Source organism: Macrosteles quadrilineatus, unplaced genomic scaffold, assembly GCF_028750875.1.
Source record: "Macrosteles quadrilineatus isolate MER2022 unplaced genomic scaffold, UCM_ALF_1.0 Scaffold_3__2_contigs__length_128488019, whole genome shotgun sequence".
Classification (NCBI taxonomy): Eukaryota; Metazoa; Arthropoda; class Insecta; order Hemiptera; family Cicadellidae; genus Macrosteles; species Macrosteles quadrilineatus.
Genome location: NW_026542596.1, coordinates 11,736,043 through 11,880,221, shown reverse-complemented (window position 1 = coordinate 11,880,221; position 144,179 = coordinate 11,736,043). Strand labels below are relative to the sequence as shown.

The 144,179-nt window shown below is 34.3% G+C and overlaps 4 protein-coding genes across 4 annotated transcripts; 2 read left to right on the top strand and 2 right to left on the bottom strand.

Moving 5' to 3' along the window:
- Window positions 1–27,807: 27,807 nt before the first annotated feature.
- Window positions 27,808–41,386, bottom strand: LOC128990935 (uncharacterized). The gene is made up of 6 exons (XM_054413599.1): window positions 41,338–41,386; window positions 34,928–34,997; window positions 33,538–33,591; window positions 32,042–32,090; window positions 28,990–29,075; window positions 27,808–27,961 (listed from the first exon to the last, which is right to left on the bottom strand). Exons 2-6 carry the CDS (start codon window positions 34,994–34,996, stop codon window positions 27,914–27,916), a joined length of 306 nt encoding a protein of 101 aa, XP_054269574.1. The 5' UTR covers window position 34,997; window positions 41,338–41,386; the 3' UTR covers window positions 27,808–27,913.
- Window positions 41,387–50,958: 9,572 nt separating this feature from the next.
- Window positions 50,959–57,325, top strand: LOC128991175 (uncharacterized). Its single transcript, XM_054413955.1, has 4 exons — window positions 50,959–51,017; window positions 53,643–53,820; window positions 56,635–56,760; window positions 57,202–57,325. The coding sequence occupies exons 2-4, from the start codon at window positions 53,647–53,649 to the stop codon at window positions 57,289–57,291; spliced, it is 390 nt and encodes a 129-aa protein (XP_054269930.1). The 5' UTR covers window positions 50,959–51,017; window positions 53,643–53,646; the 3' UTR covers window positions 57,292–57,325.
- A 1,554-nt stretch (window positions 57,326–58,879) lies between these two features.
- Window positions 58,880–123,013, bottom strand: LOC128990566 (tetraspanin-9-like). Its single transcript, XM_054412995.1, has 7 exons — window positions 122,895–123,013; window positions 81,894–81,970; window positions 67,328–67,519; window positions 64,925–65,104; window positions 64,090–64,201; window positions 60,936–61,075; window positions 58,880–59,230 (listed from the first exon to the last, which is right to left on the bottom strand). The coding sequence occupies exons 1-7, from the start codon at window positions 123,004–123,006 to the stop codon at window positions 59,138–59,140; spliced, it is 906 nt and encodes a 301-aa protein (XP_054268970.1). The 5' UTR covers window positions 123,007–123,013; the 3' UTR covers window positions 58,880–59,137.
- A 14,253-nt stretch (window positions 123,014–137,266) lies between these two features.
- Window positions 137,267–143,513, top strand: LOC128989705 (probable serine hydrolase). Its single transcript, XM_054411709.1, has 3 exons — window positions 137,267–137,508; window positions 138,801–138,937; window positions 141,322–143,513. The coding sequence occupies exons 1-3, from the start codon at window positions 137,498–137,500 to the stop codon at window positions 142,176–142,178; spliced, it is 1,005 nt and encodes a 334-aa protein (XP_054267684.1). The 5' UTR covers window positions 137,267–137,497; the 3' UTR covers window positions 142,179–143,513.
- The last annotated feature ends 666 nt before the right edge of the window (window positions 143,514–144,179 follow it).

Below are 144,179 nucleotides of genomic sequence, written 5' to 3'. Positions count from 1 at the left end.
GCTTTTCAAATTGCCCTTTATTTTATTTTCCTTTAGAATGTTATGCTATACTATAATATGAGCAATGTTTGCTTGTATGTATGCTTGCTTGCAGAAAGATCTCAAAAACGGCTCCGACGATTTTCTTCAAATGTTGTAAATAGTTTATTTTTGGCCTAAAAACGACGTAGGAAATGGTGAAGGAAGTAGTAAAGGCTAACATCGCAGAGTGGGGGAATGGTTTTCTCCGAGCAAAGCTCGGTCCTCAGGTACTGGTATTTTAAGGCGCTTATAAAATAAATAAAGTAAGCAGACAATGACAATGTATTGAGCACCAGAGTATTGGTGTATTGCATGTATTTTATGTTTTTGGTTAAAGCTAGTGTGTTTTTCTAGCAGAGATGAAAACGATAATTCGACATCAGCCTTAGCTGGGTTTAAACAAACTTTGATTCACTGGAATTCCAGTATTTGTGTAAATTATATTGAATTTTAGCCTCCTGAACGCATTTAAATACTAAAGAATTGGTGTAAACACCTGCATTTATGCGATATAGTGTGTTGCTAAATTGCAACCGGTTTTGACTCACATATGAGTCATCGTCGGGCCAGTACAGATGTCTTCAGAGGCGAGTCTTCAGATGTCTACACTACAGAATGAAGCGAGAAGACATCTGTACTGACCCGACAATGACTCATATGTGAGTCGAAACCGGTTGCAATTTAGCACCACATTGATCGCATAAATGCAGGTATTTACACTAATTCTTTTGTATTTATGTGAAGTATATTTTCTTATAGTTTGTCTAAAGTAAATCGTAGAAGGATTTGCTCAATGGCCTTTAATAAGCTAACGAAATTGAGTAAATCACACTGCTTCCTAGGATTATTGTGCATTTATCAAATCTCATTGACATGTAAATTAAAAACACTTATATTTAATATATTTACTAGGTTAGTTTTGGATTTTAAATTTTTTCAGTATAGCATTTTTTTGTGTTTAGACATAAGTGGATTGTTGTTTTTTTGTCAAGAGAAGTGTCTAAACCATAATCTTGTTTCGTGTCATTTAAAGTTGCAAACAGATCCCATTAAGTTTAAGTTAAGAATATGACTACTGGGTGTGTATTTAGTACCATAAACTTTTACCATAGAACCATAAAATTTAGTACCATAGTGCGTTATTTGCAATCTAAATAAAATAAGAATTGACTGCATTAGTTACAATCAAAATCCTATTACCACCACTACGGTAACTACTAAATGATCATTATGTTGATAAAATAGATCAACATCGAAATGTTACCCGCCAAAACCAATGTAGACTATATAGCAGAGGCCAATTACGCGGGAAATGCTGTCAAACCAAGCTGTCGCCATGGTGCAGGTTGTGAGCCTACGACAAACGCTGCGCTGTGTTGCTGTGTTATACACTATACACTATAGTAGCATATGACGTGAATCTAATACTGCCACATAATAAGCACAAGTTATTAATAGCTGACGGAAATGTAAATGTAGTAAAATTTAATTTATTCCTGTATTGTAAATTGTTTCTATTATACAGGGTGTCCCGGAACTCTCTACCAATATTTTAGGGCATTGCTCCTGGGTAAGAAACATACCTAAATATCACATTTAAATTGTCCGGAAGTCCTTAGTTACTCACACAGCCGCCATTTTGTTTTTTCGTTATTAATTGTTTTCTAAAGAATGGTTAAACATACGAAATGGAAACTTTGCACAAACATTTATGACAACTAGACAAAGGTACAACAAAGTTATGACGATTTTAGATGATTAAACGTATCTGCGGAAAAAAAGATAAAAAACTCCACCATATTGATGTTTTATAAAATGTTATTGGGGTTTCCCAAATGCTGGAGGAACAAGAATTTACTTATATTTTGGTAATGCATGTGAATCTGAAATGATTTTAAACGTATTATATAAGCTATTTAAATGTTGTTTGAATGTAATTAGGATTATAAATGTTGTTTTAGCGAATTTCCCTATAGGGAAGTAGCTATTACCCTCGGTCTCATGGTAAGACCTAGACCCGAGACCAATATACTTTTTCAAAAAAAAAAAAAAAAAAAAAAGAATCATGCAACCATTATTTTGAGCGAGCTTGGTCTCTTTTGTATTGAAAACATTAACAAAATCATTTAAGATATGTATTTCAGTCTAATTAGAAAAACAGGTGAGCCTTTTTGATCAACAAAATTAATTAGTTGTTAGTATAGTGGTAAAGTTTTTACGGTTGTTTTGTTATCAAAATAATTTAGTTTTAAGTATGTTGGTAAAGTTGTTACGGGTTTTAGGCTACACATTTATATATACGAACAATATGGCAATACAACTTTAATTATAATATGGCATACCGTAATGCGCACAGTATATTACAATTATCTTAGTTGGCAAAATATAAATTGAAAGCAAATTTCGAGTGTTTTTTTTAGAAAGGACAGTACTTGATATCTGATGTAAACGGTCATAAGAAATAATCTATGCGAGTTGGAAGGAAATGCATAAAAATGTCGTTACTCTCATTTCTACAACGAATAAAACACATAATAGTTATCCATATCATTGTATTGTATATGATGATGCGTTGTACACTCTTAGTTAGAGTAGAATAATTATCATCTTATTATACAGTCTGAAACAGGTGTTGAGAAAAATTCCGTTTTCCTATCGATTGAATGATATCCTCATTTTAGGTAAACGGTACAGCGTGTCCTCTTAACTCTTTTGATGATATCAGAGCATAAACAGCAGAGCTTTATAATTTGTCGTTTCAAAAAAGTTGAATTTGTGAAATAACGAAAATATAGAAGCAAACTTATATGTAAACGCAAACGACTTACAGGACGACAACTAAACTTAACATTGTATTCAGCTAACACTATGGCAATACATCTACAGTATAAGAGTGTGTAATTGTATTCAGCTAACACTATGGCAATACATCACAGTATAAGGGTGTGTGATTGTATTCAGCTTACACTATGGCAATAAATCTACAGTGTGAGGGTGTGTGATTGTATTCAGCTAACACTATGGCAATACATCTACAGTATAAGGGTGTGTGATTGTATTCAGCTAACACTATGGCAATACATCTACAGTATAAGAGTTTGTGATTGTATTCAGGTAACACTATGGCAATACATCTACAGTATAAGAGTTTGTGATTGTATTCAGCTAACACTATGGCAATACATCTACAGTATAAGAGTTTGTGATTGTATTCAGGTAACACTATGGCAATACATCTACAGTATAAGGGAGTGTCATTGTATTCAGCTAACACTATGGCAATACATCTACAGTATAAGGGTGTGTGATTGAATTCAGCTTACACTATGGCAATACATCTACAGTATAAGAGTGTGTGATTGTATTCAGCTAACACTATGGCAATACATCTACAGTATAAGGGAGTGTCATTGTATTCAGCTAACACTATGGCAATACATCTACAGTATAAGAGTGTGTGATTGTATTCAGCTAACACTTTGGCAATACACCTACAGTATAAGGGAGTGTCATTGTATTCAGCTAACACTATGGCAATACATCTACAGTATAAGAGTGTGTGATTGTATTCAGCTAACACTATGGCAATACACCTACAGTATAAGGGAGTGTCATTGTATTCAGCTAACACTATTATATGGCAAGGGTGGGTGATGAATGGTTTTATTTAAAATTAGAACATATGTTACCAGAAAATTTTGCTCTGAACATGTGCAAAAACTACTTTCTTTGGAATTAAATCGATTAAGCTATTTGCCATGTGTTTTCCCTCACAAATAAATGCCATCGATTAAACAATTCTTGTGTATTTGTTATGGACTTGACGCAGTTCTCAGCTCGTGTTTTCTAGACACAAATTAAACACCCATTACTTATCCGAATTGCGCGGTTAATCTGTTTAAGGTGTCAATCTCCCCTTCCCTCAGGCTGTGAAATCTACAACGAAATTGTTGCACCAAAATCCCAACTTAATGTCATTCTAGCTGGAAAAAGCATAGGTATTTTTATTCGTTTCAAATATAATAAGATGAATATAATATTAGTTTTGGATTAAATATTTGCTGTTGTTAAGATTACTGTGTTTTACAAAAGTCTAGAGCTACAATAATATAGTTATTAAAATAATATTAAAATAATTAAAATTTTTACCTGGCAAAATCATTTTTTTCCAATATGAAAATTGTCATTAACCAACAGTTTAAAACGTTCAATAGTAAATAGCTTACATATAATAAACTCGATTTACTTGCGTACTTTTATTTGTAAATAGTAATTAGATTATTAAATGCAAACCAATAGTTAAAATGTAATTTTATATTTTGTGGTTTAAACAATGTAAACATTTTTTTACCGTTTACTCATCTTGTTGCTTAATTTTTTACCATTTTCCAAGAAGGTTTACGAAATTCTGAGTTTGGTACGTGTTTTAGTAACTTCTATTCGGTAATAGAAGTTACTACGACACCTCCTTGTAGACAATACCTCATTTAATAAATCTTTTAAAACCTATCAATTTTAATTATCACTAATTATGATGCAAAAACTTATTATAATCACCCTACTTCCAATTAGAAGTTACAGATTTGGTTGAAAAATACACCGACAATTTGGAAATAATCTAAAAGTACAGTATTACGAAACCAGTGACAAGTTTAAAACTCTCCAGTTTTAGCTGGATTCGTTTTTATGGCTGACAAACAGTACAAAGGAAAAACTTATAATTAAGAAAGAAGAGTAAAACCCAATCAGAACTGAGTTGGTTACCATAGCGGCGACGAAGGCATGAAAAGAAACTTGTCAAAACTCATCACTTTAACCACTCTGTCATTGTATACTGATGTAGGTGTTTAAATGACAAATCTTCTCTTAATAATTGATTTTTCTGAGAAAACCCATATTTGTAGGCTTCAATTCACATAATCGTCTGAAAATCTGTATGCTTACTAAAATATCTTGTGTCAAATTACAAAAATGGGTTAATTAATTATATAGAAATCCAAATACAATTTAAATTCCTAAATCTTTGACCATTTCTCTCCTAGAAGAAGAGGTTTTCTCCACACATGGTTTACCTTCATGAGAGACTTTTCTTATTTATTGTTTTCTAGATAGAGTGACCTACATCTTATGGAGTGTCCTGAACAACCAAAATATGGATTAATTAATGGATTAAACTCCTAAGTCCTACGCTGTGACCTCTAAACCTCTATGCAAAAACACATAATAGGTAACCATCATTAATCTTAACCACTACTGAACACTGAAACATGGTTTAAACTTTTGAATAATAAATAATCATAACGCACGACGGTTAATGTATGCATATTTTTTCTATGTTCCTTCGTGACAAGCCACAAGTGAAATATCACGGATATCGGTTAAAGCGTCTATATTTGAATTTCATAGCAAAAAGTGATGCACTGATCGACTTGGACTGGCGGTGGAAATGTGCCTCTAAATATTTATACTCCTTCTAGGATCATCAATGTAGTCCCTGTAGCGCCGGGGAGGGAAAATATCAAGGCTCAAAACATGAAATTTTACGATCAGAATTGTTGTAGATTAGTTTAAACAAATATCCCACTGCAGTAAACCTATACAAGTCTGCACCTAACCAAGTAACTTTTTAAATTTGTATGAAAATGTGAATGTTTGACTCGATGCGAATTATGATGACATTACTGGTTTTACAGTAACAATAATTGCAATAGTTTCAAATCCATTATTGATCTGATAGTATATTTCATCACTAGGGCATAGTAACAATAATCGCAAGAGTTTCAAATCCATTAATGATCTGATAGTATATTTCATCACTAGGGCATAGTAACAATAATCGCAAGAGTTTCAAATCCATTAATGATCTGATAGTATATTTCATCACTAGGGCATAGTAACAATAATCGCAAGAGTTTCAAATCCATTAATGATCTGATAGTATATTTCATCACTAGGGCATAGTAACAATAATCGCAAGAGTTTCAAATCCATAAATGATCTGATAGTATATTTTAATGACTAGGGCATAGTAACAATAATCGCAAGAGGTTCAAATTCATTAATAATTTGGTAGTATATTAGCACTAGGGCGTGGAATGGCTTTTTTTAAAAGAGCTCTTAAGTTCAACGGGAAAACTTAAGTTCTTCAGCTCACTTTTTGCCCGTGTGATGAACTATGTTTTTCATCTTATTGCGCCAATATCTAAGCATACTAAATTACGAAACTAAAATACTTTTCATCTTAATATAAGCTTCCAAAATGACTTAACTTTCTACTTTTTCTTCATTGTGATGAAACCCCAATTTTTATTTTTATTTCTGTTACCATTGAAAATTGTATTTCTAATGAATAAAATAATAAATATTGCAATCACGTTGGTTATAATTTCATAGTCTATTACTTTTTAGACGATACTGATGCCATTGTCCATGCATACTTCTATGTATTCTAGGTTTGATATGAAAGCTATTGTCGTATTTTATAAAATACATCTATCCGCATATGAACTCCTCCCACCTTCTACAATGGTTCAACATTTTGTGTTTGATTTATGAATGGTAGACAATTAGTTATAAACTTAATCAATATTGTAGCGTAGAACGCCAAGATATAACCCATAGGCCAAATTATATCTGATATAACTTCACTGTAGTGTTCACATGACAAGTGCATCAAATGGAACATATTTTTAACACTGTAATTTATGTTTACATTCTATCCGTGTGTATTGCAAATAAACCAATTTACAAACATAGCTCATATATTTTTAGGGTTATGATCAAATGTAGTTAGTATTGTCGAACGAATAAAAGTTGAATTGTGAATTATTTCCGTTCGAAGTATATTTGCTGACTTGAGCAAATATTCATATTTGTTCGTATTTATTCATGTATTTATTGTTTATTTGTTATTTGTTTATTTGTTGTTTATTTATTGTTTGGTTCGTATTCATTCATAGAGTCGCGACAAGCTTTCCGATAGTTATATATAGTGAGTACTACGACTATCCGCAGTACTATCCTGATAATTAGACCAATTCGTATATACCAAGGAAAAAATGTGGTTCGGATTCCACTATAAACTGTAGGTCCTTTAGTTGCCATTAGCTGTTTGGGCTATTAATTAACAGCTGTGTCTAAGGAATGTCGGCCTTAGTCACTAACAAGACTACAAGATCGCGCCACTCATCCTACACTCATTTCCATTCATACTTGGCTTAAAATACCTACATTGTATGGTCGCCATTTTATAAGAAAGTATATAGTATAAAGTATAAACAAGGGAATTTTCCACTTGCAATCAACTGCTGGCGACGTATCTGAGGGAGAATTATTCTCTGACCGCACTCGGTTTTATTCACTTATAATGGAAATGAAGGCCTGATATGAATGAGGTCTACATTCGACATTGTCTGATTTGTCCATTGTGCCAGTTAATCCCTTGATATGTTCAGATCTACGCAAATGAAATGTTCACCTCCCTAAGTCTGTGGTTCCTTAACGTCTGTATTGATCCCAACTTTCGTATTAGGTAATTTTTGTTTGGTGATATCGGCGCATATAGATTGTGTAATTTCCTTGTGTACCACTTCTTTCAATGAAATTATTAAAGTATTTTGTAACTTATTTTTGGAACTTTCAATATACGGAAATATTCGCTCCACCCAAAGTCTATAATGATAAGTGAATTGAGTAATTGTGTGGCTGTGTTGCTGTGTGGATGTGTGAGTAAGGCCATGTAAGGACGTAGTGAATCTAAGTCTTTATTAATTTATTTGTATGTGTAACTTCTACATTAAGTGGTATCCAGAAGATAAATTTTTGATTTGTTGCACCTATATATACCACAAACACTTGCATAGCTTAAAGTTTTTTTAATATGTGTATTTCAATTATTATCAACAAATTTGAAGAATTCTCGGCCTTCCGGCGAGAGCTGCGTCAAGTCGGTATATACCTACATTTTGTACAAAATCAACACAATATACTAAATATCCATATAAAGTATACATACTCAATCTCAACAAACTTATTTGTGACATAAAACAATAATCCTGTCAATTGAGTATGAGAAAATATAATGTTAGATTGATTCATAATTAGGGATGGTTTTAAGTTATTGTGCAGAGAGCACCTTGTATTTCAAATTAAATGTGTTTAGTATCCATTTTGCTTCGAATCTACAGATGGGGCCTTAATAACTGTTATTTAAAAGTATACTGTAAACAATTGTTTGAACCAGTATATAAATAATGTAATTTCGTTCTGAAAATATTCATCCAAATACACGGAATTTGTTTTAAATTAACCTACTATAAATAACTTGCCTTATTAATCTTCAAAAAATATTAGTTTGTTATGTATATGTAAAAACACTGTAGAAATGCTTAAGGAGAAATGTAAGCTATTTCACTTTTATTTCTTGTGTTAAATGAGCAATTATTATTATGATTTGGTTTCCCAAGTAAATTTAGAATTTGGAGATTATGCAGTATAATTAAGTCAATGAAACAAATTATGTGTCGTATATACGATATGATCTTACAATTTTTCCAAAGTTTAATTTCACACCAAAAACAACAACAAAATACATAGATCATATCTTGTTACGCATTTCTAACAAGTATACCTAAAATAGTTATACTACACAGATGTAACTTCATACAATCATTTTGTTTGACTACCAACATTATTTTAAGTCACAAATGTTTTTAAATGGTTCTTTAAGGTTTATGTAGATTGTTTGGGAGAATAATGTGTACGGGAAGCTAGAATGCTACAAAATGCTCTCCCCTCCTGATTATTTTTCGAATAGGCCTAATAAGGACAGTCTGTTATAATGTCCGTACAACTTTAGAGAAAATGTTTACTTTGAAATCAGCAAGCGTTGTCAGAATTTATAATCACAACTGAAGATATATAGTTTTTTTCAAGCGAAACTCTCAAACATGGATGCTGCGAGACTCTTTAGACGGATAAATAACACATACCATTATCTTATATTATTTCTTTAAAAATATCAGAACTGATTTGAACAGTTTTATTATACGTAATACATGATTAATTAATTTTTTAAATACTCAAATGGTTAGATAGCTCAACTTCAATTAGGGTTTCAAAGTCGTAACAATATTTTATTGATATGTAAGTTTGGATAAATAGTAATAATAAACTTGTTATTACTAAGCTTTTTATTCTATTTATATTTATTCACTTAAAGTTTTTTTTACTACTGTTGTTGTGGTAATATTATACTTCCAGTATGAAGTAATTCCTTACACTTAAACTTGCTATAGCCATTATTATTATGATTATTATTATTATTATTATTATGACACTACCTACCTATACGGTTCAGTATATACTCTTATAGATATAATCCAATGTATACCTGCCTGCCATTATAATTGTTTCGGTCGTATTCTTGTTTCGATATTGACGAAACTTCTGTTATATATTGACCAGGGCTTTCAAAGTTACCATACTCTCATTTGATTTAATTAAATTTTCAAATCATTTTTAATATAAACTACTAAATTAATCAAATTAAGGATAATATTTTGTAATAAGTACAGTAAATCTTGCGTTGGTTAGTCTACAGTACAACCACAAAGTTCATTTATTTTATTGTGAAATTATTTATTATAGAATATACGTAAAAATCCATGCCAAGATAAAACCCAGCTGATTTTCACGAGTTTTCACAGTAGTAGTTTATGCTCTGTTGTCAACTACAAATTCATTATTTATTGCCATGAAACTATATTGATGTAAGCTTATGCTATACGACTAAAATTTATAATCATAAAATGCATATGTATATTTATAGAACAATTTTACTAGTTATTTAAAAGGTTAGTCGTAAAAGAGCACTTAAAAAGTTACAAGTTTTAGCAGATTTTACCGAGTTGGGACAAACTATGAATATCACCTTGTTAACGAGGTAAGTTTGTGATAAACCGTGCATATTTTCAGATGCACTTAATAGTTCATAATTACTTTTTTTATTAAATGAGGCTCAAGTTTTCAAAAAATCTAATTTTAATTTAAGGTTATTCCCATCAATGTTTTAGCCTACAGATTTTATTGAATATGTTTAATCTTAGTGGAATTTCAAAAATGTGATATTTAGCTGTTCAATTTATTTACTTCTTTAATGCTACCGCCAAAACTTCAAACTATCAAAAAGGGCAACTTAAAATCTACAGTTGGCAATTCAAACTAAAAGTCTAGTCTATTATAGTTAGTATGTATATCAAATACAGCTCAACAGTAATTTAAATTGTTAGGAAGCAACGCCAAAGTAATTAATTACCGTATAGCAATTGTTAAACTTATATGCATTGTATTTAAATACTATATGAATAATATTTAAATTTTGTTACGATAAATAAACCAAAAATGTTATTATTTTCTATTGCTATACTAAATGAAACCAAATTGAAACAATCTTACAAGCATGGACTGTAGTTTTTAATATAAAAACAAATACAATTAATGTGACAATTTTGTCATTTTATAAACTCGTAACTTTTATTTACCTAGCTATATGTAAATATAATTTAATCGTCCTAGTTTTCAATGTTTCGATCTTGTATGTTCGATGTAATCTGGTATCTTGTATGGTTGTAATTGTAATTTGGTATAAACAATAACAATCATTACAGATTTAAGATATACCAACTTAATACTTAATATTTACTAATGTTTCAACGTTATTGAGATTTAAATAAAAAAATACATTATGAATGGAAATAATTTTATTGGGTTCCTTTGTTAATTTTTTATTTTACTTTTATTGATTTTCATAATTACAATAATTTTCTATGTTTAAGCCATTTCATACGTTGAGCTATAATACTAAAATCACAATTATAAGTTGTTGAAAATTTATACACGTTACTACACATTACTATATACAAAAAATTAATAATGTTCAAAGTAGTGATTTTTATGTCGGGTTCTATCATCAACTAAACTTTTTATCGACGCAAGTTAACGTAATCAATCATAACCATAATCACGTAACGTATAACACGTATAATCATTGTTTAGTACATTCTAAGTATCTTGAATTTTTGCTACACATTGATTTACAACCTATTATAAAATATATCGTGAGGCATAAATTGTTATTCCAAATCGAAGATAACCCTAACTAATGTAAACAGAGCAGTATATTTACTCAGTATATATAGGCACATACACTCTAAATTCTTCTTTTTCGTAATTATTACAACTTTCTATACTTCAATCATATTTTAATTTAACTTCAAACAACCAACCACCGAATTTAATGCCTAATCCGATTAATAAAATAACATTATTGGTCTTGGTGAGATTTATTTTTGGACACATCATTTTTCTCAATAAATTAGCTTTACAAAACAAAAAAAAAACTTCCCCAGTAAATTACCTGACGCAATCAAAACATGCTGTTAAACTGGCAGTGCAACAAGTGGTGTTTGTTGGGGGGGGGGGGTGGCAATACTCACCACATAGTGACGTCGCGGTGCTACCTCCGCACCTGAGGGACGCCGTAGACGGACTGAGTGGCAAGCGTCGACCAGGTAGGGGGTAAACTCTCCCCCCTAAACCCCCCCACCACCTGCATTATATGTCAATAACGATTACAGAAGCCACCCTTGGGAAAAACTTGAGATAAAAGTCAATTATCCTACACAGCTGTGATTCCAGGCTACGACACCTTTATGAGCACAAGGGTTTATTTTAATAAACTTAACTGTATTTTTTTACAATTTTATTCAAAAAGTGTAAGTGTTTTGCATTTGTGAAAGGGTTAATACTTGATGTATATGATTAATGAAACAACAGTAATTAGAAAAAAAAGTAACTAACCCGTAACACGGGGTTTTTTTTGTATGTATTTTTACCGTTTTGTGTATTTATTTGACACCAAATGTTTGTTTATTTGTTGTGAATACTTGTTAGACGCTATTGGAAATTTGTAAAACAAGTTTTTGTACGATCGATTGTAAATTTGTATTAAAACTTCCAGATTTTGTCCTTTTGTTTTAAGTTTAACTCGTTTCTTTAACTTTGGTTTGCGACGGAGTAATGATGCAAAAAGAACATTATCAGCATAATTTAATTTAGTTTTGTAAATCGTATTTATCTACATAAAGTTCTGTATCCTACTAATATTATAAATGAGAAAGTTTGGATGTATGGATGGATGGATGTATGTTTGTAACAAGTAAACGCGAAAAATACTGGCCGGATTGGGCTGAAATTTGGTATGATGATAGCTCACATTCCCGATTAACATATAGACGCATTCTTATCTTAAAAGTCTTTTCGGGCTCCGCCCCAGTGGCTCTGGAGTTTCCCATGTTAACCTTATGAGTAATCGTATTTAAATGAATAAAAGAATTTTGTCAGCTGTTTCAACTACACAAGTTGGTTCTATGATATTGAATAGCATTAAAACGTTACAAGGTTTACCAACAGGGTGCAGTACTATTATTTTTTTACATTTATGACAACAGCTATCCTATTAAGGCCATAAAGGTAAAATTTTGTTTTTAAAAGGCTTATGTGTAACTATTTCATAAAGAGATGTAAAGATCAAAATGTTTCTATTTCGTGTTCTCTTCCCGTTGCAAAGCACGGGTACAACAGCTAGTATGTTAGATAGTATACATTCGCCATTGATTATAGACACAAACATAAAATTTTGTTTACTCGTATGATATACATATTTTTAAACAACAACATATTGATAAACAAATAATAACAGAACGTTGTATTTCCAGTAATAATTGATCAAACCAAATAAAATTTCACTGGGTTTTTAGAGTTTTTATGTATTAATTTTAATTTCGAGAAACACTTCAATAAGAGTTTTAGCGAGATTAAATACAAACCATTTTAGCATTATTAAATCGTAAACGGTTTTTATTATATATTTTAAGTGTTCATAAGTTTTCACTGATTTGTTAGATATTCATCTTTGTTTTCTTTTTGGTTTAGCTTTATTATTATAATTTTTGCAAACTTTAATTTTAACATTTTTAAGCAAGTCATCATTTTATCACTTTGTTATCTGATTTAAAAAAATCTTAACAAACACAAAAGTATGCCGGAATTTGGACCACCTTCAAGTTCAACGGTGTATGCTCCCATTTATAATTCAAATTGTTCGTAATATACACAAAAAATGTTTATAGCTTATGTGCTGTCCGCCATACTTGAAGGTTTACCTGTCTTAAAATTGACCTGAGCTGATCCATAAGTATGTCAAATCTATTAATCTGTAGCAGCCTTATTACCTATTTATTAATACCTGTACACACATGCTCTAAATATAACACAAAAACGATGATACAAAAAAGAAAACTAATCAATCCCTCAAACCAGTCCATTCTATACTCAATTTCAGTAACTAAAAGCCCATTGTCATCAGTGGCTGGGGCAGGATTTAACTCATCAAAAGGACAAAAGTTCACCAGTCCTTCATTCAATGTCATTTAACTCATGTTAGGAATAATGCACACACAAAGTCTCAAAATTGCTATATTTTTGTTTTTACCTTAATTCTATATTTTGTTGGTAAATATAGTTAGTCAAGGTCTTACTAAACAATTAAAGACAGCCTACTAAAAAGTAAAGAACTGTCATTGCTGTAATAAATAACAATCAAACTCATACGTATAATTACTTTAACACACACACACACACTCATATACACAGTTAATAAAAAGTCTAATAAAAGTCAGTTAATAAAAGTGGTGACCCTCTATTACTTTTTTAATGTGTTACCCCAGGAAAGCCGAACAATGGCCAAACTCTACAAACCTCTATAGCATGAAGTGCACTTTTATGTTGGTATCCCAATTTTGTCCGAAACCCCAGATTGCGTTATTTTGCTGGCAGCTCAAAGATTTTAAATTTAAAGCCCCTTCAAGTAACACCTCATTTTAAAGGCAGTTTAAAATGATATCGGTGAAAACTAGAGGTCTCTACCTTAACCCATAACAGCATGTAAAAATATACATCAATATCCCCTATTGACTTATTCACGGGTTGTACCAGGCAGGAAACCTAACTCAGTATTTCTGTAAAAAGAAACTGAAAACTACTTTTTGGTCGGTAAGACAAATTTTCCTGGGCCCAAAAATGGGTCATTTTGGGGGCAGCTCAAAAGTTTTAAAAGTAAAGCCCCATCAATTGACACCTCATTTTGAAGGCAGTCAGTTAAAAAGAAGACAGCAAAAACCAGAGGTCCCTATCTCAACCCAGTAAACAGCGACAGTTTTAAGTTTTCAGGGATTACTTTTAACATGTTTGAGCTACCCCAATATGCTTCATTTTGAGTTCTCGGGGAGAATTCTGATACCAACTAAAAGGTATACCGTTTTTCTTATGGAGCGCTAAGCCTTCCTACAATTCAGTAAAATGTTAATAGGAGTATAAATGTAAATTTTTAAGTGGGGTCTCTGAGGTTGATGACAACTAAAACTACCCCCCTTTTTCTTTTTAGATAGAGACCTCTAGTTTTCACCGATATTCTTTTAAACTAATGACCTTTAAAATAAGGTGTCACTTGATGGGGTCTTAAATTTAAAACTTTTGATCTGCCCTCTAAATTACTCATTTAAGGTTTTCAGACGAAATTGAGATACCAAAAAAAAGTGCACTTTTATGCTAAATATATAGCCTTGCAGAGTTTGGTTTTCCTTGTGTAACCCATTAAAAGGTTAATAGGGGTATCCAGAAATTTTATTAACCCTCTATATACACAAACTTTCACATTTGGTTCTTTCGCGTCGTGGTTAAATTTTTTTATTTTTTTAACCACTGCTTCACTAAGGGGTGGTAAGACAAAGAATTTTGAATAATTAAGTTTAGTTAATCGTCTTGATAGAAACAGTTAAACACTCCCCATTGACTATACAGACGAACGTTTACTCTTAAATTTTATACATAAAATTAATAATCCTCTTTGGAGTAATTCACCTGCAGTATGACAGATCAGATCAAAATACCGTAATCTAAACATAAACACAGTAAATAGTAAAAGAACAGCAAAAGAACAGATATTACTCTAAATATTTGCATATTACATTTCTACCTCTACTCTAAGGACGTTTAAGTGGAGTAGCCAGAGTGGATTTTAAGCACAAAAATTGACATGTGTTGGCTAAGTTTTGAATTTAATGTTGTTCAAAATATTACAATTTTGTCATTAGTTAGTAAAATACCCCCACCACAACAACCCTTTACACTAAGCGAATTATATTAGTGGTTAAATACAGAACACGTACACATTTATAATATTTTGGTTACTAGAACATTAAATTTGTATTTAATACTAATTTAACTTAACGTCATAAAAGGCAATACATTAAGCCTATGGTAAATACTCATACTACCTTAGTTATTACGTAAACGTAATTTAAGTTATTGAAAGTTTTTACTGTAATGCTTAACCTTTTCTCCCTTTAAAGTGGGGACGCCACTTAAGTGCGTATTTTAACCCAAATATGAGTGTAGGATGAGTGTAGAATGGTGTGAGATGATCTGTGTAGCTTTGTTACTGACTAAGATCAGCTGTTTCATTATCCAGGATCATTTATTTAAAGCCCAATGATCAGGAACAGCTGGGTCCAGTTTCGAACCATTAAAAAGCTACTGACTTCTCTCAGGATCGAACCGGCGACATTTTGATTAGTAGGCGAGCACTATAACCACTCAGCTACCCAGCCAGCTATAGACCCTTACACCACATAAAGGTTATTATTGAGGTTATACCAAATTTAATGAGTATTCTCAATCAAAAACAGTTCCTGTAGGTCACTGTATCTGATGCTAGAAAACTCATTTAGTCGGCGAGTGTCCCCATACACGAACCGCTGTTTATTTATGCTAATCTGACGTTTTTATTAAAACACTTTGATCTCCTGGGTTTGTTTACATTCACCAATTGCGCAGTTTCAGGAAACGTTTATTAAAGACTTAATACAATTTTATTGAAAACAGTTTCCTGTAGTTTCTATATTGCTAGTTGATTTGATCAGTACATTGCGGGGATTGATTAAATTATAGAGAATCAATTTGATTTTCTAGAAACCATATTAGCTAGTTGGATTTATTGGATTGTGTTTCATATTTTTTGTTAGTGTGCATTCGACAGTTGGATTTAATTTACCATACCTATAAAGTCATAGATTAAAATTTTCCCATCATACCATTTTATCAATCGATTTTAAAGATTTTTAGGTCTCGTTATCTTTGTGCTCAAAACCAAGCATAGCAAAATAGTTCTTGATAGAAAATTAACATTTGCAATAAACTATCCATAAAATAAACTAGAATGTTCCTTACTTACTAAAGTTGTTGGATGGGGCGAATATCCACAGGTGGAAGGAACTAGTTACACTACACAAATGACGCATACTGAAAGAAACGCTTTCATTTCATATAACATATATAAGTTTACTACTGTTAAACTGATCATAACATTTCACACAATTTTGGAATTTGTTCAAGCCTTGAAAAAAGTTTTCTGAGGAACATAATGAATATGGATTTTATTGAAATAAGGCCATTATAGCTTGAATATTGTTTTCGATTATAGAAGGACAGTTACACTCGATGACCTAAATATAATCTTCAACAAATAGTTTTATTCCTATTTTTTAATAGCTCTAAGGTGAAATAAAATGAAAAAGTGCTTTATTGGATTAACTTAACAGATCATACAGTAAAATATAATACCTAATTTAAAGTAGTGGCTTTATCAGTTACTAGGACCTAACTACAATGGTCTTTTTAACCGTATGTTAGTTGACATACAGCTAAATCTTTTACAAGGAAATACAAGAGCTCGAAGGCGTAATTTCCATTCAAAGTCTTTGAATCGCTTTGACGTTGTTTTAGAATGGGGTCAAATAATTAAGTGATTGTATGACCTTTTTAGGGGGTTCTACAACAAAGATAAGGTTCCCAGGATGACATAGTTAAAAGGTATTGGTGATTGGTGGGATTCAAACACGTGCCCGCAAGCTAGAGGTTCTGCGCTATACCATCAGCGGCTCCACACATTCTGGGGGTGGAGCAAACCATGTTATGGCCGCAAAGGGGGGCAAATTGGGAGTCGATCGCTTCAGAGTGCATTGTTAATGTAACTAAGTTATGATAACATCAACTGGGAACTTGGCGACTGATTGCGTTGTTAGCGAAGTGTTTGGTCTCTTACCAATCGGCAATGTTTCACTAGAAAACATCAGCTGAAAGCGAAAACAGGAAACATTTATCCTATTTATGCACATTATTGTTGGATAATTATTTCAAAAGAACAAGCATACTGAACATTGAGATACATTATGTATCTTAAATTATTTGTTTTATGATTACGGCCATGATCTATATTAATTACCAACTCAAATATGCTATTACGCATCTATTCGTTCACGAAGAGACGTAAGATAAGGGTAAAAGATTATAGCCTTTTTAAGCTAACAGGTCAGTAGTTCAAATTACGTAAAACTTCAATTTAAAGTTTACATGTTCTATTGCAATCCAACATCTTAGGAGCTTGCAACACCTAAAAAAACGTTAAAATTTACTTACGAAACCGTACATTAAACACGAAACATTTACATACACGAATCTGCACGATAGCGCTACCATGACACGGCGGAGGTTGGATATGGAGGGGGGAGAGGGTCTACGGTTGTTCAAAAGAGTTTAGGAAAGATGCGGACGTGGAAAGATCATGGAATAGTAGTTTACGCAACGATTGCGTAAAGATAGTGTTAACGACACGAGTAGAAAATTTAAGGTACGAGCCTTGGCTAGTGCCTTAAAAACTTCTACGAGTGTCGTTAACACTATTTACGCGATTTGCGTACACTACTTTACCTACGACATTGTTTTAATTACTAAAAATCACTATTCATAATTTCTAAAGGAGGTTATGTTTTCGTTTATAACCTCTCATTTCCACTGACAGTAATGCAACGAAACACACTAAGTGCACCAATCAACAATTAAATTGACCTGAACAGCTGATTAGTTGAGTTTTGAATCATTACAATTTTACTTCTCCTCTCTCAATCCTTGAACCTCATTGGTCAGTCACCCGTGTTGTTATGAGTAAAACTATGCTGTTATGAATGTAAACAATGCTGATATGAGATACTTTTCAATTCTAAGAACTGTACTGAAACGGCTACTTTAAAAAAGGTCGTAGGTAAATGGGTTATTTGCGATTACTGTCATACAATTAAGGGTATTATATTCAAAATCTAAGCTATGTATGTTCTATACAGCCTTATATGATGAGGTAATAGTGTTAACTTTAAAGAATAAATGCACTTTAAACAATAGGTGGAATTTTCTTTGTCTTGGATACTAATTAAGTAATAACTAGTTATATGAACAATACATTTTAGATTGGTTACCAAATTCAACCTGGTTTTTGATACGCCAGCTTGTCCGGTTACTCCCCTATTACTCCCTTCCACCCCCCCCCCCCTCACCATCAAACTGTTTGCTGTTAATATTCAAACTTTTAACCCTATTTAATCCAACGGCGAGTGAACGCCTTAGGCGATATAGACGAGAAAACCTCTACAGGAAATGTTACTAGTGCTTTATGGACTTTAAATACAATCTTTAAGATGAAACTATATGTTGGACCTAAACACTACTTACTATTGCTATATTTCATTCTACGTTTGAACAGTTGGTTACAACTATGTAGAAGGGCGGATGTTGTCATCAAATTTTGAAAATGTTCATCTCGTTTTCATTTGTTTTATGTTAATTAGCCAATTAAATCCAATATACTCACAAAGTGTAAGTATTCTAATATTACACATATTTTTAGTTATAAAAAAAGTACAATTATAAATAAATTTACCAGGATGCGCATTTTTGTCCTGTTATACATAGAATTCAGCAAATAGTTGTTCATTGGTTATTCACATATCACTACGAACGTTACATACCTCGTTACATGATAACGAGGAGTCACGCCCGAAAGATCGCGTTCACTTCACCTTTTCTGCGATCTGTAAACTGGCTTTAATCGGAGAGTATTAATAATTGTGGTCGTAATACAGGGTTATTCTAAATGATGGACCCATTTTTAATGCTTTATAATTGTTATACTATTAAACTTACCGCTATAAAATACACATCAAATGAAAAAGCAACTCAAAGAGTTTATGACTTCCAAAGACACATCATTTAACAAAATCGATCCAAACAGAACTGTAGATTTAATTGTACAAAGTTAAAAAGTAATCTCTAACTTTTTTACCACTAGAAATTTGGAGGTTACTTGAGGTTTTTGCAAATAACTTTTAAATGGTGAGGAAATCGACCAAAGTGGAAGGTATTATTCCGAAAGAGAATAAAATTTCCTACAATCTACTATTATGCATTTTTTGAAAATACTCAAGAAAGGTACCAAAAATTGCCTCAAAATAAAAAAAAAAATTGAAAATCCCCCTCTTCAATGTAGACAATAAACATAGCAAACATTAAATTTCACCCTTTTTTGTTTTAAGCCAAATTTAGGCTACATTTATTGAGTATTTTCAAGATATGCGTAATAGTATATTGTAGGAAATTTTATTCTCTTTCGGAATATTACCTTCCACTTTGGTCGATTTCCTCACTATTTAAAAGTTATTTGCAAAAACCTCAAGTAACCTCCAAATTTCTAGTGCTAAAAAAAGTTGGAGATTACTTTTTAACTTTGTACAATTAAATCTACAGCTCTGTTGGAGATCGATATTGTTAAATGATGTGTCTTTGAAAGGCATAAACTCTTTGAGTTGCTTTTTCGTTTGATGTGTATTTTATAGCGGTAAGTTTAATAGTATAAAAATTATAAAGCATTAAAAATGGGTCCATCATTTAGAATAACCCTGTATAAGTACTGTAGTAATACTCCTTTGTTTCTCTAACTGATACTTATGTTGTAGGATAACCTTGTTGAAATGCTCCAAACTAACTCTTTACTTTCAATAAACAAATGTCTTATGTAAATTATATATTATGGAATTTGTTAGTAGATTATATGGAGTATGTTTTATCTATAACTTTACTATAGAAACAAAAAAATTGACTTGCCGCAAAAAATTACTGACATAACAGTTGTGATATATTTTAATCTAGTGGAGCAAGCGAAACTCTAATACTACACTGTTGTTTCCACGTACTCCTGAACGGCTGAAGCGAACCGCACGAAACTTAGCACAGTCAAAGTAACCAACTTTGGGAAGGTAGAAATCTAAAATGGTACAATCGGACTACAGGGCCACGTGAATTTATAGAAATTTAACATCGGCTAATGGGTTGATTGGTTGCATAACAGTTTTTGCAAGATTACAGTAAATAGGTAATTTATGTATGTATATGTATGTACCTTATGGACTCCGAAACCACTCGACATATTGTAATGAAACTTTTAGGCTTCATTTAGCACTATTCAAGGATGGTTCGTGTGGAGTTTAGTGCAGATCCGTCAAAAGAGCTCCGCCCCAGAGGGTATTAAGTGGGCCAAAGTCAGACTTTTGGAACTACAATATATAATTTAAAAGCAGATGTTTTACTTTCACCAACTGTTTTGTAGGTTTGAATAATCACAACATTCTGTATTAGTTATGATTTGAAATAGTGTCACACTGTTTCCACAGAGTGCAGCACAGAAAACTATTTTACTTTTGAATAAGTCCAAATATATTAAACCCCAATCGCAGCACACCTGTGCACTCAACATCGTTTAATTTCTCCAATGTTAAATATGTAAACACAAAAACCTTTTTCAAAGTATTATAAACAATAAAAGGGATGGCAATGCCGTAATATTTTATCTTTTGTTCTATACCCACACAATCTAACATAAGTGAATAATAATCGTGCGTGCTATCTCAGGTATTCCTCTCAATTTGTCATTAACCCTCCACATTACTGTCATTAAAAGAAGGAACTCCAATAATACTAATGCGAAACTTAAATCCACCGAAGCTGTGCAACGTTACCAGACTGACGATTCAAAAAACCAACCACCAAAATTTAATGAAGAAAAAATTATCAGTGGTAAGTTTAAAGGAGAAATAGTCTTAATCCCAAGAATACTGATGATTTCATCCCAATTACCCTCTGAATTTAAGCAACTCAATTGCTTTTGTGTCTTGCTTTCACAATTACCACTATAAGGCTCTAGGACAATCCCTGACTATCGTCGGTTTAAATTAAGAAAATGCATGCTTTTCACACGGACAGATGTATGTTGCGTGCTCACTTGGTGGTAGGTACGCCTAAAATATATTCATACACCTCATAGGGTTTACCTTCGTACAGTTCACAAGTTACTACAGGTACTTCGCAAGTTCGTAACTTGCGTTACGGTATAAAGCCAAAACGGCCGTAATGCAAGTTACAACTGAACTGAATGGGCTGGAGACAAAGGACGAAGGTGGTTCTATCACAGCTTAAGGGCCACAACATGGATTTTAATTACTGTATAAGGATAAGATGCTGTAGTGAACTCTAAGTTGTTATTTTAAGATAACAAGATTATTACTTTTGTGAATAGAAAAAAAAATTGTATTTGGCAGCAACAAGCTTAGTTGAGGGTACATTGAACCAGGTTTTAATTCTAGCCTGGTAATGCTATTTAACACTGCAGATATCTCACTTTATTCCACAGTACTACTCAGCTATGGCCCTAAATTGCAAAGCCTTGCCTCCTAAAAGCCGTGTTGAAATGTTATACCTAACAAATAAACCTTATGAACACAATTTTTAAGTTTGAAGAATAACAAAACAAAATGTATTTACATATAAATGCAATTTCATAGGTGCAGCATATATTATTGTTGAAAAAAATAGATGCAAGTTGTTTTACTTTATGATCATTATTACTCCTTGTGAGCTGATGTTTAGGTACATTTTAACATAGAGCACCAAATTTGATACAATTTCTCACGTCACTATCGAATTACTCGATGGAATGTAATCCCTTTAAAATTATCACGTTCAAATGTCTACTCATTCACTATGGGATGCACACAACATGCTAATTGTAGTTGCGTAAAAATTATGAGGTTTAATGTATAGTAGCAATTTTATAAACACACTTTGCTAGACCGTCCGCTCTGCTCCCCACGGCACTATCGATGCAGGTGCCCCCCCTGTCTTTTACCCCCCTGTTTTACCCCCCCCCCCCCGAACTGAGGTGATGATGAGCTCCGCGGGACGTCCTACCATTACCCTAATGATCTTGATCTGCGTTTCCTCATAACAAAACTCTTTATTCTGTTTTCGATTGTTCTTTTTTACTTAAAAATTTAAGAATTGTTGAAATGAATGAGGACGATTCATTATGATAAAATAGAATTAAGTTAGTTTCTTTTATTTTAGTTCAGTTTTTTTACAGAAACGTTTAATAGGTTTAAGTATTAAAGTAGATTGATGTAAACACAAAAACCAATATTTATGCCTCTAAAACAAACGATTAAGTAATATTAAATTACCATTTCTAGATGTGGAATCCTTTAATTTAATATATTTCTAGATAAAAGCCAAAATTAAGCACTAATGTGAAAAATTGTTCATATATAAAAATAGAATGACCAAAGAGATGATTATTTTCTCATTATTTACAATGATACCATCAAAATTATCGAGCCTAGTAGGTTAATAATTTGGTTTAAAATACTTAAAGAAAAAAAATTAAGATATAATTTAAAAATATATTAAGGATAATCATACTTATAACATTGTGTTAAAAACAAATACTTTGATCGAAAGAAAATCTAGATAAAACTCAATGTTTGGTTCCTGATTTTTTTAGATAAAAAAATCAAACAAAAGTGTAAAGACTGGTTACAGACCAAAACATTGTATTCTTTAAATGAATTTTTAAGTGGAAATTGGGAGGGTTAAGTGTTAAAATTACTTTATTATGATTTTTAATCTCTCCCCCTCCGCTGTAACTATTAAGTATATATTAAGTACATCCGGCTAGGACATGCGACGGAAGCAATGGACCAATTTTCTGCAAGAGTGCAGCCCCTTCCTCCCTCCCCCTACCGACATCCCCTCGTAATATGTTGATACAATCTTCAATACACCCGTTATTCTTTATAGCTTCGATCCATAATAATTATTTAGATAGAAACAGTATTGATTTGAAAATCCGCGAATTCCAAACCTTCAATGGATTTTAAACTAGTTTTTGTCACTATTGGAATAACAACGCAGACATATGCTAAACCAACACAGTCGTCTATACTGTCGTGTAAAAATCTGTTCTTTCAAAGTCTTAAATTAAAATTATTTTGATGAATTTTAATTACACATTATTTTAACTTCTTAGACAAGCATGTATTTGAATTAGGCCTTAATAAATGTTTTTTTTTTTTTACAATGAGCTAATATAGTCGACCTTAATTTCAAATAATTAAGGAGAACTGATATTTATACCAATTGCTTGGTTATATAATTATGTAATCAAATTTTAGATTACTACCATACACTCTGATGGTGTTTACAGAATGAATCTGTTACTTGAATGTTCTTTTATTAATTACTTTCAATACTGCAACTATGCTTGTGTGGTTAGTTTGAGTGCCCAGATATTGTTGATATATTTATTTTTTTTCAACTAACTTAAACTTGCAGCTGAGTAACCTTTCTAAATTTTTTTTATTTAGGAGTTTTGTTTTGATACTTACTATCATTATTACCATGAGATGGGGATGCCACCCATGTAAGCATTTTAACCCAAATATGAGTGAAGGATGAGTGTAGAATGGAGAGTGATGCCTAGTTATTGACCAAGACCAGCTGTTACATTAGTCAGGACCATTTATTGAAAGCCCAATGATCAAGGACAGATGGGTCCAGTTTCGAACCATCAAAAAGCTACACATTCTCAGGATCGAATCGGCGACCTTTTGATTAAATTGACCAGTCTAATAGTGGGTATAGTGATCAGTACACCAGGAAGGTAGTTGATGTCCGTATCGAAATATGCCATCGTAGGTGATAGAATCAAAACCGCGTGAAATCAGCTGGTTATCACGCTACTTCCGCCTCTTCCGGTGACAACGGAAGCAGTGCAACCAACTGCAAAGCTTACATCCCAAACACGCATGTGTATATGTAACATAAACTGTTCATAAAACCAATAACTTGTGCTTAGCTATGAGGAAATTATTGTATAGGTAAATATGGTACATAACTCACCTTTGGCTCACTAGGGGCTCTTTTGGGGCCATAATATTCCATAGAGGGATTGTTAATTTATGGCAGAAATTAAACACGAGATTAAGCAATTTTTAGAGTCTCGATTTGGGCTTAGTACTCTAATAATTAAATGCCCTAAGGCAATATAACTGTAAATCTAGCCTTAGTTGGAGTAGTATGGCAAAAGAATTGTAATGTAAAAATATATGTTTCATGCTTTAAAATTTACAAAATCCTAACTATGTAGAACGTCTAGAAACAGGTAACCTGCTCCCCCTTGGTTGCTGTGCCTTGACTGCACTATTTCTTACCTGACCTTATCCCCTAATCCCTTCATGCTGCGTGCTGCATATACTGTATTTGATTTATATTGACTAATAGATTTTTTACCTACGACCGTTTTTTAAAGTAGCCATTTCAGTTCAGTTCTTAGAATTGAAAAGTTTCACTTAACAGCTGTTTACTTTCATATCAGCATAGTTTAATTTCATATCAGCATAGTTTTTCTCATATCAACACGGGTAACGGACCAATGAGGTTCAAGGATTGAGAGAAAAGAAGTACAATTGTAATACTTCGAACTTCAACTAATCAGCTGATCAGCTGATCAGTTGACAATTTTAATTGTTGATCCGGCTTGTTCCTGTTGATACTCGCGTATTCTTAACCTAAGTTGGTTGAAGTTAAATGAAGGTTGATTTTAAAATATCAGTTAGTGAAAGTGATGTTGACGAGATAGAAATGAGAGCACAAACTGTTTGTGTTTTGCCACCAAAGTCAAAACAAAGGCAGCGTACCATATGCAATTACATACCAGCAATTCATTAAATGGACGAAACAAAATAAGGTTAAATTGATAAATGAAAATGTTCTTCTGGTTTTTTTTTTAAACCTCTTAACCACTTTTTCACCCAACTCGTTGTGGACCACATATTCGATGCTGAGATCAAACTGTAAATTAACTGTTTCACTATGTTATTCAAGTGTCCAAAAATATATGCAATATTTCCCTAATTGTACCTGATATATTATTTTAGTAAGAATGCTGCTAGCAGAACCTATTGCCCGAAAAAGTAACGTATTATTTAACAAAGTTTTACAAACACGTAATTACATTAAATCAGCTGATTATACAATAAGTCGTTGCATCACTTTCAGTGACAATGACAATAAACGAAAACATAACCTCTCTAGGAAGTTATGAGTAGTGATTGTTAGTAATAAAAAACCAGATTTTTAGTAATTAAAAAACTGTCGTAGCGTTAATAGTCTTTACGACACTCGTAGAAGTTTTTAAGGCACTCGCCAAGGCTCGTGCGTTATATTTTCTACTCGTGTCGTAAAGACTCTACTATTATTATACTATATTATATTAGATTACATTATATTATATTACATTAAATTATATTATATTATATTACATTAAATTATATTATATTATATTATTTATATTGATTTTAATTGATATTCAGACTAGTAAGATTTAAATTGTGTATTAAAATATAAATAATAATATGAGGTAGCATATTTCAAACAAATTACAGCAACCCACTCAGTTATCAAATCACTCTGCCACAAATTATCTATAGAAAGTAAATCTCAGGAACAATTAAACACCGCAGTAGCACCACTACGTAAATAACATATACTGTAGTGCGTTATCAAATTTTGTTTACTTTTGAGTGCAAGGCTAAATATACAATGCAATATTGGTATTCCTAACCTAACCAAACCTAAGCCTCAGACCTAGTAGTTGACCTCACAAAATATGACTTGCCTCACATACCACATAAACGCTCGTCAGTATTCTTGGGATTAAGACTATTTCTCCTTTAAACTTACCACTGATAATTTTTGCTTCATTAAATTTTGGTGGTTGGTTTTTTTAAATTGTCAGTCTGGTAACGTTGAACGGCTTCGGTGGATTTAAGTTTCACATTAGTATTATTGGAGTTCCTTCTTTTAATGACAGTGTGGTGGGTAAATGACAAATTGAGAGGCATTTGAATACCTGAGATAGCACGCACGATTATTATTCACTTAATAATTTATGTTAGATTCTGTGGGTATAGAACAAAAGATAAAAATATTACGGCATTGCCATCCCTTTTATTGTTTATAATACTTTGATAAAGGTTTTTATGTTTACATATTTAACATTGGAGAATTTAAACGATGTTGAGTGCACAGGTGTGCTGCAATTAGGGTTTAATATATTTGGACTTATTCAAAAGTAAAATAGTTTTCTGTGCTGCACTCTGTGGAAACACTGTGGCACTATTTTAAATCATGACTAATACAGCATGTTGTGATTATTCAAACCTACAAACAGTTGCCGGGTAACAGCTAGTTATATATATTTGTAAACATTGTAGTTCAAAAAGTCTGAAATTGGCCCACTTAAAACCCTCTGGGGCGGAGCTCTTTTGACGGATCTGCACCAAACTTCACACAAACCATCCTTGAAAGATGCTTAATAATGCCTGAAAGTTTCATTACAATCTGGCAAGCGGTTTCGGAGTCTATAAGGTACACACATATATACAGACATACATAAATAGTTCCTCTTTTATAGATATAGATAGAAAAAAAATCTAAACAAGTACGATTATACAAGGTGTTACTGTTTCGAAAATTTAAGCTATAACAACTCTAAAGAAAAATACTTAAAACAATAAGGAGTTTCTCTGTAACATCCGTATTCTATCTGTACTTTTAAAATTTTAAAATTGATAATTTCCTTTTTTTACACAATTACACGTGATTTTCAAAGATGTCATATGTAATAATCAAAATCGGTTGATTTCTTTTTTGCATTTATTTGAATGCAGTTTTAATTTTTTTGTTCTTATCCATGTCCTAGTTTTAATATAAAACAAATTTATTGTTTGAATTAATTTATCTTTTTATTATTTAACTAGCCCAATACATTTTTAATTGGTAATCAAAGAATACTTCTAAAATTTAAGTAAACAAAAACAAACTTAAATAGCACACTCATTAAATAATAATTGGTTTATGTTAATTTGTACACGCATACAAACCTGTTAACACGTCTTATCATCATGTAGGCTACGTTATGACGGTATTTATATTGTTTATATCTCTCATACATTATAGCAAGACGTAATAATGTAAAAGCTAGTTTAGTGTCGAATGTGTGGTGAGTTTCTTAAAGCTACCAATATTTCAATATCCATCGTATCTTACTGTTTTACACAAAGGAGCATTCTAGCGGCTTTATTAGGAACCAACAACGCTTCTACACTAAGAGAACTCTACCGGCGATTTCAAGAACCAACCAAGTTCCCCTGACTCTTGAAAGTTGCAGAGAAATCTCTTATACATAGTTTACAAATTTAGAGCTTTCTTGATTAAAACAAAACATCAATTCATTTCCACTGTTATGAAATGAGTGTAAAGTTAATGAGTATTGAAATAACCAATAAAAGTTATACACCATATTTTTCGATAATCTTTGTGGCATTTAAATTTTATCTGGAAGAAATCTTAAGTTTTAACTCACCATATAAAATTAAATAAAGTACACAATTTAGTAAAAAATTACAATCAGAAATAATTTATTAACATTATACAACAACAAATTATGATTTAACACTGTATTTGTTTATAACTTATCAGTCAACAATACGATTCTCTATCCATTTAAGAAGTCATTTACAGAGTCTATGGCACTCCGTGCGATCTGAAACGAGAAAAAAATCTTTGGATTAGTAAACAGTTTATAAAAATTATAAAACATGTAAAATGTAACAACTTGTATACAATTAGATTGTGAAATACTATTATAAATAGGCGGACAAATTTGACCAAACTACACAAATTAATCCATAACTTCCATACTTTCTCATAGTTCCTTCACAGTTTCAAAGTTTGTTACTCATAGCTCTCAAGTAGTTTCAAGTAAAAAAAGTATATAGTATTTTATTTCAATACCTCCAAAAGAACATTCGTCCGTTGAAAAATCAAACATGTTATGCAATAATTAAAATGTATTTATAGCTATTTACATTACAAGTGTAGTAAGAGCGTTTCCGCGAGTTGCATAATTTACCTAAGTGATGTAAACACGCTCTTGCGTAACATGTAACGTACAAGATTTTACCTGACCCAACAATATACAGAAGGTTACGAACAATATTTTTCATTATCAATTTCACTCATCTTCTAACAGTAACGTTCATTTACAAACAAAAGCTAGGTTAGGAAAATTCTTCAAAACATAACAGTAAAATTCAAGCGCACAGCTGATTTCTAGCGTTGAACGTCGTTGGCTCCATAGAGGTATATATATTTAAGTTAAGCACTCAATGTTATTTAAATGGGTTTCATTACCTCACCGAGTGAGTTTTTTCATCTTTACATCACTCGAGAAGTAACGAAGTTGTATACATCACGCTTGGGATAGGGAAGTTTAACATGGCGGGTTAGGTAAAATTCCTTAAACTTGTAATAACTAGACCTTGGAGAAATATTTGATCGTGACAAGGATACCAGCAAATGGTAGAAGCGGCCATATATAAAGTAAATAAACATTTAAGGTAATAAGCTGTATACCAAAATAGCTTTTGTGTTTTAACTGAAGGTTACGTGGACCATTAACAGATTTCCAGAGCGTGCTCTTAACGCCCAACGTTTTCCTAAATAGTTACTTTTTGTTGTCTGAGTTAAGTTAAATAAATGACTTAATATATTTGATAATATTGAACTTACATCTAGTCCTCCTTCAGCATCGCTCTTGCAGATCTTATTACCGTCAGGACCTTCTACAGGAGTCTCTCCCTCCTTGCACTTCACACCTGCGAAGCAAGGAAAACAGGGAAATAAAATACACCGGAAACTACTGAACAAAACATAATTATTATTGTTTTATATGTCCAGGATCAACCTTAGACCAAACTAATTCTTGTAGGATTAATTTATTAATTTAAAATAGTTAACTTAATTGACAAATTCATGTTTTACCAAAGTTTTTCTTGTACTTAAAACTTAAAGCCTCATTTTATGCCATATTAATTTCATACCTCAATTCACTAACAAGGTTTCGTGACAAAAGATGTTCCAAGCAGGCTATACAGGGTGATTGATATAAGTGTGCCAGCCGTTTTATTCGAAAATTATAAGAGATATCAAAAAAAGTTAAAAGGAAAGTGCCTTGAATTTTTCATTTAAAAAATTGTAGTCGAGTCGAAACAATTATTTTAGCCGCAATTTTTTCAATATGGCCGCCAACTTTGATTTTTCTTACGGAACACCCTGTATTTTAAGATGTATTCCAGTAGAAAATGTAATTTTAAGACAATTTTATTCTTTTGACTTTTTTTATAAACCTAACCGTTTCAAAGATAATTATGGTTTAAGTTGTGAAATTTTGAATAGTTTTCGAATAAAACCGCTGGCATGCTTGCTTGGGCCTTTATCGAAACTCTTTCTCATGCCGAAATTTCAAAACTTTAACCATTATTATCTTTGAAACGGTTAGGTTTATGAAAAAAATTACAATATTAAATTGTCTTAAAATTACATTTTCTACCGGAATACATCATAAAATACAGAGTGTTCCGTAAGAAAAATCAAAGTTGGCGGCCATATTGGAAAAATGGCGGCTAAAATAATTTTTTTGACTTGACTACCATTTTTTTAATAAAAAATCCAAGGCACTTACCATTTAACTTTTTTTGATATCTCTTATAGTTTTCGAATAAAACGGCTGGCACACTTATATCAATCATCCTGTATACTGTACATATTGAGTTGTGGAAGTTTTATCACAAAATATGTTTATACGTTGTAAATGATAATTCATTCCTTTTAGTGTAAAATCGACACATTAATCAGTGTTGTGAAATACTCAATACTCTTAAATATTTCTAAATTATAACACGCAAGTGTATGGATTATATTGTCAGTGTAAAAAGATTCAAGGGAACTTTCAGGAAAAATACCAAACTGATCTATTTTAGTTGTGATCCCAGTTTTTGCAAAATCGTGAATACATCAACTAACTACTTTATTAAGTAGAACCTCGTTATGAAGTGTTTAAATTATCAAATAACACTTATTAAAAAGAACGAGAGGTCGTCCAGTGGTCGAAACTCGACCAAAAATATGTAATGTACTCACTTCTCTATTTTCACCCCACACTGTAAATAAAACATGTGATTGGAGTTTCTTCCATTTGTTTTGATTTCCTGTTTATATTTCGTTGTTATTTCGTCACCAGCATGGCAACGCATAAGATCCATGTTAATTTTTTCAAATCTTTAAACTCATTTTTTGTGCTTATCTTTGAGCCTATTTAAATTTATAAAGGGATTCTGCACACCTACAGGAAAATAGCTTTCTAACGGTATGCGTAGATTTTCCCTAAGATGCACACGAGCTGAGAAAAAAGGTTTTAAAGAAACATGCTTGCCTATTAATATATAGATAGATAACTTCTTATCGAGGTTTGCAATAATATGTAATCAAGTGTAATATAAAATTAAGGGCATTTGAAAATTATAATTGCTATCAAGAGCCATGTGTTTTCTAGGGTCTTATTATTGATATTTCACTTCCTAGTTTATGTATTACTAGGCGCCATACCCTTGCTTCGCAACGGAAAGAGAACACTATTAACGGTTGAAATAGTTCATAGCACTTTTTAAGCCCTTGTTTAAGCTTTTTGCTCTGTTTTAAGCTCTTTTTAAACCCTGAATATATTGTTTAGAGAACGCTCAAAGTATTTTTTGCAGGATACTTTGGTGCAGTCAGTATAATTTCTTGTTATGATTTAATTTATCTATGGCTTTCAAGATTGACAAAAGTTTAGCTTATGATTCAATAAACTTAACTATGCATTATCCGTCATAAAGATTAATCTTATTGTACCTGAGGACCGAGCCATTTCCATTGAAAAATCAATATACAGTGTAGCTCATATTTTATTTGCAACTTATTTTGGCTTTTATTATTTAAGTCTAGGAATATTTAATTTATTTTTATGGACATTTTAACCTGGCAATCCACAACACACATCAATGTTTTTTTGCAGTTGATTGTAAAAATCACTTGTTTATAAAATAGCCTATACTTTCATAAACATTGTTTTGACAGTTTGTTTAGTTTTAAATAGCTGGTTAAAATGTTTGTTTAAATTCAAATTTGCATAAAATAAATACAATATTATTAAATATTTATTTCACTGTTGGATCAAAGTTTGTTAAAAATTACCTCAATACTTCGGGGATCGAGTTTTAGTAGGAGAGAGCCAAATAAAATAATCAGTATTTGATCGGAACTATTCACGTTTATCGAGTTATCTTCAGTATAATCTTTGCTCAATAGTAAAAACTGGTGTTTTTTTACCTTTGTACTGTATTTTGTAATTTGTAAGTAGACTGTGGATGGCTTGTTATAAACACATGTTACAAGTATTTTGTTTACCTATTTCCTTGTTATTTTGTTCAATCATTAATGTTACTTGGCAACCCATAAGGCCAATGTTAAATATGTTTTGCTTTAAATTTAATTTTTTAACGTAATAATCAGATTTTTTGGCCGTTTAAAATGCATTTAACACGTTTTTAGGCCAGAAACTATTATTTACAACGTTTAAAGGAAATCTTCGAAGCCGTTTTCGATATCTTTGTGTAGGCATACATACATACAAGCATACAAGCAAACATTGCTCATATAAGACTATATGATACTAATCATACTACAACTAAACCATACTTATTTTAGTACCACTTTTGTGTGGGCAATGCTCACAAATTCTTACCATTTCTATTAACAACCTCTTTAGTAGACTTCAGCACTGACCTAGGAATCTGTAACATAATTATCACGCATTAGTCTTACGAGGCAGCTCCATTCCGATGAAAACTATCTACTAAAATCATTTAAATCAAAGAACGTTGCCGAGTTTAAAATCACATCAAGGTACGTTTAGTTTGGAACGTCAGTAGCTTCGCAATCAGGTTTACATGTCCGGCATATGGCAATAGCATCACGATGAGGGCATGGAAATGATTCAAAAACTTCAGAACACCGCAGTAAGATTTATATATGGTCTGCGGAAACGCGATCATATATCTGAATTTGAAAAAAAACTGCCGGTCTTTTGCCCTCAGCAGCCGTATGCAGGATGAAATCCTGCACTCTGGTTCATCGGGTACTGGTCAAAAAAGCACCAGCTTACCTGATGGAAATACTGGTCTCCCACGATTGGTTGTCTCGGTACAATACTTGAAAGGAAGAGCAGTTTCACTTCCCGAGAGTGAGGCTGGAGATTGGCAGGAGAGGCTTTTCTTACTTTGGGCCCAAGTTGTATAACGACCTCCCCTGTGATCTTAAGTTGCTGGATGATCCAGCCTTTAGAAATAAGCTAAAAGTAATGTATAGACAGCTGTGGATGAAGGACCTCAAATTTTGTAATATGTACTTTCTGTTTTTAGTTTTATTTAGTATTGGTAATTAAATTGGCAAGAGTTATCCTGAAAAGCAGTATGTACTGAGGAATGAAAATTTTTCTTTATTATAAGGAACGCTTGCTAAATAAAGGCATTTTTATTTATTATTTATTTATTATAGGTTATGGAAGACTTTCAACAAATGCGTGACTTTGTTAAGTGTATATGGTAGTGACAAATAAGATTTTGATTTTTTTTTTATATAAAGTATGAAACATAATTTATACAATGTTGTTGAAGGTGTAACCATCGGATACTGAAGTATATGTCCCATCTGCGCGAGTGTCTGCAATTCTATTTTATACCTTATTTTTTGTTACTGAACAAGTTGATGGGTCATAGCAGTTGCTATATCATTCCATTATTTTCGTGTGCTCCCGCTATCTCCGCGTTCCGCCATCTCCGAACCCAAATCTGTCCCGCCATCTCCGAATTCTTGAGTGACCCTTATACTGTAATCCCTTCACTGCCTGCGTTGTTAGCTGTCATTGCATCCACGGCTGCGAAGCCCCGTGGATGGAAGATTTAATGAACATTTAACCCGTGGGTTAGGTTAGGTTAGGTCAGGTTAGGTTAGGTTAGGTTAGGTTTGGTTAGGTTAGGTTAGGTTAAGTTAAGTTAGGTTATGTTTGGACGGAAAGTCTTAACGCAGGAAGTAACCGAGGATTATAGGGGTCACTCTGAAATTCGGAGGTAGCGGTACACGGAGGTGGCGGGACGCGGAGATAGCGGGAGGTAACCATTATTTTGGCTTGGCAAAAAGTTAATGTTTTTGACAGAAATAGGTAGTTTAGGTTTAACTTACATTAAAAATTCTGTCCCAGAAAGTCAGAGGTTTCTCATCGCTAGGAGTTGGAGCCTGAAACATGAGAGTTTTGTTTTTTAATATCGGTTTATAATGTACATATTAAGTGCAGGAAACCGTTCTAGTAATTATAAAAGGCATTGGTACTCCTCTAAGTATGTATACAGGGTGATTCATAAGTAAACAGCCAAACGCCGGGAAATGTTTCAATGGTTAAAAAGAATTAAGAGAAAATCATGAATGATTTTTTTTCTAAATGGCTTTGTTAAAAAGATATGTACCATTGTGTATTTTTACATAATCATTTTACTTTTTAACTGTTCCTACCGATCATTATGAAACTGTATATTTAAGTAGAGGGGCCCAAGCTAGAAAACCTAATGTGGTCCAATTCAAAATTTGAAACTGGTGGACCACCATTTTGAAATTTTAAATAGGATTAATTTTTTATAGCATAGTGTTTTTAGTTTTACCATAGACTAACCAACACAAGTAGACTTCTCATCCCATTGTAAATTTTGAAGCACGTTTTTCGTGTCTAGTTCATGTACGTGACACATGGGCGCTAGTGTCGACGAAACTTTATTTCTATTATTTTAGGGTTAATTTCTTGATTTGTGCTTCACTGTTTGGTTATATAACTAGGGGACAAGTTATTGTTTATGATTAGATCGTATTATTTGGTTAAACATGGTTTTAAATGGCTGTAATAACGGAAAACAAATTGTAAACAAAACACGACCTCTACATAAACCGTACAGGAACTAACAATAAAATTGTCTTCAGCTGTTCCATAAGGATGAGAAATCTACTAAGGGAGTATGTTTTATCTATGGTTTTACCTTAACATTCGTATCAAGTTTCATAAAGATCAGTTGGAAAAATTCAAAAATTAAGTTGTTGATGTAAAAATACAAAATGGTGGATATCTGGTTAACGAGGAGATTTTAGAAAAAATCATTCTTTTTTTTTCTTTATTTCGACGTTTTAAACCGTTTCCCGTAGTTTGCCTGTTTATTTCCGGGACACTCTGTGTTTTTGTTTATCTCCTATGTCCTTTTTTCCTTAAAACTGCCATTGCGGTACTGTTTATCTCTTATTTTAAACTAATTGTCAACGTGTAAAACGATCACAGTACATTCTTGGAGTCACTAATTGACTGTTAACAAAGTAATATGATAAATAGTCAATTTCAACGACAATATTCCCTTTTAGCGCAGTTACCCTAAATTGTCATACTAAAACTGCAATTTCAAATTTATTTTATCAGTTTATTCATCACTAAACAACTGGAGCAACGCCAATAGGTTGTTAATATTGTTGTAGTTGCTTGCTTTAATTTGTTTCACTTTTAATAAATAAAACATTGAAAATCGCTCTGTCTACTTACCGGTTGGGCTTCTGAAATTAAACAGAGAAAACAGACCAAAGATAGAACCAAGATTGTGGCTGCCTTCATTCTGCAAACAACAAAAACATATTTTAGGATATTTTATGTTTCCTAGAAAATATTTGTTCACGAATACCCATCCAAAATTTACTCTGTTAATTGAAAATACAATCATATATTTGTCTTGGCCTTTCGCAAGCTTCGAAGGTATAATTACTAAGCCCCCTTTTAATAGTGACCATGATGAGAAATTTTCACGGGGGACAGCATGTTGTCCGGGAATTTTTATTCTGGACTACTTTTCGGAACTTTATAATGTATGTTTAGTTGTGTCGTTAATGTAATCTACTACAACGTGTTATATCATAACTGTACATCGTACTTATTTTGTAAATTTAACATTGAGAAAAAATATATTGTTTATATGTAGCTGCTTAAAATGAGATATCCAATTGCCTAAACAACTGTAAATTTATAAATACTAGTACCACAAATAATATACAACTAATCAATTGAATGCCTAGTTTCACAACCTTCAGGACCATACTTAGATCAGTAATTAACACTTTAACTTCTTACTCAAGATCATCTCTTGAAATGTAGTATTAGATGTTGGGAGAATCGTTATTTGCGGATGAGGTCTCAAAATGTTTCTAAAAATGTCTCTTAGGACCACTTTCAAATTTACTAAATACCCCCGTCGCAGCAAACCTGCATACTAAGCGAATTTCCATTTACCCGGCTTGATTTCTACTAAAATATTCCCTATAAATTTTCAGATTTGTTTCCTATTTAAATAACAATAATTTTAGTGAGTACTGTAGTTAGGTTTGCTGCTACGGGGAAGATGTTGAGGTGTGTTTTATCAATTGAAATATTGATAGCTTAGTATGAAATTAACCAAATTGCCAAATTTGATTAAAATATATCCATAAACAAGCAAACTAGAACAGTTTATTTATTCTCTATAAGAATAACATGGGAGTTTTAAATTTACAATTTTTTTAATTTTTCTCCGTAGTCAATGAACATTCAAAAACACTTCAATATACTAAATTGTTTGTTTTTTTAAGCTCTTCAAAATGGTCTAGAGAGAAATTTAGAAATTTAAAGCTTTTAGGGTCAAAAATGAGAAAAACCCATTTTTACCCCGTAAAACCCCCATAAACCCCTGATCCCATGGTCCGATTATGCTGGTTCGCGAACTCGTTCGAATAAATGTAGGTTTACACGTTTGTACCAAATTTCATCAAAATAGGATCAATTTTGCTCGAGTTATCGCGCTAACGGACATATATATAGTTTATAGGACATACAGGGTGATTGATATAAGTGTGCCAGCCGTTTTATTCGAAAACCATAAGAGATATCAAAAAAAGTTAAAATGTAAGTGCCTTGGACTTTTTATTTAAAAAAATTTAGTAAAGTCGAAAACATTATTTTAGCCGCCATTTTTCCAATATGGCCGCCAACTTTGATTTTTCTTATAGAACACCCTGTATTTTATGATGTATTCTGGTAGAAAATGTAATTTTAAGACGATTTTATTCTTGTAATTTTTTTCATAAACCTAACCGTTTCAAAGATAATAATGGTTTAAGTTGTGAAATTTTGAATGGTTTTCGAATAAAACAGCTGGCATGCTTGCTTAGGCCTTCATCGAAACTCTTTCTCATGCAGAAATTTCAAAACTGTAACCATTATTATCTTTGAAACGGTTAGGTTTATGAAAAAAATTACAAGAATAAAATCGTCTTAAAATTACATTTCCTACCAGAATACATCATAAAATACAGGGTCTTCCATAAGATAAATCAAAGTTGGCGGCCATATTGGAAAAATGGTGGCTAAAATAATTTTTTTGACTTGACTACAATTTTTTTAATAAAAAATCCAAGGCACTTACCTTTTAACTTTTTCTGATATCTTTTATAGTTTTCGAATAAAACGGCTGGCACACTTATATCAATCACCCTGTATATAGGATTTATATGAATTTGAACGGATAGTGTTTTTGGCCTCTGGGGACCTCAAAACGAAAAAGTAAATCGGTCCCGGGTCTAGGTCTTACCATGAGACCTACGGTAATAGCTTATTCCCTATATGGGAAATTCACTAAAAAAAAAACAATCACCTAATCTCGAGGTTTCTATAAATATTTTTGATTCACAAAGAAACCTGTTGTACAAGACGACAAAACAAGTTGCTTCAGGGTCGAGTCTCGGGAATCTTGAACGTCGTGAACTATTAATTCAATGTGTTCGTAAATTTTCAGTTTTTCAATACATCACACCTCACAATATAGACTATTATAATAATTCAGTTTTAAAAATCTTTGTACAACTAAATCTACATTTCTACAGGACCGATTTTATAAAATAATGGGTTTTTGAAAAGCCACTACCTGTAGATTTGCAAATAAAACTATGCGAGTTTTTTTTTTATTTATAATGAAATTTTTTTAAATATATTTACCATGAGAAATACGTTGAAAACGAAGGTTTTTCACTTTTTTGTTTGGAGGCAAATTTGATTGCCCTATTGAGTATTTTCAAGAAATGCATATAAAAAATTTTCAAATATTTGATTCTATTTCAGAATATCACCTTCCACTTTGTACTCACCATTTAAAAGTTATTTGCAGAATAGCTAAGAAACCTCCAAATTTATATTGGTGAGAAAGTACTAAATAAGAGATTTTTTAAACTTTGTATAACTAAATATTCAGTTCTACTGGACATATTTGATCAATTAATAGGTTCATACGTGTAGATTTGAAAATAATTTTGAACGTTTTTTAAAATATTTATGGAAATAGTGGATTTGCCGGTATGCATCATTTGATCCAAGGCCACACTTAGTGTGGCCTTGTTTGATCACATGGAACAAGTATTTTTACAGAGACCATTGTATTTAACCACAACTGGTAACTGGTTTAACACATCACACAGGTATGAACCATGTTTCTGATCGCACATCTGCGTAAAATATACTCCAATAGAACCATAGAAGTAAACATCTCATTCCTATGTTAAGTCGCAGCATATATTTATTTGTGTGTAACCAGTTTTAGAATTGAAATACATGGGTTGATGTAAATTACCGATTTTGTCGCGCCAAACAGTCTAAGCTATCATTAAACCCACTCTTTAACAAAGCAAAATTGAAAGGTAAAAATAATTGTGTAAAGTAGATAATTTTCATGTCAACTATGATGGTAACGAAACCTAAGTGAGAAAATAGATCTTCAACCCTGTATGTGGCTAAGCATGAAATTTTTTAATTTAAAAAATGGCTACATTTTAATTATAATACCATAATATCCACGGTTATCTTAATAGTGTTTCCAGACAAAGACTTTTTAGTACCTATCTCTGGTTTGACATAATGGCGAGTAAAACGGTCTCATTTGTTTGCTCAGGAGCGTAAGATCTGGTTGACTCATTCAAGGTTTTTGCTCCTGTTTGTTGGCAACCTTGTCTGGTCCAACAGGCTGCCAACATTGCTTCCTTTTTGTGTGTAAATTTCCCAAGAGTGGGCGTTTCCATGGTGTCTCATAACTCTTCCAGTAAAATTAACTAGCGAGTAGAAGGTTATTGGGAAGTATCTAAAGAGTAATATTGATTACATAGTTAACATGTTATAGTTATACATTTCCTGTATTTAGCTGCACGTTGCATTCACGTTAGTTCACTATGAATTTGATCATAAATAGTTCAAGTGCAAATAATGAAAGGCCTACAACGTGTTAAAAGTTAAACACTTTGCGCTGTTTAATAAAACACCAAGCAGAGGTAATTTTATAAGTATTAAAAAGTAGCCTATCCAAATCCAAGATAAGACGGGCACTAATCAACTTTTTTGTGGGAAATCAAAATTTGCTTTATTAGTCAGGTACGAAAACTAGTTGTGGATCTGAGTGAATTCCGTCGATAACTAAAAATGTTGTTGGACTTTCCATAAAATTCTTATATTAGACAACAATCTTACTCTTTCAATTCAATTCATTTATTTCCTCGGTATAACACCATTTTTACAAGAGGTACAGTAAGTAAGCTATCAAACTAAAATTATTAACAAAAAATAAAGGCTATGTCTGAATAAATAACAATAACAATAACAAGAAAAACATATCAACAATGAAGATAGAAACCATGATTAAAAGTGCTCACACTAACAACGAAGGCCTAGTTTCACAACCTGCAGAACCATACTTAGATCAGTAATTAACACTTAAACTACTTACTCAAGATCATCTACAAAGAGTGCTCTTAAAGTTGTGATAAAAACAGTCAGTCTTAGGATAAAAAAAAACAGTGATTAAATCCAGTGCTTGTAACATACGAATAATGAACATTTTGGTGCCCCTAATATGTATAACTATTAATGTTTTCTTATTAATTTTGTAAAGTATTATAAAGTCGACTTTTTGAAGTAGAAAATGTTGATTCCCATCACGATCTAATTTAATAACAGAGTTTCTAGAAGAACTGAAGAACTGACGGGTTTCCTAATGTGTCAGCGATGACGTAGACTTCCCCAAAGTCATCAACAATATTCGGTTGTCATTCCCAAGGAAAAATAAAGACAATCGCGGCTGTTTACGATAAGTTTCACTCTGAGTACACAATGGATTGAGTTCAAGGTTTATAAGGGTTTAAAGGATTGAACATCACAATTCCATTATAAGTACCTACACTTATGTTAGGATAGTAATTCATTGAAGAGACGAAATTAAATATATGATTAAGCTTTTAGTGTAAACATTAATTGGTTATACGATATTTATTTATAAACGGGGAAATAAAACATTGATTAGAACTCTGAATTTACAATTTGTTAACAGCAACTAATCTGGATTTTTATCGTAATTCTAACATAGTTTTTTTCTTTTATATGGACTAAAGAATTACGATATACATTTCTATAGCTCGTCTTTACGTTAAATTACATCAAAGTCAGTAAACATGACGTATACGCAATAATATTTTCTAACTTTTAGATTACGTTTATACAAATAAAAGGTTAACATGGCTGAAGTACTGAAAAGTGATCTAAATTTTTAACGGCCACTGGTAGTCTAAAACAAAGTGTTATACAAGCTGAAACGAATGTTATTTTATGTCATCACTAATCTTATAGTTATATATTATTGATCTGAGACTGTATATTATTGACCCTCAAAGTACAAGCATCGAATCGAGGTTTCTCCTATCCTACATCAAATTAAAGTAAAATTAATATTTGTCCTAATTGTTAATTTTAGAAGACGATTCACGATAATCAATAACACTAAAAATGTATCGATGTTATTTTTTTATTGAGTACTTGGAACCATGACTTGGTGTAGTTGATTTCCATTTTAAAAGCAATCAATATAAAGAAAACTCACGTTTTATTTACGACTAATTTTGGCTTTTATAATTTAAGTTTCAGTCGATTTTAATTTTTTAAGATAGAATTTTAACCTGGCAATTTACAACACATTAGTTTATTTTACAGCCGATGGTAAAAATCACTCGTTTATAACAGCACTAATAGCCTATACTTGCATAATCGTTCTTTTGACAGTCTGTTTATATTAAAACCGCTGATTGTAAATTTTTGTTAAAATTACAATTTACATAAAAGAAATATGATATTATTAATTATTAATTTCACTGTTAAAAAATGGATTGCTAAAAATTTACTCAGTACTTCGGGAATTAAATTTTGGTAGGAGAGTCAAGTAAAATAATCAGTAGTTGATCAGAACTATTTACAGATATCGAGTAACCTTCAGTGTAATCTTTATTATGATGCTTTGAAAAACAATTGATGATTTTCCTTTTGTACTGCATTTTCTAATTTGCTAGTATACTGTGGATGGCTTGTTATAAACACACGTTACAAGTCTTTTGTTTACTGTTTCCTTGTTATTTTGTTCAACCAACTTACTTGGCAACCCATAAAGCCAATGTTATATATTTTTAACTTTGAATTTCATTTTTTTACGTACGGTAATTGGAATTTTTGGCAGTTTTAACTGCAGTAAACACGTTTTTATGCCATAAATAATAATTTGACAGCATTTGAAGGAAATCGTGGAAGCCGTTTACGAAATCTTTGTGCAAGCATACATACAAGCATACATTAAAGAAAACTTTTGGTTTTGTACACACAGTTTTACATTGCTCATATAAGAGTATAGGATTAGATACAAACATTTTGATTCCTTCACTGTCCGCACACTCTAATATAAAACCGCTGCAAGACAATTTTAAGACTTTGGCATAAGAAATCTGTTTTGTATTGCTCAGTAATAAATCTCCTAACATATGATTGTTACAGTTTCCCAACAGGGAAGCATACGTCACACACACTTGCAATAGTTTCCAGAAGTAAACACAAACAAAGACTGCGTCACTCACCTGTTCCTTTCACTTCCAGTAGAGGACTGAGACACGGACTGAGACTGAGACCCGCAGACGACCGCTGGTCGTTATAAAACTTCTACTGGCCTTGGAGACCTCGCTTGCTTCCGTCAACGAGCCGATGTTATATATTTTAACATTTTAGTATGTGTTTCTTTAAGACTTAAGGAAATATCTTGTAGCCAGCCATTAATTAAATGTTGGACATGAATTGTAGACAATCTAAAATAATGTAAAATAAATCAACGAGAAAAAGACAAGATCGTTACAATCAAAGAAGACGTTCATTTTACCCCCTAATGTCTTCTGGATAGTTTGGTTTGTTGTTCTATGACTTTATGGTAAGTTGAGTTTTCAGTAAATAGTTTTTTTTTTTACTTTTTTGGTGTTTCACGATTTTTGTGAAGCAAGCTAGTATTTTCTAATAGCATTATCAAGCAGCTAAACTTATGATGCTGGAATGTATGCCACTTTTTATTGTTAAGAAAGTTAATAGGAATATTGATAATTTGTTAACCATAAGCGTTCAAATATTATTTTTACTTTTTGATAGCATGAAACAGCACAATCATTCAAACATGCCATCAATATCTTCAAGAGATGTTAGGGGTTGAAACAGTTTCATATCAACAAAAAAAAATAGACATATTATTTAGTAAATTTGAATAGCAATTTTTTTTATAATGTGCAACAAATATTTAGTATATTTTCAAGCGTAAGTGTATTTTGATTACTTCCTCTGGGCTATTTTCCAAGAGATAATCAACTTTTTCAGACAGCTTCGCGTGTCGTTGACTGACGTTGACGAACGTTACCAAGGACGAGGTTACGTTCCGTCGTTGGTAGCCTCAACAATGTAACCAGCTGGTAGAGAGAGATTCATTGTTGTAACAGCTGTCATCGGGAAAACTATTGACGCTAGAGCAAGCAATGGAATCGTCAGCGTAAAAAGTGGGATTTTACAGCAAAAATATCATATGGAAAATCACTTGCGTTTTAGAAACTAGTATTATATTCCAAAGTGTGTGCTTTGAACTAAACATTTCTACTAAAAACTTTGATAGTAATTCTAAATATCCAAAGGATGCTAGGCACAAGCCGGAATTGTGTTTTACAATACTTCAGGCTAGACCTATGGATTGCGGCATTGTCACTTAGATAAAATACATTGGTGATTTGGTGGCATTTGTGAACCCGGGACCTCAGGGACCGAAGTCCTAAGCTCTAACAACTACACCAAAACTGATCTAAAATACTAGCTCGCTAGCACTAAATTGATCTAAAATTCAACACTATTTATATAAACTTGTAATATACTGGAGCAAATCGCGAAAAGGTTAAATTTTAACTTTAGCAAATATTATAAGTAGATACTGGTTTAAATCAATGATAACAAAAGAGGTAATAAGAAAAGTTAAGTAAGAAGATAGTTAATTGCATCAATAGCAAACTATTATTATTTTGTTTTTGACCTTCGGAAGATAAATTTAATTATCTTTATGAGTTCCAGGCAGGAAGTTTCAAAATCGAATACTTCTGGTTATTAATAAATTACCTCGTTCATGTCCTTGGCTTAATAGTCCTTATAATGTATGTAAACTTTCAATTTTGGGCTATTGCCGTATTTATTTCGTACTTCACATGGTATCAATGCGAATCAAATAAGATTTACTTTGCATAGTAAACTGTGGGAATTTTTTCTTGACTACACCGGTGACATTTTTTATTAGAAGCATTTCATGAGAAAGTACTGCAAAAGCTTTTAGGGTTAGTGGTTCAAATATATGGGTTGATTATTTTACATTTTAATTTACATCTCGATTGGTCCCAAATAACAAACACTCAGCAGTACCTGAAGTTAATTTGGTACTTTCCTGTTAAAGGGAACATCCATTATTATCGATGATTTTTTTCTCTCGATATATCGGTATTAACAAATTGAAACGGTACTTTCCTGTTAAAGGGAACATTCATTATTATCGATGATTTTTTTTCGATATATCGGTATTAACAAATTGAAACGGTACTTTCCTGTTAAAGGGAACATTCATTATTATCGATGATTTTTTTCTCGATATATCGGTATTAACAAATTGAAACATATCAGCTGACAACTACGATAAATATTGTTCAGTATCAACAAACAATAATAAAATGAAACTGTGCAGGCCTACTAAAAAATAACCTAACATAACTAACCAAACTTGCTGTGTAACATTTAAAAATTCCGTGTTTACCTTGTCTCTTCTGATATTAAAAGGAATTTTTAAATAGTACCTACAACAAGTTTGGTTGGTTATGTTAGGTTTGCTTATGTTAGTTTTGCTAACAGTTTCATTTCTTAATCCATATAATAGTCTATTTTAGCCTAAACAAGATCCAGTTGTCAATTTGTAATGGATCGGAAAACAAAAATATCGATTTATCGAAAAAAATCATCGATAATAATGAATGTTCCCTTTTAACAGGAAAGTACCGTTAATTTCAAACAAATAACACTTAATTAGTTTTGTATTTTGATGAATTATTATTTTATTATTTTATTTAGTTTACTTAATAAGCGTATCAATTTATGTTTTTGAATCTTTTTGGTGGCATTAAGTAAAACCAGATTCAAACTCAGACAATGAATGTACTACGCAATACTAGCCTTCTTTCAGAGTTGAAACATGTTAACTTCCTATTGTTTCACCTTATGATGAAATGATTGTGTAAGTTTTGTTTCCAGTGCAACTTACTACTCGCTATTACTTAAATAATAAAAAAAATCAGATTACAAATTAGATTGTTGGCTTTTAACGGCATTTTTCAATATGTTACCATTGTTACTCAGCTGTTTGAATTTTGGGTATGCCCATCTTTGTTTTACTTGTTTTTCGGCCAGGCCCAAATTCACCAACATTTTTGGGGTCGTTTCTAATGTCCAAATTCACCAACTTTCTACCTTTAGCAGGTACGATATTTCTTCCGGCGGGCGGGGAAGGAATTCCCTCCGAATAGTTTGCCATCGCCTGCTCCGTCTCGTCTCGGCGAGAGTGTACTGTAACCTAACCTAACCTAACTTAACCTAACCTAACCTAACTTAACCTAACCTAACCTAACCAAACCTAACCAAACCTAACCAAACCTAACCTAACCTAAAGCTGCCTGAAACAATTACAGCTTAAACAGTACTATTAGGGCTATCAGTAGGTCTTGCAGTACACTCTCGCCGAGACGAGACGGAGCAGGCGAGGGCAAACTATTCGGAATTCCTTCCCCGCCCGCCGGGAGAAATATCGTACCTGCTCCAGGTAGAAAGTTGGTGAATTTGGACATTAGAAACGACCCCAAAAATGTTGGTGAATTTGGACGTAGCCTGTTTTTCGTTCTTCTTTGCCATCACCCTGACATAACTTAAGTTTTCTAGGATTATAGAACAGTATACAGTTGAACCTCGTTTGTACGAGCCTCGATAAAACGAATTCCTCGATAAGACGATTTTTTTTTAATCCCCTTGACACTTTCATATAGGTCAATGCTAAAAACACCTCTATACAACGTAGTAATTAAGTTAAAAACCTCCATAAAACGAATTTGTTTGTGACATGGGCTAGGACTGATTAACCTCTATACAACGAATATTCTTAGCACAAAACCTCTACAAGACGAACGTGACCTCTATAAGACGAATTTATCATAATCTTAACCTCCATAGTACGTAGTTTTCAAAACAAACAGAAGCTTGTCTCAACATGAAACCCCCACCCATCCCTCCTTTTTCCTCAGTCATTGTTTGGAGAAACCTTGGAGCGAGGAGAAACCTCTATAAGAAGAAACAGCAGCATTAAATCTAATAGAAATTTTGGATCTTTATAGCATTTTTACATCTGTTCTTTAAAATAGTTACTCATTCGCCTACGCTTTTAGAAACAAAATTCAACCTTTATGGCCTTTATAGAAATGTTTGTGGCTTTTAAATCTGCTAACTAGTGGAAACCACAATTTTGGTTTTGATTAATTTTAAATCATGTGTAGGCTGATATGAGAAACAAATACCAAATATTCGAATAACATTTCCACAAACATGATTTACCTTCATCTCACTTATGGGCATATATATTTTTTCTTTATTTTTGACATTTTAAATTTCAGTTTGAAGTTTCAAATCTTCTTATTATTAAATTTAAATGATATTTTTTTAGGTCAATCTTATATCACAAATTCCTCCATCTTCACTCACAATAAATCATCAGACACACTAACATCAGATGAAATAAACTTTAGAAATATTGTTGTGCCTCATCAATAGTATTTTGAAATGTTTAAGAAACGATATCCATACTATAAAAACCTGCAAATTATTAATTTAGCTCGTATAAGTAGTAAATGCCAATAAGATTTTTTTTTTTTTAGAAATAATAAGGAACACTTTATTTTTTATATCTTTAGTAAATATTATTTAATTTACAAATAAAATTGAGCATTAAAAATGGCAGACAAAACTAATATGATTATCAAAACATCAAAGAGTAAAAAAAAATTATAGTAAATACAATATATGTATATTTGCATTGCATTTCTGATTTTACTCTACAAAAATATCAAGAAACAACATAATATACAAACCAGTTCTTTTAATCAGTACCATAGTCCATTGCCTTTAAATTTTCACACTTACCATTAAGTAAACATAGTAACAGATATTTCACAGATTTTAGAAACAAAAGAACACAGTGTACAGCTTAGTTTTGTGATATTTTCCTTGGTTTAATTTAATCAGTGGTGTAGCGAAACACAAATAATAAATTTATCAATTACGATAATCTTTAGTTTAATTTAATGATAGGTGTAGCAAAAATCAACTACTGTTCTAAATTTACCTAAATGTAAAATAAATCAATGTGAAGTGCTTCACATATGCTTATAAATCAATAAATCTATGTTAAGTTAATCCAACACATGTTAAGCAGTTCGAATTAAAAAAAACCTCCAAATTCATACAAAACATCTATACATGGTAATTTCCATACTGTTTCCTTTAAATTATATTAAAAAAAACATTATTTTTCATAACTTATACATTTTAAAAAATTGACACTTTCTTTTATTTCTATAATCAATGACATAGTTTTAGAATAAATAAAATATAATAAAATATGATAGTAAGATAGTATGATAGTAAATTATGATAATAATACTGTAATATGATGAAGTTTTAGATTAAATGAATCTACCACGTAGATGTGTAATTGTAATACTTCGAACGTCAACTAATCAGCTGATCAGCTGACAATTTTAATTGTTGATCCGGCTTGTTCCTGTTGATACTCGCGTATTCTTAACCTAAGTTGGTGGAAGTTAAATGAAGGTTGATTTTAAAATATCAGTTAGTGAAAGTGATGTTGACGAGATAGAAATGAGAGCACAAACTGTTTGTGCTAATCTTTTGCCACCAAAATCAAAACAAAGGTACCATATGCAATTACATACCAGCAATTCATTAAATGGACGAAACAAAATAAGGCTAAATTGATAAATGAAAATGTTCTTCTGGTTTATTCTGAAAACATCTTAACCACTTTTTCACCCAACTCGTTGTGGACCACATATTCGATGCTGAGATCTAACTGTAAATTAACTATTTCACTATATTATTCAGTTGTCCAAAAATATATGCAATAGTTCCCTAATTGTACCTGATACAGTATTTATGGTAAGAATGCTGCTAGCAGAACCTATTGCCTGAAAAAGTAACGTATTATTTAACAAAGTTTTACAAACACGTAATTACATGAAATCAGCTGATTATACAATAAGTCGTTGCATCACTTTCAGTGACAATGACAATAAACGAAAACATAACCTCTATAGGAAGTTATGAGTATAATAAAAAACCAGATTTTTAGTAATTAAAAAACGGTCGTAGGTAAAGTAGTGTACGCAACTCGTATTAATAGTCTTTGCGACCCGAGTAGAAAATTTAAGGCACGAGCCTTAAATTTCTTTGGACCAGCTGTCTGAAATCGTGAAATATGCAATAATTTGGCAGTTCTCCTTGTTTACAATGAAATGTCAAAGCAAATGTAAATTGTGAGTAGGCCTACTTTCATTGCAGTCATGGAGACCAATCAATATTTACTTTTAAAATCCTCTTTTAAAGTCAAAGGGGTAAAGCCCACGGTCAGTATCGAATTGTGAATAGTCCTATCCTCGGTTTGGTAGCTATCTTTGTAAAATTCAAGCCTAGTCGGTTCAGTAGTTTTTGCGCCTATTACTAATAGACATACAGACAGACACCATTAGATTTTTGTATAATAGTATAGATTTTCCAATGTTAAATTGAAAAACTACTTTATTCAATCCATTCAATGGAACCTACATGCAAGTTTTATATACATATACCGAAGGTCGTATGAACCAACTTGTTAACAATGTCAAACTAAAAACTGCAAATAAATACTAGGCTAAAATAGCCTATTTGTAGGAAAATAAGTTGGTGATACAGTTATTTATACTTGTGCTCTAAATTAGATAGTTGCTTTAGCACTCTCATTGACTACTATTTTTGTCACCACATGTCAAAACTTAGCCTTAGCTTAGAATAGAATAATTTGTTTTTAATTTTAAATTTTAATGAAGAGATTTAAGTCACTGAGTTATTTTTGTAAATTATGGCCGAAACTATTTCCTTCTAATAGTTAGTATTAAAAGTCACTACTCAAAACTAAATACGTGGTTAATTTAAGGGTTTAAAAGATTTCTTCCTAAGTTTTTTTTTTATTTTACCATTTTAGAGGAACAACTTGGTTGACCTAACTAACCTTGCTAAAAATAAAAATAATCTATTTGAAAGAAATAAAACTATACACTTCAATCCAGCGAGTGGTTTAAAAAGGCTCCAATTTAATACGTTATCCAAGATAAGAGAAACGTCGTTTTACAGCCAACGTGTATCGTAAACCTGATATGAATAAGCCTATGTGGTGAGTAGTTTTTTTACAGTAAAAAATATATTTAAAAGTGTGTGAATTTAATGCAAAATGAAAGACGTTGCGCCCGCAATACTACACAGACTACATAACTGTTGAGCAGCTTGCGTTGTTTTAAGTGAGGCGGTTTTAAAATTACAGTATGTAAAAATCAAAACCTTTTAAGCCTAAGTAGCGTGAAAACTTTACATATTGAACGAAAATATTTTTTCTTGCAAATAGAAACTACTATATTCCTCTGACATATATTGACAGGTAAAATTCTATTTTGTTGCATGTTACATAAAAATAATATATGAAATAATGAATTTATTTCCTCCAATAAAAACACAAAATGAATACAAAAATGACTTGGAAATTAAGTGGCCACTTTATCCAGTACTTGAGGTCAGTGTACAAAGAAACTTATTAGTGACTTATCAGTGAGTCTAGTCTTCCACTTAACTGATTACAAGGTCGCTGCTGCCTGTGACGATTTCATTTTCTTAAAAATCAAAACTTAACTTTAACTTATTACGTAACAGAATTTAAATATATTACTAAAATATTACTTAAAATAACATACTTTTATACACTTTACAATGGGAAAATTCAAACAGCCTTTTGCAAAATATTCCTGAGACGCCAAGTATCCACAATTTTCAATAACCAATCTTTAACTTTATTTGAAAATAGGTTAATAGAGTTGCATGTTTTTATTTCAATTGGTGATTGATAATAGATGAAAGGATCTAGAAATAAAAACGGATGTTTAAAAATCTCTTTGTTGCCCTTGGGTGTTCTAACAGTCTAACAATCAAATTAGCGAATTTCCCTTATAGGGAATAAGCTATTACCGTAGGTCTCATCGTCAGACCTGGACCCGGGACCGATTTACTTTTTCGTTTTGAGGTCCCCAGAGGCCAAAAACACCATCCGTTCAAATTCATATATATATATATATATATATATATATATGTCCGTTAGCACAATAACTCTAACAAAAATTATCTGATTTTGATGAAATTCGGTATAAACGTGTAAACCTACATTTATTTGAACGAGTTCGGTTGATCGGACCATGGGAATTGGGGTTTATGGGGGGTTTTATGGGGTAAAAATGGGGTTTTCCCATTTTTGACCCTAAAAACATAAAATTTTCTAATTTCTTTTGCAACCATTTTATAGAGATTTTAAATTCCCATGTTATTCTTATGGAGAAATTAAAAAATTATGTAGTTTACTTGTTTATGGATATATGTTGATAAAATTTAGCAAATTTATTTATTTCATCCTATACTATTGAAGTATCGTCAAAAAACACGTCTTACCTTCCCCGTAGCAGCAAACCTAAGCACTCGTTAAATCTAATGTTATTTAAATTAATAATAAATATGTATTATTTATGGAAATATTTTAGTAAAAATGTCTGAAGTTGAAATTTGCTTAGTCTGCAGGTTTGCTGCGGCGGTGGTATTATCTATTCTTCTTGTGTTGTAGAAATCTTTTCCAGATGTAAATGCAGATAAAAATTTAAATTGCCTGTTTTGAAAATTTGCTGAATGAGAATTTCCCTATACACAAAAAGGTAACAGTAGTGGCACTGTACATGGACAAGGACTAGTGATTGAGTAACATTGGACAACAACTTTCTCACTTTCTCATCACAGGTGGGAGAGAGGGAGAAACATTGTCGTCTACTGTAAGTATCCTAATGTGTTCATCTTTCACAATCCATATTTTAATCAGAGTAGGCTTTGTAGTCACCATATACAGTTTCAGATTCAACATAACTTAATAGCTTGAAATTATGAGACAGAGGGTATAGGTAGTGTTTTTAAGTATTTCTGGAATGGTTTGCACCTATACACACTTATAGAAACATTAAGATTTATCAGTATTTTTTTTACAATCTCAACATACTCATTATTTTACATTCGGATAATTTATTTGGAAAACTTGCAGATTTGTGTTGGAGTTTTAGTTGAGACTGAGAGTTGTTTACTGATTATGCAAAGATTTCTCAATTATCAAGAGATTATTTTGCTCTAATCAATTTAGTCTTATTAGTTTAATCTTTCTTATTTCTTACAAAAAAATTATATTTTGTCCTATTTTCAGTATCTTATATATTATTTTCTGATGATACCAAAATATGATAGAAAAATCTACAAAGTCAACTGTTTACTAATATTAAAAGTAATATTTTTTAATACACATAATCGATTTGTACAAAATTAGGTGTCGGAACTGTAACCTATTTAATGTGATTAGTACCTATTTATGCCAATATTATTATCTTTCCGAAAGAGAAGTACAGTACTGGAATACTTTCGCCACAGATCGAGCACAGCACGTAGACCATAGGATTTCAAATAATAAAGTGACTTAACTCCATCTGCCAAGTAAGCAGTATTTTTGGTGTTTAATTGACATCCATAATTATTAATGAAGTACTCCATTAAAAATTTCTCAGAACCAACCTTTCTAAAACTGGTTGTTAATCCCACTTTTTATATGTGAGAATACAATTTGGCCATATCACTTTTACTGGTTGGTTGTGATTAGTTGTGATGTAGCATATTTTTAATTTGACGCTTTCTCATTACAACTGCTTTGTTAGCTAGTCACTTAAGTTAATCATTTCTGTTGCATGACTTAAAAATGATCATGTCAGGACCACAGGATTCTTTGAGCATCTTAGATTGAGTGCAGACACACAATTTCGTAAGTAAACATGATTTAATTAATATACAGTACTTTTTTCAAAAACCTTTTGAAATTCCTATTTTTATACCTTGTTGCTAGGTAGACCAAGTTAAGTTTATACTAGAAGGTTAAAATCCATACCCTAGAAAAGGAATACCCCCGCTTCAGCAAACCTACAGACAAAGCAAATTTTCATTTGTCTGAATTGATTTTCAATTAAATTTATTGGGACAGTAATTTATTCTCTAATGGGATAACTATTTTAAAACATTCTTTAAAGTTTGTGGAAGTACACATAGTTGGTTAGGTTTTTTAGCATCAGACTTGGATTTTGGGATTAGCAACGTTCATCAACCCAATTTTTTGGTATAATACAGCTAAAAGGAGTATCATAATGGTATTAAGTTTGTAGTCCTGGGCTCTAGCTATAATATTTTTGCAGTAAGGTATTGAATGAAAGTTAAAGTAATTAGGGCATTACCTCTAGGAGTATCTGTACTATCATGTTGTATATTGAACATCATGTTAAATTCAGCTCTACAGCCATCCTGATTAGTACGAAATTCTAAACCCAGCTTAATTTGGTTTCAGGTTTGTCAACAATAAAGGCAGTTGACAAACTGATTTCGGAGTTCTCGAAGTCTTTTGAAGTTAACAAACATTTTAATATAGCATTAATGGATCTTAGTATAGCTTTTGATAGTACAGACACACCAAATTAATTTGGAAAAATTAAAATACAATGGAATCCAGAACAATGAGCTACATTTTTTCAATTCATATCTACATGGCAGGTTTTGACAGGTGGTTGTGGGAAATAACTCTTCATATTTTTTGAAACTGTGGCTGGAGTCCTGTAAGGATCATTTTAAGGGCCTATATTCTGTTCCTATAATGACTAACGTAGTATAACTTATCTTGTCAATCACTCTTATATGCCGATGATACCACTTTCTTTTCCTCAAGTAGTAGTTTTACTGAGTCCAAGCCACAGTCAAAAACCCAATTACTATCTCTTCTGATTGGTTTAATGCAAACTGTCTTACCTTAAATCATGAGAAAACTGAGCGGGTTTGCTTTTCACTAAAACACATCGAAAGTTCAAATATCTCGATATCAGTAAAAATTTTAGGCATCCGTGTGAATTCAAAGCTCATCTGGGTACACCAGGCTACTCATGTTGTTTCTAAGATCTCTCGTGTCTGCTTTTTGTTGAGAAGGCTTAAGAGTTGTGACTCGAATAGTATGCTCATTACTCCATATTACAGTTCCTTTCACTCCCATCTTCTAAATGAAAACATTTTTTGGGGTAATAGCTCTGGGGCCAGGAAGGTTTTCACGAGGTAGAGTAAAGCACTAAGAATACTCTTTGATACTCTAAGCAGAACGACCATCAAACCTCTCTTTATCAAACATAGAATAATAACTCTACCATGTATAGTCATTTATCAAATTTGTCTTCATTCCCAAAACGTAATAAATTTCACAGTTATAAATGTAACCAACTAGATATTCCGATGGTAAGATTATCAAAATCTACTAATAGCCTCAAATATCTCAAAATACAGCTCTTTTATAAGCTACCAGTACTGTTTCAAGAGCTTAACTTTGTTAAATTTAAAAATATATTGGCTGATTGACTTCTTGAAAGAAGTTTAAATTTTTTTAATAAGGGTTTTTAGGTTATCAAATATCTGATATACAGTTTTTTTGTTATATTCTTGAGTTGTAATTTCATTTCTATCAATACACTAGACTTAATCCATAGAAAAATGGAATTTGTTCTGACATTGTCTATTTCATTGAGTATGTAGTGGCAATAAAGGATTCTTATTCTTATCTATGTAGTATTAGAAGATTAACTTACCTACACAATCTACTTGTAATGAATGTAAACCGAAAACAGTCTTTTTCAATGTCAGTCAGGCAGGCAATCTGATCCCCATTAACTACAATAGGTGACTATTATCACTGAATATACATAAGATGAGGGAACAGATAATGCTAATAGTGGTTATCGATTTTGGTGACGTAGTTTGGGCCACAGGTACACAGGTGAGGTAGTCGATTAGTAGTGTGGTGCGCCTCTGAGCACCTTCAAATCATTTAGTATTAAAAATGCATTATAAAACAACAAAACTACGACCAAACAAACTAATTTCATCAACAAAAACATTTTACAACCTACAATAAACGCAAAATAAAAAAAAAACAGACTTACCGACATGCCCGAGATGGCGTAGATTGGGCCACTGACGCTACTCTTCAACAGCGCTGTTCAGGTAATGGAAGCCCCCCATTGTGTGTCCACTCTAGTACGTGTATACTTTCTGTAGTTTTGGTATTTTTAGCCATGTCAACAAAACTTTGCCTCCAGTCCTGTTGAACTCATCTTCTACTCTTCTTCACATTCTTCTAGGTTCTTGTTCCAGCAGGCCCTGCCATCTTCTACTTGGTTACCTGGTAGTCTTCTGGATTCTGAACTTTTTTGTAAGATATTCTTTGACAAGAGAGATTCCTTAATTTTATTCTGATGATTGGTTTGATCCATCCACCAATAGCCCCCCACTTTAAAACTCTTGTCCACAGATTTTCATCCGAAATATACAACAAATATTCTAAATTGTGTGTCTGTTGCCGCAGGATCATGTACCTCTATCTGACAACCGCTCTGATTGCTCTTCACCTGATTGGCCGAGGTGCCAGTCATCCGTCCGAGAGGGCTGAGATGCCTCAGAAGTCACCCGTCGATGTCATTGTGGAGACCAAGGAAGGGTTTGGATTTAACCTCATCCAGCGAAGACTCATAGATGCTCTTCATGTGAGTCTTTTATTATATGTATGTAGCAGCAATACATATAATAAATTAGGATTACATTAGGATAAAATACAAAAAATACATAGGATTAAATAGGATACATATAATAGGATTTGGACGTAGTGCCCACAGATTTTTGCATTGCTTCAACTAGAATCGAGGCTTATTATTTACTAGGTAAAGGTTTTCAAGTTCACTAATTTTTTTGTTTAATAGGTAGTGTTTTTAAAGCTTGAATTTCCTACAAATGGGTCTCAAATGCCTTAGTGTGGGACTGATCTAGTGATGCAAAGCTTGGGCAATATTATATAAGAATGAACTGTACGGATAAATTTTAAAGGCTCGATTTCCTAGCTGCAGTAAAACACTGCCAAATTTGGTTGCGGGGTTTTAAATATCACACTATACTATAATCTTATCTTATGCGTTTTTTGTCATGAGCGTTTTCCTAGAACTGCCATATTCAGTGTGGAGTGGGTGTGTACATGTGGTACAGTAGACTCCCTCTTAACCGGACTCCTCGGGACCGAGGCCCCAACGGATAACGGGTTTTCTGGTTAAACCGGCGTCCCCAAAAACTCGTTAAATTGGACTGTTAACTGTGATATTCAACTTAAATTTAGGAGAGCATTGTATTTAGAGACGTGTTCACTGGTCTCAAATCTTTCCCACGAGAACTGTCGTTTCAGTACCCTCAATGTACCGTCGTGTGTCGTTTATACTCAATGGTACCGCCCACTTCCTGCCGATCTAGTCCGGTTAAATTAATGTGCTGATAAAAATTGTCTGGTTAAAGAGATGTCATTTCCGCCAAGTGTAGTCTGGTTAAAAGGTGTCCGGATAAGAGGGAGTCTACTGTAGTTAGATAACATGGAGGGTGGTAGTAGATGCAATATCTGTGCTAAGTAAATTTAAGAGAAGAAGAAAGATTTGTGCTGTTCAGTTCTGTCCACTTATTGAAGACTTGGACACTAACTGACCTTCTTATCAAACGTAACTACTCCTTACGACAAAAATCTAGTAATGTATTTACTACTCAGGAGAAGGAAGGTGTATTTCAGCTGATAATTACCAGAACCTGTTGGAGGACGAAACTAAGTCCAACCATATTTCCAGTTTACAAGTAAACAGTTTTTTATGATAGTTTCATTGAAGAAGAGTTCAAAAGTAAAACATCCAACAGTTCACGTATATATTGATACAGTAATATGTAGTAGACCATGGATCGGGTGAAGAGATCAGTTTCAACTGACGAACTCCACATGCAAACATGAGAATGCGAAAAAAGTGTTTATCTCGCAGCGAGATGCGGGTCTGAGACTGACTGCTCTTGGAGCAGTTGCGCTTCCCACAGCCCACTTAAACATGCAGTCGCTGCGTAATTCAGCAGCTAGGAAAACTACTGCACCCAATCCTGTGTATTGGTTAAGTGATTAAAATCACTGCGTAAAATGGTAGAACCACTCGGCAGCTAGGAATTTGGGCCTTAAGGGGTTAGCAGCAGAGCGGACATGTACTAATTAGAGGAAGGTATGTTTTTTTAAATGGTCCTTATAGATAGACATATCTGTAATTTTAGATATTATATCTTATTTAATTTGTCTGTGTACTGACTATAGAAGCAGAGTGTTAATCTCAGTCAGGATAAAAGCGTTCTAAACTCACCCTAATTAAATTAATATTCAGCTTAAATTACATATACAATGTTTGTCTGGTTTAATACCTGGATTATAAAAGCTGGATTATATGATTTATTTGTCCTTTTTAACAATAGGTGGTACCATAGATAAAACATACTCCCTTAGTTGTGTTGCTTAGTCTATGGTGGTACTGTATACAGTATAGAGAGTCAAAGCTACTATTGTCTGAGTAAATTATGTATGGACCATATGAGTAAAAGAACATTCACCGTTAACCCACCAATGTTATGAATAGCAACCCATATTATCATTTATAATTCTAACCATCAATGAAGTTCAAAGATTTCAAATTATCACCCTTTTAGCGAATTTCCCTATAGGGAAGTAGCTATTACCGTAGGTCTCATGGTAAGACTTAGGCCCGGGACCGATTTACTTTTTCATTTTAATGTCCCCAGAGGCCAAAAACACCATCCGTTCAAATTTTTATATATGTATATATATATATATATAGATTTATATATATATATATGTGTCCGTGAAAACGATAACTTGAGTAATTTTTATCCGATTTTGATGAAATTTGGTTTGAAGGTGTAAGGCGGGATAAACTTGAATGAGTTCGCGATCCAGCATGATCGGACCATAGGAACAGGGTTTTATGGGGGGTTTTATGGGGTAAAAATTGGTTTTTCTCACTTTTTACCCTCAAAACACAAAATTTCCCAATTTTTCTCTAAACCTTCTTAAAGAGCTTAAAAAAACAAACAATTCAGTATATCAAAGTGTTTTTGTACGGTTATTGTTTACAGAGAAAACTAAAAAAATAGTAAATTTAAAATTCCCATGTTATTCTTATGGAGAATATTGTAAAATGTTGTAGTTTGTTTGTTTATGGATATATTTTGATCAAACTTGGCAAATTTATTTATTTTATAGTAAGCTATCAATATTTTACTAAAAACACACTACTTTATTAGTTTCCTTGTAGCAGCAAACCAAGGTACTCGTTAAACCTAATGTTATTTAAATAGATCAATTGAAAATCAATTCGGCCAAATGGAAATTCGCTTAGACGGCAGGTTTGCTGCGGCGGGGGTATTTATATATAGTCTTGCTAGTACTACAATGTTTCATAACAAACCAATATGTTAATTTCTGCTTTATTATATTGCAGCCAAAACCCATACTAGACACCATCACTGAAGAAGAAAAGTATGGTAACAGAATGGAACATAACATTGGGAAAAAAGTGGTGAAGGCTGTTGAGGGAGTTTCTAACCTTGTAAACTCAGCTTTCAGGGTAAGTATGGTTTAATCTGTTTATAAATCACCATTCAACCTGATATTTTTAGAACCATTGCAATTCTATAAGAATAGTTTCATAGGGTTTTTTTTATTTCCTATCATCTTCACATACTACACATTATTACAATTAACAGTTTTACACATTACTTCTGACTAGGGCTGGAGTAGGGTTGCCACCGGAAAAATAGGGAACATTCAACAAAACCTTTCAAAAATATTTTATTTTGCAGGCTTTGGTACTGTGAAACTATTTTTAAGAGGTTTTGTTTTGTGCATGAGATCTGAGTGGTGCATGAGAATAGAGTGATCAAGTGTATTGGAAGACAGAAGACATATGGTAATCAAATAAACTCCTAATCACAATCATATTCCCACCTAGATTCCTGAGTTATTAATTTATATATTGCTGTGTTATCAAAAAGTTAACTGTTTGTAGGTGCCAGAAGAGATTGCAAAAAGGGGATCAACGAAGTTAACAGAGGTTCTAGACAATATTGGAGGGAAAATAGTTGGGCTACAAAAATGATACACTTATTGAGAGAAAGTATTAACTGGTAAAAATAGTGTGTACCTATTTAATATTTTTTATAATAAATTATGTCAATTCAAATATTGTAAATGTTCTAAACTTTTATAATCAAGTAATTTAAATAGATTCATTAAAATCTAAATTTGGTGTTCATATTGTGATAATTTTGTTACTATGAGTTATATAAAACCATAAATGAAATAAAAACTACAAAAATTGAATGTTTGGTTATTTTACTTACACACCTTCTGTAGCCATAAGGGCGGATGGTTGATATCTGAATAAATTCAAGCTGGGTGATGCTATTTTTCTTTTAACTTGATAACCAAGTCCAAAATCTAAACTTAGGCCAGGTGCACACAGGCGGCTTTGAGTCTAGCAACAGTTGGCCGACCAAAATGTTCAGCATTTTTTTTTATTGAAGTGCGCACACTAAGGAAACAGTCAAGGGACAGTCGCGCAACTGCTGCAACCGATGTTCCCAAACCTAATTTGCCAGGGACTGTCACTCCAGGCTTGGTATACATTGAAATAATGTGTGTTGACCTGTGTAGCTTTGTTACTGACTAAGATCGGCGGTTTCATTAGTCAGGATCATTTATTTAAAGCCCAAATGATCATGAACAGCTGGGTCCAGTTTCTATCAAAAGTCTATGTTAGATAGTAACAAGACCAGGGTTCCCTGACATTAAAATATGCTAATTGTATAGAAATAGAACATTAGTAGGGCCAGGTGAGTGGAATGATGGACTCTTCATTGTCAATCTTGTGAATCAAGTAATACCTCAGATGAAGAAGTTAGTATGAAACAGGATGAATTCAATGGCCTTCCATTATCTTGTAAAAATTGGTTTCAATCATCAGTTGAAATACAATCTCAGGTTTCATGAGAGTACAAGAAATCTAAATCTAAAAATCCAACCAACAAAACCAGCCAATGAGAACAAATGTAATGTGGCTGGATTTATAAGAAGATAAATAACAGTTAAAAGCTGTTACCAAAATTTCCATTAGAATGTTTTTGTTAAGTAAACTCTTGAAAATACTTTGAACTACTACTAACTTGAATACTTTGAACACTTTGAATACTAACGTAAGCCGGGTTTTCCTAGGCACAGAAGTGGAGAGCGAAGAGAGGAACGCGGAGAGCGGACTCTACTTGTCTTAGCCAATGTTACTTTTTTCCTAGAAGCGGAGCGAAACACCATGTTAATCTCTTTTCCGCACTCCGCGTTCCTCACTCTGCTCTCCGCTCTCCGCTTCTGCGCCTAGGAAAACCTAGCTTTAATTTAACTAGACTTAGAGTGTTTACTTCATTCATATCTTGAAAAATCTTCATATGGATGGTGGGTAATTGAGTTTAGTTTTGTAACTTATACCACCAAAATCAATTTTTGGGGCCATTTGAAATTTTGCTTTTAACAGTTCCTTCTACAAAATGTTCATTGCATTTTTGTTTAGTTTGACACATATTACTGGTAATCAATAAAGCTATAACTGTTAGTATCCAATAGTCAATGCTGTTATGTATGTATGTTATGTGTATATTATACAAAATTAATAATCAAGGAAAATAAAACACTAATTTAACATTTGCATATCGTTAAAATATGCTAAACTAAATTGTTATTTACATATAAAATACTGTAATATAAAACATTAACATTGGCATTAAATTATTTACAACTAAGTCTGTGATGTAACATAAAATACTGCTTTTTATCATCGGTAGGTACACCACTGGGTAGTATACAACTGGTTAGCACCAATATTGTCTTGTTATTGATGGGATTCATCAGCCAAACTGTTAGAGAGGGATCGACTGTGAATCCCTGTCCAGTAGTCAGGAGGTCGTGTCGTAAGACTTGTAAGTGTGAGAAGTCCGCTTGTGTCGAACTGTGCAGAATAGTAGCATTGATGAAATCAGTCCAAAGAGCTGTAACAAATGTTTGTATAAATCAATGTGTATCTATATAATTACGCTACATGAAACTTTGTCCGTTGAACTCCTCCGCCATTTCTTAACCGATTTTATCCATTGACGTCTCATTGGAAAGAGCGTGTCGCTTAGATTTGCAAACTGGCCTTACAGTTTTGAAAAAGTCCCTTGGGCCCTGCCCCAGTGGCTTTGAAAGTTCCCATGTTATCCTTATGAAGAACATAATTGTTTACATTTTGATCAGCTGTATAATTTAACTGCTGTTATTTATTTTTCAATTCAATGAAACGCATTGAGTACGTTTATTTACTATTTGAGTTTTTTTTTAACATAATCCCCACATAACATAATATGGATCGTGTTAGTATGGTTGTTGGGTTGTATCTTTAATATGTGTATTTATCGTTGTTTTGTGTCGCTATGATGGATCGTGTTAGCATGATTGTAACTTAAATTTGTGCAGTTATCGTTGTTTTGTGTAGCTATAATTTGTTTATTTGTTGTTTTTTTTTCTTTTAAATGCCTCCGACGCGACGACAACGAAACATAGACAGTAGGCGTAATCATGATAACGACCGCAGCTACAGAACAGTGGCGCGTAATAGGCTTAACTCATCACAGTCTGCACCTGACCCTGGACAATCTCAACTATTAGGTTACAGATGCACCCTAACACTATCCCAAAACGACTTTTCGTTCCCAATTGGCCCTCTATCAATGTGTGTTGAATGTACAGCGATGTATTTTGAGAAGGAGAAACCCGGCCGGAATGCTTTAGGTTTATCAATAACGAAGATAAACATGGTCTGAGTTAGCCTACACACCGGTAATCTTTGAGTTGACTCTTTTAAAATCATTGTAAATATGACTGTATTTCGTCATGAAATAAATCCTGTAACACTTTGCAATTGCTCGAATTCGAGCAACATGTACACTAGTGTTACATTAAAAGAGGAACATATAGGCCTATTTGAACAGACACAAGTTGTATTTAAGACTGGTAACAGAGGCAACCCTTTGGTATAGGAGCAAGCATGAACTGGTTGTTTAAATACAATGCCAGCTGTAGTACTGGTCACTGTCTTTTGCAAGGCAGCTCAGATTAATCTTACGTTAGTTGTCTCTGATTCTCAGATGGCTACAGCTATACTGACCACCATAATACTCCAATGACTGGATCAAGACCCACCATAACTGGCCCAAAAACACATTTATTACACAAAACTTTGTGTGTTGTCATATCTGCTAGGAGGCAATACCTACCTAGTAAGCACATTTTTGGTTAGCCTTTTTCCGTATATATCATCGGCAAGGCAGATGTTTGCCAATCTGATTTGCAGAAAAAAACTACCGGTGGTACTGTATACTGCTGGAGAAAACAAATTAAAGTTGAAACACTTTCCCACTATTTTTTCAATAGTACTTTTTTAAAAACATAAAACACTATCTGGAAACCTGTTTATTCTCTGCTATCTCAACTAAATAAGGTGCATCCAGTAAAAATTACTCCAAAATCACAGAAACATTTAGTTGAGATCAACATACTATTATACATGAAACACCATTGACTTTTGAAAACTAAAGTTATATCAAAAATCAAAGGTAGGTAACACCCCTAAACAGGCTTCGAATTCTACAACAGGATGAATAAGTCGTCTTTATAATTTTAAGTACCTAAGTAAATGAAAATTGTAACAAGTACCTGGATGAATGAAATAACTAGCCCAACAATGCCTACAATGTGTAGTCTTGTGAGGAACCACATCTGCACTTGCTCAGAGCAGCCCGTCATGTACCAAGTACCATCCGGATCATAGTCTGCGGGAGACGGCTGACCACAACCTGCACAGAACAGAGAGTGAGACATTCTGTGATGCCTAAGATATGTAGTCTTGTGAGGAACCACATCCGGATCATAATCTGCGGGAGACGGCTGACCACAACCTGCATAGAACGGAAAGTGAGACATTCTGTGATACCTAAGATATGTAGTCTTGTGAGGAACCACATCCGGATCATAATCTGCGGGAGACGGCTGACCACAACCTGCACAGAACAGAGAGTGAGACATTCTGTGATGCCTAAGATATGTAGTCTTGTGAGGAACCACATCCGGATCATAATCTGCGGGAGACGGCTGACCACAACCTGCATAGAACGGAAAGTGAGACATTCTGTGATACCTAAGATATGTAGTCTTGTGAGGAACCACATCCGGATCATAATCTGCGGGAGACGGCTGACCACAACCTGCATAGAACGGAAAGTGAGACATTCTGTGATACCTAAGATATGTAGTCTTGTGAGGAACCACATCCGGATCATAGTCTGCGGGAGACGGCTGACCACAACCTGCATAGAACGGAAAGTGAGACATTCTGTGATACCTAAGATATGTAGTCTTGTGAGGAACCACATCCGGATCATAGTCTGCGGGAGACGGCTGACCACAACCTGCATAGAACGGAAAGTGAGACATTCTGTGATACCTAAGATATGTAGTCTTGTGAGGAACCACATCCGGATCATAGTCTGCGGGAGACGGCTGACCACAACCTGCGCAGAACAGAGAGTGAGACATACTGTGATGCCTACGATGTGTGGTTTTGAGAGGAACCATATCTGTACTTGCTCAGAGCAGCCTTTCATGTACCAAGTACCATCCGGATAATAAGTCTGTAGGGGATGGCTGACCACAACCTGCGCAGAACAGAGAGTGAGACACGGTGTGATGCCTGCGATGTGTGGTTTTGAGAGGAACCACATCGTAACAGAGACTCTCTGTGATACCAGTTTACAGATCAATGTTCCTTGGTAAACTATTTGTATTTTTGAAATTTTTTTAAAATCATATACTCATGACAATTTTTGAATTGCTCAGTAATAATTAATTCTTTCTATACTACACTGAACTACATAAAGGTTTTGAATGTATTGCCTTCAACCAGCCCAGTTTAAGGAACGTACATTAAAGTGTCGCTATTACCATATAGGTTTAATAGACTTAGAAGAGTCTTTTACAGGCATCTTTAACTTTAACATTTTAGTAGTCTTTTTGGCAATCTTCAGTTCAATCGCAATCCAAATGCCAAATTGCTCAAGCCTTGGTAATTACTTCATAGTGTATCTGATCAAGTGCAACAGGTCTACTCCATGCAAAAATCATAAAATTACTGCAAAATGTTTATGACCACCTCCACTTCTTATGCACATTTTCTACAACCAAAGCTTGTACTCCATTAACGTCTGTCAACTAGCAATAATGTCCGTGATAGTCACAGATTGTAATTTATACTTGACCGGAGCATAGTTTTTCCCACACACTGTTCAAAAAGTATGTCAAGATCTTACCACAAGAACTTTGCTGGAATAATAGAGGATTAAGTACAGTAAACATGCCTCTTGATCCCATATTTGATCTAGCTTGCTTGGCCGCACACTGGTTTGAGTACAGTACCTACACCACTTTCATTGCATACTATCACTTACCGTACTTATCTTACCTCCGTGGCCACTAAAACCTTAAGAGGATTCTGTCCTCCCATTCCCTTCTATCACCTGCCTCTTCTAATGTAGATCCCAGTCTGGAGATGTGTTTCATTACTTGGTCTCTACAACACAGTCTTCTTAGAGGTCGTCTACCTTGTGGCACTCCTTGGAATACACTTTTAAAAGTTGATGTATCTTCTCTCCACCACTCATAAGCCTGCCTGTTCAAATCTTTTACTTTTGGAAACCCCCCTATATCTGGGTGTTTATACATTTCTCTGAGCTCTCTATTTATTCATATCTCAACCTTAGTTATCTTGAACTAGTCCGTATATTTTCTCTGCATTTTATTCTCAAACCCAGCAATAAGGTGTTTTGGTTCTTTGGTCAGTGCCCATGTTTCTGAACCATACAGTACTACTGGGGTAGTTATGGTATTGTATGAATCGATTTTGGTTTCGACTGACAACCAACAGTTGGACAGTTAACATTACTAACCAAAATGTTGGTATGCCGACAAACACACATTTGAACATCAAGAAAAATAAGGATAAACATGTAAACCACTTTCCTCACCTAAAAAAAATATTTCTCAAAAAGCAGTTACCTACCGATACTTACACAGATTGCATTTATGACAAAACTTTGAGTTTGAGACAAAAGTTTTCAACAAAAGTGTGAGATGTATAGCTCAAAATTATATATTTCCTGATAAGGCATATCCTTTACGGTAGGAAAAACTAAATTTTAATTAAAGTGAAACAGTATCCTCCTACAGTTATCTCCATTTATATTTATATTTGGCTTAAAATACATACCTTCGTATGGTAACCTCACCATTTCAATTAAAAGTATTTAAGTGTTTACAGAAGGGACCCAGGCAATGAGTGGCCTTTGTCAACCAGCAGTCTTAGACATTTTAGGACCCTTTGGAAGAACAAGCAAAAAATTCAAAAATATCTTATATTCACTAAGCTGTAAGATAGATATGTGTTTCCTAAATTGTAGCTACATCCATTTAATTACCAACAACGTTGTCCTATACTTTTTTTTTAACTTGATAAAATTTAAGTGAAGGTCTACATTATTTAAGTTTTGACCTAAAGTAGGTACCATAGTATCTAAAAATCCAATCTAATCTTTTCTGACCAAACCAAATTGGTGGTTAAAGAGTAAATTGTTCAAAGGGCCCAGACAAAATGTGTTTTCTACTAACTCCCATGTAATTTCTTTTCCTCCCATTTAAATTTTGTTATTTTATGATTTATTTGTAGTTTTCAAATGAACTTTTTTATGTAAAGAGTGCATCCGTAACACTTAAAAGGCTATACCTTTAGTTATTTATAGTATGAAACTTTTTAAATTACCTGTGGTGTTCTCAAACTTTGGTAGACAGCATGAGTCTGGAACAAATTTCTTGCCTGGCCAAGCTTTGATATCAAACCAGTCCTCATAGCTGGTGACACCGCAGCAGTGAAACTAAAAGAGACACAAATAAACATGCTTTAATACATTTACAAAAATTATATTTCACTCTTTAAAATTTTAATTCACATACAAACTTTACTTGAATGAATAGAGCTTCTTGTATTTGTTGTGATATCTCAAACACACTCTTACACTCTCTGTGCTAACTTGATTTGTATTCAGGATATTATACTGAATGTTTTTTCTGAGTCAAATTAATGCTTTGAATGAGTTGTTACTCAAGTATACTATCCATGCCATCAATGGCACAATTGTCCTACAATACTAGTATAATATTTGGTATTTCGGACACTATGGCAGACTGTATTTTCTTCATGCACAGAACACAGCCCTATCTTATCTCAACAGTTCATTAATTAACTTGCTGAAACATTTGCAATGTATTTTCAAAAAAGACCAGCTTTGAGTCCATTTTAAAGTCATATATGGAAAAACACAGAATAAAAATATCAACAAGCCTTCAAAATATTTTGAACAAGAAATGGCAAAATCAATAATCATACTAAATGAGAAGATGAAATTTTATACGCAAACGTTTTTGTACTATTTAAGATGTTCATGTCTCTTAGCCCCACTTTTGAGATTACTTCTTATGATTTTAGATGCCGAGAAAGATTTGATCTAAATGTCAAACAAAACAATTGAAGGATTATACAAATGACTTAACTTATTAAACATTGTGCAATATGAGTCGCGTATAAAGATATTCTTTACCTCCTCCTGAATGTGGTCCCAGATGACTTCCATCCCGTTGTCTGGAGGGTTCAGGTAATGTTCCTCAATCCCAAAAAGCAACTCATCTTTCATGGAGAGACCCAACCTCTCTCGAAAGACGAAAGCAAGTGTTGCAATCGCAAACTCTACCAAGAAGAGGAATATCACCAACGTAAAGTACTGTGCACAACAGAGGAAGGGGATTAATACTTTTGTTGACAGTACCTGAGTACTTAGTATCTATAAACTAAAGATTACATAATGGTGCTGTGACTGAAAGTCGTTGAACTCATTGACACTCATAGCCCCTAATAGTATTTCATCGCTAAGCCGTAAAGAGACACTTTTCGGCCCAAGGAAAATGAGTGAGAGTTGAAAAGACACTTTTTGCCTGTTTTATTAACTATATTATTTCATAATGCAACATTAAATAGATAAGATTAATCGATAGATAGATAGTATAATTAGCAAACTAAGCTAGAAAACCAGTAATACTTTTCATGTAAAGATAACCTCTTAAAACGACTTCGATATTGATTTCAATATTGCTATACTCAGTTTACAAAATTTAGGCGGCTTAAGGGGAAGATTTCTATCTCATCCAGTCTTAATCCTACCATTAAAACATAGCTCAACAGCTGAGATTTGTCAAAACACTAATCAGCTGCATCATACATAAAGGGAAAAAAGTGGGGGGGGGGACTTTCCCTCAAACCGCCTAAATATTGTGAACGGAGTATAATGCAAATAAACAGCTGTTTAGTAAGTGGTTTGATAATTTTTTTTATTATGATTGCGTTATTGTACATTATACTATCAATATGTCGAACTAAAGAACACAACAATAAGCTAAAACCGATTAAATAAATCCATACCTAAATTGTTTACAACAGCTGACTTTTGCCTTGCTTTTACTTTCTAGGAACTAAAAAGCCATTTTACTCCCTGGGGTGTAAAAGAGCCTTGCATGATTTAAAAACGGTTTTTTTTTGCTGCAGTGTGAAAAAAAATAAAGATAACAAAATGTCATGAGTTAAAAATTTTAGAGTAATATTGATAGCTAAATTTTCTACTTTTATATCAATTTTATTTTGTGTGTCTTAAGATCATTGCCATTTTTCAAACTTTTTGTCTGGGAACGGTTATTGTTACCAATATCGTTACTGAATAACATTGACCATTTGCCTGATTGCATCATTAATATATAGCTAATGGCAAATAGGTCTGGAATCAACCCCTCTAGTATTGAGCAAGCAACCTTTAGCTCTGAAGGGGAGCACAAAAACCAACATATACGGTATAACCCTGGTTATTAATTCACAAATTCAAGGCTCAGACTGGAGGCTTTATTGACGAGAACATAGGCTATAGGTGAAAATTAAATGAATGTCAATATTCATTAACGACACTAATAATCGTTTATTGTTTTTAATGCTCAAAAAAGTGCACGATTCCTAAGAACTGTTAGATATTTTTTTTGAAAAGAGATAGAGTTCATCTAGCTTACCTGAGAAAATTACCCTTGCACTCTTAGATACACAATAAAAGGTTAAAAGGTTACACAGCCTACAGAACCTCTGAAAGCAACTTACTTTATGTAAACTTACATGAACATAAAAATAACAAAGATTTAAATATTGCGTGAGATAACAAATAAAAAAAAGGATACAGGGTAAGTGGAGAAAGGAGTAAAATTGACTTTCTATTTAGCTTTGTTACTGACTAAGACTAAAGGTTTTCTTTGGTGGAACCATTGAAAACCATTGATTAGCTTTAATATAGCTGCTGAGACTTGCAAACATTGCTTCCGCAGTAACTTTTGATAGGCCTAAAAAACAATGCATGAGATAAGCTGATGTATCTCTTTTAAGAGTAAGACACACCTTCAAAACTGGTTGCCTCAGACACCCTGCTGAGGTTGGATTGGCGAAAACTCAGACAAACAATTGAATTATTTACTGGCCCCTAAACGGTTTAAAAATAATCAGCAACAAACGGGCTTATGAAGGAATTGCGGAAAGTCAGAGGAGACTGCCAATCAAGGTGTGTTTTTAATGTGAGGAACTCTTAGAAGTAAGAAGAACGCTTAGTAAATCTTGGTAATCTGGTGAAAGGGAATCATCGTCCTGAGGAGTAATTGGTCAGCAAAAATTAGGCATTCATCAGGTGTCTGGGCGTTGAATGTTTCTTATTATATCAACAGACTGAGGTGCTCTGACAAATCTAGAAGAAGTGCCTTGGGGTCTCATTATACCCCTTGTAAATAGGATAATATCAGATCATCTTGATGATCAAAAATAGAGCTGTGTCACTTCAAATACTTGTATTAGAAAAGTTTTTAAGACCTTATAACGTAAATAGACTTTAACGAATAATATAACACATGGAGAGTTAATTATTTACCATAACAAGTAAACATCTGCTTTGACACCAGCTGCCGCAGCAACCGAAGAAAGTGATGACAAAAAGAGTAGCTCCAGCAGCCAACAGTAGAGAGTCAGCCCCTACCAGAGCGTACTGGGGCAGAAGTGTGGTGTATCCACTGTGAGACACATACAGCCACGCCCCCACACCCAGCAGACCACATGCTGATAGCTGCAACAACCACAGATCATGATAACACAGAGAGTAGCTCCAGCAGCCCACGGTAGAGAGTCAGCCCCTACCAGAACATACTGGGGCAGAAGTGTGGTGTATCCGCTGTGAGACCCATACAGCCTCGTCTCCACACCCAGCAGACCACATGCTGATAGCTGCAACAACCACAGATCATGATAACACAGAGAGTAGCTCCAGCAGCCCACGGTAGAGAGTCAGCCCCTACCAGAACATACTGGGGCAGAAGTGTGGTGTATCCGCTGTGAGACACATACAGCCTCGTCTCCACACCCAGCAGACCACATGCTGATAGCTGCAACAACCACAGATCATGATAACACAGAGAGTAGCTCCAGCAGCCAACGGTAGAGAGTCAGCCCCTACCAGAACATACTGGGGCAGAAGTGTGGTGTATCCGCTGTGAGACCCATACAGCCTCGTCTCCACACCCAGCAGACCACATGCTGATAGCTGCAACAACCACAGATCATGATAACACAGAGAGTAGCTCCAGCAGCCCACGGTAGAGAGTCAGCCCCTACCAGAACATACTGGGGCAGAAGTGTGGTGTATCCGCTGTGAGACCCATACAGCCTCGTCTCCACACCCAGCAGACCACATGCTGATAGCTGCAACAACCACAGATCATGATAACACAGAGAGTAGCTCCAGCAGCCCACGGTAGAGAGTCAGCCCCTACCAGAACATACTGGGGCAGAAGTGTGGTGTATCCGCTGTGAGACCCATACAGCCTCGTCTCCACACCCAGCAGACCACATGCTGATAGTTGCAACAACCACAGATCATGATGACACAGAGAGTAGCTCCAGCAGCCCACGGTAGAGAGTCAGCCCCTACCATAGCATACTGGGGCAGAAGTGTGGTGTATCCGCTGTGAGACACATACAGCCTCGTCTCCACACCCAGCAGACCACATGCTGATAGTTGCAACAACCACAGATCATGATGACACAGAGAGTAGCTCCAGCAGCCCACGGTAGAGAGTCAGCCCCTACCATAGCATACTGGGGCAGAAGTGTGGTGTATCCGCTGTGAGACACATACAGCCTCGTCTCCACACCCAGCAGACCACATGCTGATAGTTGCAACAACCACAGATCATGATGACACAGAGAGTAGCTCCAGCAGCCCACGGTAGAGAGTCAGCCCCTACCATAGCATACTGGGGCAGAAGTGTGGTGTATCCGCTGTGAGACACATACAGCCACGCCCCCACACCCAGCAGACCACATGCTGATAGCTGCAACAACCACAGATCATGATAACACAGAGAGTAGCTCCAGCAGCCCACGGTAGAGAGTCAGCCCCTACCAGAACATACTGGGGCAGAAGTGTGGTGTATCCGCTGTGAGACACATACAGCCTCGTCTCCACACCCAGCAGACCACAAGCTGATAGCTGCAACAACCACAGATCATGATAACACAGAGAGTAGCTCCAGCAGCCCACGGTAGAGAGTCAGCCCCTACCATAGCATACTGGGGCAGAAGTGTGGTGTATCCGCTGTGAGACACATACAGCCACGCCCCCACACCCAGGAGACCACATGCTGATAGCTGCAACAACCACAGATCATGATGACACAGAGAGTAGCTCCAGCAGCCTACGGTAGAGAGTCAGCCCCTACCATTATATACTGGGGCAGAAGTGTGGTGTATCCGCTGTGAGACACATACAGCCACGCCCCCACACCCAGCAGACCACATGCTGATAGCTGCAACAACCACAGATCATGATAACACAGAGAGTAGCTCCAGCAGCCCACGGTAGAGAGTCAGCCCCTACCATAGCATACTGGGGCAGAAGTGTGGTGTATCCGCTGTGAGACACATACAGCCACGCCCCCACACCCAGGAGACCACATGCTGATAGCTGCAACAACCACAGATCATGATGACACAGAGAGTAGCTCCAGCAGCCTACGGTAGAGAGTCAGCCCCTACCATAGCATACTGGGGCAGAAGTGTGGTGTATCCGCTGTGAGACACATACAGCCTCGTCTCCACACCCAGCAGACCACATGCTGATAGCTGCAACAACCACAGATCATGATAACACAGAGAGTAGCTCCAGCAGCCTACGGTAGAGAGTCAGCCCCTACCATAGCATACTGGGGCAGAAGTGTGGTGTATCCGCTGTGAGACACATACAGCCACGCCCCCACACCCAGCAGACCACATGCTGATAGTTGCAACAACCACAGATCATGATTACACAGAGAGTAGCTCCAGCAGCCTACGGTAGAGAGTCAGCCCCTACCATAGCATACTGGGGCAGAAGTGTGGTGTATCCGCTGTGAGACACATACAGCCACGCCCCCACACCCAGCAGACCACACGCTGATAGCTGCAACAACCACAGATCATGATGACACAGAGAGTAGCTCCAGCAGCCTACGGTAGAGAGTCAGCCCCTACCATAGCATACTGTGGCAGAAGTGTGGTGTATCCGCTGTGAGACACATACAGCCACGCCCCCACACCCAGCAGACCACAGGCTGATAGTTGCAACAACCACAGATCATGATGACACAGAGAGTAGCTCCAGCAGCCTACGGTAGAGAGTCAGCCCCTACCATAGCATACTGGGGCAGAAGTGTGGTGTATCCGCTGTGAGACACATACAGCCTCGTCTCCACACCCAGCAGACCACATGCTGATAGCTGCAACAACCACAGATCATGATTACACAGAGAGTAGCTCCAGCAGCCTACGGTAGAGAGTCAGCCCCTACCATAGCATACTGGGGCAGAAGTGTGGTGTATCCGCTGTGAGACACATACAGCCACGCCCCCACACCCAGCAGACCACATGCTGATAGCTGCAACAACCACAGATCATGATAACACAGAGAGTAGCTCCAGCAGCCTACGGTAGAGAGTCAGCCCCTATCATAGCATACTGGGGCAGAAGTGTGGTGTATCCGCTGTGAGACCCATACAGCCACGCCCCCACACCCAGCAGACCACATGCTGATAGCTGCAACAACCACAGATCATGATGACACAGAGAGTAGCTCCAGCAGCCAACGGTAGAGAGTCAGCCCCTACCATAGCATACTGGGGCAGAAGTGTGGTGTATCCGCTGTGAGACACATACAGCCTCGTCTCCACACCCAGCAGACCACATGCTGATAGCTGCAACAACCACAGATCATGATGACACAGAGAGTAGCTCCAGCAGCCCACGGTAGAGAGTCAGCCCCTACCATAGCATACTGGGGCAGAAGTGTGGTGTATCCGCTGTGAGACCCATACAGCCACGCCCCCACACCCAGCAGACCACATGCTGATAGCTGCAACAACCACAGATCATGATGACACAGAGAGTAGCTCCAGCAGCCAACGGTAGAGAGTCAGCCCCTACCATAGCATACTGGGGCAGAAGTGTGGTGTATCCGCTGTGAGACACATACAGCCACGCCCCCACACCCAGCAGACCACAAGCTGATAGCTGCAACAACCACAGATCATGACACAGAAAGTAGCTCCAGCAGCCCACGGTAGAGAGTCAGCCCCTACCATAGCATACTGGGGCAGAAGTGTGGTGTATCCGCTGTGAGACACATACAGCCTCGTCTCCACACCCAGCAGACCACATGCTGATAGCTGCAACAACCACAGATCATGATAACACAGAGAGTAGCTCCAGCAGCCTACGGTAGAGAGTCAGCCCCTACCATAGCATACTGGGGCAGAAGTGTGGTGTATCCGCTGTGAGACCCATACAGCCACGCCCCCACACCCAGCAGACCACATGCTGATAGCTGCAACAACCTTATCTGGATAAGACCCTTTCTTGGGGAGATCATATAGATTACATAAGTTCTAAGCTTTCAAGGGTAATTTGTCTTATAACTAAACTAATACATTGTATAGATCAAAATTATATTAAAACAGCCTACTTTGCTTATTTCCAATCCATTTTCAGATACAATATTATCTTTTACGGAAATTGCAGTAGGATAGAGGAAATTTTAGTCTTACAAAAGAAGTTAGTTAGAATCATATCTTGTGAACCCCAACAGGAACACTGTAAACCCCTGTTCATTCAGCTACAAATTCCAACAGTAATTAACATTTATATATTTGACTCTGTATCATATATTCTAAAAAATCCCAACCTTATCAAACAAAATTCTCATGTTCATAATACAAGGAATAAAAACGTTGCTACCATAGATTTTTTTAGACTGTCTAAAACTCTTAAAAGTCATATTGTAATCTCACTAAAAATATACAACAAGCTAATACATTTAATAACAAAATATCCTAATAAAACTTTTAAATCTAAATTCTACAAATGGCTTTTGAACAACCCTTTTTATTCTCTAAAAGATTTTTTTGAAATGCCTTTTATTAATTTTTAAGTAGGAGCTAGCAAATTTATCAAATTACTGTTGGATTTAGTTGGTTATGGGGTTTAATAACTTTCATTATTCTAAATGCCTTGCATTTTTCTGAACAATAAGATTATTTGGTTGTAATATTAAAGTATGTATTGTAACATGTCTCCTTGTGTGTAGTATTCTTGTAAATATTGTATATTGTATTCATGCTAGTTTATAGTTTAGTTAGTATATTGACTATGCTAGTTTTAGCAGTTTTTCGGACATTGTCAATAATTTGTATAAATTCACAAGACAATAAACACATTTCATTTCATTTCATTTCATTTCATTTCATTTCATTTCATTTCATTTCATTTCAACCACAGATCATGATGACACAGAGAGTAGCTCCAGCAGCCAACGGTAGAGAGTCAGCCCCTACCATAGCATACTGGGGCAGAAGTGTGGTGTATCCGCTGTGAGACACATACAGCCTCGTCTCCACACCCAGCAGACCACATGCTGATAGCTGCAACAACCACAGATCATGATGACACAGAGAGTAGCTCCAGCAGCCCACGGTAGAGAGTCAGCCCCTACCATAGCATACTGGGGCAGAAGTGTGGTGTATCCGCTGTGAGACACATACAGCCTCGTCTCCACACCCAGCAGACCACATGCTGATAGCTGCAACAACCACAGATCATGATGACACAGAGAGTAGCTCCAGCAGCCCACGGAGACACATACAGCCACGCCCCCGCACCCAGCAGACCACATGCTGATAGTTGCAACAACCACAGATCATGATTACACAGAGAGTAGCTCCAGCAGCCTACGGTAGAGAGTCAGCCCCTACCATAGCATACTGGGGCAGAAGTGTGGTGTATCCGCTGTGAGACACATACAGCCACGCCCCCACACCCAGCAGACCACATGCTGATAGTTGCAACAACCACAGATCATGATTACACAGGGAGTAGCTCCAGCAGCCAACGGTAGAGAGTCAGCCCCTACCATAGCATACTGGGGCAGAAGTGTGGTGTATCCACTGTGAGACACATACAGCCACGCCCCCACACCCAGCAGACCACATGCTGATAGCTGCAACAACCACAGATCATGATGACACAGAGAGTAGCTCCAGCAGCCTACGGTAGAGAGTCAGCCCCTACCATAGCATACTGGGGCAGAAGTGTGGTGTATCCGCTGTGAGACACATACAGCCACGCCCCCACACCCAGCAGACCACATGCTGATAGTTGCAACAACCACAGATCATGATTACACAGAGAGTAGCTCCAGCAGCCCACGGTAGAGAGTCAGCCCCTACCATTATATACTGGGGCAGAAGTGTGGTGTATCCGCTGTGAGACACATACAGCCACGCCCCCACACCCAGCAGACCACATGCTGATAGTTGCAACAACCACAGATCATGATTACACAGAGAGTAGCTCCAGCAGCCTACGGTAGAGAGTCAGCCCCTACCATTATATACTGGGGCAGAAGTGTGGTGTATCCGCTGTGAGACACATACAGCCACGCCCCCACACCCAGCAGACCACATGCTGATAGCTGCAACAACCACAGATCATGATTACACAGAGAGTAGCTCCAATTCAATTGATCCATTCTCTCATGTCAACACATGTAGGCTGATTCACAATTATTTAAATCTAATGAATTATGTAAACTTTAAAATTTTTATCAAACTAAATATCAAAGGTGAAATTTACATCATAAATCTTTTGTAGCTTTAAAATTTCAATAACTTGCATAGTAAGCTGTCCAAGAGTTTATTTAAGAGCTCTTGTATAGCTAATTATTTGGGTCAAATATTGCTTATATGTATATATATGTATGTATATGTATATATATATGTATGTGTATATATGTATATCTCTATATGTGTATGTATGTGTGTGTATACATTCAAAGCTAAGTAATGTAGTATAGCCTAGTTTATGTTTTGACATTGAGGGTGTGGGTCACACCTATCCATTATTATATTATAGGTAATTTATAATTTCATATTTTTCTTACCAGCCTAATAATAAAAAAAATAATAAAAATAAAAAAAATGTTTTGATATTACAACAGCAATTTAGTTTATCTCATTATTTTTCTTCCTCTAATGTTAATTGCAGTTGTCATTAAAGTTACAGTTATTTGTAGTTGAGTTATTACTTTTCCTAAGAAGTATGTATCTTTTATTGTAATAGTCTTTATTACATGTTTTTTTTTGGAATTTATAAAACTATCTAACTAGACCAATCATTGAAAATATTGAAACTAAATTAGAAGTATTTTTGCTCCTATTAATATTTTTCACCCTGTAATAATATGTCTCATTTTGCAGTCATTAATTAATTACTATTATGATAGATGATTAAAGTTAGTCCATTGCTAAATTTTTGAAATCCTTGATAATTACGGAATTTGTTTTACTAAAGTAATTTTGCTCCTTTTAATCAATTTTTCTCATATATATTCAATTTTGAAGTTAGGCTACCTATATGTATTCGTAAAATTGTATTACAGTTAAGGATTTGTTTTTATTAAGGCACTTCTTGAAACAGCAACTTAATATTTTAGTTCTCATGCTAGTTTAGTTGGTATAGTGTTATAGATGTCTCAACGGTTGACTGGGCAGGTGACTGGGGCTTGGCCGATGCAAATTTTTGATAACTGTGATGATGACGGCGACGGCGACTTCCATTGTCTTGAGCTACATTCCACTGATCAATACACTAACTTTTTTAATTATCATTTAAAGAGCCTGAAAATTTTTCACAATAACATTAGAAGCTTTTCCAAAAATTTTGATGAGTTTTTAGTTTACTTAGATTCTTTTAATACCAGTCTAGATATTATAATTTTTTCTGAGTGCTGGCTTGGTGGGGGAGGGGTGGGGGCGAACATCGACGGGTTTGACACTCACATGACTACCACTCAACGTAACCGCAATGATGGTATCATTGTGTTTACTAACAAATCACTATCAGCGACTGCACGACAAATCACTCTGGGGGACGTTCATGGGTTATCACTGGACTTTGTGTACTGCAACAAGAACTTCAATTTACTTGCACTCTACAGAACATTCGACAGCAATCCAGTACAATTCACTAGTGAACTTGAGACTTATTATCAGAACGTAGATAGAAACAAAATGTGCATTTTTATGGGGGACATGAATTTAAACCTTTTGAACAAGGATATACTAATTGACCTTTACTTAAACAGTTTACTTGGTTCTGGACTTGTACAGTGTGTGGACAGACCGACTAGAGTTACACAGGACACTGCCTCCTGCATTGATCACATATTTGTGCGTTACTGTGACATGACTGCTGTGCGCGCTGCTGTACTGCACACTAGCCTCACCGACCACTATGCCACCGCCCTCACTATACATGACACTGCATACACTCACGCACACACACTTAACATTCACACTGCAACCGGGCCTTCTCAAACTTACCTTGATCACACCCTTCTCACTCAAAATCTCTCTCAGACCGACTGGGGACCTGTCCTAAACTGTATAGATATCAATATGTGCTGTGAAATGTTTTACAAAAATCTAGATTTTGCTTTACAAAATGCAAAAAAACCTATAACTTCAAGATCATCCAGACGTAAAAGAATTAAACCATGGATTACTGACAGTTTGGTCAAATCAATACGTACTAGAGACAAATTAAGTAAAGCCGCTCGTCGTGAACCATTTAATGATTATCTACAAACGTATTATAGGAATTACAGACAAAACCTATGCAATTTATTAAAAAGAGCCAAACGAGATTTTTACAGAGAAAGATTGTACCAGAACAATAGGAATCCAAAATTGTTTTGGGGACTGATCAATGATCTTGCTGGCAGGCCACGTAATAAAAATTCATTTCCAATTGATAAATTTATTCCCAGCATGTCTCATGATACTCAAGCCGCAAAACACGAGATAGCAGATGATTTTAATAAATTCTTTGCTTCTGTTGGAGTAAATCTATCGAAGCAGATAGATGCGGGTGGGACCCCAGTGGTTGTTGACTCTGACTACAGACTGGACTCTACTTTCACATTGCAAACTGTTTCTGCACAAGACGTACTACGACACATCTCCGAGCTGCGCGGTGGCTCAGCTCCGGGTCTGGACGAAGTTTCGGCTGATTTACTTAAACAAAACGCACTCATAATTTACATTCCGCTGCTACACATAATTAATCTATCTCTACTGACTGGTATATTCCCGGCTCAATTCAAAACTGCAAAAGTAATTCCTTTATTTAAAACAGGTGATCCAAAAGACTGTAACAACTTTAGACCAATCTCATTGTTAAGCGTGTTTTCCAAGGTCTTAGAGCGTATTGTCAAGGAGCAGTTGGTGGAGTACCTTCATAATAACAATATATTATCTAATTCACAATTTGGGTTTAGAAAAGATAAAAACATCTCTGATGCACTTTTTGAAGTATGTAAATCTATAAATAACTCAATGGCAAATAACAATCGTTCTATGTTAATTTTCTTAGATTTAAAAAAAGCATTCGACTCAATTAACAGAAACTTGTTGATAGCAAAATTGGAACAGATCGGTGTCAGAGGCACTGCTCTCGCCTGGTTCAAAAACTATTTATCCGACAGACATCAAGTAGTTTCCATTTGTGGTGTGAATAGTGATGCAAATTTAATTGAGTATGGGGTTATTCAGGGAAGTACTTTGGGGCCTATACTTTTTCTAATCTATATAAATAACATTTCAAAACTGAACCTGGATGGTGAACTATTTTTATTTGCTGACGACACGTTAGTTTTGTTAAAGGGTCGTTCTTGGGAGGATGTCAGGTCTAAAGCTCTCCGTGACCTCTCACTTCTAAAAAAATGGCTAGATCAAAATGTGCTCTCACTTAATGTGAACAAGACTAAATTTCTTCCGATATCACTCAGTACAAGCACTGATTATAGTCTAGACAATTTGAAGATTCATTGTTGCGGCGACCATAACAGTATATCTTGTAATTGTGAATACATTGAAAAAGTAGATTATTACAAATATTTAGGTGTTTATTTTGACTACCGAATGAGGTGGTCAGAGCATGTAGATTTCTTAAAGAAAAAGATTCGTAAATACATATATGCTTTTAATCAACTGAGTGTCATTTTGGACGAGGAGGACATAAAGAGAGCTTATTTCGCTTATGTACAATCATTGATTTCATTTGGTATTATCTGCTGGGGAGCATGCTATCACACCACCTTGGAACCCTTGAATGTGGTCCAAAGATCAATTTTGAAAGTAGCTTTTAGAAAAAATAAAAGGTACTCCACTGATGCGCTATTCCGTGAGACGGGAGTATTACCAGTCAGACATATTTTCATTCAGTTTCTTCTTAGTCACACATTCAAACACTCAAACACGATCCTTACAGCAGTCACACATCAACACTACACAAGATATTCACACAATGTTGGAATATCTGTCCCTCAGCTACATAAGTCAGTTCTAACTACCAACTGTTTTTATGTTGCTCAGATTCTATATCGAAATCTAATTCAAAAATATAATATTCAACACATTTTTAGTTTACCCTCAATACAGAAATTAAAAAAACAGATGCTTGTTTTACTGCACACGATTACCAATGAAGAGGCCGAAACTTTGATCAGACCTAACCTTACTTGACCCTGACTAAACAATCCTTGACCCTTCGACCCCCCTCGCCCTCACAATGTCTCCTGTCTTAGATTGCACTGGCTTTGGTTGTCGTCGCCGACATTCTCTTATCCGCTAAACGATCAAGTTTAATTAACAAGGCTTAAAAACCTTCCCAATTTTAGTGTGTGCCCTCAATTTGCTAGACTGATAACAGCCAGGCCTACGCACAGGCACCTGCCCATGTAGGCCTATCCCATAAGTAAGGCAATTTTATTTTATTTTAGAAATATTGTACTGTTAGTTGTATAGCTACTCTCTGTTTTAGTTTATATTCTTGGGATAAATAAACGTTTTTCATTTTCATTTTCATTTTCATTCATTTTCCAGCAGCCCACGGTAGAGAGTCAGCCCCTACCATTATATACTGGGGCAGAAGTGTGGTGTATCCGCTGTGAGACACATACAGCCACGCCCCCACACCCAGCAGACCACATGCTGATAGTTGCAACAACCACAGATCATGATTACACAGAGAGTAGCTCCAGCAGCCTACGGTAGAGAGTCAGCCCCTACCATTATATACTGGGGCAGAAGTGTGGTGTATCCGCTGTGAGACACATACAGCCACGCCCCCACACCCAGCAGACCACATGCTGATAGCTGCAACAACCACAGATCATGATTACACAGAGAGTAGCTCCAGCAGCCCACGGTAGAGAGTCAGCCCCTACCATTATATACTGGGGCAGAAGTGTGGTGTATCCGCTGTGAGACACATACAGCCACGCCCCCACACCCAGCAGACCACATGCTGATAGTTGCAACAACCACAGATCATGATTACACAGAGAGTAGCTCCAGCAGCCCACGGTAGAGAGTCAGCCCCTACCATAGCATACTGGGGCAGAAGTGTGGTGTATCCGCTGTGAGACACATACAGCCACGCCCCCACACCCAGCAGACCACATGCTGATAGCTGCAACAACCACAGATCATGATGACACAGAGAGTAGCTCCAGCAGCCTACGGTAGAGAGTCAGCCCCTACCATAGCATACTGGGGCAGAAGTGAGTAGTGTGGTACAGACACGGTGAGACACTAGACACATACAGCCTCCACCTAGCAGACCACATGCTGATAGCTGCAACAACATGTGCTGATGCTGATAGTAATGAGTTTGATACCATTAAAACATGGTGAAGAACCTTGCTAAAAGAAGTTACACTATAGACATTGTCAGTATATAATTTTCTCCATTGAACTTCTATGACGGTTAAGCAAGCTAGTTAAAATCTGGAAACAACTCTATGTTACTTCAACCACTTTAATTTTAGCCGATTTCCATCCCTAAGGCTTATTATTAGTCATTATTATATCATTATCACTAATTAGTAACAGCATGGAAGCAATATGGTAGGAATATATGAGGGGAAAAACCACATTACCAAAAATAATTTACGTTGTTTAATTATAGTTTGTTTCTTTTTGTTGAATTGAGGTTGATACCATTGAAATTGTTCATTTTTGACAAATTATATGCGTAGTTTAGACATCTAAAAAGTACATGAATGGTTTAAGTAGTTTAGTTTGTAAAAGTTTGTATATATTTGCACAAAGTTAACAGTGATTGTTCATCAGCTTCAAACAAGACAGTGATTGAGTTGAAAAAGAGTTGATTGCTAACTGGCACTTTTATGACTACCAGGGTTTACAGTTTTCTTTGATAGTTATAAAGTGATGTTCCTATCAGTTCGACAAAATCTTGTATTCAGTCACTATGCAATCTACATGCTAAATTATTATCTTTTGTCACTGCATCAACAAGACTAATGAACAACCTCAACCATGGAATCTATCATATACTGTGCAAATATTTATGACCACTTTAAAATTTCCTTCACCTCTCATGCTCTTTTTTACATCTAAACACTTGACTCCATTAATCTATACCAAATTTTGATTTAATTACAGTAATAAATAGCAATTGACATCTCAGACCACAGAGATCAAATCAAATAACATGATTTATACTTGGCAGAAGAACCAAATTTCCTTTGTGATGTTTTTTGCTACTATATGATGAGATTAATTGTTGCAAAGACATGGGAACCGGCTATAATAGAAGTGGGTGGAGTATAGAACCTTTGACTATTAAAAACAATTATTAATACTTCAGTATCCAATAGTCAATGATAGAACACTGTGTTCATCTCAGATTTGAGCTAGCTCGCTTGATGGAGACGCTTGGTGGAGACGCTAGGTGGAGACGGAGACGCTTGGTAGTTTTCAGGGTGGTTTTCCATAAAAAATTAATTAAATGTTCATCTCAGATTTGAGCTAGCTTGCTTGGTGGAGACGGAGACGCTTGGTGGTCTGGTGGAGACGCTTGGTAGTTTTCAGGGTGGTTTTCCATAAAAAAATTAATTAAATAAACATTTTATAAACTATTTTCATGAGATATTCATATGGATTTTATTATATTGACAACAACATGGAATGGTAGTTAACTTTTTTTCATAGTTCAAGTTATCCATAGTTAGATATGCTTAGAAATTTCCTGAAAGTTTTAAAAGATTGATTTTTGAAACCATTCTTTCTCATCAATGTACTTAATTATTATTTACAAAAATACACTATTTCCTCATTTATACAACTTTAGGAGGTATTAAAGAAAACCACAGCATTTACAACAGAAGTATGGTTAGAAATTTGGTTTGAAGTGGTTTGAATTTAAGATTATTGTTGGGCAATTTGTAAGCAGTATTTTTGTGAAGCGTGCAGCATTTTTCAAAGTTTTTGCATAGGAATTGTCCAAATTCTGTTCCCGATACTATTAAGAAGAATATATTGGTTTACACTAAACATTACCTGTTTGAAAGATGCATCAATCAATCATTGATTGACACATTCTTAAAAATTATAACAGAAAACACTATACTAATGAATGAGTTACAGGTCCTTTAGGTATCAAGTTAACTACAGTAACAATTTTGCAACAGAATCATTAGAAAAACATTTTGTAGAAATCTGTCAGTATGATGATAGGTACCATTGACTATTGATACAATATCAGTATCCAATAGTCAAAACTCAGTGTAAAATCAGCAACAGTCAGTAGTAGGCTGTGTAATTGTAATTAACTAACATATGTGTCCTTGGAATTGTATGGTAAGCTATTGCCAAGGTAGTTACAAAAGTTGTTAGATTCTAAAATTGATGATCAAGAACAATATCAATAATTGATCTCAATCAACATCGGTAAGGTTACCCCCAACCACAAAAACCTCGAAGCAATTAAACAATTGATCTTACAAATAAATTTTATATGGACACATTATTATTAAATTTGAATGGAATCCAACTAATATACAGGAGAACACAAATGATCAGTATTGTGCTAGTTTCCTTATTGTTTATATTCATGTAACCTTGCCAGTTCGTTATTGTTCTAAATAACACTTGATATAACTTGCCATCTAATCTGAGCAACAATAACAAGGTCAGATGAGTTCTAATTGTAAAATTTAAGAAAAGTAAATGTTGAAAAGCAAAACATAATCTGCTCATCACTTCAATAATCTAAAGTTAGTAAAATATTGTTCGGGTATACAGTTGAACCTCTTCTATAAGACGAATTTCAAGGGGTACGGGAAAATTCGTACTATAGAGGTATTCTTAATAAAGAGGGTTGTTTTATCGAGGTTTAATCCTGCTGTTATTCTTCTTATAGAGGTTTCTCCTCGCTCCAAGGTTTCTCCAAACAATGACTGAGGAAGGAGGAGGGATGGGTGGGGGTTTCATGTTGAGACAAGCTTCTGTTTGTTTTGAAAACTACGTACTATGGAGGTTAAAATTATGATAAATTCGTCTTATAGAGGTCATGTTCGTCTTGTAGAGGTTTTGTGCTAAGAAATATTCGTTGTATAGAGGTTAATCAGCCCTAGCCAATGTCACAAACAAATTTGTCTCATGGAGGTTTTTAACTTAACTACTACGTTGTACAGAGGTGTTTTTAGCATTGACCTATATGAAAGTGTCAAGGGGATTTAAAAAAATTTGTCTTATCGAGGAATTCGTTTTATCGAGGTTCGTACAAACGAGATTCAAATATAGTATTTGTGAGTATTCGTAGTGTTGTAGTATTGTTCGGTTTATAGTCACATGCAAGCCAGAGCTAGGTGACTGCAGTGATGAGACCCAGCAATGAATGGCTCTATCTTCCCAAGACCTGCTACTTAGCCTCGGTGATGAGGAAAAAGAAATAAAACATTATTAATTTATTTCTTGATTTGTACATTAGGTTTAGTAATAAGACGTTGAACAACAGGTAACTAAGAAGGGAATGTGACAAAATCTTACCCAAAGTATAATGTTGAGGTAGCAGAAGATGTATCTGACGCAGGTATAGCCACTCTTTCCCATGCTTCCTACTGTATCTGCAACAGAAATATTCAATTAATGTTTGATTTAGTATTTTGAATAAAAATTATGATAACGTGGCTTAGTTCCATATACTCTATTATGAGGTCGGAAGCCTCTTTTAAACTTGCATTTGCCAACCCACATAAGGTCTCAGGCCAGGTTATCAAAATGTCTTAATTTAGCACCAATTTCCAGAGCTTTTTTACACCAGTGGAATTTTTGTTGTTGTCAACGTGAGAATAAACGCTTAAAGCAGTCCATAACCACTAGAGTTTGGTGGATGTACCAGGAACTGAACCCAAACCAAAGTCCGAGACGCTAACCACTAGGCTAGAAACACAATCAATTGCATGATTAAATTTTTTTAAATAGTTTCAGATGCTATATAAATAAATTTTTTGTTATGATTCAAAAATTTTAAATCCTTATGTTGGCATCAAAAGGAAATATAGCCTATTACTGCATTAAAGGTGTTCATGTTAACACTTGATTCGTAATTAATTGATGTTCTAATTATACTGTAACTAACTTGTCTGGTAACAACCAGATCAAATTAATTTTAATTTCTAAATTTCGCAGACGGTAGTGCCCAATTAACAGTGTTGTCATCATCACCTTAATGCGGAAACTCCCAGGCCAATTAACAATGTAACATCAATTAATTGTGACAAAACAGCTGATATCAGGCAGACGATGTTGCAGCAGCTGTTTGACGGGAGACTGAGAAGGTAGAATAGCGGAGAAAAACAGCGTGTCTAAACATCCACGTTGGAATAACGGCATCAGAGACGTCCGCTAGCTGGACAAAGGCGATGACCATGATGACAATGATAGTTAAGACGAAACAAAGAGCAATTCTCTACTGTAGTGAAGAAGATAAACTGGACAATTTCATCATAGAAAACGTTGCACAAAAATATATTTGGTTTTCGGTTCAGCCCTTTAATGGCTAAAAAAACTTGATTAGATTAGGCAAATTTATCCTAACCAAATCCCAACACACAATGGGGCGTGTTTTAAGGAGAACAGGAGTTAAGGATAAGTTGAATAAATAAATTACAGCATTTGTTACCGACTAACTGATTAAACTGAGTACGCTCACACTACAAAGTGTTCTGGAGGTTATTGCATATACACATATGAGGACGTAATTCAAAATATAATGTTGTTTTTATTTTACCCTAACACGTTGATATGATTAGTTCGAAATCATTATAAAAGGTGTACAGTATAAACAAATACGTGTATTCAACGTATTTAAATAGACTACAATTGCATAGTTAAATACCCCCGCCGCAGCAAACCTGCAGTGCGAATTTACATTTGCCTGATTGAATTTACACCAAAATGTTTCCTTAAAAATATCACATTTATTTGTTCCCTATTTAAATATAATTATTTTAACGAGTACTTAGGTTTGCAACAGGGAGGGTAAAAGTTTGTTTGTAAAATGTTAATAAAAATAAGTGTAAGAAATAAATGCATTTTCAAAATTTGATCAAAATATGTTGATAAACATGCAAACTACAGCAGTTTACTTATTCTCCATAAGAATAACATGGTCATTTAAAATTTACAATTTTTCGGAATTTTTTCCGTGACCATTAGGCGAATAATAACGCTTCAGTATACTAAATTATTAGTTTTTCAATCTTTACAAAATGGTTTGGAAAGAAATTGCTTAATTTTATTTTTATTGGGTTAAAAATGTGAAAATCCAATTTTTACCCCATAAAACTCCCGTTCCCATAGTCCGATCATGCTGGTTCGCATACTCGTTTGAATAAATGTAGGTTTACACGTTTAGACCAAATTTAATGAAAATCGGATCATTTTTGCTCGAGTTATCGTGCTAACGGACACACATATACATATATAAATTTGAACGGATGGTGTTTTAGGGACCTCAAAACGAAAAAGTAAATCGGTTCCGGGTCCAGGTCTTACCTTGAGTACTACGGTAATAGCTTATTCCCGATATGGGAAAATCGCTAAAAATCCCATAAAATATGTTGAACTTTGTATGATTTTTATATTAAAACTGTTTTTGGAGGAGTGCATTATACCCTGAAAAAATATACGTTTTGCCTCCTCATGAACAATTTCATGCGGGCGGCCTGAAACTGAGATAAGATTTAAACAAGTTGACTACAACCATTGGGTATACACGTGCTAAGTGTCCAATGCACTCAATGCTACAACGATATTGAAACTTACAAAGCACATTAGAAAATGACAATTGCTGAAAACAAAAGAATTCCAAGTTAGTCGTCCTACATTAAAACCAAACTTTACTGATTGTGTCTATTATCCATTCTATTCCAGAGCGCACTGAAGTTGTAGAGGCAAGGCTCATTTGCATGTTGACTATTCAAGGAGACTCAGATACCATCTAGAATGTCCAGGAGTGGCTTTCCTATATAAAGATTAATCCCCAGCCGTCTCCGACCACTTTGAACATATTGTTTCGACTTTAATTATCTTTTCTGACTATTTAACAAGCCTTCACCTCCGGGGATTAAAAGAGATTAAAATATGTTCTCTTCTACTGGTTATACTCGTATATCAAATTGAATAGGTAACAGTTGGATTAGCGTTATAATTCTTGTCAGTGAGGTACGGATAAAATAAAAGATGTCTTCCAAAATCACTAGATTTGTTGACTCATTTAATTATCGTTATGAATTTAAGAAATACCATAGGCGTAGGGGTTGTAGATGGTAAATTTATATAATATAATGTAAGAAATTGATTTGGGCCAGTTATACATGTTATGATAAGTCCAACCTGAGACAATGTTTTGTTCATATAATCTAGTACATTTACAGCGTTGGTGTAAATACATCGAGGTGTATTGTAGAATATTTGGATTGTCTAGTTATAATTGTAACATATTTATTCAGTTTGCATATTTAAACAAAATTACAGAAAAATGTAGAGCATTTATCACTTTTAGAGCTTTCATCATAATTCAGGTATTCCTATCTTTATTGGTTTGGTCAAAGTCCATCTCAATTTTCATTTGTGGTTATAAGGAACATTTTTCAAATTCAAATCACTCATTGTATCACCCATGGACATTCCTTAAAAACAATATTTTTAGTTGTACAGTTAAATTTAAAGGCACAAGGTATCAAAATGAGTAACAAATATAAAACGTTACAGTTATCCATTTTTACAACATAAAATAATACAGAAGTCTATTGCTAATAATACAGTATACTGAAAATCAATCATTTATATTACTCTGTCATCAAATATTCCGGTTAGTTTTTTATTCAGAAAAAACATTTGATGCAGGAAATAAGTTGATGTGTTTACAATGGAAGAAAATTATTTTACAAATTAAAAATTAGTACTCAAAACCTAGAATTAAAGAAATATAAACAAAATTAAAACAAATCCTCACTGAAGAACTTCTGTGAAAAATGAATAACAATTTAAATTAAAAATAAACCTAAGCAAAGTATTAATTAATTGTGATGTCGATACAATGTATATTTTCAAGACAATATAGTAGTTAGTCTTTACGACACGAGTAGAAAATTTAATGCACGAGCCTTGGCGAGTGCCTTAAAAACTTCTTGTCGTAAAGACTACTAACGCGTGTTGCGTACACTACTTTACCTACGACCGTTTTTTAATTACTAAAAATCTAGTTTTTTTATTACTAACAATCACTACTCATAACTTCCTAGAGAGGTTATGTTTTCGTTTATTGTCATTGTCACTGAAAGTGATGCAACGACTTATTGTTTAATCAGCTGATTTAATGTAATTACGTGTTTGTAAAATTTCGTTAAATAATACGAGCTTCTTCTAGCAGCATTCTCACCATAAATACTCTATCAGGTACAGTTAGGGAAATATTGCATATTTATTTGGACAACTGAACAATTTAGTGAAACAGTTAATTTACAGTTAGATCTCACATCGAATATGAGGTCCACAACGAGTTGGGTGAAACAACGGTTAAGAGGTTTTCAAAATAAACCAGAAGCTCATTGTTATTTAACAATCTAACCTTATTTTGTTTCGTCCATTTAATGAATTGCTGGTATGCAATTTCATACATTTGTTTCGATTTTGGTGGCATAAGATTAGCACAAACAGTTTGTGCTATCATTTCCATCTCGTCAACTTCACTTTCATTAAAACAGAAATTTTTAAATCAGTTTAATCTACCTTCCTTTAACCACCAACTTAGGTTAAAATTGCGCGACTATCAACAGGAACATTGAACAAGACGGACCAACAATTAAAATTGTCAACTGATCAGCTGATCAGCTGATTATTTGACGTTCGAAGTATTACAATAATTGTACTTCTTTTCTCTCAATACTTGAACCTCATTGGTCCGTTACCCGTGTTGTTATGAGAAAAACTATGCTGTTATGAAATGAAACTATACTGTTATGAAAGTATACAGCTGTTAAGTGAAACTTTTCAATTCTAAGAACTGAACTGAAATGGCTACTTTAAAAAACGGTCGTAGGTAAAAGTATTATTATTATTATCCTTTCGAAGTTTATGCGACAGAGTAAGCAAAGCCTTATTCATAGTATATTTATAAATATGATTGCGTCACAGCCATATATATATATATGTATATATGTATATATATATATATACATATATATATATATATATATATATAGTGACTGCAAGCCTTGTTTGTGGCCTCATGGCCAAACAATAGTGAGGAAACCTCTGTTTTCACACTCCAATTCTCACGTCCACAATACTAGATTGGTTCATTTTACCCGTTGGTCACATGCTAGACTGATTATTCCGAGTGCTACGTTTAGTTCTGATCTGAAGGAGTGTAACAATAAATCCAAATCGTTATAATATACTTCAATGCCTACTTTAATACTTTTCAATTAAATGGTGACCATACAAAGTAGATATTTTAAGCCAATATGAATCTGGTGTAGATTAAACTGACTACTCGATTACAGATTCATCACCAGGACAGCTCAAGATACAGGACAGTTAATGTAAGTTCCTGTCCGTATCCGGACTACGTAAAGGGCGCTTTGAAGTTGATTGATAATTTCTGGTTGTTTCGTCATCTTTAGCCTTGAACCCTTTTTCCCTAATAAATCCAAAATTGTTTTTAACATTTGCTTTGGTGGTAACCAAAGAGTAAAGCATGCGTTTAAGTTGACACTGAAACAATTAAAAACATTCAGCATCAATGCAATCTGGGCCGCCCTTCATAAGTCTTCAGATTTAACAATAGAATAAAAAATATTTTTACACCATTATGTAGTTGTTAATCCTTTAGGGTTAAAATATGACAAACTGCGATCATATATTAAATCACAATTTCTATGGATCACAGTGATATTTGGCCTGAGAGCCCTCTTCCCTTTTCCTAAGGTGATTTTAAAATCGATATCAACTCTTGTTCAAATACATAAAACTCTTTCAGCCCATATAAATCTGCCTTTAATTGAATTATGAATAATCTTTATCACTTAGTTGACGAAGTAAAACAACCCACTTCATGAATGAGCTAGGGTGAGGTAGAGACTAAAAATATTGTTTTACTCTTTTGACGATTTTAGCCTGAACTACTCCACCATCCGTCGACTGTTGTATAAATATAACTTCTTCCTACAAGACAAATGAACTCTGTTATAATTCTGGTGGCCACATTGCCTACTCCAGACAGAGTCAAGTACTTGATTAACGCTTCTTTGATTTATTGTACTGATTTACAGAATAATAATTAGCAGCATACGACTAAGCAGTGGGATTCTGTTGTAGATATTGCGAGTTTTCTACATAATTGGTTGTGTTATAATAAAATGCACTCCTTTTAACCTGAAAGGCTTTAAGTTTACCTAATTCGTATATTGTGTAAGCCATGTCTGTAGCTCTGTACACATCCACACACACACAGATATCACTTTGAAAATCACTTTGGGTTCAGGGGGACACAAAACTAATATACAGGGTGTCCCGGAACTCTTTACCAATATTTTAGGGCATTGCTCCTGGGTAAGAAACGAGTGTAGGAGCGCTGGCGACCCGGCTTATCGAACTCGTAAATTAAGGGGTCATTAGAGTGTCGAGGCGAGTGGAGAAGACTACCTGACATAAGCCTATTCTCCCCAACAGTACTATACCGGGTATTTCGCTGGGAGAAAGGGGTGGTCGAGTAAAGAGGGGTGGAAGAAGGAGAGAGAGGGTGAATGTGAGCTGTGGCGAGAGGAGAACAACACGAGAGCGTGGCCGTGTGTTGTATGCACTACAAGTAGATGCAAAGTAGTTTCTAAACAGAAAACAGAGCTTCCAAGAAAGTATCTATTGATTGGCGTTTGAAAGTTAATACTAATGCTAAAATTATAGATCTTTTTTTGTTATATAATTTTAAAAATATATGTGTAGCCTATGAAGCGTATATATACAAAAATATTCTTACCTACAGTTGGATTTTTTAGCTAGAAGCAGTTAAGGTGTGGTGGAATATCTTTGAAGATGAACCTATTTAGCTGTAGTACGATAATGTGTTTATATGTGTCAAATTTTGAGGTTAAATCAAAACAAACAAACTGGCATTTTGGCAATTAATAATTAAGCATTTAGAGGCCGTTTTGTATTACTTACGAAAGAATTGCCATTTAAGATCAAATGAAATGATTTAGTATATTTCATTGTTTAATTTATGCTTGCTTCCTTGGCCTATTGTATAATGTTATCCTGTTTGTATGAGGTGAACTTATTTGATTAGTGATTGCATTAATGAATTATCAGCAATACAATTAGCTGTTGATTATACAGTAATTTAAATGGGTCAAAACGTGAGTCTATAAAGGTTCATCTCGTCATCTCTAGAGTATTTAATTCTGATCTCTAGCATGAAACCCAAAAGGCGAGTCTATGTTTAGATGTTAAGATATTTCAAAACTAGACGTAAATCATAATTACTGTATGTCCCAACGGTTATTTTATGTGTATCCCAGTCACAGCAACCATATTATTCTATTAATATAATGATCGAAATTAATAAACTTATGCAAGAAGATTCAATATTTTAATACTAACTCATATAATTAACTATTATCAAAGCAACCATCACCTATAATTTGGCGGAAATAATTAAGTATCAACTTATTCATTAGCTGATTTGGAATTAGGAATCACGTCTCTATTTCACAGTAGGCCTTAATATTCTATACTGTATATTGCCAAGTAGTTATATAAAAGTAGGCTAGAGTAAGTTTAAAGTATATTTAACTATTGTCAATTCCAAGAATTATTGTGTCAGTTTGTTTGTTTTTATTTAACCTCAAAATTTGACAGGTCTGAACACATGATCACACTACTGCCAAATAGGTTCATCTTCAAAGATATTCCACCACACCTTAACTGCTTCTAGCTAAAAAAATCCAACTGTACTTGTTATAGGACTTTATTAAAGAACCTGGGCAGCATTAGTAGATTGGCAATCGAAACATCATTATACAGGGTGATTGATATAAGTGTGCCAGCCGTTTTATTCGAAAACTATAAGAGATATCAAAAAAAGTTAAATGGTAAGTGCCTTGGATTTTTTATTTAAAAAATTGTTGTCAAGTCAAAAAAATTATTTTAGCCGCCATTTTTCCAATATGGCCGCCAAAAATGGTTAAAGTTTTGAAATTTCTGCATGAGAAAGAGTTTCGATAAAGGCCTAAGCAAGCATGCCAGCTGTTTTGTTTGAAAACCATTCAAAATTTCACAACTTAAACCATTATTATCTTTGAAACGGTTGGGTTTATGAAAAAATCACAAGAATAAAATCGTCTTGAAATTACTTTTTCTACCAGAATACATCATAAAATACAGGGTGTTCCATTAGAAAAATCAAAGTTGGCGGCCATATTGGAAAAATGGCGGCTAAAATAATTTTTTGGACTTTACTATAATTTTTTAAATAAAAAATCCAAGGCACTTACCATGTCAAGGCCGTTTCGAATAAAACGGCTGGCACACTTATATCAATCACCCTGTATACCGTACTGATATTATAAAGCTGTAAGTGTGTGTGTTCGTTATTTGTTTAGGACTCAATCAAGAAATGACTCGAATTGGGTTTGAAATTTCGCATGATGATAGATCATTTTATAGGCTTATTATTATTAGTGCAGGAAAAAAGTGTAAAATTTAGCCTGATAGTGGAATTTTAATTTATCAGGCTGAAAATAGGTGGAGATGTCGTACATACAGCTGGGAACATGATACTAAAATTCCCAAAAAATCCCACTTGGGCAACATGCCGCCATCTTGGAAAATGGCCGCCATAATGGATTTCCCCCCTTGTGTCACATATTCAAGCATAAAACCACTCCTAATTGTGATAAAAACGTGCAGTTTCTTCAAAATTATTTGTCGGGATGTAATTCAAATATTTAGAGCCAATGTAAATTATTGTGTATAGTAATTTAACATTTTTATGAAGAAAAAAATAATAATTGAAGGGTAATACTAGTCTTGCATTAAACATTGATTTAAGACCTCTTTTACTCATCGGGGGAAAAACTTACCAGCATATTTTTTTTTGAACAGGTCAAGACGCTCAAGAAAATGTATTTATATTTGTTTTTGGTCTATAAGTATGCCGTCATATTGACGCTGAACATGTGATTGCAGCCTACACGTTTTAGACCGCGTCGTGGTGGAGACTGTAATAGAATGCTGTTAATTAAACGAGTTCACATGCAGCATGCTGAAGTGAGGGGATATGTTTCCACATTAAAACCCTTTAGGAGATCAGACAAGTTACAGTCACATTTAGCCATGGGAAATGTGGTCGTTTTGCGGGGTAACTATTCATATTAGCCAAAATTACATTAAGCTATTCTATCAAATCATGTGTCTTGTCCGCAATGATTAATAGTTTTATACATGTTTTGAATACGAGTTTGCACCATAATTACCAGCATTATTCAACGATGTGACCATTGAAATTTTGTCCTCCTACGGATTGTCTTCCACTAACTCCAAACTTTGTGATAGATCGTAGGCATCTTCTTCACACGGTAGTCTGTCCAAAACTGGCTATATTCTCTGACATTTTTGCAAGGCGTACCAGACATAGTAAAACGTTACGGTAATAAGTTCATTGTTGTTTTCGACAGATTCCAGGAAAGTACGATGAAGGATGTAGAACACGGGATCTTGATCGGGGAAAAGATCGATAGTGTGTCACCGCCTTTTAAAGCGGCATCTGCCGAAGTTCTTGTTGGTTCTGATGTGCAAGTGGTATCCCAGCAGCATCCATTCTTAGCCAACGCAACCAACAAAACAAGGCTCATTGATCAATTAGTAAGCCATCCAAACAGATGATGAATACAAGAGGTCCATGCGAAAGCTGATGCAGACCGTCTAATTGTCCAAACAGCCATCCTACTAGCCAATTATGAAAAACTCTGCAATTGTTGTTAGGAACATTGAGGCATTCGTCCTGTTATTGACCCTTACTGACCCTGACAAAAATATCTTAATGCTCGTTCCACTTTCAAAAGCTCATTAGCAAAAGATATTTTCATCCACAGCACTGCAAAATAGTATGGACAATGTCAACGAGCAACTTCTTTTCCTGCATTCTATGTCCGGTTGTGATACCACGTCAGCAACCTACAGGAAAGGGAAGATACAAGCCTTCAATGTTCTGAAGAAATCACCAATTCTTTGCCAACTAGTGTATGTGTTCAATCGGGCGGAATCCACACAGATGGAAATTGTCAAAGCTGGATAGGAATTTCTTGTAGTCCTATATATGGAGGGAAAAGCGGTCAGGGACTCAAAAGAACTCGATACAAATAGTACCTGAGAGTAATATCAAAACGCCTTGGCTTTTAATTTGACCTTTCAACACTTCTACCGACTTCTGAAGCTGCTAGAGAGCACAACCTTAGAGTGTACCACCAAGTTCAAGAATGGCTAGGGGTTTCCCTTCCACCTACAGTGTGGGGATGGAAAAAGAACGAAATAGGTACATTTACTCCAATTCCTACTTCAATGCCCCTTCACCTGACAACCTCCTCAACTTGATAAGATGTGCATGTAAGACTGGATGTAACAGGTATTGAAAATGGGTTATCTTGTTCACGATTGTGTATCTACTGCACCTACGGTTGTGGTAACAGGATCAATGCCACATCAGCACTAAATGAAGAAGGGGACATTAATGTACCTGATTTACCAACCCAGTCCAGTTCTGACGGGGAAGTCAACACAACGACCATGCAAATGATTCCATTCCACTTTGCAGCAAGAGGAAAAAGTCACATAAAAGAAAATAGTTTTTATAACTCACAAACTTATCAATTGTCAAACAGAATATATTCAGTTTTTTGGAGTTTATATAAAAAAGAAAAATACTATGTATCAAATGAAAGCAAGTTATAAAAGTAATACTAACACAACTGTTTATTTACTATTAGTTATTTAAACCCATTTACAGCATTCTATTACAGTCTCCACCACGACGCGGTCTAAAACGTGTAGGCTGCAATCACATGTTCAGCGTCAATATGACGGCATACTTATAGACCAAAAACAAATATAAATACATTTTCTTGAGCGTCTTGACCTGTTCAAAAAAAATTATGATGTTAAGTTTTTTCCCCGATGAGTAAAAGAGGTCTTAAATCAATTTTTAATGTAAGACTAGTATTACCCTTCAATTATTATTTTTTTTCTTCATAAAAATGTTAAATTACTAAACACAATCATTCATTGGCTCTAAATATTTGAATTACATCCCGACATATAATTTTGAAGAAACTGCAAGTTTTTATCTCAATTAGGAGTGGTTTTATGCTTGAATATGTGACACAAGGGGGGAAATCCATTATGGCGGCCATTTTCCAAGATGGCGGCATGTTGCCCAAGTGGGATTTTTTGGGAATTTTAGTATGATGTTCCCAGCTGTACGTACAACATTTCCACAAATTTTCAGCCTGATAAATTAAAATTCTGGAATCCAACACTATTTTCCTGTACTATATTCCTATTTGTGTAACTAGTGGGCGAAGTGGCGCATTGTTGCACACGAGAGAAATGTTTACGCGTGTTCCGTGGGCGAGTGTTGAAAGTTTATCGAGTGCGGCAGAGGTAGTTTGCACTCGTGTTACACATTATATTTTCCCTACAAATCATATAAATAGTTAGTCCTTCAAACATTTTTTTAGGTTAAGTTAAATCCAAACATCGAACGAAATGGGAAACACTGCACCTTCTGATCGTAGTCGTAAGGCTGTGGTTTCCTAGACGCGTAATAGATGTGCCGCAGGGCTTTTGTCCAGGTCCCAAAATGCAGCTGCCGTGAGTGGTTTCCTAGACTGCGTACAATACACATGGTCGGTGCGTAAAATAAGTTCACGGGAGAGATAACTAGTGGCTACTATGATGTTATACGATGATTTAGATAATGAAATGTATACTTTGGTCAGTTTCGAAGAAGCGTAAGCAGTGAAAAGTACATGATTAGGAAATGTACGTGGCCCTCGCGGAAGTTTAAACCGTAATATTAAAGCAAACATGTCAATTTAAAATGCAAAAAATAAATTATAATTTAACCTCTCAAACTTTGCTTTAACTGTTATTATACGTGTATTTAGGCCTACCTATTCGGAATTTACCGAATTTACGAAATACTGTAGTATATTATTTACGAGTATAACTGCAATAAGCATTTCATACTTACGCCAGCCCCGTAAGAAGGACGGGTACTCTGATAGTAATTAATATACTGTAGGATTATTACTAAGATGTTCAGGGGTTCTTAAAATAATTATGGGGGCTCTTATATTTGGGAGTTGGTGTTGTGCTGGCTTGAAAAGAATATTTGTCAACATTAGGTTTATTTACAAATTACAAATATGTGAGGACAAATTAAGTGTAGGGAACATTTAATAAGGGAATTAAATATTAAAATTACACATAATGGGGAAATTAACACTACCTAACGAATGATAAGAATGTAATACTATAAAAATTTTAATTGTATGAACAACGTACTTCCATAATATGTCATTTCAACAGACAAATTCAATCTTATAATAAAATAACGTACTCCCGCCGCAGTAAACCTGCAGACTAAGCTAATTTTCGCTTACCTAGCAAGATTTACACAAAAATATTCCCTTAAAACTGTCTAATGATAGTGATTTAATGATTACCTAAGTTTGCTGCTAAAGTGATAGTAAAGAGGTGTGTTTGCTGGTTAAAATGTCGATAGCTTGGTATGAAATAAACAAATTTCCCCGATTTATAGTATCCGTCAATGAACAAGCAAACTACAACAGTTGATTAAAAAAAAAAAATAACAAAGAGTAATATTTACTTTACCATTTTTATTGAATTTTATCTCCCCGTTAGGCGTACAACCAACGCTTTGTGGTACTAAATGATTTTTTTTATAAGCCCTACAAAATGGTTTAGAAAGAAATAGAAAAACTGTATGTTTTGGGGTCAAAAATGGGAAATGCCTATTTTATTATTTAACGAAAGTTTACACGTTTATACCACATTTCATCAACATCAGATTATATTTGCTTGAGTTATCGTGCTGACGGACATATATCTAAAAATGTGGACGGCTGGTGTTTTTGGCTGTTATGACCCTTCAAAACGAAAAAGTAAATCGGTCCTGGGAGTCTTACAACGAGATCTCCAGTAATAGCTAATAGCCTATACCTTTGAATAGAAAATTCGCTTAACAAACTGATCAATCTGTACGGAAACAATAGAAACAAATCAATAGGCATCAACTATTCATCCAAACCCGCGTGATCTTCCAGAGACCGCTCATATATAACTAATTTTTGTTTCAAGGCAAAGCACAAGAAAATTCACAACCAAATGTTGTATATGCGGGTCGCCGGAATTTTATCCCCCTGGAATTTTACCCCCTGGGCAAAGCTGACGTCACTATGACGTAGTAACCTGAGTGGCCAAAAGTTTGTTCGCGGCCGGAATTTTACCCCCGCGGATTTGGAAGTCTAATGAAAATAGTCAGAGCGTGATTAATTAGATTAGCGATAAAAACCGGAATTTTACCCCCTGTCCATATAACTAGCGTTTAGGCAACTGAAGATGTACGGGCCGGAATTTTACCCCCGGAATTTTACCCCCCGGAATTTTACCCCCCGGAATTTTACCCCCTGGCTGATTTTAGAAATTGAATGATTGATTTTCTTAATTTCTGTTTTTAATTAATTGTAAACATTTCATTATTTAGTAGCTTATCTTTATTTATTTATTTTGTAATCTCAACTGAGTAAACAGAATTCGCTGTTTTATTTTGATCATATTAACCAACAGTTGGCTTCAAAGATCGAATCCTGACACTCGAATCTCAAAATCTATCTAGATATTAATAGGCAAGCATGTTTCTTTAAAACCTTTTTTCTCAGCTCGTGTGCATCGTAGGGAAAATCTACGCATACCGTTGGAAAGCTATTTTCCTGTAGGTGTGCAGAATCCCTTTATAAATTTAAATAGGCTCAAAGATAAGCACAAAAAATAAGTTTAAAAGTTGTAAAAAATTAACATGGATCTTATGCGTTGCTATGCTGGTTACGAAATAACAACGAAATATAAACAGAAAATCAAAACAAATGGAGGAAACTCCAATCACATGTTTTATTTACAGTGTGGGGTGAAAATAGTTAAGTGAGTACATTACATATTTTTGGTCGAGTTTCGACCACTGGACGACCTCTCGTTAATATTAAAACCCTGTTCGATTAGTTAATGTTACATATAAATTAAGATAGGCTACTTAATAATAAAATGTTTACCATCAAATTAAAACTGAATTACGATAATTAATCATTCTCACTAATTTATATCTGACCAGGGGGTAAAATTCCGGGGGGTAAAATTCCGGGGGGTAAAATTCCGGGGGGTAAAATTCCGGGGGTAAAATTCCGGGGGTAAAATTCCGGGGGGTAAAATTCCGGGCCGGCACATTCTAGGTTTTTATAATTTGATGTGTTCTGATTAAACTCACAACCGTGAAAATATATGTTTAATTCCGCGTTTAATCCATCGAGCTGATGTCGCGAAACTCAAATGTTCGCGGCCGGAATTTTACCCCCTGGTTTGTGACGTCACGTTTGCCCAGGGGGTAAAATTCCAGGGGGATAAAAATCCGCTACCCCGTATATGCAACACTAGTTACTAGGCCTGCGTTATTGTTTTAAATTTAATCATCATTATTTAAATACTTTAATTATTAAAGATACTTTTATTGTGAACTCAACAAGGTATATAAAACTATTTATTGTTCTTATGAATTTGATTGACTAAATAGATGATAAATTATATAAAACAATATTCACAATAACAAATATACAATAATAATGAAGTGATAATAAAATTCCCAAAAAAACACAGCTAAGTTTTTGGTTTTTATTGTAAAATAAAACAGTGCACTAAGGGAGTAGAAAATATAAAGGCTAGAAACAACTATGTATTAGAAACTATTTGGCAATTTCCTGAGCCGTCCATATATTACTCATGCTTAAGTTTGATTTAAGACGGAAATAGCTAGCTCATTTCCTGAATCGTCTTTATGCTATTACTCTAGTGATTCAAAGAATTGGCTGCAATACATTTTGTTTAACTTAATATCTCAACAATAAGAATTCAATTCTAGGAAGGTCACTATCCCATCAGTTGCCCTCTCAGTAACGGAAGTGTTTCCTCCTCAAAGCCATTGCCCTTTGCACCCCTCCCCCCACCGGGGCACCAAAGTCATCCTCTTCTCTTACCCACGGGTTAGGTACTTTTTGGGGAGAGAGGTATTCTTGGGGGGAAAACTAGTTGGTGTTCGAACTGAAGCCTAATGAAGCGTAAAAGGGTTCGACCCCGGATTAGGGCCAGAGCTCGCCAGGCTTCCGTTTCCCGTAAGAAACATACCTAAATATCATATTTAAATTGTCCGGAAATCCTTAGTTACTCACACAGCCGCCATTTTGTTTTTTTCAGTTATTATTTTTTTTCTAAAGAATGGTTAAACTTACGAAATTGAAACTTTGCACAAACATTTATGACAACTAGACTAAGCTACCAAAAAATTATGATGATTTTTCCAATTCATAAAACAAAATGGCGGCCATTTAAAATTTTGTTTCTTTAATAACTCAAAAACCATTGATTTTACAAAAATTTTAAATGGCCGCCATTTTGTTTTATGAATTGGAAAAATCGTTCATATTTTTTTGGTAGCTTTGCCTAGTTGTCATAAATGATTGTGCAAAGTTTCAATTTCGTAAGTTTAACCATTCTTTAGAAAAAAATTAATAACTGAAAAAAACAAAATGGCGGCTGTGTGAGTAACTAAGGACTTCCGGACAGTTTAAATATGATATTTAGGTATGTTTCTTACCCAGGAGCAATGCCCTAAAATATTGGTAGAGAGTTCCAGGACACCCTGTATATAACAAAAACTCAAACTCGAAAATTTTGACGTATACAATACTTTCTCCATAACTACATAGGGTGAGAAAGTGAAGATAATAAAAAAATCGCATCACATTATTATTTTAAAATTTTCCGTACCTAAGTATTGTTTTTACACACAGCACACAAGCTCTTAATTTTATCCATCTTTTATAGAATAACTAGCTGGCCCGACAGACGTCGTCCTGTCCTAATGTGGTTTTATGTCAAATGCTTGTTCATTTTCAAGATCCTAGTTGAAGTTCGTTCACTACGCTCACTCGCCTTTAGGTTGGAGCTCGTTCGCTACGCTAACTCGCCTCCAGGTTGAAGTTCGTTCGTTACGCTCACTCACCTTTTGGTTGCAAATTAGCTGTTGTCATAAATAAAAAAAAAACAATAGCAATGCACTCTGTTGGTAAACCTTTTTAATGCTATTGAACATCACAGAATCAAATTATTTAGTTGAACCAGCTGTTAAGATTCTTTAATTCCATTTAAATTTGAGTACTCATAAGGTTAACACGGGAAACTCCAGAGCCACTGGGGCGGAGCCCTTTTGACGGATCTGCACCAAACTTCACAAAAACCATCCTTGAATAATGCTTAATAATCCCTTAAAGTTTCATTACAATCTGTCGAGTGGTTTCGGAGTCAATAAAGGACAAACAAACAAACATACAAACAAACATAAAAACAAACATACATTGGATTTTTTATATATAGACAATATACAAGCACAGTCGAAAACAGTAAAAAAAAAAAAAAAAATTAATAAATAAATGACCCTGTTCTTTCCTTATTTGGCAATAGCTACCGTAATAATACGAACTTTCTTGTTAAAATATTAATGATAGCTACTTAATTCCGATCTAGCAGAGTGACATATTCGTTCGGTAGCTTTTTTGCTTAATATTTAGACATGTAAATCAGATTGGAGAGATACTTGTATATTCTGACGTTTTTAGCTTCAACGTATATCATTCTAGTCGAGTAACAAACAGATCCGAAGATGAAACAAATCAGCTGTTTGTTTACACCAATAGGTCAAAGCTATCACAAGACAACTCTGATGATTACTACAAAATAGTAGTTCCTTGTCGTGGAAAATGCAGGTAAAATAAAATTAAAAATGTAATGTATTGTTTAGATAAGTAAGGAAATAGCAGGGTTTATATTTGAGCAGCCAGTATAACACAATATCCTTATTATTTACGATTTTTATTATTTTACAAAATAGGCTTAAGATTTTTACAATTTCGAAGCAACACCAACCCCCAATTGAAAATGGTAGTTTTCGTGAAGATTTTTACACTAATGTCTCAAACCCATTAGTTTTGTTCAAAATTAGCGAGATTAAATAAAATCATACCTAATTTTAATACACTAAATAAATGTTTTGAATAAGCTTGTTATAGTAAAAAAAAAACAACTGCAGGAGTTTTTGACGTTTTATCAACAGAAAAGAAGTAGGTTAAAAATATAAACACGTTGCTAAAATGAATTGATGCCAAAGGATTATGCAAGTAGACTCTTATTGTAAAATCGAATTACTGTTTTAATGTGTGCTTCACATTCGGTTACGTATGAGAGCGTTAAGAAATTCCTTTAAAATGTGTTAGATTTACCTAACGAGTTTTTTACTCTTTGGTTATAATCTATACTATAATACGAGCAACGTTTGCTCACAATGATTTCAAAAACGGCTCCTATGATTTCCTCTAAATTGTTGGGAATATCTTAGTTTTAGCCAAAAAACAATATCCATGCTAGCCACTGTTCTGGGAAATTAATCGTTCGTTAAAAAATGTAAATTAAATTTTAATATTTTTAACATTGATCTATGGAATTCTAGGTAACCATGACAGTTTTACGAAAATGTAAATAAATGAATAAATTGTATGTTTAAAAAAAACTATCTACAGTACAGTGGCAAATGACTAAATACAAGACAAAATAAAAGGACATTCCCATAAAAAAGATTTAGCATTGGTTATTTGGGCATTTTAACATCTTGGGTTGTTTTACTAAGCAATGGGATAATTACGACTGTTCAAAATCGTAGAATATTTTACCACAAAAGATTATACACTTATGCTAAACAAAGAGTATTTAGGAAACCCCAATGACGTTCTGTAGTTTTTGACGATGCACCACCAGAATGGGCATTTTGTTTAACGATCCCATGAATTATAAAATAGAAACGATATGGACCATAAACAAACAAATTACCCGAAACAATAATGCATCTATTATTATTTCAATGCAACTGTCAAAAAACATCCAAACACAAGAAGATATTATTAATATTGGATCCATCCAATTACGTCATTCTTTTATGTTTTTGATCCATACCGAGGACGATCCCATTGTTGCGACGTTCCTCGATCCAATCACTAACATGTCGCAACCAGAGAGCGCATAATATTCGCAACTCGCAACAATGCTAGTCAACAGCTGAGATGTTAAATATTATCACGAGTTTGTTATTGTACCTTATTGTAGATATTTTCAATATTGATTATTTATCTGTTTGGAAATGATTATTTAAAGAGCGTTAAGTTAAGGTTATGGGATTTTTTGCCTCGCAAACCCTCAAAAATTCAGACTTTGAAACTAAATCAACAGCATAAAACCACATCTTAGAGCATTTGGCGTGTTTATTTGCAGTTTTTACTAACTATTTTGCCGTGTTTACTTTTTTACTTATTTCTAACAGTAGATTCATCAGTGAAATTCATTAGTTTTGATCAAAAACGAAATTTTTTCGGCCTAGCACGTGCACAAAACTGTACGATGCGTCTAACGGCTATTAATTAATCAATTAATCGGTAGAGGAAACCCGATGTCAAATATAGGCTAATAAACTATTAAAATATGAGATTAACTATTATAATATCAAGTGTCTTAGGCCTATACAATGGCTCAGCAAAAAAAAATAATACTATAATGGTAGTATTTTTAGATGGAGAACTTTTATTTAGGTAATTTGTTACTGTGTCAGTTTATTTAGGCCTACGATGTTTTTCAATGACTTGAGCCGACGGTCGTGCACAAAATTCTGTGAAAATAGCACCAGTACGAGCATGAGAAAATGTTATCATATAATTTTGTATTACATATTACACTGTATTTTATAATATCATGGAAATATATGTAGGTATAAGTTTATTTTTAACGTCACCTAGAAATTAAACACCACGAACAATGCTCGGTTCCCTGGTATTTGGTAAAATAATAAGAACAATTTAACCTTAACACTCACTGTACCGGACAGACTCATACCTTAAGATTGTCAATTGATCCATAAGGACGACAAACATTGAGGTGTGTAATCCATGAAATATTGTCATCTATATCACAGAAAACGTACGTTTTCTGTGTCTATATTTATAAAAGGCAAAGCCCTCACTGACTCACTCACTCACTCATCACTAATTTATTCTCTTACTTCCCATTTACCTAGGAGGCTGAAATTTGGTACACTGATTCTTTAGGCATTAAATAGGAAAACTAAGCTGTTTTTATTCTGATCGGACTCTCGGGCTCCGCCCCAGTGGCTCTGAAGTTTCCTATGTTAACCTTATGAGTACTCATATTTAATTGGAATTAATGAACAGCTGTTTCAATAAAACAAGTTGGTTCTGTTCTATGATGTCCAATAGCATTAAAGTTACAAGGATTGCCAACAGGGTGCAGCACTATTATTTCTTTTACATTATGACAACAGCTAATTTGCAACCAAAAGGTGAGTGAGCGTAGCGAACGAACTTCAACCTGGAGGCAAGTTAGCATAGCGAACGAGCTAACCTGAAGGCAAGTGAGCGCAGCGAACGAGCTCCAACCTAAACCTCCAACCAGGACGTGATTGAGCTATGCGAACGAGCTCACTTATGAAGTTAAACGGGACAAAGCCCGCGGGTACAGCTAGTTTTATATATTACTTTATATTCCTTTGAGACCTATGAGTATTTTTCTATCACTTTAAAATAAACAAAAACATTATTATTTGTCGACGACCTTCAAAATGAAGACGTCCTCTAGTGAGGCTGAAGATGAATACGTGGGTTAGTTAAAAGTAGTCATTTAGTGACGTTTGTATTTTGCTCCTAAAACAAAACATTACGTTCGTTGTCAGGGAAAACCATAAAATAAATTAGAGAGAGATGATCCCAAAAACATATGTTAACACGTAAAAATCACATATTATGTAGTGTACTTGCACACAAGTGTTTGAAAAGACGATTAGGCAACTTTGGTATAACACAATCAGTACACTTTAACACGATTGTTTAAAGCTTATTGTTGGTGTGATGTCTAATTCATGTTGTTTAAAGTGTTATAGTCAACATTTTCCATTACTGACGGGTAAAAATTAATTTTCACGATTCTTTGGGAACTGGAATCGGCCCCGTATTCTAGAATTTACCTGTCTTTCCACGTCCACCTGAAGACGAGGCTAGACCAAACTCGTCGTGAAACTTCTATTTGAAATGAACACTGTATATAATTAATTATCTACAACCTAACACAACAAAGGGCATGTGATTTATTTAAATTTAAATTTAAACACGACGCCACAAATACCGCAGTTTTACACGTCCGCTTCGCCGAAACCGTAACAAAGGTTGGGGATATTCTACGACGGCGAACCACAGCTCTTAGAGCTTGTACAAGGTCGGCGGGATGACTTGTGTGTGGTGGAATATAGATATAGATGATATCAGCGGTACACTCCTGGAGGCGCGGGCGTCCCATCAGCGAGGGCCGAGGAGGATGCAGTCATAGAGTGTGGGAGGCTCTGGAGGGAGAGTCCACGGTTGAAAGAAAGAATTGGCTGATCGGAAGAAACTCGGTTATATAATTATAGATCATAGTTTTACTATTTTTGATAATTAAATACACTTTGAAAGGGCGCACTGATTTCGAGCACGAAAATCCAAAACGCGGTGAAATCGAGCATTGCACTGAAGCGGCAATAATGGGTTCCCTAATCCTATGGTGATTTCGAGCATTTGGCCTTCCTAGAACTTTAAGGATGATTAATTAGGGGAAGATGAGAAACAAATTCAAATCAAACTACCACATTTATTTCCTGACGTTGTGGCCTACACACTTGACAAAAGTTAACAAATTAATGTGCGAGTCCCTCAGTTGTTTTAGTTTCAAATCGATAAACTTTTGCCGTACTAGGGCGACCTTCCTTTGCTTTGCTTCTTCTCTGCGCAACGCACTGTTCAGACGTATGTACGTTTCGGTTTTGGCACTTTGTAAATATTTCATGAAAACAAAAATGTTTGGATGAGACGACGCACAACCCATGTTGAAACGTGAAGTGGAAACTCTCGCACGAGTTGGTCGTCCTACAAAGCTCACAACGTACGTGCTGTACCTTTGAAACCCTTCTTTGTGTGAATCATTACTAGAAAATTGCAATATGTGTGTAAATGTTATCAATTATCAATTATCAATCATTGAGATGGGGACGCCACCTAGGTGCGTATTTTAACCCAAATATGAGTGAAGGATGAGTGTAGAATGGTGTGTGATGACCTGTGTAGCTTTGTTACCGACTAAGATCAGCGGTTTCATTAGTCAGGATCATTTATTTAAAGCCCAATGATCAGGAACAGCTGGGTCCAGTTTCAAACCATCAAAAAGCTACGGACTTTTCTCAGGATCGAACCGGCGATCTTATGATTAGTTATTATTATATTTATTTTTATTTATTATGTAGGCTATTCCACATTTTTTATTTAGAAGGGTTTTTTAAATCCAGCTGTATGTACTAAGTAAATTTCATCCACATTGGATTTCATTTTTCATTGTTAAATAAACAAATATTTATTCCATTCACACTTAAATATCACCTTAAACATGTCAGATGTATTCTCTATTTAGATACCATTACGTTTAACGCGTACTTAGTACTTTTCTGACACGGGAAAGGTAATTTAGAGGGTTTTTTAGTAAAATAATAAAAGCTTAGGATGAAATAAACCAATTTTTCAAATGTGATCAAATATTTCCAAAAACAAGCAAACTAAAACAGTTGAGTTTTAGATTTACGATGTTTTGAATTTTTGTCGTATAAATTAAATTATTTGAATCAATTTTCAATTTGAATAATTTGTGTAAAATTGTGTAAAGAGTAATAGGGAAACGGAACCCAAATTTACCCTTTAAAACCACCATAGTTCTCCGTCCACATCGTCAGATCATGCTTGTTCACGAACTCGTTCGAAGAAATTTTGATTTAGATATTTATACTCACAACTAGGCACTATACCCGTGCCTTGCAACGGGGCCAGTATGCAAAAGATATAATGTTCAAATGTTGGTTCTTTGAAAATACCTTAAAATGGTTTCACACGCACAATTTAATTAAAAAAGAAAATTGAACCATATTACTTAAATTTATAATATAGTAGTACGTTTTTGTTAACTCAGACTGTGAACACCTATTTAGGCTACCTAGGATCAAAAACCAATGATAGATGTTAAGGTATTTCATCAATGAACAGTTAGATGCATTGTCCTTCCAGGCCTGGAGGTCCCATGCTCGAAATCACCACAGGATTAGCGATCCTATTACTGCCGCTTCAGTGAGTGCTCGAAATCAGTGCACCGCTTTGAAATTTTAAGTTAGTTCGAATTTCAAACTGACATGCACGTGACTATTTTACAGATTTTTTTCACATTGCAGTATTGAATTTCCCGAATTCTAAGATGCATTTCTTCGTGAAAAACTTTGTATCTACAAAACCAAAAGAAAATATAATAGTATATTTCGTACCTAGGGCCGAGAATGAGGTTTTGCCGGCTCGAGATAGTTTTTAAGCTCGAGACGAAGTCGAGAACTTAAATCGATCGAGAGCTGCAAAACCATTTCGGTCCGTGGTACGAACGCTATTTTTCACCACACTATACCCTATTACCACTATTCACCACAATAATAATGTACAATGATAGTCAACACAACTACAACTTTAAGGTTATGTGAAGAAATAATTTGAGGAAGCAACAAAAATATAAATAAATAGTTGCTAGGCAACGGTGACAATAACACAATTCTATTGCAATGCTATGGATTTTGATTGTGTATTTAAAATGCATTCATGTTTTAAGTAAGTAAGCGGACAGCTGATTTTGCGGCCCCGGCCTGTAAAAACCTGCTCGGTCCCCAAATTACGATGACAGTAGTTGGCATGGCCAGCAAAACGTAACTTTCAGCCACCAATTAACGTATGTAATACAGCCAAAAACATCATAGTGTGGTGAAAAGATTTTTGTGTACCACAAGGATGAAAAATAGCTGCGTTTTTGTTTACTTGACTTGATAATTTTTTAGTACTTTTATCTGAATTTGTGACCATACCTCCTTCAAATTGTAGGTATTTTAAGCCAAGTATGACTATTCATTTCCATACAGACCATTTAATTTCATACAGACAGAAGGGTTCTATGTTTACCATGGTACTGTAATCTGGAGGGGAAAGCTACAAAAATTTTAATTTTTCCACGGTAAACATATCAAAGCTGTTAACTTCCTTATATTTTTTTAACAATTTGTACATGTAGTGAAATAGTTGCAAAGTACTGTGACCGAGCTATTGTAAATGGCCTGGTTTACCCAGATTATTGTGTGGGCTGTGAAAACACGTGGTTACTGATAACACTATCTCATGAACCCACCAGATAAGTCAGGTGAGGATAATACAATAATAGCAACATACGTCAGTCAACAGTAGCTCTAGCTATAGGCCTACGAGTATGTACAGCGTACAGCGAGTTGTATGAAACCACAGATACCCTCTTATAGTTTGTACTTAAGGTACACTTGAAAACTTTGGATAAGGGTTTACAGTTCAGGTCGTCCCCGGGCCAAAGTGGCCATGAAATCAATACTTACCCGAATTTTTTTTTGCTTTAGAATAATTCATTGTTTTAACCTACATTTTTATTATTATGAAGATATCGATATTACAGGGTGTTTTCAAATTGTCTGGATTTATTTTATTTTATTTTATTTTTATTTTCCACGGCAATGCCATTTACAATAATAACAATCAGTTAAGATTATAAATAAGATTATATAAACTCCAATACTGACTTAAACTATACAACAAAACAACATTTCAACAGCAATTGCATCAATAATCAATCAACAATAATAGCTATAAAACTATGACATAACAATAACAATGCAGAATGATTATGAATAACAATAACGATGCATAAAGAATATTAATAACAATAACAATGATAATAATATGTATATCTGAACCGTTTGTGTAGGATTGAGTTTTAACTGTATTCAACTTATCTCTGTATTCTTATGTCTGTTCTGTGGACTTATTTTGTGGTCTTGTTCCTTCGGCTAAGACAAACAAAAAATGTTGTATACGTATGGTTCTAAAATGCCTAGATTTCTGTCTGTCGGTTTTTTTGTTTTATTATTATTATTTTATATCTTGGGCATTTTTCTATTTAGAAATTTCAAAATTGGTATATTTGTGTAGCTTGGAAGGTCAAAAGAGCTTCAAAAATTTCGTACGAATATCTCAAGCCATTTCAATATGGCGGTCGTTTAAAATCTTTAATGCCGAGTTTCATGAAAACCGTAAATGTTAAGAAAAATGTTTTACAGTCAAAGATATATAGAATTTAAATCCAAATCAAATGAAACCTTGTTTGTTCATATCGGATGACAAACAACCAAACAAACAGTTTTTTTACATTCGGTTACGCAATTTAATGGGACCTAGCGTAAGAGAAGTATGGTAGTCCTTTTAAATGCGTAACCGAAGAAAACTAGAAGGCCTAGAAGAAAACTTTTGCGTACCTTTACCTTTACCGGTTCTTCATCGTTGCCCAGCCATAGCTCGATAGATTGCGTTACAAAAAGTTAAAAATTTAAAACTTTTACTATATACACTATATACAAGGCGGTGGATCATGATGTCCAAACTGAGTCAGGGTTTTCAAAAAATTCTCTGATGGAGTAGAGGGACCTAGTCTTCAACTCCCTATACATGTGCGCTACGAACGCTTTAACTGGTAGGCCTCTGATCTCAACTGAGACTATTATCATTACTTCATCTATGCTATTATACAGCCTTATGGCCAGAGTGGGGAAACTATTTACAGTCTTACTGAGCCGATGGGATGGAAGGTCAAGTTGACTCCGGTTACGAGTATTGCAGCTATGAAGGTCACCCCTGAAGCTAAAATCATCTAAGTTTTTCTTTATGTCTGTTTGGTCCCAAGAAGTTTTTCATTCCTTTATTTAAAAGCTTACTCGATTTTATACTAATATAACATAGGTGTATTCTAAAGTACCTGTGAAATTAATACAACACAATCCAAACTAATATTAAAGCAAATTTTAGTAATTTTAATCAGAAATTATAATTTTATCCTAAGATCAGTTTTTAGTATGCCTACAAAACACTGAAAAAATTGAGTTTGTAACGACCTTGAAATTTTTGCGGAAGCGAAAGAAAACATCTCGAGAAAGTAGGTGAATGGAGAGCAAGTGACATTGGGGCCTTGAACTTGGCCCCGTTTACCGGTGTTGACCCCACCAGGTGGGGGGAGGGTGGGAGGTGGGGGCACTGTGGTGAGATAAATGTAAATAACACTAACGGAGTTTGAAGTTTATATTTCGCGGTTTTTCACCATGGCATTGTGTTTAGAGACTGCCTTTCCGCTATCGGGTAGACGTTACAAATTTTGAATAAAATACAAGCCTTACAGTTAATAATTTATTCGAGTATATTAATTCAGTTATTGTCCAAGAAGCACATTATGAAGTACCTGAAATGTTCGGTTAAGCCGAGAGAGCAAGCGAGTTGAAGACTCTTTGGTAACGTTACCAGAGGATAAACTATGTTATGTAAACAATTATAGGTCGTTTTATGTGTTAAATATAGTTCTAAATGTTAGTGAAGGAATAGTGGAAAGAAGTGATACGGAAACGTACCCCTACTGTTTTGGCGGAACCGTAGGTTGACAAAACTTTATGGGAGTGTGTATAAGTACGAATGTGCAGAACAGAAGAAATAACTTTCTGAGTAGTAATTAGTCTAGGAACTCTGCGATTATCACTCTAAACTTATGTGATTGTATCAAATTCATAATCACTGCTGTACGGTTTGAAGAAATCAAATCTCAATAGCTCATTAATTTAAGCAACTGTTCTTACTACCACCACTAACATAGAATTATTCTGTGCTACTGCTACTTAATTTAGGCATGTGTAGCCCCCCTCTCTCAATTTGTCGAATCAATCAACTGTATTTTAACGTATTCCATCCCAGCTTGGACAAGCCCCGTTTGTTTTTGTCACGCCGTAAAACTACTGTTTACAAAACAATTAGTACTATTCTCTGTATACACTAACTTGGCGTCTGGACCCTTGACTACCTGCGACCGGGCCGGGACCGTCCCTTGCTCGCTCACTTCTTGAGCATCTGTTTCCATAATTAGTCACCAAGTCACACCCCCAATGCACTTATAAACTTTTTTGTGCGGGGCGGAATTTTACATTTTTGTCTGTACGAGCATAAAGTCCACGAATAAATAAGTAAAATGATACCAAACTTGACCATATTCTGATTACGTTTGTAGAACCTACAGGCATAAGTACAGTAGCTACTGAGGAATAGAAACTTTATTAGGGATAGAAATAAAACTGTAATATCGTTATGTATGAATTATTTTTAATTAAATCAGACGTGCACCGCGAATCTGCAAACACAAAAAAGGAATAGTGATTTATATATTTAAATTTCCTAATATTGTTACGGGAATAAATTTTAAGAAGTAAAAACATGTAAAACGTGTTGAGGCGATGTAGTTTGTCCCAACCTAACTCATATGTTTCTTTGAGTAGATCTAACCAATCACATTTAAGTCTATTGTAAACGTGAAAATATCTAACCAATCACATTTAAGTCTATTGTAAACGTGAAACACTTTTAAACCTTACGTTTCATTAAGTATACGTAATAAGGTAAAAAAACTAATCGTAAATGCGAGCGAAAGTAGCATTTGGCATGAAAAGTCAAAATTGCGTCATTTTGTACTGGCCAAATGAAACTTAAAATAATCATACAATCATCATGTTTCTAAGGATACAATTATATCAACCATCAACCAGATAAAAATCATTTAAACGTAAGCTTAACTTAACGGAATATGGTTAAGTTTAGTATCATTTTTCTTAAAATTTCATGAACTTTTTGCTTGTGCAGAAAAAAAATTAAAATTCCGTCCCGCACAAAAAAGTTCATAATTGCAGTGGAGGTGCTACTAGGTGACTAATTATGGTAACAGCTGTTCAACGGGGGCGAGAAAGGTTTCGGCCCCGGTCCGTCCGCAGGTAGACTAGGGTTCAGACGCCAAGTTAGTGTATACAGAGAATAAATTGTTTCGAATGAGTTGAAGTAAGCAAAACGTGACTGTTCGGCAGCCACTGAGTCACGGTTAGTCTACTTGCTGCGACCAATCAAAACGTAGTTACATCTCACAGCTTCTAGCGAAAGATTACATAGGCTCTGATAACATGTCTATCATAGGGGGTTTACAACAGTATGTCGTATACGTTTGGTCAAATTGATATAAGTTTTGTAGCTTTCCCCGCGCTTTCCAAAGGGGTGACGACATAAAATTAATTGTAAAACTAAATCCTTTCAGAATGCCACTAAACTTGAACTAATTACTCTACTTACTCTTTATTTATTCACTCCTGTAAGCATTATTTGTTGAATACTTAACAAGTCAGTTAAAAGATTTAAATTTCACAACGACACCAATTGTACAGTATTGTCTTTCTATGACAGAATTTATGTTTTAAAGTTAAGCTACAAAAACCGGGCGTAGGCATAAAGGTCAAAGTTGAATAAGTTTTTATTTCTATACACAAAGAATCTATAACATCATACAGAAAGTATATTTTCCTTCTTAGATTTGTAATCCTATTGGATCGCCTTAAAAAGGGTAATTTAAGATATTTGTCCATCCGGAATAGGTAACGTTTTGATGTTTAAAGAAAGCAACAAATTTACTGTAAACTATTGCTTCTCCGTGGTACTATAGCTAACGAGCGAAGACCATGTTATAAAATATACCCTCAATAATAAAAGGGAATATGTCAATTATATCAATTATGTACATTTATTTATCATCATCAACGCTATCCTTTCCAAAAGTTAAATTGGAAATAGGGAGGAGGGGGTTCTCCTATTTTGGCCCAACCATTTACCACCCCTCCCCCTATAAGTTCAAAAGCCTTTCGGCCTTAGCTTAAAAAAAGGTTAAAATGCATTGTAAAGCAGGCATGTAATTTTAATGTTTATTCTTGTACATAATTTGTTTAGATGACTTGTAAATGTTTAGTTTTAGTGACGTGAGTTATTTTGTTAACCAATATTGTATTGAGAAGCGTTCAAGAATAAAGGCATTTTTATTTGATCCCGATATACACCGGTCATCGAACATACTTCAGATAACAACAGGAGAAGTTTACCTGCAGAATGCACTGTCTATGGTCATAAAAACAAATCGCTACGGTTGTTTTTTTTTTTAACGTGTAATAAGATATCCTCGTAACAATGTGGGTGTGAGAAAGTTGAATCAGAAGTTAGAGTTGATCACGTCTGATAGGAAAGACGTGTGATCAGACTAACGATGCAGCTGATGATGACGTTACAGAAGATGATGATGATTCCCACGTCACGTCCGTGTTGTCCAGTAGGCGGGAGAGAAAAGCAGCGACATTTCACCGTGCAGAGGTTCAATGACCGGTGAAAGCCGGGTATCTGGTCGCCGCTTCATCAGCCTCCGTGAGGGCAAATAGATCTGCAGAATTGGACCAGTCGCTAATGTCTGCTGGCACATATGCTTCGAGGAAAACATAATAACACATCTGAGGTCCTGGGGTCAAATCCCGCCGATCACCAAAACACCAATGACACCAATGGCTATCTGATATCACCGCGACCCCTATAAGCTATGTCTAGCCTGAAGTAATGTGAAAAACAATCCCGGGCTCGAACATACGACAAAAAGTACTAAAATTAAAACTATACTGTTTCGTTGAGTGTCGAACGTATTCAGACTATTTCCAAACTGTGACTAAAATATGAGTATCTTCATTGAGCGATGCTCTTTGGGATCGGTTTGTTTTGAGACACATGTTATCAAAAAATCATCTTTTTTCAACTTAAAATTTCAAAAACTTAAATTACAAAAATGGCTGATAATAAGAAAAAAAACATCAGGAAACCTTTTATTTTGAATTTTTAATTCAAACTATACCAAGTTCAAAAAGATCGAATAAGAAATAGCTTAAATATTACGATTTTTAAGTGTAAAATGGGGTAGAATAAGTCAAAGACCGTGTGGTTTTTATTTGAGTCAAGCTTAGTTTAGTCAGGTTTTCCCCATTTTATAACTAAAAATCGTAATATTTCAGCTATTTCTTATTCGATAATTTTGAACTTTGTATAGTTTGATAGTTACTTAAAAATGCTAAATAAAAGTGTCTTTGACATTTTTCCTAGAAACAGCCATTTTTTGTAATTGAAGTTTAACAAATTAAAATGCCCTCCATTTTGAAATTTTAATTTGAATCAAGATTAATTTTATTCTAACATGAGTCCTTACTCTTATACCAAGTTTCATAAACATCGATGTTTCCTAAAGATTCAAAACATTCAAAGATAAAAATTGTATGTAAAAAATACAAAATGGCAGATATCTGGTTAACGAAGCGATTTTGGAACAAATGTTATTATTGATTTTCTCTTTATTTTGACTCAAGGAATTGCTACGTAAATTATGTCCCCCGCCTTTTTTGAACACCCTGTATATGTTGATAGTTCTGAGACAAACTCATATAAAAATTTTTATGAAAAGGTTATATTATATAATATTAACAATGTTTTAGTTTATTGCTTTGTTAAAAACTATTAATGAAAGCAATCGGAGTAATTTTAAGGTACTGGAATAACACATCTTGTGAAAGAAACATGTGACGTTGAATCGCACACCGTGGATTAACCCACTCTCTCTCTCTCTCCTATACTTGTTATTCATATTGATCAGCTTAGGACGATTTTAGATATATTTATGTATTGCAAAAATATTGTCCTCTCCTCAGTGAGGACAAATAGATTACCTGACCATAAATGTGTCAAAGCATTTTTTGATCCCACGAGAAAAATATTCTAGGCTTTATTTGACTTTTAAAAGGTTCAATAAAAGTTGTAATTCTGTGGCATTTGTTGAAGGTTGATGAAGAAGGAAGCGTTGAAGCTTACATGTTACATGTTACAGCTTGATGTTTTCTGTGTTATTTTGTTGAGACCTACCAAATAGGTAGGTAGGCCCAGTAAGACCTTTTGATTGACGTCGACACTGATTGAGGTAGGAACCGGTATTCAAGCATAGATGAACTAATACAAATTTAAATACACGTCGGATCATATTATTGTAATATCCGTTTTGCCTGGGAAAATTACAATATCCCAATATTGTAATAATAACAATAAAAATGTATTGAAAAATCATTTTAATTACAAAGTGTACATATAGTAAAGCTTGGTCTCAAGAAGAGATACATTAATTATACTGTAGTGACAAGCACACTCATTTATAAGCCATGAAAAGGTTAATGGTCAATCACTTAAATTTCCTATCATTATTGCTTACATAATGAACTATGTTTGGAGCAACGCTGTCCCGATTTACTTGAACAAATTTTCTACTTAATAGAATTTTGTAAACACCACAGATGTTGACAGTAGGTGTGGGAATACGTAATAAATGTGTTTATGCTCCATCGCCTTAATAAATTTGTTTTGAAGCCATTAAGCTACGATATTTTAAATTCAATTTTTACTTACAAATTACAATAAACACATTCGTTACACATACATATAATTTTTATCAAAACGTGTTTGGCCATTGACTAGTGAAAGTTTTCTTCTATAAACTAAAAGTACACAATGATGTAAACACTATGCTGTGAAGGATGGGCACAGGTAGTTATTTTGGTAATATACTCCAAATAATCATTAAAGAATGCCTAAGACACGTTTCATCTCCTGAACTAAATACAATCCTTTGAAGTCGTACACTAAAGGAAACCAACTTCTCGAGTAAAAATGGATGACAAGACACTTGAAGAGACGTAACTGATAACGTTGAGAGGTGGTTCTGTTTGGAAGAGATCATTGAACTGGAACGATTGGTTCACCTGAAAATGTTACCTTTTTAAGGGTAAGGCAAAGTACTTACGTAAGGTAATTTACAAATGCGAATTAAATTTTAAATAGTTCTGTTGAAAAGTTACTTTTTGCTCAGTAATTTTGTTATCCGTTACAAATTCTTTGCTATATAGCTGTGGTCATTTAGTGAATAAACTTAAGTAAAATAATCATTGTGAGATAAAAATCAAAATTATCAAGTAAGTAAGCCTAAAGTAGTTTTTTTGCGTTTTTGTTTTACCATAAAATACCTAATTCGCATTAGAGGGTCATATTAAGGTAAGTTTCAGAATGCATTCTCAAAACTGCCTGATATTTGTAGAAAGTGAAGATGAGCAATTAACTCCCGGCCAACTTCTTCAGGCAATGTTTTGAGATAATTGAATGTAGAACACTTGCTTTTCATATGTACAAAATTTAAGAAAACATACCTAATAAGGTATGGTGAAAAATATTTGTGAAATTATCTTAAAATAAGCAAGTCATTAAAAAATTAAATATTATGCTAATCATAATATGTATCCATTCAGGATTATTTCTGCCTGAAGAGCCAATTCTGGCCAACATTGATAAAAATGTCGATGGTCGGGTTCAACCAGAACTGTGGGCTCACAAGATGACATAGGGAAAGATAAAAATATCGATATTAAGGATATGTATGTAATGTCATTTTGTAATGTCCACATCTTTACTCATGAAACGTGTTATATAAAGTTGATAATTCTGAGACAAACTCATAGATTAAATTGATGAAATAGTTGTATTATACAGTATATATAAACATTACTTTAGCGTATTATTTTGTTAAAAACCATGAAACGTGACTGGCTTGCACTACAATGAAAGCAATCCTAGTAATGTTAAGCTACTGGAATAACACATCTTGTGAAAGAAACGTGTGACGTTGAATCGCACACCGTGGATTAAACCACTCTCTCTTCTAGACTTGTTATTCGTATTGATCAGCTTAGGACGATTTTAGATATATTTCTGTCCGTATAAGTAGATTGCAATAGTAGTTTACGCAACGATTGCGTTAAGTTAGTCTTTACGACACGAGTAGAAAATTTAAGACTTAAAAACTTCTACGAGTGTCGAAAGACTATTAACGCGAGTTGCGTACACTACTTTACCTGCGACAGTTTTTTGATTACTAACAATCTGGTTTTTAATTACTAAAAATCACTACTCATTACTTCTTAGAGAGGTTGTGTTTTCGTTTATTGTCAGTGCCAATGAAAGGAAAGTGATGCAACGACTTGTTGTATAATCAGCTGATTTCTGTAAAACTTCGTTAAAAAAATACGTTACCTTTTTCAGGGAATGTGTTCTGCTAGCAGCATTCTTACCATAAATACTGCATCAGGTACAATTAGGAAAATTTTGCATTTTGTTTTTGACAACTGAATGATTATAGTGAAACAGTTAATTTACAGTTAGATCTCAGCATCGAATATTATAGAATATTATAAACAGTTTGTTCTCATTTCCATCTCGTCAACTTCACTTTCACTAACTGACATTATTAAATCAGTTTAATCTACCTTCCGTTAACTTAGGTTAAGAATACGCTAGTATCAACAGGAACAAGTCAGATCAACAATTAAATTGGTCAACTGATCAGCTGATTAGTTGACGTTCGAAGCATTACAATTTTAATTCTTTTCTCTCAATACTTGAACCTCATTGGTCCGTTACCTGTGTTGATATGAGAAGAACTATGCTGTTATGAAATGAAACTATGCTGATATGAAAGTAAACAGCTGTTAAGTGAAACTTTTCAATTCTAAGAAATGAACTGAAATGGCTACTTTAAAAAACGGTCGTAGGTAAAAATATTGTCCTCAGTGAGCACAAATAGATTCGCTGACCAATAATGTGTCAAAGCATTTTTTGATCCCACGAGAAAAATATTCTAGGCTTTATTTGAGTTTTAAAAGGTTCAATAAAAGTTGTAATTCTGTGACATTTGTTGGAGGTTGATGAAGATGGAAGCGTTGAAGCCTAAATGATGCTTTCTGTGGTATTTTGTTGAGACCCACCAAATACATAGGTAGGCCTAGTTAGACCTTTTGATTGACGTCAACACTGATTGAGTACAATGAATACAAAGAATACAATGAATACAATGAATTTATTTGGCCAATCAACAACAACATTGTTACAGGCTATGTCAATGTACAAGCATAATGTACAAGCATAAAATAAAATAAATATCATGAGTTAAAAATCAAACCAACCAAAAATCGATCAAAACCAACCATGTGAAAAAAAATATGTTCAAGACCATGCACAACATAATACAAAGCAAAACAAATGCAGTTCATGCAAAATGCATGCACTATGCAAAAACAGCAAACAGGCTGTTTCGTTGAGGAAGGAACCGGTATTCAAGCATAGATGAACTAATATAAATTTAAATACACATAGGATCATTATTGTAATATCAGTTTTGCCTGGGAAAATTACAATATTCCAATATTGTAATAATAACAATACAAATGTATGGAAAAATCATTTTAATTACAAAGTCTACATATAGTAAAGCTTGGTCTCAAGAAGAGATACATTAATTATACTGTAGTGACAAGCACACTCATTTATAAGCCATGAAAAGGTTAATGGTCAATCACTTAAATTTCCTATCATTATTGCTTACATAATGATCTATATTTGGAGCAACGCTGTCCCAATTTACTTGAACAAATTTTCTACTTAATATAATTTTCAAAACACCACAGACGTTGACAGATTGTAGGTGTAGGAATACGTAATAAATGTGTTTATGCTCCATCGCCTTCATTTGTTTTGAAGCCATTAAGCTACGATATTTTAAATTCAATATTTACTTACAAATTACAATAATCACATTCGTTGCACATACATATAATTTTTATCAAAACGTGTTTGGCCATTGACAAGTGAAAGTTTTCTTCTCTATACTAAAAGTTTGACAATGATGTAAACACTATGCAGCGAAGGACGGGCACAGGTAGTTATTTTGGTAATATACTCCAAATAATCGTTAAAGGATGCCTAAGACACGTTTCATCTCCTGAACTAAATACAATCCTTTGAAGTCGTACACTAAAGGAAACCAACTTCTCGAGTAAAAATGGATGACAAGACACTTGAAGAGACGTACTGATAACGTTAAGAGGTGGTTCTGTTTGGAAGAGATCATTGAACTGGAACGATCGGTTCACCTGAAAAGGTTACCATTCAAGGATAAGGCAAAGTACTTAACAATACAGACACTTATTATGGCACACATAATAAGTAAACGACTTCTCAATTTAATTTGTAAACAACTGTGCATTAATTTGTTTCTTAACCGTCGTCATTTTGATTGATTGCACAGCATAAATGTATAACTGCTTTGAAATTCAACACCTATCGTAAATAAAACGTAGGGCATTTTACAAATGCAAATTAAATTTTAAATAGTACTGTTGAAAAGTTACTTTTTGCTCAGTAATTTTGTTATCCGTTACAAATTCTTCAAAATATAGCTGTAGTCATTTAGTGAATAAACTTAAGTAAAATAATCATTGTGAGATACAAATAAAATTTTTAAAATTCGGATATCTGATATTACCTTTTCTTATATTGAGGTGCTTCATAGCGAACGGATACAAAAAAGTGTATACGTTTAGTTTGATATTTCAGATAAATATATGCTATATTATTTATTGCTATTGTACGACTAAAATTACTATTGGCCTATTCTATGATAATTTAACTACTGTATTGACATAGATGTGTACGGATATTTCTGCTTGCCGGAGAAGGTAGAAAAGACACTTAATTGCCGATGTGTTGCCTAATTGGGAATAATTACGTCGGACGTCACAACGATAATCATTGGCTACATGTGAATCTACATCACATAAATACCACCTGCATGTACATAACCTTTAGATTGTACAGTGGATGTCACGATCCAACTACTTTATATGAACAAGTTTTGAACCCGTCGATTTTGCCACTCATTGTTTGATAGGGAATTGTCTCTTGTCATGATTGTGAGTGTGGTTTTTTACCTATGGCTTTTGTTGGAGGCAGTTTCCAGTAGAAAGTTTTCTTGCCTGTGATACGTACGATTTTTTCCTCTGGTTGGATAGATAGTGCGAGTCACAAAGGTGGTTCTACACCACCACTAAATTGACAATTGACACTTATCGAAAAGTCATATTTGACTAAAGGAATTATTTTAAACAAGTCCTCCAATACTAGGTACTATAGTATACGGTATATATGAAAAATCAGCCTAGTTACTGTCCTATACAGGGTGATCAACTCAAGGAGGCCACCATTGGGATATCGGAAATGGTAAGAATTAGAGAAAACTTTAAATGGGGGACATTCCTTTATTTTTTGTGGCAGTTAAAAATATGATTTAATTTTTTTGAAATTCAGCCGCCATTTTCCAAAATGGCGGCCAACTTTGAAATTTCTTATGGAACACCCTATATTTTATCATGTTTTCGGATAGAACAGGCAATTTAAAAACTTTATTATTCTTGACATTTTTTCGATAAACCAACTCGTTTAGGAGTTACAGCCTATGAAAAAATGACTTCCGGTGTACATTTTACATCATGTAGCTACTAAAAAAGTAGGTTTGTAGCAAAAACGCGAAGAGTAAATAAGTCAAATAAGTCTTAAAATTGCATCCACATTCCAAAAAGACCATAAAATTCGTGAAAACTATTAATTCTATTATTATAAAAATGGCGGCCATTTTCCAAAATGGCGGCAAACTTGAAAAGTGGAAAACTGTGTATTTTATGGTCTTTATGGAATGTGGATGCAATTTTAAGACTTATTTCACTTATTTACTTTTCGCATTTTCGCTATAAACCTACTTGTTTAGGAGCTACATGATGTAAAATGTACACCGGAAGTAGGCTGTAACTCCTAAACGAGTGGGTTTATCGAAAAAATGTCTAGAATAAAAAAGTTTTTAAATTGCCTGTTCTATCCGAAAACATGATAAAATATAGGGTGTTCCATAAGAAATTTCAAAGTTGGCCGCCATTTTGGAAAATGGCGGCTGAATTTAAAAAAAATTAAATCATATTTTTAACTGCCACAAAAAATAAAGGAATGTCCCCCATTTAAAGTTTTCTCTAATTCTTACCGTTTTCGATATCCCAATGGTGACCTCCTTGAGCTGATCACCTGTATACTAGTAATACTGAAGTTACGTTATACAGTTGTAGTTGTTAGTTATACAGTACAGTAACTAGGCTGATTTTTTCAGGTGTATGCTGATAAAATTTTTACGAATCAAGAATATTAACAGTTTAATTGTTTATCAATATGAGGTTTTTTCTCTTTATATGAACTATACATATATCTTTATTTCAGGAATTTTTTTAATCAAATATAAAAGACACAAACTGTTAATTCTCTTCCCTCCCCCTATGATTTCCTAACGCCTTTTGACTAATATTTTTGAAGGCTGAACGTAACTATGAGGATTATTTTAAAACCTCGTCTCCTAATGTAACCACCAGAGTTCATTATGTTAGAAAACTCTCTCGAGTTGGTTGTCCATTTTGCATACCGTCCACTTGACCTGGTTAAAAAAAACTGTTAGGCTCGATAAGTAGTTGAGGATTCGTAAACCATCTTGTGACCTTCCCGTAAAATATTACTCAGTTCTAACAGGATAAGCCAAACAAACTACTCATGGTTAGTGGTGACATATTCTATTGCGGATAGAAGAGATGAGCATGAAATCTCGGCCACTGAGGTAGTGACCAGTTTTGTCACGTGTGGTGTTGGCTTCTGACGGACGGTAGAAAGCTGCACGACCGACAAACATCACAAACAGACATCTGGTAAACCACCGCTAACATCCACATCCGCCATGCGTCTCTCGTCCACATCTAAACATCTCTTCCGTATCTGCATCTGAAGGATTCGCAATGAAATATCTGCACTAGGAAGCAAGGGCACAGCAGAGAGTAATTTGGTTAATACTCCATATAAAGGCATACCTATGAAGTCTGTAAACGACGATATTACAATCCTCTGAAGTTCAACGATATCCTAGAAAAATGGAAAGGAAGCACTTAACTATGACTACTACAAAATGCGCGTACATCTCTGGTAGGGGTAGCTGACGAATCGGCCAAAGTTTAAGGTGTAGACAAAATATGCATGTATAAAAACTAGGCAAAATTAACTAGTTAGGTAGGAATACACAAGATTCGCACATTAGACAGGAAAGGGCAAGTAATAATGGTTCATCTGCTAATGATTTTCTTATAACAATGCTAAACAACGCACCAATGACGATCAGAATAATCAATGCTTTTCATTTTGCAACCCTGTGGCTTATAAAACACGCGTTACTTGACGCATAGCAATTCTGCAAACCTTAACCATTAAAACAAAATAAATCCTACTCAATTAAAACTTATCCTATCCCTAATAGTTTTATTCAAACGAAAACATCCGTTTGTTGGACTTCAGTCTAGAACAAAACAAAGAATGGTTTCAGTGGAAGGAGCAATGCTCCAAGGAAGCCCTTTTGAAACCCATCAATCATGACCGTAGCTAAACGATCAACGACGACGACCAAACCGTGGTAATGGAGTCCGTCCTGGGCGATGACCTGTAGGATGACAGGACCCAGGATCTACCGAGGGAAACGAAGCTCTCCTTCGGGATACTCAGAGAAACTCATGTACAATGGTTGTCATTGAAAATTTAGTTTAGATTTTATTTTTGCTAATACATTGAATAACATTTCATTTCTACGACGCCAAAACACCAATGTGCGTGTTTTAAAATGAAGTTGAGTTGTGTGGAGGTTGGGTTTCGAATGAATAAGATGTATTTGTTGCTGACTAAAATCAGATTGTTAAGTTGTAAAAATGTATCTAACGGAAAGTAAATAACAACTAGTGGCTTGTAGGGACATAGGTCCACAAAAAGCTCAAATGTAAAACAAATGATTGTAATATCAAACTCAGAATCAAATGATCTATGTGTCAAGATAGATATCCCTGCACAACATATATTTTGTGTAGAAACAGTATCGTTGTTGTAAAGATGGCTTACCATATTTAATAGTTACTTTTAGCCTTAAATAGGTCTTGTTAATCTTACTAATATTATAAATGTGAAAGTTTGTGTTTGTTTGAAGTTCGGTCACGCATTATTGGGTTGAAATATGGTATGATGATATGACATTCCCGATTAACATATAGACATATTCTTATCTCAAAAATCTGTTAGGGCTTCGCCCCAGTGGCTCTAGAGTTTCCCATGTTAACCTTATGAGTATTCATATTTAAAAGGAACTAGTGTCCCTGTTGCTCGAATTCGAGCAATTGCTAAGTATTACAGACGTTATTTTTAAACGAATAACACTCATAATTTCTGATTACTTTAAAAGATTCCACTCAAAGATTTTGGAAATACTCATGATGTGGGTATATAACAGATCGATATAATCACAATTTCTTGTAAATATCTGATCATTTTTCAAAAGCTGATCTTGTTTTTTAGTGTTTTCTACAAATAGCCTTACTCATAGCCGCATTAGGTTGTCCATAATAACGATTATAAAAAAAAACATTTCTATTTCTTCTTATTTGTGGTGTTCTATGACTTTCCTGTTTCCATATATAACAGGTTACAGTTTGCAAATCGGCTCCTTCAATGATTTCTAAGAAATGCAGCACAGTGTTCATTCAGTTTTTTTAGTATATCAATTTATCCAGGCTCTCTCGCTTTCTTCCATTGTAATATTTACGCCAACCCAAATTCATATAGTAAACATTTCATTTCAACCAAGTCAGTAAATGTTTGTAGCAAACTGTTATATTAGCAAACTTATTAACTGTTTACAATAATTAATAACAGCTGGAGTTTCATAACAATTTTTGTTCCTCATGATAATCTTATGGAAAATACGAAACTTTAAAGGGCCTCAGGGCCTCACTCTCTAATTATTTCCCTAAAAAGAAAGTTTCCTGCACAACTTCACGTTACGCTCTTTCCAATGAGACCAAAAACATGTCAATCGGTTCAGTAGTTTGGAGGAGTAATTGTCACAAAAATCTTGCTTGCGTATTAAATAAAGTATAGATTAAAGAATTTTTCCAGCTGTTTTAACTACACAAGTTGATTCTATGATATTCAATAGCAAAACGTTATAAGGTTACCAACAGGGTGCAGCACTATTAATTCTTTTTGCATTTACGACAACAGCTAATTTGAACCAAGCAGCAACAAAAGTTTTTGAGAACTTTACATTTTTCTATTGTTTAAGTGCAGTGGTAAAACATTATGGCTATGGTACATGTGCTATACTATAGTATTCCGTAAATTAGGCCTATAGTCAACAAAATTTTCTGAAAACGTACGTGTCCTCTCCCTTTGCAAACCCAAAGTATGAGTATAACTTCAATAAGCATTTTATACTTATACGCCAACCCGTACGAAGGACGAATACTCTGCTAGTGTAAATATATGTTTAAATGAAAGTATACGTATTTTTATCAATTTCCTTAAAACTGATAACACGTTTAAAAATAAAAAATAAAGTGTTTAAGGGTGTTTGGTCAAAAATTTGATGTCTTATTTTTTGTTATTGTTCAATTGTACTAAAAATTAGAGATACAAATATATAAGAAAAAAATATTTATTTAGAATATTAAGCGAGATATGGAGCTTGAAAGTAGTAAATTTTTAATCTTTGGTACCAGTTCACAGGGAGAATGGGTAATGCGATTCTCACCAAAATTTGCATTCAGGTGTGGAAAAATAAGATTATAATCACTAGCTATTTAAAATTAAAAAATTTAAAAAAAATTATTTTTTATTTTTTTTAAATTTTTTAAAAAATTAAAAAAAAATTTTTAAAAATTTAAAAATAGCTCTTTGTTTTTGGGAAAAATGTATCTGTATGTTGGAATAAAAAAAAATGTGATATGTTAACTCGTTTGGGCTGTGAATTCGTACCTTCGATGCCTTGCGCTGTCGGAGCACTACTCGTTGAGAGTGTGTACACTAACACCGGGGCTTTAGAATACAACGATAAACGTATTCTTTCAATGTTAAAGGATGTTAATAATTACGTGATGTTAAAGTATTCTAAAGCCCCGGTGTTAGTGTACAAACTCTCAACGAGTAGTGCTCCGACAGCGCAAGGCATCAAAGGTACGAATTCACAGCCCAAACGAGTTAACATATCACATTTTTTTTTATTCCAACATACAGATACATTTTTCCCAAAAACAAAGAGCTATTTTTAATTTTTTTTTAATTTTTTTTAATTTTTTAAAAAAAATTATAAAAAATAAAAAATAATTTTTTTTTAAATTTTTTAATTTTAAATAGCTAGTGATTATTATCTTATTTTTCCACACCTGAATGCAAATTTTGGTGAGAATCGCATTACCCATTCTCCCTGTGAACTGGTACCAAAGATTAAAAATTTACTACTTTCAAGCTCCATATCTCGCTTAATATTCAAAATAAAACATTTTTTCTTATATATTTGTATCTCTAATTTTTAGTACAATTAAACAATAACAAAAAATCAGACATGAAAATTTGCGACCAAACACCCTTAATTATTTTTTCGTCATACTGCAGCAACAGTCATTTTTAATGCAAGCATTTTTTTAGGGAGTAAAAATCTGCTGTTGTTAATTCAGTTGTAAATTTCGATTGTAAACAAATACATGTATCGAAAGTATGTCTCGATTGTTTAATAGATTGTAGCTTATTGTTGCCTTATTGTAAATAGTTCGACGTATCGATTCGATAGTATAATGTTGGCTACACTAACATAATCGTAATAGACGAAATGATTTAATTACTTACTAGGGTTCTGTACAGCACCCTGTTCAGCTGTTTGTTTCCATTAGCAAATTAAATTGAAAACGAGCTAGAAGTAGGTTTGAGAGGTTATCTTGAAAGGAAAACTATTTTAGTTTTGTGGGGTTTTTCAAATAATGCTGCAATATGACCAAAAATATAGTTCGTCACACGGACAAAACGTGTCACTTTACTCCCTAGTGATGAAATACACTATAAACTAACAGATAAAACAGTTCCACTACTGTATCAACCATACATATTAATTTTATTGGTGAAAACATTTTACTATTAACTCGTCATATGAAATACATCATGCTGGGTCTAATGTCGTGAGCTCCCAATGTTCGTATCAGATTTCAATACTCACCGCGGCTTCTGGGCTTCGTCTGGTCGTGTCCTAGAGGTCGACGGTAGTCGGGGTCAACGCGTGAACATTGAACAAGCCTCTCATGTATTGTGGAAGCACCGCTATAGAACATACGAGGAATATCAATATCACGTAGACGTAAAACATCTTCTAAATCTTACTAACTAGGGTTCACGAATAATTGTAGCTGATTGGTTATAGTGCTCGCATTCAAATCTGAAGGTCGCTAGTTCGATTCTATGGTTACGTACACATGGGAGCGTTGCAACGCGCGTTGTTAGACGCAACGGAAACAAAATAAAAATACCCCCGTTGCAGCTTAATTTAATATTTCAATTATAAAATATTGTCTGCCTTTGTGAACAACACAATGAAAAAGCAAAGCGGTCCCAGGTAACCGTGCCGGGGAAAATCCACTAAGAACACTTGGGATATCCAATTTTACAAGAACGTTTAGCTCGTATGTTTGTTTTACTTTGCAACCTATTCGAGGATATGAACTAAGCTTTTTAATTACTAAAACATGCTAATTGCTTCATTTAACGAAAGTTAAAGTATGTCTAGAACCTTGTGAGAGCATTGTTAGGGATTGGATTTCAACAGAAGAGATCATCGTAATTACCATATGGTATTGTATATAGAAGTATACTCAGTAAACCTACATAAAACATACTCCCCTCTACTCCAAAACGCATGTTACAACGCTTACATGTGTACGGTCCCATAAGAACCCTCGTAACTCGAGACGCGCTGCTAGCGCGCGTTGCACGATGCACCTCTCAGGCGCGCGTTGGCCGAAGCACTGTCGCTCGCTGCATGTGTACGCACTCATTTGATTACTTTGTTTCAAGGACGCGCGTTGCAATTCGCAACACGTAACGCGCGTTGCAACGCTCTCATGTGTACAGGGTCTATGTGAGATGTGATGAGTTCGATTATCGGCCCAGATGCCATTGTTCTTTGGCTGTCATTTAATGCGCTATGCAACCAAAAAGCCGATAATTTGTCCAGCTGTAGTTGTTCATTACTTTTGATATGCTTCAAAAATGTCGAACAATTCATGCTAAAGTTTGCCGAGGGAATGCACAAGTTGTCGAATTCATGCTTTTTGCACGTTAATAGCACACGTTTTAATATAAATAAACCACAGGGGATTGACCTGAGTGGCGTTACTCGTTGGCTAAAATAGTAACACCTGTTACTTGTACACACATCACCTGAAGGTTAGATAAGTGTATCAGTCAACTAGCGCCAAGAATGTGTCAAGTAGGCAACTGACAAGAGCTTCATCACTTACCAGCTTCGGTTGAGTTACCTTTGGGTCTTCTGACACTTACAAATGTGCCTTATTTGTTAATGTAATTTATACTTTGTAAAATATGTTATTTAACATGTAAAATACCATTGTAATGACTGGAAAGGTTGTTGAATTTATATTACGATATTGACTTTAGTGACCAGATGGCGAAATACCAATAAATATATACAGTAGTAGGCCTACACGCCGAATTGCATTAGCTTGTCTAGAACCCATATCATGGGTTGGTGGGTGTGAGTAACTACGGTACCTACGATATTTTATGAGAAAAAAAACATAAAAAATTGCAATGGCTTTTGAACAGTAATCTTTTCAACATTGGGGGTTGTCCATTTTGTTTAAGAGTTGAAATCAACAAAACATATAATACTACATTATTTAATCAAAACATTTGAATCAAATTGTTGGGATCTGTTTTATCAAAAATCCAATTTCTCCATTATTTTATGTTTTTTATGAGAAATACACAATTAAAAGTAAAATTTTCAAAAATATATAAATGTCCTAAAGATTAGTACCCATATACCAGATTTCATAAAATACACATATATTTCACTTCAAACCCAATTTTTGTGTTCAGGGTGACTCAAAACAGAAATTTCTACCCAAAATTAAAACAAAAAGTTCATTCTTAGGACTATGTGTAGGGGAAGGAAGAAAAAATATTAAATTGTTGGACATACCTATTTTTTATTCCTGTATTACAGAGCCAAGACAGGAAGGGGGTGATGAGCTCAAAGGTACGGACGCAGATTAAATAAATTATTAAATTAAAAACAATACAGTACTCCTAAACATTCTGCGAAGGAATTACACTTGCAATACTAATTAATCCTAAATGACAACTATTTTACCAAATTAGCCAACCTCTAAAACAAATCTAAAGTGATACATTTTCAATTTCCGCACCTAGTTTAACACTGACTATATTCAATGGTTTAATACAGATAAATACATTGCGGATGTAGTGAAAATGGAACAACCGTTTGGACAGTGTTAGTTGGGGACAACAATGGTATAAATAAACACTTCCGATTGGCGGAGCCCCAACGCGGTCAGGGGACATTGTAGCCACTCCTTGATCCCTTGACACATTCGTGCAGTTACGTGGGACACAGTTGTCGCTCCTCAACGGGGGGGTTGAGTTATTTAGCGCACCTATGCAGCGCTGAAAATAGTACGAGATGACCGAATGCAACGTTCAACGATTGTGTTTGCATTATGAGAATGGTCTTTGAGTTGGCAATAAGGCGTAGGCAATAAAGTGTTGAAACAATGATTACTTTCAACGTAATAACTGAGTCAGCGCTATTTCGATATTTATCTTTGAACAATACAGATATCAAAATGAGTAATGTAGCCTAATTGGTAGGGTTTTAAAGTTGTAAATTGTTGGAAGAAGGCAGAATTTCTTACCAGTTAAAATTGAGATTGTATGAAATTTTTGAGCTTGACTATGGCGGTACATTAGTTATGATAAATTATACATAGTAAGTTGTTCAATTGCGTTTACGTGTTTAAACTATCGAATTCGCCTCATTATGAAAAATGTATGAGTATATATTTTCTACAAAATACGTATGGACAATGTCCTAATAAGAACTGCAAAAATGTATAACGGTCAAATTAGTTACATTTTTAATCATATTTTATTCCAGGGCAATTATAAAGTCCTATATGTATCTCCAGGTATTGAAATTACTGTAGCATATATATTGAGATAGACTTCACATAAAAAAAATGTTAAACCAGCTTTCACATTTTATTGCGTTGATGTCGAATGAACGTTTGCTCTTATTTTAAGATAGATTTTACCATAGACAAATAGAATTAAATATAGACCGACAGCAGTGCTTCAGTTAGCATAAGTTCTGGCGTCCACCGCTAGGAGCGCCGTGTATTTAAGGCACACGCGCTACGTAACTACACGGCACTCCTAGCGGTGGACGCAAGAACTTATGCTAACTGCAGCACTGCTTTCGGTATATATTTAATTAAATAACTTCTTGATCAGCATCGTACGTGTTATTAAATTACCTGAAAGCACACAAAATCCGTAAAATAACGCTTATAATAATATATTTACACTTATACTGTTTAGTCACAAGACGGTAAATACATAACAGATGGTAAGTGGTGATCGAGGATGATTCGATTTACTCGATTTTTACTCTTTGATCATGTTACCGGAGGATAAGTACATGTTTATAAAAACTAGAGGTCGTCCAGTGGTCGAAAACACGGCCAAAAATATGTAGTGTACAGACTTCTCTATTTTCACCCCACGCTGTAAATAAAACATATGATTGGAATTTCTCTAACTTGTTTTGATTTTATGTTTATATTTCGTTGTTATTACGTCACCAGTATGGCAACCCATAAGGCCCATATTAACTTTTTATTATTAATCCATTATTTTGGCTTATTTTTTTCTTATTTTTTGAAAATATCTTTCTAACAGAACGCGTAGATTTTCCCTGCGATGCACACGAGCTGAGAAAATAGGTTTTCAAGAAATATGCTTGTCTGTTAATTTATAGAATTAGCCCCATGTTAAATCTCCTTAAGAAAAGTTGAATTTCCATTTTTGACCCGATTCATAAATATTCTCAAAATACAAATAAAACCTGCACATAGGACCGATAAACTTTCTTTTCGTACATACCGCGTGTAAATCGGTCCAGTGTAGGATGGCCACCCTGTCGTAAGCTTAAAAATTTTGCCCCATATTAAATCTCCTTAAGAAATGTTTAATTTCTATTTTCGACTCAATTAACATAAATATTTTCAAAATACAAATTAAACCTGCACATATACCAACCTTTCTTTTGGTACAACTCACGTGTAGTTTGGTCCAGTAGTAATGATCAGGCTAGCTGTCATAAGTTTTGCAAAAACTTTTTAAATATAAGATAGATATAAATTGGAGTCAAAGTAACCAGACAGACAAATACTTCAAAATTGCATTTAGCTGAAAATGAGGGTTAGAGACCTGCAAGGTAGTATGTTAATTATTTGCTACTAGATATTATAAAATAAGGAAAAATAAAACAATTAGAATGAAGTTGCTTTGAGGAATGTTTTAAGACCAAGAAAAATAACATTTTGAGACTCTTATAAGATAAATTACTCGGGAAGTTTAATCAAAACCTGGAGATTGGGCCATGCGTATCTCATCAATTTGAGAGTTACGAAATGTCCAATCTATTTTGCATCGTTTACGTGATTATTTCTGGTCAAGTGGCATTTAGGCAATTACGACTGAAAGAGAAAGTGCATGTTGGATGGTTTGCTCGATATTTTGAGTTTTACACAGTTCATGGTTCTAAAAAGCAATCTGTATATTTAATACGCTACATGGCAACTTCGTTCCTGATACGGTTTTTTGTTTGTTTTAAGTCTCACCCTTATATAATGTACATTAAAACACGCGTCTGGGTTTGCAGATGTGCAAACTGGCTCTAGATTTTTGATTTAAGGAAAAATCCCGAGAATATCGTTAATGAATTTGTAAAATGGTTTCTTTACATTTTCTAATTCTTCATTTCCAATTGAGATGTAGATGGTTTATACGATCAATAGCGATTTCAATTCGATTGGGTTTGATGGAACTGGATGTATTCAAACCCAATTATGTGTTAACAATGAGTATAGAGTATTTTTCTTGTGAACCAGTAAACTTATATTTTCTTTTTAACTTAAGAAATGTTGCCGGTTGGCGTGACAACAGCAAATGGGAAATTTTTTTCCCCAAATAAAGTTGTTATGGCATAAATTCCAGCAAACTAAGGCAAGGGTGACTAGCCGATCGAGAAGATATTCCGTGATCATGAAGGATAATCTAACAAGGAATATTCTAGTGTTATCTAGAGAAGAGCAAAGTGTTATTCTTCAGTTGAACTTAAGGCAATGACATACTGCAGTTCGGAAGATGTAAATAACCTGCATCCGTTATCTTGTCAGGATTTAAGAGTGGATCAGTTAGTAATTTATGTTCGAGTGAAACCTAAAACAGATCAGTGACATCTGAAAAGCGCTTTTCTGTGTCTACTAAATTAATTTTGTTTCGAAATAAACCAAAAGGTTCATCATGAAGAGAAGAGATTGCGATTTAATTTTTGAGTGAAATTGCACAGATACCTTCGTACTATAATCAGAGAGTTTGCGCAAATACAACTTCAATTAATTACACCGTGGTAAAAAATAAAGCAATCTAATTAATCGGTTAAATGTCAAACTTATGTCCTAACGTTAAATAAGCTTATCAGTGTATCAGCAAGTAGAGGGTATTTAATATGAAAAAGACTCTTTATATTAAAACAAGGCTTTATATTAAATTTCAACTCCAACGCAAGGCTGATTAGAGAACGGAATATCTGATACGTCTGTACTAGAATCCAGGTTAAAATCGAGTCAATCCAATGGCTTAATACAGTGACTGCGGTTCGAATACGCTTCAAGGTGAAGGTCTTCCTTTCCAGAAGAAGAACAAGCATATCTTCTTCAGGCGGGATTAGAAAACTTCCTACACTGAAAGCCGTACGATAATTGTTTTGATTTAATAACAAAAACCCTTTGACCCTGGATACTATTCGCACCAAATACGAAGGTAGTGCAACCAATTGTGCATGGAATGTCTGCCTATAGAGTGTGTCTCAAAATATCATAATGATATCAAATATGATTAATGTAATGTTTATACGAATATGTAACTAATATGAAATTGAGGAACAAGATTTAAGATCCTATTGTGAAGAATTACCCTTTCACAACTGGTTGGTAATTCATGCACCTGATTTGCATAACAAAATATAATAGTTAATTAGTGAATGATATAAATGAAGTTTTGTAATCAAATTGTCCCACGTGAATTAAAACTATAGTCCGGAGATATAAAATAATAAATTTAGCAGATTACTAGAGGCAAGGCCGGCTATTTAGCATACGTTTGTGCCGCGACAGGTATACATTGGACTGTTAGGTGGGCGTGATTAACATGACAAGTCCTAACACTAACACTAACTGAACTGACATTAGCACACTAATGAACTATTGTGAAACAGTCTTCGGACAGGGTGTCGGGTAGAGCCACAAACAAGTAACACCACTTTGCAGCACTGACGCCACCGAAACTACATCAAATTTCCATTATTATAGTCTAAATAACGCTTAATAATCAGAGAATGGTTGTAGTTTTATTTGAGGAAAGTCTTGAAACCCTCAAACAATTGGAGACATAAAAAAATTAGAAATTTGAGGAAATCTTCGGAAGCTGGCGGCACTGACTTGAACTGTGTGAGCTGGACGAGTAAATACTACGTACTGTACAGTGAACGAGCGACGCGCTTACAGCATCCAGCCTGAATCCAAAAAACTATAATAGTTTTGCTGAACAGCCTGGAAACCCCCTCGGAAACATAAAATATATTTAGCAACAATGTGTCTGTATAAGGTTGTGTGAGTTGTAATGATGAACGCGGTTTTTAATGTAGACTGTCAAGATTAAGGCGTTTTATGCGTCATTTTGTTTTAGCGATTTAAATTATGTGAATTTGATTACAAAATCATATTACGATTATTCTAAACCCGCTTTTGTTAGTTTTAAAAAATCCCGCATTCTACAATACCTCGCACCACTATTCTGCACATCAAAATCATAGAAAAGTGCGTATTTGTTTTTTAAATACTTTGCCTGGAAATCTTAAAACAAGTCTTCTCTTGGCTTCTGTCTGTCTGACGACCCCCAAGATGGCAATTGACGCTGCCGGTTGTAGGTTGTATGTGTCGAACAGGCGTCATATAGCATAGGCGAGGAGAATTTGCTCCGTTGTGCAGAGATCCATCCAATAAAGAGTCATGACGTATTAATTTGGAAAACAAAGTAGAGTATCGTATGACATGTTACTGCCAATATAAGCAATGAAAGTTTTAGGAATAAATGCTATTTCTGCTAGGAACTCAAATCACTTGGAAAAATATTTTTTAATTCCTCTCATTTGAAGTGTGAGCAGATTTTTTTTAAAGATTCATGGTAAATCTTTTTGATAAAATAAAAGGATTACCTTATCCAATCATGGTTGGATAAGGTCATCCTTTTATTTTATCAAGAATATATTCCAACCAAGGGTCAAATGAATAACGTAAATATTTTATTAATTCGTCCTTTTACTGCTGAATAGTTCTTAATAGTCTGTGTTTAACGTGTGAATGCCAAGTCAGTAGAAACGTGCGAGATTGGGATTACTGTCAAGTCCCCACCTGGCATTTAATGGACTACTAAACAATCAATGATACAAGGAAGCACAAAATACACCGAAAACTCCCTAATTTATCGAGGTTAGAGTTGATAGTATGGATCAACATGAGTTGATTGGTCTGTATCAACATTGTAACGCGATAAATAATTAAAAATGTATTCATTTTACAGACTGAACTGATATTTTATTTTCGAAGTTACAACGTCCCTAAAGACTGGCCATCAAAACGTCCCCAGCCAGTAGAGCCAGCCAAACGTAGTGGGAGTGTGGAAGTACATGCTACAGGCCCACACGTCGCTGACGACTATTTGACTATTAACACAGTCACCGACGGTCAGCCATTATCGTGTTTATTTGAATAAATCACAGCCCAACCTACACAACCTTCCTCTCTACACTACTTTCCCTGGCCTCGGCTGCCACAATGCACCGTCTACCATCGTGCAGGCTTTCCAAAATTTTGGAATGGATGTTATCTCCAGAAACTGAGAACACATTGAAAGTGTTTAAAATGAAGATGTACTTAAAAATTAAATTGAGATATTATGAATTTATATAGATTTATTGGAAATAACTAGCAGAGTACCCGTCCTTCGTACGGGGTTGGCATATAAGTATAAAGTGCTTATTGCAGTTATACTCAAGCTTTGCGTTTGCAATGGGGGAGGACAAATTTTAAGAAAATTGTTTACTATAATAAAATTGACGGTATACTATAGTATTACACATCTACCATGGCCATAATGTTCTACCACTTCACCTAAACAACAGAGACAGATAAATTATTAACAATTAGCAAAATATCACATATTATTCATGAAATTAAAAACATAAACATAACTGTAAACAGTCCTACTTTGACAGTTCTCATTGCATATCACAGATTTTTGTTGCTGCTTAGTTCAAATAGTCAATGGTTCAAATTAGCTGTATTCATAAAAGCAAAAAGAATTATAGTGCTGCACCCTGTTGGTAAATCTTATAACTTTTAATGCTTTTGCATATCATAGAACCAAATTGTTTAGTTAAAACGGCTGACTAAATTCTTTAATCCCCTTTAACTATGAATACTCATAAGGTTAACATGGGGAACTACAGAGCCACTGAGGCGGAGCCCGAAAGGATTGTTGAGATACGAATATGCCTATATGTTAATCATGAATGTGAGCTATCATCATGCCAAATTTCAGCCCAATCCGTCCAGTAGTTTATGCGTGATTGGACTTCAAACATACAAACAAACAAACAAACAAACAAACAAACAAACAAACAAACAAACAAACAAACAAACACACAAACTTTCACATTTATAATATTAGTAAGATTACTTTTTGTCATCAACGGTTATGCTAATCCAACGATGTACCTGAAGTAAATGGTACAATATTGATCGAGGGTTTGGGAACTTTTGATTGACAAAATTTTCAGACAGAGTTCTGTACTGGATTGAATATTTAACCCTGTCACTGTACTGGACTGGATTGAATATGCAACTTTGATCATTTACTTCTCACAATGTTCGAAATAATTGAAGCAGCATCAAAAGAAGACAGTTCACAAACCATAATGTAGCCAAGATCTCTTTTATAATTATTGTAATTCTTGATTTTATTCCTTCATAGAATGCGTATTTCTGTCCAGTAGACTCGGCCATCTATAACCCCATAATTCACTAATATCTTTAGTGAATGTAATTGTGATATCGGTAGTTTGGAGACCATCTTGGTATTTTCCTGAAAGGGAACATTCATGATTATCGATGATTTTTTCGATACATCGACATTTTATTTTTTTATCCGATGTATAGATTTTAACAAATATTGAAACATAGACTATTAGCTGAAAACTACGATAAATATTGTTCAGTATCAACAAACAATTCAATAATTTCAGTGACAAAATGCATTATGAAATGAAACTGTTCCTAGCCAAACTTGCAGTAACATTTCTTTCCCCACATGCCCTTTCTGTTATTAAACGAAATTTTGAAATTTTACAGCAAGTTTGGGTAGGATAGGTTAGTTTAGAATAGTCATAATCAATATATATTTTATTTTTGCCTAAGTAAGATATATAGCTTAATTTGTAGTTTAGATAAGTTTTTGTTATAGTCTGCTACATATATTTTACAATGTTGATTCTTAATGCATGTTTTTAAAACAATAAAATATCTAATAACATTAAATTAAAGAATTTTTGTTCCCTATTTCTTTTATTAAAGTAAAAACGTTCACTACTTGAACCGTACCGATCGCCGATATATCAATTTGAGTTTACTAGTATATCAAAAAATAAACTTATCGATATACTGTATCGAAAAAAATCATCGATAATAATGAGTGTTCCCTTTAACAGGAAAGTACCCCCATCTTAAGCTGTGTAGTCAAATTATAGGCGATCTTACTCTATTTACAAGCCATCCGATTATTTTTAACTCCTTCGTCATTGTGTCAATATGATAAAACTCTTAAAATTCAATACGACTCTTTAAAACGAATTCCAATATATTATTCATGTTTATCTTGTGGTAGTACTGTTTGAAAAAATATTGGATAATCTAACCGCGTATTCACACTATTCTTGACTTGTGGGTCACTCATTCTTCTTGTTTTGCTTATTTTAAATCCATCTGAATAACTCGTGATATGTTTATAGCAAACTTTGAAACGAATTCAACGGTTGAGTTCAAGTAATCTCCCAACCACTCTCAACCATTACGGTTCTCCATCTCATCTCCAGAGAGTCGTCAAGGAAGATTCTTTATTGTGCTTTCGCAGAACTGCGGTTTCTCGATTTCTAATTGCTACAGTTGTCGAGTGAAATTCAGTCGGGTTATGTTTATTGGGAACTATTACATGGAGAAAGCAACAACAAAAAACTAACGTTAAGATTTCATTTTAGATGATAGTTTCTTCGATCGCGCTTGTTTGACATGTCAACGTTTTTCTTTATTTGATTCAAATAACTTCTCATAGTTGGTATGTTTGACAGTGTTAGTTTACACCAGTTGCATTTCATACAGTATTTTGAGCGGGATGAACATTACTTAGAACGTTACTTATTACTACTGTATTTTGAACTGTTGGAAAACTTGGAGACGCAATAAAAAAAAATTACATCAGAGTCCGGATACTGGATGTATCAGAGTCTCCATTCATACTTAAAATATCTACTTTGTATGGTCACCATTTCAATGAAAAAGTATAAAACAGCATATCATATCACTTGTATACTGTAAATATTTCAAGCAATGTATTTCCTAAATTTTGTACTAGTGTTTTGTGGTATTTAAAAAGTCGTAAAAGAGAAATTAAGTTCGAGTAAAAATACAGAGGCAGAAATGTAAATCGGATAGGCCTCATGACATAGCGATACAATTAACGGATGTAAAATGTGCTATTTTCTTAGTAGCGAAACACTTCTTTACAATCCATTTACAGATTGTACCAATTTATTATTACTAGTGTACATGTTGCTCGAAATCGAGCAATTGCAAAGAAGTACAGGAGTTAACAAATAACTTGTTAAAAAACTAATAACAGTCATAATTTCCGATGATTTTAAAAGAGCCAACTAAAAGATTATTAACTAATGGAAATATTCACAATTTATATAACAGTCCTATTCCAGTTTAAAGGGTTAATTTTTAACAAACAAACTGCCCATGGATGGGAAAAGGTAAGCTTACAATTTAAGTCAACGTAAAAGTTGATAATTGTAATTTATGTTCATAAAAAATCAAGTACAGTATACACTTTAACACTTTAAACATACGCGCATTATAAATAGCGTAATACTTTATTAGTACCTAGGTTTGCTGGTGCGAGATACCCACACACACAATTAGGCCTACTGTTTTATATTAATTAAAGTACAAAAAATGCTAATATTTATGGAGATGTTCATACATAAACAACCCAACGTATATCAATTAATTTACACCGTTATTTTCTCTTTACACGTGAGAACATTTTCCCCTGCACTTCAGAATTTTTGTAGTCAGTTTGCATGTAAAACATTGGTGTATTAAAACACAAACATTATCTGTTCAATTCCAAGACTTCAGTAATATAAAAGGTAATAATAGCTACTGTATAGACTAATTCCATCAATGAAGTCACAGAGGTAAAGTTTATCAAAACATAACATGAAATTAAAAAATACAGTAAAACAGTAAAAAAAAAACTTTCCATCATCTTGTAGTTAGGCCTATAAGTTCCTAGTTTTTCCTAGTTGAAGCAATTTATTGACACACTATTGGTTTAAATTAACCATCGATCTTTTTGAATCAGTTATGACTTTAATCAAAACGATCGATAGTGAATTTCAGACCTTGTTCTGAATTAAAAGCAATATGCTACGTTTTATTTACTTTATATTTTTGACATTATATGATTAAGTGCCTTCCTTTTTAAAAACTAGTTTTACGTGTATAATAACGTCGTGAATACAAACATACAGTCGTAATAGTAGCAATATAAGTTTACTTACAGATCGATTAATTTCACCAATGAAGGAGACCTTCACATCACCAATATTACTGAAAATATTAAGATGATAACATCGATAACGTCAACATCTCGTCACTTCAAATATGAGTTCCCGGCGCGTACAAGGCAGCGCGGTTTCTACTTTTGGTTCACCTCGACAGACGACGGCTACCTATCTAACTACAGCAGCTTCGCAGTATGGCCAACTGATGTATTTTCAACTTAAAATTCCCTAAAATCAGGGAAATTCTCAATGTGTATTCGGAACCGCATGCAACAACTATGTCAAATAGTAGCCTACATGGGCGCCCACAGGGGGGTGCAAGGGGTGCACTTGCACGTCCTGGCTAAAAAATAAGAAATAAATGTTATACCCATAATGTTCTGTAATCACTTTTATTATACAAAAGTGGATTTTTTAAAAATTATAAAAGTACGTTCGTAATAGTAGTTTATAAAAAATGTTTTAAATTGCTGTTTAAATCAAATAAGTAGTTGACTCACAGATGTACCATTCTTTTATACTTTACCAAAACTATTCAGAAAACAAAACATCAACTTTCTTGGCTGTCATCTAGGCTTTATCCAACTCTAAATTTATTTTTCTTCATAATTGTTTAGCTTGTGGACTTACCCTCCTCGATGAACAATATATACTATTTTGTTTTGTTTGGTTCTATGTGTTGCAACATATCGTAAAAATAAGTTTTAAAACACTAATTTTTCATAAATTTACCCGGGGAAGGTCCCGGACCCCCTAGATGTTTGTTGGATGTACAAATATATTGCACCCCCCCCCCCTTGTTCATAATCCTGCGAGCGCCCCTGGTGGCCTACCTGGTATACTAAGCATAGCGTATGCTGTAAATATTTCAAGCAATGTATTTCCTAAACTTTTATTCATTTAATTTTTTGACAGTCAGCAGTTTTTATGGCGGGCATAATATTTACAAAGAGCTATATATTGTAGTTATATTTGGTGGTAGTGTAGTGCCAGAATAGTTTTTTAATACATGCGACTGCGTATATAAGTTGGTAGTTCCGTCGTGAGGATTAAGATCACAAATACTATTAAATTTTGACACATATTATAGAAGATATTTTAATTTATAAATATAATTTATCTTGGTAAGAACCTTCATGCTATCCAATGAAAATGTAATAAAAAAACTGCTAAGATATAAATTGTACATAACTGTGTTATAACCCGTTTACTGCCATACGAAAAGGCAGTGTCCTTACAGAAAAGTGGTGGACGGTTTCAGAGTATTTTAATCAATTATACTGATCAATTTTAATTTTAAACATTAAGTAAATAAAACGTCACATACAAAGATCTTATCCTCATCAGAAGGTGGCTTGGCTTGAACCTTGCATTTGCCCGTCCACATAGGCTATAGATCCACACTGACTACGTATCCAGCAAAGCAAGGGGTGAGCCGGTACAGTTTACTTAGTAGCAATCCAGTTTGTTTTATAATAGTATAGAACAATATACCATAGACTACCCAACACAAGTAGACTTCTCATCCCATTGTAAATTTTGAAGCTCGTTTTTCATGTCTAGTTCATGTACGCCACGCTGGGCGCTAGTGTCGACGAAATTTTGTTTCTATTATTAGGGTTAATTTCTTGATTTGTGCTTTACTGTTTGGTTAAATAACTAGGGGACAATTTATTGTTTATGATCGTATTATTTGGCTAAACGAGGTTTTAAATGACTGTAGGGAAACAAATTGTAAACAAAACACGACATCTACATAAACCGTACAGAACTAACAATAAAATTGTCTTCAGCTGTTCCATTAGCATGAGTAATCTACTAAGGGAGTAGTATCTATGAATATACTGTAGACACCACGGCATCTCGTTCCATTCTTCGTCATCTCTCCCTTAAAATTGGGTCTAAAAAAATCCAACCATTTATATTTCAATGTTTATAAGGAGTATAATAAGTAGTCTTAAATTTTAATAACAATCAAAGAGAGGCGGTATGAAAATAAAAAGAGAGACGGTGTAAAATAAGCTAAATTGGCTGGTACCATTGACTATATATCTACACACAATGTAGATATATAGTCAATGCTAGTACCTAGTTTTCATAACTTTCATACATACACAATTTATGTTCTGATTCTACCCACTCATGGACGTAATTGTTGCTAGCCTATGCTGCTATAAAAAAAACCCTGAAAGTGAACTGCTGATTCATTCGTATCTTGTAGCTCAGTGTTGTAATCTTGTCGTCTGTCGCCTCGTCTGCCTGTCTGTCTGTTTTGTTTTGTAACTTACTTGTTGTAGTAGTAGTGATGAATTTGATTTGAATGAGGTTAATTTGTGTGTGTATTTTTACAGTAATTTGTGTGGTAAATTACCAACTGTAAAGTGTAAAGTGAGGTTAACTTCATAGGGAGCAAATATAATAACCGAATCCATATACAAATTAACTTTAAGTAGAATATCTCAACTTAATTTCATTAAAATAATGTTTGTTTCTTATTAGTTACTTAATATTTGTTTGAAAAAATAGGTTATCCAATGGAATCAAGGTCAGTCTGGGTTTAACTATAAGAAAAAAATAATAGTATTAACTTAGAATAGGTATATATTCTAAGTCGTGGTGTTGCCAACAGAGTTTTTATTCCTTGGAGGATTACTTCAAAGCCCAGTTAGTTTTTTAATATTTTTTATGCCGCCTGACACTCAAGTTAATTTATTTATTTATATGTTGAAGTATTTTTTATTTGTAAGTTTTATGATATTTGTATCATTACTGACGCGACCTATCCAGAAATGGTCATCGGTCAAGAGGATGGTAATTATGGTAATTATGGTAATTATAGGGGCTATACTTATTTAGACCTAGGCCTAGCCTAGTTTAGTTATTAACTGACTGCCTATCATTTGACTGTTACTAGCCTACAAATAAAAAAAGATAACTAAGTAATGAGCAGGCCAATGAACGACACTGCAATCAAAGTTTTTAAGCTCTTTAACTTAAGCCTAATGTACACGTATTTTGAGTTTATATTTTTGTTCTGGTCCTTCATTACCACCTTTTAGTAACTTACGGTACTAGTAAACCGCCCATGTTCCGCCACGGTAATAATGTCAGCAATAAAAGACAATGTTAGAGGGTAATAAGAGTCCAATCCAATGGTAAAAGGAGCCGTGGATCTTAAGATTAACTTATAGACCACCAGATGCTGATTCAATAAGCGAGACTCGGAACTCACCATTGCAAATGCAGAGTTGTATGATCTATGTTACCATTGATAAATTTATGTTAGCCTACCTTAATAAAAACATTGATAAAATTCTCTAATAGCCTAACTTATTTTTTGTGTAGGTAGGTAAGTTAAGATTTTTGTAACTAAGTGTGTAAGTTAGCTATGGTAAGTTACGGTACTAAACCACTTTGTAAAGTAAGTGATCTCTGCACTCTATCGATTCTCTATCATGCTTTTTTTATATTTCTTGTTGATGAAGAGAAGAAGGAACCTTAAAAAAATAATGGAATTTTGAAGAGACGAACAGAACTTAATCATAATCACGACTTTTTATTGCCAAAAAATACACAAAGTAGCCTAACCATATATTGGGGTGGTACTGTACCATGGTTTTACGTTAGCATAGTTTTTTTTTTTTTTTTTTAAATGAGCATAAAATATAGCCTATGATTTATTGGTATTTATGGCTATATGGGGGCTTATTCTCACAAGTCTTATGACCTAAACGAGGGTTTAATCCAGATTGAAACAACAGAAATTTGTAAAGAATACTTTACAATTAAGACCACTGTATTTAACTTTACAACATACAGTTTTTTTATTTGTTTTAGGTCCTCTAAACTAGTTAGATTTGGTCTTCAAATATACAACCAATCTTGTAGAAGAATTCATCAAACAGTTACGCTTAACATAAATCCCAATAATGTGAAAGAGGTACAGATTCCTGTTCCATGGGGCCACATTGCAGGTGAGACAGATTTTTATGTATTCGACGACACTAAAACTCTTTCAAAAAACTTATAATTTTTTAAATCATTATCAATTGAGGTGGGGACGCCACCTAGGTATGTATTTTACCCAGATTTGAGTGAAGGATCAGTTTAGAATGGTGTGATATGATCTGTGTAGCTTTCTTACTGAGTAAGATCAGCCGTTTCATTTGTCATGATAATTTATTTAAAGCCCCCTAGGGATATCTGGGTCCATTTTGAACCATCAAAAAGCTAGGCCTACTGACTTTTCTTAGGATCGAACCGGCGACCCTTTGATTGTTAGGTGAGAACTTGAACCTCTTAGCTGCCCAGCCAGTTAAAATAAAATATTGGCCTAACTCAAGTGGCTGATATATCAGAAGCAGAAGTCTTTATTAAAAAAAAACTTCTCTTATATGTTTATGTAAGCATAGCTCAACATTAAGAGCTGGTTAAGTGCCGTGCCTGGCATATGCTGAAACACCATTTAGACCGATCTATGAACTAGCATTCTAAGGCATAGTAGTTTCCTTATGCAGTATATACCCATGGCTATAGAATACATGGGATGGCTCATGTTGACAAGCAAAGTGGTTCCACTACCATATGTGTGTAACGTGACCGTAAAGCTACGTTTCCATTACTACAAGTCGCACATATTGCGGCACATGTAGAGGCACATGTCGCGCATAATTTGTCATGCCGTTTCCATTCCAGACACATGGAACACAAGTCCAGCGACTAGGCCTGCACACAATATCAGTTACTTGCCTTTTTGTGATGTAATAATAAGTTTCGGTATTTTATTTTGATTATGTGTGCTACAAATCACCATGGATGACATAGCAACCTCTGCTTCTTTAATTATGGCTGGTGTATACACTTAATTTAGAAGAAAAGTACAAAAACTGCCTATCTAGGCAGTTCTTATCTTATCAACATCTGTTCGATAAGATTTTTTTGCTTGAATACCTTTGAAAGGCGCCTTTAACTCATTGATGAGAGATTATCGCTGACAGTGGCTTCGAAAATTTGCTCCTTATATCTTTCTATGCGTTTGAATTCTTGTTAGAGCAGAATGTACAGGAATTGAAAAAAACGGTGATTGTCTAAAACCTATTCCTCATGGCAACATTTTAGCTACCACTATGATTTTTAGCAACGGGCAATAGCAACAGTTCATTGATGTAGGCCTACCTTCACAGGAGATCTCAATCAACGATATCATACCTGTTTTACAAGCAAAGCCATTGCTGTAGTTTTTTAAGAGCTACATTCAGATAAGAATCAATCCAACAAATATCTACACAACCTTGAATAAATCTATCCATCTACAGGCTTCCAACTTTAGGCGAGAGTTATGAAGTCCTCTGAGCCAGAGGAATATGCAGCAATGTTTGTATGTTGCCGCGCAGTATTTGCAGGTGCTCTTTTGGTTTTAACGCAGTGGATGGGAGCCCTGACTGCCACCTGGAACATGAGTAACCCGCCCAGCGCGCCTTGTCGTCGAGTACCAAGTGCCTGCATTTTTAGAATAGGCCAGGACTAAGAGGACTTCTTAACTCTCGCCTACAGTACGATGGATGAAATAATTTTCTTGATTTTGTATGTATCATAATTATTTATCAACCCAATATCTTTCTAGACACATTTGGTATTAAATTAAAAGTATTACCGGTATCCTAGATGTGCCTTTTTTGTGAGTTTGGATGATATTTTGTGAAATAGAAGTCCTTTTTGGCTTATAAAACTTTAAAATATATGGCAATAGTAGTTGTTTGGCAGACCTGCGCATGCGTGAGTTGTCCAACTGGGCACATGTGTCAGCAACTCGGGCACATGTTTTGTTGCACAGTCGGCGGGCACAAACAGGCTGTTTGAGAAACGTAGCTTAAGAATGCATAGATCAAACCAACGTCGCCTGTATACATACCATTTCAATTACATTCTTCCCTGCAATAATTGAATTAAAATATTTATCTGAAACTTGTATCGTTGTAATCTGCATTAATCATGAAGTCTGAAGGTATAAAAATTACTTTAGTTATGGTTAATTGATTTTTTTATGATAAATTAAAAGGATTTAGGCTAAAAAGGTTTTTGAACTTCAAAATGTCAACTTCAAAAATATCGTACATTATTAGGAAGAGCGAGATTTTCGCTGGCCGCATAAGACTGTAGGCCCGACTTTCCTCACAGTGACGTCACAGGGAGGGAGGAGCGGGACTATGTTGCCCACAGCTACAAGAACTGTAATAGTAGTTGAAGTAGCCTAAAGAATACAGCACTGGCAGATTTTAACAAGATCACTTGGCCACGACAAGTGCTTGTTGAAGATCTTAATTTGCAGACAACCATCTTATAAAATTGTGTTTTTTAGGCAAGTGGTGGGGAGACACCAGCAAGCAGCCAATCCTAGCTTTACATGGGTGGCAGGACAACGCAGGCACGTTTGATCCTCTGCTGGAGTTGCTACCTGAATCCTTCTCAGTCCTGGCAGTTGATGATCCAGGACACGGGCTGTCCTCTCACTTTCCTGAGGGAATGTTGTATAACTTTGCAAACTATCTAATAATGTGCAAAAGAATACAAAAATATTATAATTGGACTGATCCCATGAACATTCTAGCGCACTCCAAGGGTGCTGTAATTGGAGTTGTATTCTCGGCTATCTATCCTGAAAGTGTGAATGCCCTTGTTGCGATCGATGTGATTAAACCGCTAGCTCCAAGCAAAAAGTTCTACTCAAAACTTGGAGACAACATTGATTCGACCATAATCAAGATGACAAGAAGTGCTGAGAAAAATAAAATGTACTCTTTAGAGGAGATTGAGAAACGCTGGATTGCCGGGACAAAAGGATCATTGACAAGTGAGGCGGTTAAAATTCTTCTAAAAAGGGGAGCACAGTTAGACCCAGTGTCAGGAAAATACTCTCTCACTCGTGACCCTAGGGTGAAGATTTGGAATTTGTCATATTTTGACGAACGACAGTCGTTAGCAATTGCTTCCAATGTCAAGTGTCATTTGTTAGCGATAAGATTCACAGACGGAAAGTTTTTTGATGCTCCTTTAAAAGATTCACCGAGTTATTTGAAAACTATTGAAAACGATGCAAAATCATTCAAACTAGTCACCATAGAAGGCACACATCATAACCACCTGAACAACGCAAAATCGGTAGAACCAGTCATTACAGAGTTTCTTGAAAGAGTAATGAATGAAAAACCTAGTTGAAAGACCAAAACAAATCACTGACTGTGATAACTAGAAATAAGTCCATAACTATGATATAAAAAATCAACCAAAACTAAAATATGTTTGAACCATAACAACTGTGATTGGCAGTAAAGTATTATCTGTGATATGTAATATTAGTTTACTTTTAGCGAATTTCACTTATAAGGAATAAGCTATTACCGTAGGTCTCATGGTAAGACCTGTACCTGAGACCGATTTACTTTTTTCGTTTTGAGGTCCCCAGATGCTAAAAACACCAGCCATTAAAATTCATATATGTATAGACCTAAGTTATATAGGCCTATTTATATATTTGTCCGTTAGCACAATCACTCGAGCAAAAATTATCCAATTTTTATGAAATTTGGTATAAACATGCAAACCTACATTTATTCGAACGAGTTTGCAAACCAGCATGATCGGACTATGGGAACAGGGGTTTATGGGGGTAAAAATGGGTTTTTCCCATTTTTGACCCTAAAAACAATTGCAATTTATAAGAAATTGCAATTTCTTTCTAAACTACTTTGTAGAGCTCAAAAAACAAATAAATAAGTATATATTAAATCATTGCCATGCACTATTAATAATTAAGGTAAAAATTCCAAAAAACTAAATTTTTAAATTCCCATGTTATTCTTATTAACAATACATTTGAGTGTTGAGCAAGTTCAGACGCATGATCGCAACGTGGTGGCTCATGATTTCAAGTCCAGACCAATTTTTGTCAAATTGCCGCTCAGATGAGTCATGCTACAGTTTTAAAGTATATTCAGTATATTCAAGTATATTCAGTTTTCAGTATATTCAAACAACCTATCACCGTCTTACCTAAGCTACAGAATTAGATGGTGGTGTTTCTCATAAACTATTCTGCCTCTTTTTTATTGGCTCTACCCACACTGTCTCCTATGCTTCTAATTTATAAAAACTAATTTTTTTCTTTAACAGACAGTAATCAGATAATAAATAACTTATTTTCTATATGGGAAATCCGCTAAAATAGATGCAATTTGTCCTGTGTGTAAGGCTCATTTGAATTTTTAGGTAACATCAGGGTAAAAATAATCAGCACCAATCTTAGAGTTTTGTAAAATTTGCCATTTGTCTCAGTATTTAGTTTTATGACAAATCCTCATATTTTTTTAGTGGTTTTGTTGTTATATTTGGTCATTGTGTATCTTATTTAAAAGCAGGCTCATTATGTCTTATCTTTTTTTTTTACTAATAAAGCACAAAGAGCTTGTAAAACTAGTTAAAAATATTAAGTTGTTATGCAATCAAATTGTAATTAGCTTTATTAAATTCTAAATTATATCAAAGTTATTTTTATAACAACCGTGTTTGATTGTGGTTATAACAAACAACCTTATGAAAACACCTAAATATCACTTTTGTGGCAAGTGTTGAACAATACTTTTCATCAAGATACAAATTATCACACACCACAGCTGTTTGGTTTTGAACAGAGGCTACTAGAACGGTACTCGTATGATTAATAAACATAAACAAATGAATCAAGATCTTCTGGTGAGACAAAAAAGGTTCTGGTGATATAAAAATGACATCACAAGGAACTACTAAGGCAGGTAGAAAAATAAACACATTTGTATAAAATAGTCTCAATTTACTGAAAATACTCAACAAACTTCACTTATAATTGAGTACAATAATAATACATTGATTGTTCAAATGTCATAAAAATATAAATAATACTCGGGCATCGTTTTTGCTTGGAAGTGACATCAGACAATCATCGCAGTAGTAGCAGGTCATATTTATAAAATAAACCAGCAGCTATACCTGTTCTTTGCCCGTTCCGTTGGTCAGTATGCAAAAGAGACAATGTTGGTTCTTTGAAAATGCCTTAAAAATGGTTTCGCTACTACCATTTAATTTAGAAACAAAATTGAACTGTTTAACTTGATAATAGTAAGTTTTTGTTAACTCAGACTGTGAACACTTGTTTAGGCTACCTAGGATACAAAACCTTACTTA

What these genes read in the sequence shown, in the direction of transcription:
- LOC128991175 (XM_054413955.1), top strand. Translation starts at nt 53,647, where the DNA reads ATGTACCTCTATCTGACAACCGCTCTGATTGCTCTTCACCTGATTGGC. An exon ending in GACTCATAGATGCTCTTCAT is followed by an intron (nt 53,821 to 56,634) that starts GTGAGTCTTTTA and finishes ATTATATTGCAG; the next exon opens with CCAAAACCCATACTAGACAC. An exon ending in TTGTAAACTCAGCTTTCAGG is followed by an intron (nt 56,761 to 57,201) that starts GTAAGTATGGTT and finishes AACTGTTTGTAG; the next exon opens with GTGCCAGAAGAGATTGCAAA.
- LOC128990566 (XM_054412995.1), bottom strand. Translation starts at nt 123,006, where the DNA reads ATGTTCTATAGCGGTGCTTCCACAATACATGAGAGGCTTGTTCAATGT. An exon ending in ACCTCAACATTATACTTTGG is followed by an intron (nt 67,520 to 81,893) that starts GTAAGATTTTGT and finishes TGGTTGTTGCAG; the next exon opens with CTATCAGCATGTGGTCTGCT. An exon ending in AAAGTTTGAGAACACCACAG is followed by an intron (nt 61,076 to 64,089) that starts GTAATTTAAAAA and finishes TGTTCTGTGCAG; the next exon opens with GTTGTGGTCAGCCGTCTCCC.
- LOC128990935 (XM_054413599.1), bottom strand. Translation starts at nt 34,996, where the DNA reads ATGAAGGCAGCCACAATCTTGGTTCTATCTTTGGTCTGTTTTCTCTGT. An exon ending in TCTGGGACAGAATTTTTAAT is followed by an intron (nt 32,091 to 33,537) that starts GTAAGTTAAACC and finishes ATTATGTTACAG; the next exon opens with ATTCCTAGGTCAGTGCTGAA. An exon ending in AGAGGTTGTTAATAGAAATG is followed by an intron (nt 29,076 to 32,041) that starts GTAAGAATTTGT and finishes CTTGCTTCGCAG; the next exon opens with GTGTGAAGTGCAAGGAGGGA.
- LOC128989705 (XM_054411709.1), top strand. An exon ending in TCCATGGGGCCACATTGCAG is followed by an intron (nt 138,938 to 141,321) that starts GTGAGACAGATT and finishes TGTGTTTTTTAG; the next exon opens with GCAAGTGGTGGGGAGACACC.